Below are 144179 nucleotides of genomic sequence, written 5' to 3'. Positions count from 1 at the left end.
GCTCCCACATGTTTCCCCCCCCATCCTCCTTTATCTTGTTACCAGCTCCCCCCTTGAGCAGTATCCCGCATGGCAGGAGCACCCGCATCATTTTTCCCTCTTCTCCCTGGTGTGTTTGGTTTCCCAACATGTTACCCGATCCCCCTTCAACTGGGCTCGGCTCCCGCATCTAATTACCTGATCCCCCCCTACCCCCACGATTGGGCCCCCACTTGTTTCCCACTCTCCTACCCGCGATTGGGCTCCAGCAAGATTGTTACCCACTCCTCCCCACCCACGATTAGGCTCCTGCATGTTACCCGGGGCCGGTGCTACCATTAGGCAGCTGCCTATGAGTGCTGAGTGTACCCAAAAAAAAAAAGTGAGGCACCCGCGGCGCTCTCTGCTCATCCGCGTTGGATCCACATGTCCGGCGCTGATCCCTCCTCCTCCTGCTGCATCACTCACCCCCCCCCCTAAAGACAGGGGTGTGCCGTGAGTCGGGGGGGTGTGGACTTGCGGCATGCCTCCATTTACATGGTGATGGGTGGGGGCACGCGACACGCACACAGGGGAATCGGAGGCGTGGACTCGCGCACTTCTCCATTTCTATTGAGATGAGAGGGGAGACTGGGGAGCAGGCAGACCAGAGAGTGGCCGCTCCTGATTGGCTGCCGGTCAACGGCAGATTTTAAATAGTAGCGCCACGGTCATCATAGGAGCCAGTGCCGCACCAAAGGCCGCCGACCACAGCCTCCTCCTACGTTGCACCACCGCTGCCCTCAGTCCTCCTCTGCCGCCCTCAGTCCTTCTCTGCACCTCCGCAACATCTCCTCCTTCGCCCCGCGCCAACCACAGCTTCTTCATGCACCGCAGCTGCTAAATAGGCAATCTTACCCTGCTGCCTTTCTCTCTCCCTAGTCCATACTGTATGCTCGTGCTGTCCCTCTCTCTGTCACTCTCCCTTTCCCTATGTCCTTGCTGTCACTTTCCCTGTCCCTCTGTCACTCTTCCTGTCCCTATGTCCCTGCTGACACTTTCCCTGTCCCTCTGTCACTCTCCCTGTCCCTATGTCCCTGCTGTCACTTTCCCTGTCCCTCTGTCACTCTCCCTGTCCCTATGTCCCTGCTGTCACTTTCCCTGTCCCTCTGTCACTCTCCCTGTCCCTATGTCCCTGCTGTCACTCTCCCTGTCCCTATGTCCCGGCTGTCACTTTCCCTGTCTATCTGTCACTCTCCCTGTCCCTATGTCCCTGCTGTCACTTTCCTTGTCCCTCTGTCACTCTTCCTGTCCCTCTGTCCCTGCTGTCACTTTCCCTGTCCCTCTGTCACTCTCCCTGTCCCTATGTCCCTGCTGTCACTTTCCCTGTCCCTCTGTCACTCTCCCTGTCCCTATATCCCTGCTGTCACTTTCCCTGTCCCTCTGTCAATTTCCCTGTCCCTATGTCACTGCTGTCACTTTCCCTGTCACTCTCACTGTCCCTGCTGTCACTTTCCCTGTCCTTCTGTCAATCTCCCTGTCCCTATGTCCCTGCTGTCACTTTCCCTGTCACTCTCACTGTCCCTGCTGTCACTTTCCCTGTCTCTTAGTCACTCTCCCTGTCCTTGTGTCCCTGCTGTCACTTTCCCTGTCTCTCTGTCACTTTCCCTGTCCCTGCTGCCACTCTCCCTGAATTTTGTCTCATTGCATGTGGCATAATGTGAATTTCGTCTCATTCTGTGTGCTACAATGTGAATTTCGGCTCATACCGGGTGCTATAATGTGAATTTCGGCTTATACCGTGTGCTATAATGTGAATTTTGGGTCATACTATGTGCTATAATGTGAATTTCGGTTCATACTGTGTGCTATAATGTGAATTTTGGGTCATACTGTGTGCTATAATGTGAATTTTGGGTCATACTGTGTGCCATAATGTGAATTTCGGCTCATTCAGTGTGCTACAATGTGAATTTCGGCTCATTCAGTGTGCTACAATGTGAATTTCAGCTCATTCAGTATGCTACAATGTGAATTGCGGCTCATACCGGGTGCTATAATGTGAATTTCGGTTCATACTGTGTGCTATAATGTGCATTTTGGGTCATTCAGTGTGCTATAATGTGAAAGGGGCACCAGTACTAGAGAGTTTAAGGGGTCCTACTATTGTGGTGCAAAATGTGCATAAGGGGTAGTAAACTACACTGAAGGACACACCCATTTTGCGTGTCCACGCCCCCTCTTTCCAGAGCACACGCATCTCTTCGGCACATGCATAGTTGCAACCTAAACTTTTCCATACCCCCACCTCAAAATTTACACTTCGACCACTGTATATATATATATATATGTGTGTGTGTGTGTGTATATATATATATATATATATATATATATATATATATATATAATTTATACATTTATACACACACAGATGTGTCCTCCCTCATCTAACATTCGAACAGGCCATGCGTGCATACTATTTGCGACCACCATCAGGCGGTGGCTGTGGAACTTATTGCATGCTGTGTCTGCACTTTTTCACTTTAGGGGGCTCAATATCTTTATTTACATTTTTTAATTTGGGGGGGGGGCGCCTTAAGGATTTGCCTAGGGCGCTGATGCACCTTGCACCGGCCCAGGCTATACAGGTCGTGTATCCATTATCCTGATACCCATTAACCGAAATATTCTAAAAACCGGAATATTTCAGTCCTGTTGTGGCGTCACTAGAGTCTGCGGCCAATCACAGACAGGTGGGGGAGTGCCATTTCCTTGCAGCCATTCCCTCACCACCGCTGACTCCCAGTACCTGCCGCAGACCCGCTGCTGACTCCCAGGACTCGTCACAGACTCCCATGGACCCGCCGGACGCCTTCACAAACGCCGGGCGCCTTCACCCCGCCGACGCGCTGGACTGCCCGGACACGTCTACATAACAGGTAACCTGTTATCCGGAAAAATCCCATATCTGGAATGCTCCTGGTCCCGAGCATTCCGGATATGGGATACTCAACATGTGTCTCAATGCTTTCATAACACTTGGGCCCTCATTCCGAGTTGTTCGCTCGCAAGCTGCTTTTAGCAGCATTGCACACGCTAAGCCGCCGCCTACTGGGAGTGAATCTTTGCATCTTAAAATTGCGAACGAAAGATTAGCAATATTGCGATAAGACATCTCTGTGCAGTTTCTGAGTAGCTCGAGACTTACTCTGCCAGTGCGATCATTTCAGTGCTTGTCGTTCCTGGTTTGACGTCACAAACACACCCAGCGTTCGCCCAGACACTCCTCCGTTTCTCCAGCCACTCCCGCGTTTTTCTCAGAAACGGTAGCGTTTTTTCCCACACGCCCCTAAAACGGCCTGTTTCCGCCCAGAAACACCCACTTCCTGTCAATCACATTACGATCACCAGAACGATGAAAAAACCGTGAGTAATATTCCTAACTGCTTAGCAAATTTACTTGGCGCAGTCGCAGTGCGAACATTGCGCATGCGCATTAAGCGGAAAATCGCAACGATGCGAAGAAAATTACCGAGCGAACAACTCGGAATGACCACCTTTGTGATATGAGACCCATATTTATCTTAATGACCCCCCCTATTCCTTTTTGACTTTGTGACTTTGTATATTACTAGACTTAGTTTCAGATTTATTTTTCCTAACATATGCATCAATTCAGTGATTACATTACTATCCTGTTTTCTTTCTTTTTTGTTGTTCTGTGTTGCTATGGGCCCTGATATATGTGTTCATATAATTCTACGTTGAAAAATTAATGACTTAAGTGTCACATGTTAAAGCTTCAATAAAAATTGTTTAAAATAACTTTGTGTAAGCATGATAAATATTTTATATATAGTTTTGCAAATCATCTTTATATGTCTGGGTGCAGCAACCAAGAGTTGTGTTATTTTCAAGTGATGTGTAGTTAAGCATACATTTTTCAGTTTAATTCCCTGCAGAGTTTATTGTTGACACTAGGGGCGGATTGACCACAGTGCTTTCAGAGGAAGATTCCCGGAGCGACGATGTGCATGGGGGGACTGTTTTGTTTGTTGACATGTGAGGGGTGTTGCTGCTCCCATGGTTACACAGTATACCTTTGGTGCTGCCCATGTGAGGCCACTTCTACAAATTTTTCCAAGGACCTTTCAGTTCCCAGTCTGCCCCTGCCTGACTTTAAAGAAATATGCTAGTGCTACATAAATGTTAATAAATAAATGATATATAGATGTTACAGCCAAGAATGATAAAACATCACAGCAGTGGAAATTTGAAACCAATTGTAATCCCCCTGTGGGGGCCAATTTGGTTTATTGTTTTTTTTTTGTGGGGGCCAATGTGTGTGTTTTCTTCTGAGGGGGCCAGTGTGTTTTATTTTTTCTTGTGCACTGTTTTTCATCTACGCTTGCATCTGAGTTGCATTGAGCATGCATGCACCGCATTGGTGTTCGTACAGAGTCAGACACATGCACCAAGAAATGTATTAGAAATGTGTTGACATTCTTGTGGGATTACAGGGGGTTGGCTAATCACATGCCGATGTAACATAGGTGGTCATTCCGAGTTGATCGCTCGCTAGCATTTTTTAGCAGCCGTGCAAACGCTATGCCACCTCCCATTGGGAGTGTATTTTAGTTTAGCAGAAGTGCGAACGAAGGAATCACAGAGCAGCTTCAAAAATAAATTGTGTAGTTTCAGAGTAGCTCCAGACCTACTCAGCGCTTGCGATCACATCAGACTGTTCAGTTCCTGTTTTGACGTCACGAACACGCCCTGCGTTCGCCCAGCCACACCTGCGTTTTTCCTGGCACGCTTGCGTTTTTTTGAACACTCCCTGTAAACGGCCAGATAACACCCAGAAACACCCTCTTCCTGTCAATCACTCTGCGGCCAGCAGTGCGACAGAAAAGCTTCGCTAGACCTTGTGTAAAACTGCATCAGCCGTTGTGAAAGTACGTTGCGCGTGCGCATTGCGCCTCATACACATGCACAGAAGTGACGGATTTTGCTTCATCGTTGTGCAGCGAACATTTTCTGCTAGCGATCAACTCTGAATAACCGCCATAGTGTGAGCGTGTTGCCGATAGTAGTTGCATATAGAGACATTGAATTGCTCTAGCATAGGACTGGTGAAAGTTTCAATGGTGTGGCCGATGGTGGTGTCTAAAGATGTACAAAGCATGTGTCAGGAATCGGCATTCCGCAGCATCTCGCTTACCAGCGTGCTGGTGTGCAGGCCTCCGGAGGTCACGGCCCCAGTCGCGGCTGCGTGAATGTACTGTCCGCGAGCGCCATGTCCATTGTCGCTATGCACCCCTGAATCTCATCCAGAGTGTACCCCGCTGTGTGCCGGCGTCTGTTCAACATGGGCGCCGCCATGACACCTGCGCTCAGCTGACTTGAACATCCAATCCTGCGGTGTGTTTGCACACATGATCCTGGTAACCAATCACTGCGGAGCAAGGGGTATAAGTTCAGGTCCGTGGCTCAGTCTCATCGCTTCGGACAACGAGTCACATTCTGTGAACAAGTTCTCATGGTTCCTGTGTTCCTGTTTCCAGCGTCTACCCTGTTTCCTTCGTTGATCATCAGTATCCAGTTATTCAGCTTGTACGAACTGCTACCACAGTCAGCCACTTCACCAGCTGCAGTAAGAGACTTTCTCCAGGTGTTGTTCTATTCACTTTACCTGTGCAGTAATTACCAGCATTCAGCATTGTGCAATTGCATTCAGCACTTAATACCAACTTGCTGTGTTATGAACTGTCTGCTGCTTGGGCCTTGCTTGGCTTACTGAACGTGTGCTCATATACAGACTATGTGCTCTCTATTATTAGATTTCCAAATAGCCGCCGGAGTTCCGTTCTGCTGCATAATTGTTAGAGATGTGCACCGGAAATTTTTCGGGTTTTGTGTTTTGGTTTTGGGTTCGGTTCCGTGGCCGTGTTTTGGGTTCGAACGCGTTTTGGCAAAACCTCACCGAATTTTTTTTGTCGGATTCGGGTGTGTTTTGGATTCGGGTGTTTTTTTAAAAAAACCCTAAAAAACAGCTTAAATCATAGAATTTGGGGGTCATTTTGATCCCAAAGTATTATTAACCTCAATAACCATAATTTCCACTCATTTTCAGTCTATTCTGAACACCTCACACCTCACAATATTATTTTTGGTCCTAAAATTTGCACAGAGGTCGCTGGATGACTAAGCTCAGCGACCCAAGTGGCCGACACAAACACCTGGCCCATCTAGGAGTGGCACTGCAGTGTCACGCAGGATGGCCCTTCCAAAAAACACTCCCCAAACAGCACATGACGCAAAGAAAAAAAGAGGCGCAATGAGGTAGCTGTGTGACTAAGCACAGCGACCCAAGTGGCCGACACAAACACCTGGCCCATCTAGGAGTGGCACTGCAGTGTCACGCAGGATGGCCCTTCCAAAAAACACTCCCCAAACAGCACATGACGCAAAGAAAAAAAGAGGCGCAATGAGGTAGCTGTGTGAGTAAGCTAAGCGACCCTAGTGGCCGACACAAACACCTGGCCCATCTAGGAGTGGCACTGCAGTGTCACGCAGGATGGCCCTTCCAAAAAACACTCCCCAAACAGCACATGACGCAAAGAAAAAAAGAGGCGCAATGAGGTAGCTGTGTGACTAAGCTCAGCGACCCAAGTGGCCGACACAAACACCTGGCCCATCTGGGAGTGGCACTGCAGTGTCACGCAGGATGGCCCTTCCAAAAAACACTCCCCAAACAGCACATGACGCAAAGAAAAAAAGAGGCGCAATGAGGTAGCTGTGTGACTAAGCTCAGCGACCCAAGTGGCCGACACAAACACCTGGCCCATCTAGGAGTGGCACTGCAGTGTCACGCAGGATGGCCCTTCCAAAAAACACTCCCCAAACAGCACATGACGCAAAGAAAAAAAGAGGCGCAATGAGGTAGCTGTGTGAGTAAGCTAAGCGACCCAAGTGGCCGACACAAACACCTGGCCCATCTAGGAGTGGCACTGCAGTGTCAGGCCGGATGGCCCTTCCAAAAAGTACTCCCCAAACAGCACATGACGCAAAGAAGAAAAAAAAGAGGCGCAATGAGGTAGCTGTGTGACTAAGATAAGTGACCCTAGTGGCCGACACAAACACCTGGCCCATCTAGGAGTGGCACTGCAGTGTCACGCAGGATGGCCCTTCCAAAAAACACTCCCCAAACAGCACATGACGCAAAGAAAAATGAAAGAAAAAAGAGGTGCAAGATGGAATTGTCCTTGGGCCCTCCCACCCACCCTTATGTTGTATAAACAGGACATGCACACTTTAACCAACCCATCATTTCAGTGACAGGGTCTGCCACACGACTGTGACTGAAATGACGGGTTGGTTTGGACCCCCACCAAAAAAGAAGCAATTAATCTCTCCTTGCACAAACTGGCTCTACACAGGCAAGATGTCCACCTCATCATCATCCTCCGATTCATCACCGTGTACATCCCCCTCCTCACAGATTATCAATTCGTCCCCACTGGAATCCACCATCACAGCTCCCTGTGTACTTTGTGGAGGCAATTGCTGCTGGTGAATGTCTCTATGGAGGAATTGATTATAATTCATTTTAATGAACATCATCTTCTCCACATTTTCTGGAAGTAACCTCGTACGCCGATTGCTGACAAGGTGAGCGGCGGCACTAAACACTCTTTCGGAGTACACACTTGTGGGAGGGCAACTTAGGTAGAATAAAGCCAGTTTGTGCAAGGGCCTCTAAATTGCCTCTTTTTCCTGCCAGTATACGTACGGACTGTCTGACGTGCCTACTTGGATGCGGTCACTCATATAATCCTCCACCATTCTTTCAATGGTGAGAGAATCATATGCAGTGACAGTAGACGACATGTCCGTAATCGTTGTCAGGTCCTTCAGTCCGGACCAGATGTCAGCATCAGCAGTCGCTCCAGACTGCCCTGCATCACCGCCAGCGGGTGGGCTCGGAATTCTGAGCCTTTTCCTCGCACCCCCAGTTGCGGGAGAATGTGAAGGAGGAGATGTTGACAGGTCGCGTTCCGCTTGACTTGACAATTTTCTCACCAGCAGTTCTTTGAACCCCTGCAGACTTGTGTCTGCCGGAAAGAGAGATACAACGTAGGTTTTAAATCTAGGATCGAGCACGGTGGCCAAAATGTAGTGCTCTGATTTCAACAGATTGACCACCCGTGAATCCTTGTTAAGCGAATTAAGGGCTCCATCCACAAGTCCCACATGCCTAGCGGAATCGCTCAGTGTTAGCTCCTCCTTCAATGTCTCCAGCTTCTTCTGCAAAAGCCTGATGAGGGGAATGACCTGACTCAGGCTGGCAGTGTCTGAACTGACTTCACGTGTGGCAAGTTCAAAAGGTTGCAGAACCTTGCACAACGTTGAAATCATTCTCCACTGCGCTTGAGACAGGTGCATTCCACCTCCTATATCGTGCTCAGTTGTATAGGCTTGAATGGCCTTTTGCTGCTCCTCCAACCTCTGAAGCATTTAGAGGGTTGAATTCCACCTCGTTACCACTTCTTGCTTCAGATGATGGCAGGGCAGGTTCAGCCGTTTTTGGTGTTGCTCCAGTCTTCTGTACGTGGTGCCTGTACGCCGAAAGTGTCCCGCAATTCTTCTGGCCACCGACAGCATCTCTTGCACGCCCCTCTCGTTTTTTAAATAATTCTGCACCACCAAATTCAAGGTATGTGCAAAACATGGGACGTGCTGGAATATGCCCATATTTAATGCACACACAATATTGCTGGCGTTGTCCGATGCCACAAATCCACAGGCGAGTCCAATTGGGGTAAGCCATTCTGCGATGATCTTCCTCAGTTGCCGTAAGAGGTTTTCAGCTGTGTGCGTATTCTGGAAAGCGGTGATACAAAGCGTAGCCTGCCTAGGAAAGAGTTGGCGTTTGCGAGATGCTGCTACTGGTGCCGCCGCTGCTGTTCTTGCGGCGGGAGTCAATACATCTACCCAGTGGGCTGTCACAGTCATATAGTCCTGAGTCTGCCCTGCTCCACTTGTCCACATGTCCGTGGTTAAGTGGACATTGGGTACAACTGCATTTTTTAGGACACTGGTGAGTCTTTTTCTGAGGTCTGTGTACATTTTCGGTATCGCCTGCCTAGAGAAATGGAACCTAGATGGTATTTGGTACCGGGGACACAGTACCTCAAACAAGTCTATAGTTGGCTCTGCAGTAATGATGGATACCGGAACCACGTTTCTCACCGCCCAGGATGCCAAGGCCTCAGTTATCCGCTTTGCAGCAGGATGACTGCTGTGATATTTCATCTTCCTCGCAAAGGACTGTTGGACAGTCAATTGCTTGGTGGAAGTAGTAAAAGTCGTCTTACGACTTCCCCTCTGGGATGACCATCGACTCCCAGCAGCAACAACAGCAGTGCCAGCAGCAGTAGGCGTTACACGCAAGGATGCATCGGAGGAATCCCAGGCAGGAGAGGACTCGTCAGAATTGCCAGTGACATGGCCTGCAGGACTATTGGCATTCCTGGGGAAGGAGGAAATTGACACTGAGGGAGTTGGTGGGGTGGTTTGCGTGAGCTTGGTTACAAGAGGAAGGGATTTACTGGTCAGTGGACTGCTTCCGCTGTCGCCCAAAGTTTTTGAACTTGTCACTGACTTATGATGAATGCGCTGCAGGTGACGTATAAGGGAGGATGTTCCGAGGTGGTAAACGTCCTTACCCCTACTTATTACAGCTTGACAAAGGCAACACACGGCTTGACACCTGTTGTCCGCATTTCTGTTGAAATACTTCCACACCGAAGAGCTGATTTTTTTTGTATTTTCACCAGGCATGTCAAAGGCCATATTCCTCCCACGGACAACAGGTGTCTCCCCGGGTGCCTGACTTAAACAAACCACCTCACCATCAGAATCCTCCTTGTCAATTTCCTCCCCAGCGCCAGCAACACCCATATCCTCCTCATGCTGGTTTACTTCAACACTGACATCTTCAATCTGACTATCAGGAACTGGACTGCGGGTGCTCCTTCCAGCACTTGCAGGGGGCGTGCAAATGGTGGAAGGCGCATGCACTTCACGTCCAGTGTTGGGAAGGTCAGGCATCGCAACCGACACAATTGGACTCTCCTTGTGGATTTGTGATTTCGAAGAACGCACAGTCCTTTGCTGTGCTTTTGCCAGCTTAAGTCTTTTCATTTTTCTAGCGAGAGGCTGAGTGCTTCCATCCTCATGTGAAGCTGAACCACTAGCCATGAACATAGGCCAGGGCCTCAGCCGTTCCTTGCCACTCCGTGTGGTAAATGGCATATTGGCAAGTTTACGCTTCTCCTCCGACGATTTTATTTTAGATTTTTGAGTCCTTTTTTTACTGATATTTTGTGTTTTGGATTTCACATGCTCTGTACTATGACATTGGGCATCGGCCTTGGCAGACGACGTTGATGGAATTTCATCGTCTCGGCCATGACTAGTGGCAGCAGCTTCAGCACGAGGTGGAAGTGGATCTTGATCTTTCCCTATTTTTGGAACCTCAACATTTTTGTTCTCCATATTTTAATAGGCACAACTAAAAGGCACCTCAGGTAAACAATGGAGATGGATGGATACTAGTATACTTATGGATGACGAGTGACTGACGACACAGAGGTAGCTACAGCCGTGGACTACCGTACTGCGTCTGCTAGTATAGAGATGATAATGATATAAAAAATATATATATATCACTACTGCAGGTATATATAATATAATGACGGACCTGCTGGACACTGTCAGCAGACTCCTAAACTACTAGTATGAAGAAGATAGAAAAAAAAACCCCACCACAGGTAGGTATACAATTATGGACGAGCACTGACGACACAGAGGTAGCTACAGCCGTGGACTACCGTACTGCGTCTGCTAGTATAGAGATGATAATGATATAAAATATATATATATATCACTACTGCAGGTATATATAATATAATGACGGACCTGCTAGACACTGTCAGCAGACTCCTAAACTACTAGTATGAAGAAGATAGAAAAAACCCCCCACCACAGGTAGGTATACAATTATGGACGAGCACTGACGACACAGAGGTAGCTACAGCCGTGGACTACCGTACTGCGTCTGCTAGTATAGAGATGATAATGATATAAAAAATATATATATATCACTACTGCAGGTATATATAATATAATGACGGACCTGCTGGACACTGTCAGCAGACTCCTAAACTACTAGTATGAAGAAGATAGGAAAAAAACCCCCACCACAGGTAGGTATACAATTATGGACGAGCACTGACGACACAGAGGTAGCTACAGCCGTGACCTACCGTACTGCGTCTGCTAGTATAGAGATGATAATGATATAAAAAATATATATATATCACTACTGCAGGTATATATAATATAATGACGGACCTGCTGGACACTGTCAGCAGACTCCTAAACTACTAGTATGAAGAAGATAGAAAAAAAACCCCCACCACAGGTAGGTATACAATTATGGACGAGCACTGACGACACAGAGGTAGCTACAGCCGTGGACTACCGTACTGCGTCTGCTAGTATAGAGATGATAATGATATAAAAAATATATATATATCACTACTGCAGGTATATATAATATAATGACGGACCTGCTGGACACTGTCAGCAGACTCCTAAACTACTAGTATGAAGAAGATAGAAAAAAAAACCCCACCACAGGTAGGTATACAATTATGGACGAGCACTGACGACACAGATGTAGCTACAGCCGTGGACTACCGTACTGCGTCTGCTAGTATAGAGATGATAATGATATAAAAATATATATATATCACTACTGCAGGTATATATAATATAATGACGGACCTGCTGGACACTGTCAGCAGACTCCTAAACTACTAGTATGAAGAAGATAGAAAAAAAAACCCCACCACAGGTAGGTATACAATTATGGACGAGCACTGACGACACAGAGGTAGCTACAGCCGTGGACTACCATACTGCGTCTGCTAGTATAGAGATGATAATGATATAAAAAATATATATATATCACTACTGCAGGTATATATAATATAATGACGGACCTGCTGGACACTGTCAGCAGACTCCTAAACTACTAGTATGAAGAAGATAGAAAAAATAAGATTTTACTTACCGATAAATCTATTTCTCGTAGTCTGTAGTGGATGCTGGGACTCCGTCAGGACCATGGGGATTAGCGGCTCCGCAGGAGACAGGGCACAAAAATAAAAGCTTTAGGACTAGGTGGTGTGCACTGGCTCCTCCCCCTATGACCCTCCTCCAAGCCTCAGTTAGGATACTGTGCCCGGACGAGCGTACACAATAAGGAAGGATTTTGAATCCCGGGTAAGACTCATACCAGCCACACCAATCACACCGTACAACTTGTGATCTGAACCCAGTTAACAGTATGACAAACGTAGGAGCCTCTGAACAGACGGCTCACAACAATAACAACCCGATTTTTTTGTAACAATAACTATGTACAAGTATTGCAGACAATCCGCACTTGGGATGGGCGCCCAGCATCCACTACGGACTACGAGAAATAGATTTATCGGTAAGTAAAATCTTATTTTCTCTGACGTCCTAGTGGATGCTGGGACTCCGTCAGGACCATGGGGATTATACCAAAGCTCCCAAACGGGCGGGAGAGTGCGGATGACTCTGCAGCACCGAATGAGAGAACTCCAGGTCCTCTTTAGCCAGGGTATCAAATTTGTAGAATTTTACAAACGTGTTCTCCCCCGACCACGTAGCTGCTCGGCAGAGTTGTAATGCCGAGACCCCTCGGGCAGCCGCCCAAGATGAGCCCACCTTCCTTGTGGAATGGGCCTTGATAGATTTAGGCTGTGGCAGGCCTGCCACAGAATGTGCAAGTTGAATTGTGCTACAAATCCAACGAGCAATCGTCTGCTTAGAAGCAGGAGCACCCAGCTTGTTGGGTGCATACAGTATAAACAGCGAGTCAGATTTTCTGACTCCAGCCGTCCTTGAAATATATATTTTCAATGCCCTGACAACGTCCAGCAACTTGGAATCCTCCAAATCGCTAGTAGCCGCAGGCACCACAATAGGCTGGTTCAGGTGAAACGCTGAAACCACCTTAGGCAGAAACTGAGGACGCGTCCGCAGTTCTGCCCTGTCCGAATGGAAAATCAGATATGGGCTTTTATACGATAAAGCCGCCAATTCTGACACTCTCCTGGCTGAAGCCAGGGCCAGTAGCATGGTTACTTTCCATGTAAGATATTTCAAATCCACCGATTTGAGTGGCTCAAACCAATGGGATTTGAGACAATCCAAAACTACATTAAGATCCCACGGAGCCACTGGGGGCACAACCGGGGGCTGTATATGTAGTACTCCTTTTACAAAAGCCTGGACTTCAGGAACTGAAGCCAATTCTTTCTGGAAGAAAATCGACAGGGCCGAAATTTGAACCTTAATGGACCCTAATTTGAGGCCCATAGACAATCCTGTTTGCAGGAAATGTAGGAATCGACCCAGTTGAAATTCCTCCGTCGGGGCCTTCCTGGCCTCACACCACGCAACATATTTTCTCCAAATGCGGTGATAATGTTGTGCAGTCACCTCCTTCCTGGCTTTTACCAGGGTAGGGATGACCTCTTCCGGAATGCCTTTTTCCCTTAGAATTCGGCGTTCAACCGTCATGCCGTCAAACGCAGCCGCGGTAAGTCTTGGAATAGACACGGTCCCTGCTGAAGCAGGTCCCGTCTTAGAGGTAGAGGCCACGGATCTTCCGTGAGCATCTCCTGAAGTTCCGGGTACCAAGTTCTTCTTGGCCAATCCGGAGCCACGAGTATCGTTCTTACTCCCCTTTGCCGTATAATTCTCAGTACTTTTGGTATGAGAGGCAGAGGAGGAAACACATACACTGACTGGAACACCCACGGTGTTACCAGAGTGTCCACAGCTATTGCCTGAGGGTCTCTTGACCTGGCGCAATACCTGTCCAGTTTTTTGTTGAGGCGGGACGCCATCATATCCACCTTTGGTTTTTCCCAACGGTTCACAATCATGTGGAAGACTTCTGGATGAAGTCCCCACTCTCCCGGGTGTAGATCGTGTCTGCTGAGGAAGTCCGCTTCCCAGTCGTCCACTCCCGGAATGAACACTGCTGACAGTGCTATCACATGATCTTCCGCCCAGCGAAGAATCCTTGCAGCTTCTGCCATTGCCCTCCTGCTTCTTGTGCCGCCCTGTCTGTTTACGTGGGCGACTGCCGTGATGTTGTCCGACTGGATCAACACCGGCTGACCCTGAAGCAGGGGTTTTGCCAGGCTTAGAGCATTGTAAATCGCTCTTAGCTCCAGTATATTTATGTGAAGAGACATCTCCAGGCTTGACCACACTCCCTGGAAGTTTCTTCCCTGTGTGACCGCTCCCCAGCCTCTCAGACTGGCATCCGTGGTCACCAGGACCCAGTCCTGTATGCCGAATCTGCGGCCCTCTAACAGATGAGCACTCTGCAACCACCACAGAAGAGACACCCTTGTCCGTGGAGACAAAGTTATCCGCTGATGCATCTGCAGATGCGATCCGGACCATTTGTCCAGAAGATCCCACTGAAAAGTTCGTGCGTGGAATCTGCCGAATGGAATCGCTTCGTAAGAAGCCACCATTTTTCCCAGGACTCTTGTGCATTGATGCACAGACACTTTTCCTGGTTTTAGGAGGTTCCTGACAAGTTCGGATAACTCCCTGGCTTTCTCCTCCGGAAGAAACACCTTTTTCTGAACCGTGTCCAGAATCATTCCCAGGAACAGCAGACGTGTCGTCGGGGTCAATTGAGATTTTGGAAAATTCAGAATCCACCCGTGCTGTTGCAGCACTACTTGGGTTAGTGCTACTACGTCCCCCAGCTGTTCTCTGGACCTTGCCCTTATCAGGAGATCGTCCAAGTAAGGGATAATTAATACGCCTTTTCTTCGCAGAAGAAACATCATTTCGGCCATTACCTTGGTAAAGACCCGAGGTGCCGTGGACAATCCAAACGGCAGCGTCTGAAACTGATAATGACAGTTTTGCACCACGAACCTGAGGTACCCTTGTTGTGAAGGGCAAATTGGGACATGCAGGTAAGCATCCTTGATGTCCAGGGACACCATAAAGTCCCCTTCTTCCAGATTCGCTATCACTGCTCTGAGTGACTCCATCTTGAACTTGAATTTTTGTATGTACAGGTTCAAAGATTTCAGATTTAGAATAGGTCTTACCGAGCCGTCCGGCTTCGGTACCACAAATAGTGTGGAATAATACCCCTTTCCCTGTTGTAGGAGGGGTACCTTGACTATCACCTGCTGAGAATACAGCTTGTGAATGGCTTCCAATACCATCGCCCTGTCTGAGGGAGACGTTGGCAGAGCAGACTTTAGGAACCGGCGAGGGGGAGACTTCTCGAATTCCAACCTGTAACCCTGAGATACTACCTGCAGGATCCAGGGGTCCACCTGTGAGTGAGCCCACTGTGCGCTGAAATTCTTGAGTCGACCCCCCACCGCCCCTGAGTCCGCTTGTAAAGCCCCAACGTCATGCTGAGGGCTTTGTAGAAGCCGGGGAGGGCTTCTGCTCCTGGGAGGGAGCTGCTTGGTGCACTCTCTTACCCTTTCCTTTGCCTCGGGGCAGATATGAGTGTCCTTTTGCCCGCTTGTTCTTATAGGAACGAAAGGACTGCGGCTGAAAAGACGGTGTCTTTTTCTGTTGGGAGGGGACCTGAGGTAAAAAGGTGGATTTCCCGGCTGTTGCCGTGGCCACCAAATCCGATAGACCGACCCCAAATAATTCCTCCCCTTTATACGGCAATACTTCCATATGCCGTTTGGAATCCGCATCACCTGACCACTGTCGCGTCCATAAACTTCTTCTGGCAGATATGGACATCGCACTTACTCTCGATGCCAGAGTGCAAATATCCCTCTGAGCATCTCGCATATAAAGAAAAGCATCCTTTAATTGCTCTATAGTCAATAAAATACTGTCCCTATCCAGGGTATCAATATTTTCAGTCAGGGAATCCGACCAAACCACCCCAGCACTGCACATCCATGCAGAGGCGATGGCTGGTCGCAGTATAACACCAGTATGAGTGTATATACTTTTCAGGGTAGTTTCCAGCCTCCTATCAGCTGAATCCTTGAGGGCGGCCGTTTCAGGAGACGGTAACGCCACTTGTTTTGATAAGCGTGTGAGTGCCTTATCCACCCTAGGGGGTGTTTCCCAGCGCGCCCTAACCTCTGGCGGGAAAGGATATAATGCCAATAACTTCTTTGAAATTAGCAGTTTTCTATCGGGGTTAACCCACGCTTCATCACACACTTCATTCAATTCCTCTGATTCAGGAAAAACTACAGGAAGTTTTTTCAGACCCCACATAATACCCCTTTTTGTGGTACTTGCAGTATCAGAGATATGCAAAGCCTCCTTCATTGCCGTGATCATATAACGTGTGGCCCTACTGGAAAATACGTTTGTTTCTTCACCGTCGACACTAGATTCGGTGTCCGTGTCTGGGTCTGTGTCGACCGACTGAGGTAAAGGGCGTTTTACAGCCCCTGACGGTGTCTGAGACGCCTGGACAGGTACTAACTGGTTTGCCGGCCGTCTCATGTCGTCAACTGATTTTTGTAACGTGCTGACATTATCACGTAATTCCATAAACAAAGCCATCCATTCCGGTGTCGACTCCCTAGGGGGTGACATCACCATTACCGGCAATTGCTCCGCCTCCACACCAACATCGTCCTCATACATGTCGACACACACGTACCGACACACAGCAGACACACAGGGAATGCTCTTATCGAAGACAGGACCCCACTAGCCCTTTGGGGAGACAGAGGGAGAGTTTGCCAGCACACACCCAAGCGCTATAAATATATAGGAACAACCCTACAGAAGTGTTGTTTCCTTTATAGCAGCTTAATATATCAATATCGCCAAAAAAGTGCCCCCCCTCTCTGTTTTTTTACCCTGTTTCTGTAGTGCAGTGCAGGGGAGAGTCCTGGGAGCCTTCCTCGCAGCGGAGCTGTGCAGGAAAATGGCGCTGTGTGCTGAGGAGATAGGCCCCGCCCCCTATTTCGGCGGGCTCTTCTCCCGGTGTTTGTGAGACCTGGCAGGGGTTAAATACATCCATATAGCCCCAGGGGCTATATGTGATGTATTTTTAGCCAGAACAAGGTATTATCATTGCTGCCCAGGGCGCCCCCCCCCCCAGCGCCCTGCACCCTCAGTGACCGCTGGTGTGAAGTGTGCTGACAACAATGGCGCACAGCTGCAGTGCTGTGCGCTACCTCATGAAGACTGAAAAGTCTTCTGCCGCCGGTTTCTGGACCTCTTCACTTTTCGGCATCTGCAAGGGGGTCGGCGGCGCGGCTCCGGGACCGGACTCCATGGCTGGGCCTGTGTTCGATCCCTCTGGCGCTAATGGTGTCCAGTAGCCTAAGAAGCCAATCCATCCTGCACGCAGGTGAGTTCACTTCTTCTCCCCTAAGTCCCTCGTTGCAGTGAGCCTGTTGCCAGCAGGACTCACTGAAAATAAAAAACCTAATAACTTTTTCTAAGCAGCTCTTTAGGAGAGCCACCTAGATTGCACCCTGCTCGGACGGGCACAAAAACCTAACTGAGGCTTGGAGGAGGGTCATAGGGGGAGGAGCCAGTGCACACCACCTAGTCCTAAAGCTTTTATTTTTGTGCCCTGTCTCCTGCGGAGCCGCTAATCCCCATGGTCCTGACGGAGTCCCAGCATCCACTAGGACGTCAGAGAAAAAACCCCCACCACAGGTAGGTATACAATTATGGACGAGCACTGACGACACAGAGGTAGCCACAGCCGTAGACTACCTGTTAGGGTCTCCTGCCCTGTGCTGCCACGTCGTCATGGCAACCGGGAGACAAGTGCTAGTGGAATAACCTGAGCGCAGCTGATACTCCGGTTCGGGTCTTTTGCTGTGCAGTGGTTATAGGCTCTGTGCACGGCAGGGGATCCGGTGCTGGTTTTTGTGCTCACAGTCTGTGAGGTCTGAGTGGGGCGTGGACAGCACCTGCTTTATAAGGCCTCTTTTCAGGGTAAGCAGATGCTGCTGAATCTTTGTTGGTTAGTCAGTTCATGAAAGTTAGCCAGTACTGTGTAGCTTTGTATTTGTTTGTTGCTTACTGCAAATAGGCCTGGGGATTTGGTATTACACTCTGCCAATCCAGACCTAGCAGTAAGACTGGAGTCAGTCGTTTAGCTTGCTGGGGTTCTGTTACTACTCTGTGAACTTAGCAAGTTTGCGGCTGTATTCTAAGACTTGCCTGTCTAATCCTGTCTCACTGTGCTAGGTGTCAGGGGTCAGTTTAGTGGCAGTAAGCTAAAACCTGTGCACTGCAAGTGAGAAATAGGATTGTGGAGACTCTCCTTGTGTCTATCATTCCATCTCTGACCAAGGAGTTTACTGCCACACCCGTTGGTAACCCTTTAGGGTTTTGCTGTTGCCCTTAGCAACAGCATTTCGGGTTCTCTACGTATTAAAACACAACATCTTGCTTTTTCCATCTGTGCAGTTCTAATACAAGGGAGATACCCAGTTCCTTAGCCTCTGGGCTTCTCTGTTCACTTTGTGTGTATTTTGTTACCCTATTACCTTCTGTGTACGTTATGTCATATTCCCCAGTTTGTCTGTGAGTCCATTTGTTTTGCATAACAGTTCTGACACCAGTACTTTCCTGCAGGCACTGGTGTGCATAACATATTCAGCAGCCTAATACTCCTGTTGAAATTTTGTGGGAATATGGAGCATACCCCTCAAAATACGTTGCAACAGGTGGTCGATCAGGTGCAGGTCCTGACTCGACAATTTAATGATTTGTCCATTAAAACGCACACCTCCCAGGCTGCTGGCGGAGCTCCCGCAGCAGCAGCACCTGCAGGGGTTAAGGAGCCGAAAGTAAATCTCCCGGATCGTTTTTCTGGAGATCGCTCGCAGTTCTTTTGTTTCAAGGAGAGCTGCAAGCTATACTTCCGGCTTAGGCCTCAGTCTTCTGGGTCGGAGATTCAGCGGGTGGGCATAGTGATTTCCTTGCTACAAGGAGACCCACAGGTCTGGGCATATGGGTTGCAGCCTGACTGTCCGTCGCTTAAAAGTGTTGATGCTTTTTTTACGGCACTGGGCATGTTGTATGATGACCCTGACAAGACGGCCTCAGCCGAGGCTCAGATTTCGATCCTTAAGCAAGGGCGAAGGCCAGTTGAGGTTTACTGTACGGAGTTTCGGAGGTTGGCCCATGATACCCAGTGGAATGACCCAGCCCTGAGACACCAGTACCGAAGAGGTCTTTCTAACCAGATAAAGGACCAACTGGTACAATATCCCTTGCCTGATAGCTTGGATCAGCTCATGCAGTTATCCATCCGGGTGGATAGACGGCTGAGAGAGCGTAGGCTTGAAAGGGAGACTGAGATTTCCTTCCTTCCCAAGGGAACCTCAGACTCTGAGGAATTTTCTGAGGAGCCTATGCAGATTGGGGCTACCCGCCTCTCCTCGCGTGAGAAGACGCGGAGGAGACAGCAGGGGTTGTGTTTGTACTGTGGGAATAAAGGTCATGTGGTAGTATCATGCCCAGAAAAGCCGGAAAACTTCAGGGCCTGAGGGTGATGGGAAATATCCTGTCAGGCCAGAAGTCAGAATTTCCCAAGAAGACTTTTATCATTCCGGTGACCTTGAAGATCCTCGGTCAAACTGTCAAGACTGAGGCCTTTGTGGACAGTGGGGCCGACGGGGTTTTTATGGACCGCCAATTCGCCCTGAAACACTCTGTTCCCTTAGTACCCTTGGCATCGGAAATTGAGATTTGTGGGTTAAACGGGGAACCATTATCCCAAGGTAAAATTACCTCTTGCACTAGCCAGATTTCTTTGTTTATTGGAGCCACACACTCTGAAAAATTGTCCTTATATGTGACTGTCTGTACTTTTGCCCCATTGGTGTTGGGGTTACCCTGGTTAAGGGCCCACAATCCTCAATTTGACTGGGTCTCTGGGGAGATTCTTAGTTGGGGTACTGATTGTTTCAGGAGTTGCTTGAGCCTTCCAGTCAGGCTCTCGCAGCTAAGTTTGCCAGGATTGCCAGGGTGTTATGCAGATTTTGCGGACGTGTTCTCCAAAAAAGTTGCAGAGGTACTACCTCCCCATCGCCCCTATGACTGTGCCATTGATTTGTTGCCAAACGCTAAACTTCCCAAGAGCAGGTTGTACTCCCTGTCACGTCCTGAGACTCAGGCTATGGCAGAGTACATTCAGGAGAACTTGGCTAAGGGATTTATCAGACCTTCACAGTCTCCAGTTGGGTCGGGGTTCTTCTTCGTGGGTAAAAAGGACGGTTCGTTGCGACCCTGCATCGACTTCAGGGAATTGAACCGTATCACGATTAAAAACTCATACCCACTGCCTCTCATTTCGGTCTTGTTTGACCAGCTTCGTACTGCCACCATTTTTTCTAAGATTGACCTACGCGGTGCGTACAATCTAATCCGAATAAGAGAGGGGGATGAATGGAAGACTGCCTTTAATACCCACTCAGGGCATTATGAATATTTGGTGATGCCTTTTGGGCTCTGTAATGCCCCGGCAGTCTTCCAGGATTTCATGAATGATGTGCTCAGGGAATATTTGGATAGATTCTTAGTTGTATACTTAGATGACATCCTAATCTTCTCCCATTCCCTGGAGGAACATCGGAAACATGTACGCTTAGTCCTCCAGAAACTCAGAGACCACCGGCTTGGGGCGAAGCTGGAGAAGTGCGAATTTGAAGTTCAGCAAATCGCATTTCTAGGATATATTATCTCCCCAGAAGGTTTCCAAATGGAGGGTTCCAAGGTACAGGCAGTCCTGGATTGGGTGCAGCCCACTAGTTTGAAGGCGCTTCAGCGTTTCCTGGGCTTTGCGAATTTTTATAGACGATTTATCGCTGGATTTTCGTCTATAGTGGCGCCCTTGGTGGCACTCACTAAGAAAGGGGCGGATGTTGCTCACTGGTCTTGTGAGGCTAAAGCGGCTTTTGCCCGTCTCAAAAGGGCATTTGTTTCGGCCAAGGTGCTGCGACACCCAGATCCAGAGCGTCCTTTTGTGGTGGAGGTGGATGCCTCTGAGATGGGTATTGGGGCAGTGCTTTCTCAGATGGGAGTGTCTGATAATCGCCTTCATCCCTGTGCTTACTTTTCCGCGTAAATTTTCGCCTGCCGAGATGAATTATGACGTGGGTAACCGGGAATTGTTGGCTATTAAGGATGCACTCGAGGAGTGGAGACACTGGCTTGAGGGGGCTAAGTTTGTGGTCTCAATTCTCACTGACCATAAGAATCTGGCATATTTAGAGTCAGCGAAGCGTCTCAATGCCAGGCAGGCACGATGGGCTTTGTTTTTTGCTCGCTTTAATTTTTTGATAACATATCGCCCTGGGTCAAAAAACATCAAGGCTGATGCGCTCTCGCGGAGTTTTGCTCCAATCCAGGAGACCACCGAGGAGCCGTTGCCCATTGTTTCCCCATCATGTATTAAAGTGGGCATTACCCAGGACCTCTTATCATTAGTCCTTAGAGCACAGGAGCAGGCTCCTCCAGACCTTCCGGTAGGTCTTTTGTTTGTGCCTCCTAGGTTAAGACAGCGAGTGTTCCTGGAATTCCATGCCAAGAAGTCGGCAGGTCACCCGGGTATTGCCAGAACTCGGGAGTTGCTATCTAGGGCGGTGTGGTGGCCCTCGGTGGCTAAGGATGTGGATCAGTGGGTTCGGGCATGTGACATCTGTGCCCGAAATAAGACTCCTAGAGGGGTTCCTGTTGGCCCATTACATCCACTCTCTATCCCATCTAAGCCATGGACCCACATTTCAATGGATTTTGTGGTGGACTTGCCCAAATCCTCGGGGATGACAGCCATCTGGGTTGTCGTTGACAGGTTTTCGAAGATGGCGCACTTCGTTCCACTGGTTGGGCTGCCATCAGCCAGACGCCTGTCTGAATTATTTATGCTGCATGTTGTGCGTCTCCACGGGTTGCCACTTGATGTGGTCTCTGACCGCGGATCCCAGTTTGTGGCCAAATTCTGGAGGGCATTTTGTTCCGATCTCCAGATTTCTGTCAGCTTGTCGTCAGGCTACCATCCGCAGTCTAATGGGCAGACTGAAAGGGTGAACCAGTCCTTGGAGCAGTTCCTCAGGTGTTATGTCTCCAAGTGTCAGACTGACTGGGTTGCTCATCTGTCCATGGCGGAGTTTGCCTATAACAACGCGGCTCACTCTGCTACAGGGATCTCTCCCTTCCTTTGTGTGTATGGGCATCATCCTAAGGCCAATTCTTTTGACCCCCTGGACTCCACGTCTGGTGGTTCCTCTGTGGTTTCGGTCCTTAGAGGTATTTGGCGGAAAGTGAAGAAAGCCCTTGTGTCTGTGTCATTAGTGACCAAAAGGGTTTTTGATAAGCGGAAAAGACCCTGCAGCTTCAAATTAGGAGACTTCGTCTGGTTGTCTACCAAGAATTTGAAGTTGAGACAGCCATCTCATAAGTTAGGGCCCCGGTTCATCGGCCCTTATAAGATCACCAGGGTTATCAATCCGGTGGCATTTCAGTTAGATCTGCCCCGTTCTTTGGGTATCAATAAAACATTTCATTGTTCCCTTTTAAAACGGGCGATTAGTAATCCTTCTTCCAGTGGAAGACCTTCCCCTCTTCTGATACGTGGCCAGAGGGAGTTTGTTGTTGAAAGGATTCTTGACTCCAAGGTGGTTCGGGGTCGGCTGTCATTTTTGGTGCACTGGAAGGGGTATGGCCCGGAGGAGCGGTCGTGGGTGCGCAGTTGTGATCTTCATGCCCCCAGACTGATACGCTCTTTCTTCTCGCAGTTCCCCGATAAACCCGGTGGTAGGGGTTCTTTGACCCCTCGTCAGAGGGGGGGTACTGTTAGGGTCTCCTGCCCTGTGCTGCCACGTCGTCATGGCAACCGGGAGACAAGTGCTAGTGGAATAACCTGAGCGTAGCTGATACTCCGGTTCGGGTCTTTTGCTGTGCAGTGGTTATAGGCTCTGTGCACGGCAGGGGATCCGGTGCTGGTTTTTGTGCTCACAGTCTGTGAGGTCTGAGTGGGGCGTGGACAGCACCTGCTTTATAAGGCCTCTTTTCAGGGTAAGCAGATGCTGCTGAATCTTTGTTGGTTAGTCAGTTCATGAAAGTTAGCCAGTACTGTGTAGCTTTGTATTTGTTTGTTGCTTACTGCAAATAGGCCTGGGGATTTGGTATTACACTCTGCCAATCCAGACCTAGCAGTAAGACTGGAGTCAGTCGTTTAGCTTGCTGGGGTTCTGTTACTACTCTGTGAACTTAGCAAGTTTGCGGCTGTATTCTAAGACTTGCCTGTCTAATCCTGTCTCACTGTGCTAGGTGTCAGGGGTCAGTTTAGTGGCAGTAAGCTAAAACCTGTGCACTGCAAGTGAGAAATAGGATTGTGGAGACTCTCCTTGTGTCTATCATTCCATCTCTGACCAAGGAGTTTACTGCCACACCCGTTGGTAACCCTTTAGGGTTTTGCTGTTGCCCTTAGCAACAGCATTTCGGGTTCTCTACGTATTAAAACACAACATCTTGCTTTTTCCATCTGTGCAGTTCTAATACAAGGGAGATACCCAGTTCCTTAGCCTCTGGGCTTCTCTGTTCACTTTGTGTGTATTTTGTTACCCTATTACCTTCTGTGTACGTTATGTCATATTCCCCAGTTTGTCTGTGAGTCCATTTGTTTTGCATAACAGTTCTGACACCAGTACTTTCCTGCAGGCACTGGTGTGCATAACACTACCGTACTGCGTCTGCTAATATAGAGATGATAAAGATGATAGAGATGAACAAAAAAAATATAACACTACTGCAGGTAAATATTTATATAATATAATGAATGACGGACCTGCTGGACACTGACAGCAGAATGCGTTTATAGAATAAAAAAAAAAAAACACCACAGGAGTGTTTAACTTTTTCAGGCAGACAATATACTGGTGGTCACTGGTCAGTCACACTGGCAGCAAAAGTGTGCACTGTACTCCTGCTATAACTGCACCCCAGTCTCCCCCACAATTCAGCTGTGTGAGCAGTGAGCACTCAGCACAGTCAGATATACATATAGATGATATTATCATGCAGCACACTGAGGCTGAGCACAGATATGGTATGTGACTGTGTATCGTTTTTTTTCAGGCAGAGAACGGATTATATTAAATAATAAATAAAACTGGTGGTGGTCAGTCACTAGTAACTATCAGCAAAACTCTGCACTCTGAGTACTCCTAATGCTCCCCAAAATTACTAAGTAATCAACTCAAGTGTCTCTATCTATTCTAACGGAGAGGACGCCAGCCACGTCCTCTCCCTATCAATCTCAATGCATGTGTGAAAATGGCGGCGACGCGCGGCTCCTTATATAGAATCCGAGTCTCGCGATAGAATACGAGCCTCGCGAGAATCCAACAGCGGGATGATGACGTTCGGGCGCGCTCGGGTTAGCCGAGCAAGGCGGGAAGATCCGAGTCTGCCTCGGACCCGTGTAAAAAGGCTGAAGTTCGGGGGGGTTCGGATTCCGAGGAACCGAACCCGCTCATCTCTAATAATTGTGTCATCTGTTTCATCCATATTCTGCTGTTATCATATCCATTGTTATTATTCGTTATCAGTGACTTTTATATTCATTTCATCGGATTCATTTACTGCCATTCATCCTTGATATCAGTGCTTAAAGTGGTCCTAGAGAGGTGGTGGAACTCACCCTCCTCCACACGGTGCCCATGTAATAAAGTTGTTGCGCATGGCGTAGGCGCGTGTGGCAAAAAGGGGGTGTGGTCTCAAAAAGAAAGGGGTGTGATCACACAATAGTAATAATGCCCACAGTAGTAGCACCCAAGTGGAAATTTTGAAGTGGGGGTATGGAAAAGTGAAGGTTGTAATTATATGCGCGCCAAAGGCGCGCATGCTCCTGAAAAGGGGGTGTGGCCATGCAAAAGGGGGCGTGCCCTTCAGTGTAGTTTACCACACCATATTATACACATTATGCACCACAATAGTAGGACCCCTTTCACATTATACCACACAGTATGAGCCGAAATTCACATTATAGCACATGGTATGAGCCGAAATTCACATTATAGCACACAGAATGAGCCGAAATTCACATTATAGCACACCGTATGAGCCGAAATTCACATTATAGCACACGGTATGAGCCGAAATTCACATTAAAAAGTGACAGAGTGACAGGGAGTGTGACAGCAGGGACATGGAAAATGACAGCAGGGACATGGAAAGTGACAGCAGGGACATGGAGAGTGACAGCAAGGGCATACAGTAGGGACCAGGGAGAGAGAAAGGTAGCAGGGTAAAATTACCTGTTTAGCAGCGGCGGTGTGATGCGGTGCGGTGGATGAGTAGGCTGTGGTAGGCGTGGAGTGGAGGAGACTGTGGGCCTCAGAGATAGTGCGGAGGAGGAGGAGACTGGGCGTGCAGAGGTCTGAGGGCTGGGTGGCAGAGGAGGCTGAGGGCGGCTGCAGTGGATCTGGAACCAGACTGGCTTTATTATCCCTGCCGCCGCATCGAGCTCCTGTGACCACGGCACTAATCTTTTAAAACTGCTACAGACCGGCAGCCAATCGGCGACAGATTTGAACTAGTAGCGCCGCGGTCACAGGAGCTCGATGCGGCGGCAGGGCTAAAAAAAGCCGGCCTGGTCCCAGATCCGCTGCAGCTGGGAGTCTGGAACCAGGGTTTCCAGTGCGGCGGCAATGGTAGAGGCAGAGCGACGGAGGGCGGACCGGGAGCTCAGCTTCTTTGTTGGCCCATACAGTAATGCCCACAGCAGTTGCCCCCCTTATAAAATGCCCACAGTAGTAGTGCCCCTTATGTAATGCCCGCAATAGTAGTGCCCCTTATGTCCCCAGGAGTGGTGCCCCTTATGAAGTGCCCCCTTTACAATGCCCTCATTAGCAGTGCACCCCATCAGTAATGACCTTAATGTGTAGTATTGCCCCCAGTAGTAATGTTGCCTGTAGTAATGCCCCAAGTCATTTAGCCCCCTGTAGTTTAGCCCCAGCAGTCATGCCCCCCACTGGTAATGCCCCTGCAGTTATGACCCCAGTAGTTTACTCCCCCCTTTAGTTTAACCTCCCAGTGGTAATGCCCCCAGTACTTTTGCCCTCATGTAGTTTGCCCTTGTAGTTTGGCCCCGCCCCCTGTAGTTTATCCCCCAGTGGTAATGCCCCCTACAGTTATGCCCCCAGTTGTTTAGCCCCTGTAGTTTATCCCCCATGTAGTTTGCCCCCATTAGTAATTCCCCCCTGTAGTTATACCCCCCAGTAGTTTAGCTCCTGTAGTTATGCCCCCTTGTAGTTTAGCCCCCAGTAGTAATGTCGCCAGTAGTTTAGCCCCCCTGTAGTTTGCCCCCTTGTAGTAATGCCCCCAGTAGTTTGCCCCTTTGTAGCTTGCCCCTTGTAGTAGGCCCCCAGCAGTAAAGCCCCCCAGTAGTTTGCCCCTTTGTAGTTTGCCCCCAGTAGTAAAGCCCCCCCCAGTAGTTTGCCCCACTGTAGGTTGCCCCCAGTAGTAAAGCCCCCCAGTAACTTGCCCCCAGTAGAAGCCCTGCTACTAGTACACATATGGGAGGGAAGGGGGGGCACCATACTCACCAAGCCCCGCTCCCACCGCAGTCCTCTCTCGGGGTCCGCTCCTCGGCACTATGGGAGAGACGTCATGACGACTCTCCCATAGCTCACACTGACAGAGTCGGAAGCCGGAGCTCAGTACTGAGCTCCTGCCTCCGGCTTGCGCTGTAGAGAGGGAGACGGGCGCCCGCTGGTAACGCAATCTCAGCGGGCGCCCGGCATCTCCCTGCAGAGCTGGGACATCAGGTTAGGTGAGCCTGGAGGAGGCGGAACTGCGTTCCGTCTCCAAGTGGAACTGACGCCGCCCCGTTCCGGCTCACTTTAACCCCTGCTTGTTATCAACTGCATTTATCATTCATACTTCATTCCTGCTGTTACCGACTTCCAAGTCGACATCATTGTTTTATTTTATTTATTGACTTTCAAATCATCAGTTTACTGTTTTACTCCAGTTGCTGTATAAACCCGTTTGTTAATAAATATCAAGCGCACATGTGCAGGACTTTTCCTCTACTGCACCAACACTGACCCACTAGTGCCCACTCTGGGGACAGACAAAGTTACAGACCTGACAGTTTGTCCAAGGCCCATGGACCCGGACGATGGTCAGAGTGTGGGGTCAGGGACACTCCAAAGTTTAGTGTCACAACTAGGTGGTCAAGAGGCAGCACAACAGCAGATTATTCAGTTTCTTCAGGGGATGTCATCCCGACTGGACACTCTACAACAGTCCTTATCAAATGCTGCTCTTCCAGCTCCATCGTCAGCTTCAGTTCCAGTTTCCAGTTCTACAGTTTCCAGTTCTCCAGTTGCTCCTGTTCCAGTATCCCGTATTCATCTTCCTACACCGAGTAAATTTGATGGTAAACCTAAAATGTGTCGTGGATTCCTAAACCAATGTGAAGTCCACTTTGAATTGCTGCCAAAAAAAATTCCAACTCCCAGAACAATGGTTGCATATACTGTATCTCTGCTGTCTGGCTCCGCCTTGGATTGGGTCACCCCGCTGTGGGAACGAGCGGATACTCTCAGGGCTGGCGCTACCATTAGGCAGCTTTAGGCAGCTGCCTATGGGCGGGGGACCTGAAGGGGCGGCCAGTAGCCGCCAATGGCATCAGCAGTATTAGTTATGAGTCACGCTCATTGATTACAATATGCAACAGGCCCCAAAGAAGAAGGAGGCGTTCCGGCTGGAGAAGAGCACAGGGAGCACGATCACTCCACTTACCTCCCCTGCTTCTCTTTATAGTGGCGTTGTCCCCCTGTGTGAAAATAGAAACACAGTGGTCTGGCGGCAGGGGTATGTGATCTGCTCTTCAGATCTCCTCCTCCCCTGCTTCTACTGGCCAGGCGCCGCACTGCTCCAGATTTGATAGAGGCACTGCCTCTGAACAGCGCACGATCTGTCCTCCCCTGCAGGCGATGAGTGATGTTCCCTCTCCCTGCCCCCTTCCTCAATCCCTGCTTCAGCTCTGCAGTCTGTACAGCAAGTCCTCTCTCCTGCTCTGCACACAGCATGTCCCAACTCGATTCCCCCCCCCCCCTCCTGCTCTGATCAGCAAGTTAGCCCTCCCTCTCTCCTACTCTGCACACAGCCTGTCCAGGGTCCCTCCCTCTCCTGCTCTGCAGAGCAAGTCCACCCCCCCCTCTGCTGCTCTGCACATAGCCTGTCCCGAGCCCTCCCACCCTTCTTCTCTGCACAACCTATCCCTCCCCCTCTCCTGCTCTGCACAGTTAGTACATCCTCCCTCTCTCCTGCTCTACACACAGCCTGTCCCAAGTTTACCCCCTCCTCCTTCCCCCCCTACCCTCTCTCCTGCTGTGCACAGAATGGTGTACCCTGCAGGCAGAAGGTCCCATTTCCTAGCCTGTATTAAGGAATCCCAGCCATCTCCTGCACTGCATGGCCTGTACTTCCTTGGTCCTGGTCTGGATGCTGCTGCAGCTGATGTGTGAGGGAACACAGAGCCTCCTGCAATGCTGCAAACAGAGGTAAGTACCTGACGGGGGCTGTGTACTTATTTATGTTATGTGGGTGAAGTGGAGGGTGTACACTTATATTGCTTGGGGGGTGAGGTGGGTTGAGGGGTGTAATGTATCTGGGGGGGTGAGGTGTTTGGGGGGTATAGTAATTTATCAGCGGGTTTATAGATCTATTATCTGGGGAGAGGAATAGGTTGAGGGGTGTAATATATCTGTGTCGTTGTATATTTATATTAACTGGTAGGGGAGGTAGATTGGGGGCGTGTAATAATGTATTGTAGAGGGTTGTATACTAATATATTATGTGGGGGGTGAGATGGGTAGAGGGGTGTAGTATTTTTTTCTGGGGTGTTGTGTAGATTATTTTGTGTGGTGGGGTATTGTAATATACTGGGGCTGCTTACTAACCTCATTTGGCTTTATTGAAGTTACTTGGCAAAAAAAAAAAAAAAAAAAAAATATATATATATATATATATATATATATAGTAAGCTGTTTTCGGCACTCCGTTGTCCTGTATGGTTAAGTGGTTTGATGACCGGTGCCCTCCGAGGAAGACGTGAAAAGCCGGTTCCTTTGATAAGGTGCATACATCGGCGGCACTCTCGGTGCATAAAGGAAGACATAAGTAGCTCTGCGATAGAGCTTGTTTTGTTTGTTACTTCTTTCTGCCTTTAGTGCAATAGTATTATATTTGATGACGTTGTGGGGTAGTAATGCAAATATTACTATGCAGCACGGATCTTGCACAATCACTTTGCACTTTGTTTATTATATACTGTTTGTTTTATTGTAATAGAGGTGCTCCAGTCCGGGTACTCCATGACGCCGTAGCCGGCGCACTGTGATGACGTCAAGTTTGAACGGAACGGAGCGTGTCGGGACTTTGGCGCCATGGACTACAGAGACAGGGGTATTTAGGTGAGTTTGTAACGGTAAGCACTTATCCTGATGGAAATGTTATAATAGACATTGAAACGTTGATCACAAAAAAAAAAAAATCACACCCAGCTGTGTCTACCTTCTTCCTTTATGCGCCGAGAGTGCCGCCGATGTATGCACCTTATATATATATATATATATATATATATATATATATATATACACCCTCCAACATGACCCGTCCCACTAGGTACAAAATGCTCTGTTTCTGGACTTCCCTCTTAATTTATTATTGCCATCACCTGTGAAGAAACAGCTTTCTTATCATTTAACTAGTTCAGCACAGGTGATGGAAATCATAAATTAAGAGGGAAGTCCAGAAACAGAGCATTTTGTACCTAGTGGCAGTGAAGAGAAATGTGTGATCGCTCATTATGTTATAGCAGCGTTTTTCAACCGCTGTGCCGCGGCACGAGCGGTTCTGAGATGTGCCGCCAGAGATGCCTGCTGCCGCTGCATAACCCTGCCGCTGCCTCATTTGAAACCATAATGTCCGATGTCGGGCTCGGTCGGCGCTGGGCTCTTCCGGGTAGCCCAGATGCAGCCTGGCCCGTGACCTGTATGGAGCAGCAGCGTGACTCAGCGTGCTCCTCCACATCACCTGCCCGCCCAGTGCTCCTCCACGTCACCTGCCCGCCCAAGTGCTCCTCCACGTCACCTGCCGGCCAAGTGCTGCTCCTGTGTCCTCGCTCCTCACCGCTGGCTGCAACTCTGAAGGAGGGAGACAGTAAACAGCTCCTTCCTCCTCCACAGCTACAGAACTAACCTACTCAAGTACAGTAGGTTCCTGTAAATTTTTATTTATTGTTACTGTGGTGGCCAATGTGTGGTGTAACTAATGTGGGGGCCAGTATGTTCTGCAGTTAACATGCGGGCCAATGTGTCCTGCAATTACAGTGGGGGGCCATTATGTGCTGCAATTACCATGGGGGCCAATATTTTCTGCAACTACTGTGGGGGCCAATGTGTGCTGCAATTACTGTTGGGGCCAATGTGTTTAAATTGCTGAGGGGGCCAATATGTGTTTTGTTCCTGTTTAGGCCAATGTGTGTTGACCCTTCCCCCCCGTAGTGGTTGTGGGAAACTGATGGTGTGCCTTGGCAATTTAAAAATCCTGTTCGGTGTGCCGCGAGTTGAAAATGGTTGAAAATCACTGTGTTATAGGATGGACCATGCTATCAGTGTGATTGGACGATCATTGATATCAGCGACAGCCCTGTGTGTTATGGGATCGGGCTATCACTAGTGTGTACACTGTACAGGTGGTCCGGACTATCAGTCTGTAGCAGTGATGGGGAAGCCGTCCTCTCCCCTGGATACAAGTCACACTTCCCCACTGAGCTAACCCTGTGCCACAGGCGACATCCAGCATGGTCTGGCAGCCATGCCTCTGCAGCAGGGACAAGATCAACAAGCAATACTCATCGGTGCGACTTTGTTTCACCGATGTAGTAATGCCAGACCAGAGCTGCTCGGACATCTGCATAGTGATCCGAGAGCCCCTCAACCGCCACCCCCAGGGAGCGGGTCTGGTACACACTGTCCACCATGGTCGCCTGCGATGCGCCTGGAAGCCGAGACAGCAGCAGCGCCCACTGTGCACACTGCACTCTGCAGATACACTACTGCTCCCCCACACATCTCCACATTCACTGACCATACACAGGAACAAGCCAACCGGCTGGACAATCACAGGTCACCGCGCAGTGCCAGTATAGTGAGGTGGAGCTGAACCCTGACACAGATCTATCACCTCCACACTTTTTCACCTAAGGGTGTGTGAGTGGGGGGACGGGGATGGGGGGCGACATAAGTTTTGCCTAGGGTGCAAAATTACCTTGCACCGGCCCTGGATACTCTTTTGAACAACTATACAGAGTTTGTTGCTGCATTCCGATGCATCTTTGATGAGTCTGGGCGTACAACATCTGCCTCCTCGGACATCCTTCAGATTCGCCAGGGAACACATACTGTGGGACAATATGTTATTCAGTTCAAGACATTGGCATTAGAAGTGAAGTGGAATAAGCAGGCGTTGGTTGCCGCCTTCTGGCATGGTCTATCCGACCGTATAAAAGATGAATTAGTTACCCGAGATCTCACAGAACAACTGGAAGCTTTAATTTCTCTATGTGTCAAGTTGGACTTGTGTTTACGTGAGCGAGCCAGTGAACGCTCTCGAAATTACCTTCGCAAGCATCGTGTTATGCCTCAAGTACAGCCTCCACCCATTACTTCTGATGAGCCTATGCAGGTGTATAGGTCTCGCTTAACGCCTGAGGAGCGGTCAAGAAGGTTATGGGAAAGACTGTCTATATTGTGCGTCTGCTGGTCATCTGATTGATTCCTGTCCTGGTCATGCGGGAACCGCCAGATCCTAACTTGTAAAGGAGGAGTCAAGTTAGGAACTTCAATCAAAGCCCCTTCTTCTCAAGATCTCACCCTGCCTGTTACCTTGGAAACACAGAGTGGTCTTCAGTCTTTTTGTGCCCCAGTGGATTGTGGTGCTGCTGGGAACTTTATCACGCAGGCTGCAGTGGACAGAATCCATCTTCCTGTTTCAAAGCAATCTCGTCCAGTCTACCTCACTGCCGTGGATGTAAGTCGTATAGCTGAGGGTTTCATCATTCAGCGAACCAAGCCAGTGGGCCTAGGAGTGGGCTTTCTTCATTCAGAGCTCATTGAATTCTTGGTCATCCCGAAGGCCACCTATGAGATCATATTGGGTATGCCCTGGCTTCAATTGCACAATCCACAATTTGACTGGTCCACACTACAGCTTACAGCATGGAGTCCTTCCTGTTTCCACTAATGTTTGGCTCAAGAGCATCCAGTGAGATCTTCAGGGTTAAAGCTTCAGACTGGTCTTCCAGAGGCCTACCAAGACTTTGCTGACGTCTTCAGTGAAAAGGCCGCTGATGTTCTGCCTCCCCATCGAGAGTGAGATTGCCCCATTGATCTGGTTCCGGGGAGTAAACCACCCAGAGGGCGCACTTACCCTCTCTCCATTCCTGAGACTCAAGCTATGAGCGAGTATATAAAGGAGAATCTGCAGGAAGGATTCATCCATCCATCTTCGTCTCCAGCTGGTGCAGGGTTTTTCTTCATTAAGGAGAAAGATGGAGGATTACGCCCCGGCATCGATTATTGGGGTTTAAATGACATTACTATTAAAAACCGCTATCCGTTGCCACTCATTACAGAACTGTTTGACAGAGTCAGAGGCTCTTGCATCTTTACCAAGTTAGATCTCCGTGGGGCTTACAATCTCATCAGGATCCAAAGTGGCGACCAGTGGAAAATCGCCTTCAATACCCGCGATGGCCACTACAAATATCTAGTGATGCACTTCGGTTTAAGCAATGCCCCGGCAGTATTCCAGAACTTTGTCAATGAAGTGTTTAGAGATCTTCTGTACAAATGTGTGGCGGTCTACCTCGATGACATCTTGATATTCTCTCGTGACTTAGCTTCCCATCACCAACAAGTGAAAGAGGTTCTTCGACGTCTTCGACAGAATCGTCTGTATGGTAAACTATCTGAGTGCACGTTTGAAGCTTCTTCAATGCCCTTCCTAGGGTATATAATTTCCGGTTCTGATCTTCAAATGGACCCAGCCAAATTGGAGGCTATAGAGAGCTGGTCTCTTCCTACGACACTCAAGTCAGTTCAACGCTTTATTGGCTTCGCCAATTACTATAGAAAGTTCATTAAAGGATTTTCCACATTGATAGCTCCAATTACCTGCCTCACTAGGAAAGGGGCAAATCCTTCTCAGTGGTCTGAAGAAGCATTGTCTGCCTTTCAGAAAATTAAACAAGCTTTTGTTTCAGCTCCTGTGTTAAAACAGCCAGATGTCAACAAGGCTTTTGTGCTAGAACTGGACGCCTCGACAGTTGGTGTGAGCACAGTCCTGTCCCAGGTTGGCGCTGATGGTAAGACTCACCCTTGTGGGTTTTTCTCTCATAGATTCTTGCCCGCTGAGATGAACTACTCCATCGGTGATCAGGAACTTCTGTCAATCAAACTAGCTCTTGAGGAATGGAGGTATCTGTTGGAGGGTGCAAGATTTCCCATCACCATCTATACTGACCATAAGAACCTCCTTTACCTAAAGGCAGCACAGTGTCTAAACCCTCGACAAGCAAGGTGGGCTTTATTTTTCTCTCGTTTTGATTTTAAGTTGCAATTTCGACCTGGCTCTCAAAATGTCAAAGCAGATGCTTTATCTCGCTCCATGAGTTCCAATAGTAACATAGTAACATAGTAACATAGTAACATAGTATCTGAGGTTGAAAAAAGACAATTGTCCATCGAGTTCAACCTATTAGTGGTCTCCTATGCATGATGATTTGACTAAAATTTCTGACTGATGCTGCTGTCAGCCGTTGCATTTTATCCCTATTTATAGTAACTATAATGCATGACTATGCACCATACCCCTGGATATCCTTATCCATTAGGAACTTATCTAACCCATTCTTAAAGGTGTTGACAGATTCCGCCATTACAACTCCCTCGGGCAGGGAATTCCAAACACGTATTGTCCTTACCGTGAAAAAGCCTTTACGCCGTAATGTGCGGAATCTCCTCTCCTCTAACCGAGTGTCCACGAGTCCTCTGTGTTGATCTAACAAAAAACAGGTCCCGCGCAAGCTCTGTGTATTGTCCCCTTATATATTTGTAGATGTTGATCATATCCCCTCTTAGTCTCTGCTTTTCCAATGTAAACATGCCTAGTCTTTCAAGCCTTTCCTTGTATTCCAATAAAGAATCCTCAGAACAAATCTCTCGTCCAGTACTCAAACCAGTTGTGTTTGCTGCTACTAATGTATCCTTAGTTCCACCTCCAGGTAAGATGTTCATTTCTTCTGAGCTTCGTCCCAATCTCCTGTCCTGGGCTCATACATCCAAGTTCACTGGTCATCCTGGAGTTCTAAAGACTTTCAAGTTCTTGTCTCAGACCTACTGTGGCCCCACATGAAAGCAGATATTCAAGAATTTGAGGCTTCATGTCCCAAGTGTGCTCAGCACAAAGTTTCTCGTCAAGCCCCTGTGGGTCAACTATTGCCAAACTCTATCCTAAGTCATCCCTGGTCTCATCTGTTGATGGATTTTATTTCGGACCTTCCTCCTTCTAAAGGGTATGATACCATCTGGGTAGTGGTCGACAGCTTTTCGAAAATGGCTCATTTTGTTCCACTCATGGGGTTGCCTTCTGCTCCAAAACTTGCACAATTATTCCTCCGTGAAATCTTCATATTACATGGACTTCCAATTGAAATAATATCTGATCGAGGAGTACAGTTTGTGGCGAGATTCTGGAGGGCGCTGTGCTCTGCACTACAAGTCAAACTTAAATTCTCTACAGCCTATCGTCCTCAAACGAATGGTCAGACAGAGAGGTAAACCAAGAGCTTGAGACCTTTTTAAGACATTATATTTCTTCCTCACAGGATGACTGGGTAGATTTATTGCCTTGGGCGGAATTTGCCCATAACTTCCGCTACCATACGTCCACAAATACTACCCCTTTCTTTGCAGTTTATGATCAACACCCCAGAGTTCCGGATTTTCAAGATCTGCCCATCATAGATGTACCCGCAGCTTCTTCAGTTCTTCAACAGTTCTCTCAGATTTGGAAAAAGGTTCATTTTTCTATCAAAGTATCTCGTCAGTATAAAGTCTTTGCTGACCGGAAAAGGTGAGCAGTTCCTAGTTTAAAACTGGGTGATAAAGTCTGGCTGTCTACCCGAAACCTCCGTCTCAGAGTCCCCTCAATGAAGTTCGCTCCACGATTCATTGGTCCATTGCCAGTAGAGCGTGTCATCAATCCAGTGGCCTATAAGTTGAAATTGCCTTCCTATTTGAAAGTTCCCAACTCATTTCATATTTCTCTCCTAAGACCCTTGATTCTTAACCGTTTCCAGAAAGTTCTTCCAGCGGCTCCAAAAGTTCAGACTCATTGGGGTGTGGAATACGAGGTTGAGAAAATCCTGGATTCTCGTTGTCGGTATGGTCGTCTACAATATCTGATTGACTTGTCCGGATATGGTCCTGAGGAGAGGAGTTGGATCAACGCCACTGATGTTCATACTCCACAGTTAGTTCAAGCCTTCCACAGACTTATTCCTTTCAAGCCTCAGGGGTATTCCGTGCCCACCCATAAAGGAGGCGGTACTGTCAGGAATCGGCATTCAGCAGCATCTCACTTACCAGCGTGCTGGTGTGCAGGCCTCTGGAGGTCACGGCCCCAGTCGTGGCTGCGTGAATGCACTGTCCATGAGCGCGAGGTCCATTGTCGCTATGCACCCCTGAACCTCATCAGTGTACCCCGCTGTGTGCCGGTGTCTGTTCAGCATGGGCGCCGCCATGACACCTGCGCACAGCTGACTTGAACATCCAATCCTGTGGTGTGTTTGCACACATGATCCCGGTAACCAATCACTGCGGAGCAAGGGGTATAAGTTCAGGTCCGTGGCTCAGTCTCATCGCCTCGGACAACGAGTCACTTTCTGTGAACAAGTTCTCATGGTTCCTGTGTTCCTGTTTCTAGCGTCTACCCTGTTTCCTTCATTGATCATCAGTCTCCAGTTATCCAGCTTGTACGAACTCCTACCACAGTCAGCCACTTCACCAGCTGCAGTAAGAGTCTTTCTCCAGGTGTTGTTCTATTCACTTTACCTGTGCAGTAATTACCAGCATTCAGCATTGTGCAATTGCATTCAGCACTTAATACCAACTTGCTGTGTTATGAACTGTCTCCTGCTTGGGCCTTCTTGGTTTACTGAACGTGTGCTCATATACAGACTGGGGGTAATTCCAAGTTGATCGCAGCAGTATTTTGTTTAGCAGTTGGGCAAAACCATGTGCACTGCAGGGGAGGCAGATATAACATGTGCAGATAGAGTTAGATTTGGGTGGGTTATTTTATTTCTATACAGGGTAAATACTGGCTGCTTTATTTTTACACTGCAAATTAGATTGCAGATTGAACACACCACACCCAAATCTAACTCTCTCTGCACATGTTATATCTGCCTCCCCTGCAGTGCACATGGTTTTGCCCAACTGCTAAAAAAAATCCTGCTGCGATCAACTTGGAATTACCCCCACTGTGAGCTCTCTATTATTGGATTTCCAAATAACCACCGGAGTTCCGTTCTGCTGCATAATTGTGTCATCTGTTTCATCAATATTCTGCTGTTAACATATCCATCGTTATTATTCATTATCAGTGACTTTTATATTCATTTCATCGGATTCATTTACTGCCATTCATCCTTGTTATCAACTGCATTTATCATTCATACTTCATTCCTGCTGTTACCGACTTCCAAGTCGACATCATTGTTTTATTTTATTCATTGACTTTCAAATCATTAGTTTACCGTTCTACTCCAGTCACTGTATAAACCCGTGTGTTAATAAACATCAAGCGCACATGCGCAGGACTTTTCTTCAGCCTCCTCATATCCTCTACTGCACCAACACTGACCCACTAGTGCCCACTCTGGGGACAGACAAAGTTACAGACCTGACAGCATGATTGCAGCATCGGTAGACTCTTAAAGTGGTCCTCAGTCCTTGCATATTTGGATGCATGGATGTACACCAGAGAAGGGCATTGTAGCATCATTAGCATAAAGTTACAGACGCAACTTCAGCAAAAGACGCAAGGATGGCCACAACTGCATGCAACTCAGAATCAGACCCTACAAGGACAAATCCGTGCCCTCAACTGACCACGCCACCACAACAGATCCCACACCCATTAGGGCTGCTTCACAAATTTCCCAGGCTGGTTTGCCACCCCTTGTGGACCCTCGTAGGCAAAGTTATTTCCCTCTACAAAATGATGCTGTCTATTTGGGACTATTGCTCCTATAGGTTCAGACTTCAATCTTCACACCCTCACTAAGTCTCATTGTGGACTAGCTCTGCTTGTCCATTGGGTTTAGACCAAAAAAACTTCCAAGAGTAAACTAAACACAATGGGGGAGATTCAAATGTTTGAAAAGTCAGTTGGGAGCCTGTATTTTCCTATCGAATAGACAGGAAAAAACAGACACCCAACCGACTTTTCAAACATTTGAATCTCCCCCCAATGTATTTTTTCCTATAGACAACACCATTGTTATTTCAATTTTGCAGGATTGTTCAGTGGATTCCCTAACATGCAGTGTTTTTTTCCAACACTTAAACCGGGGCTGGGAGACCAGCGCTGGGGATCTCGGTGCACAGCATAGCAACCCTGGGATCCTGGCAGCAGAATGTCTGTGGGGGTTGACGCAACAAAGCCCCTTGCAGGCTTGCTGCGCTCGACACGCAGCGGGCTTGGTGGCTCGCTGTGCTGACCACAGGTTCTATTCCCACTCAATGGGTGTCATGGACACCCATAAGTGGGAATAGTCCCTGTCTTTCAAAACATAAATCCACCTACCTGGCAAAGTCATATTGAGAATTGTTCTATACTTACCCTATAGATATCCTTTGATACCTACCCCTGTAGACGTCCTCAGGTTTACAAGTTCATTGTCCAATTTAGTGAGGATCTTTCCCTGAGCTCACACCTGAATAAGGTGGAGGAAGACTACGGTAACAACTAGAGATGAGTGTGTTCGGTTCCCTGAGAACCGAACCCTACCAGACTTCACTACCCAAGCCCGGATCCGAGTCAGGCTTGGGTTTTACCATCTGACTCGGATACCACAACGTGGCAAAACGTCATCATCCCGCTGTCGGATTCTCGCGGGGTTTGGATACCACATAAAGAGCAGCGCGTCCCCGCCATTTTCACTCTGGCATTGGAGAGTGTAGCGAGAGGACGTGTCTCCATCCTCAGTGTCCTGCATCAGTTCAGTGGTAGTGTCTTGTGCTGCATCTGTCCAGTCACAGTGGTGGTGTCCTCTGCTGCCATATGTCCAGTGCTGCTGTTTAATAAGTCCCTTACAGTGTTGCTGTGTTGTCCTGCATCAGACCAGTGGTAGTTTCCTGTGAATCAGTCAGTCCAGTGACCAGTCACAGGGTGGTGTCCTCTGCTGCCATATGTCCAGAGCTGCTGTATAATAAGTCCCTTACAGTGTTGCTGTGTTGTCCTGCATCAGACCAGTGGTAGTGTCCTGTGAATCAGTCAGTCCAGTGACCAGTCACAGGGTGGTGTCCTCTGCTGCCATATGTCCAGAGCTGCTGTATAATAAGTCCCTTACAGTGTTGCTGTGTTGTCCTGCATCAGACCAGTGGTAGTGTCCTGTGAATCAGTCAGTCCAGTGACCAGTCACAGGGTGGTGTCTTCTGCTGCCATATGTCCAGTGCTGCTGTATAATAAGTCCCTTACAGTGTTGCTGTGTTGTCCTGCATCAGACCAGTGGCAGCGTCCTGTGCATCAGTCAGTCCAGTGACCAGGCAGCAACTCTCCATCAGTGCAGGGAATTAAATCAGATATCACCAGTGAAACAAGCCAACCACATTATGCAGTGCCACCACAAGTCAGCAACAAACTCCAAACTTGCAAGAAGGAGAACTTTGGACACAGTGAGCTCACGAGGGGCGACTCTCCTTCACGCCAGATATCTGAATCTGCTAGCTGCAACAGAGACACAGCCTCCCGTGCTCAAAAATGCTATGAATCAAGTCAACAGGAACCAGACAATCCCAACAGGTACGACAACACACCTCTTACCCACCATGTTAATGTACCAACAGCATCTCCTAGAGCCAATCAAGACACATTAGGCTTTGCTAAGTTTCTTGCCTGGCGTGACCTGGTCACAAACGGAATTTCAAAGTTTAATGATCGCCCTGAGAGTTTTAGAACCTGGCAATCCTCCTTCCAAAATGTAATCAAAGGATTAGGCCATTCACATAGTGAAGAGATAGACCTCTTAATTAAATGGCTTGGAAATGAATCCGCCGAGCATGCTAAAAGGATAAGAGTGATCAATATTAACCACCCTAAGAATGGCCTTAAGATGATCTGGGATAGATTTAATGAATGCTATGGCTCACCAGAAATAATAGAAAGTGCACTGTTAAAAAGAATTGATGAATTCCCTAGGTTACCTAACAAAAGCTATCAGAGGCTTAGAGAATTAAGTGATTTATTAATGGAGCTTCAAGTAGCCAAATTTGAAGGAGACTTATCAGGACTTTCCTTCCTTAACACGGCCAGAGGTATCAACCCCATAGTGCAGAAGCTACCTTATAATCTACAGGAACAATGGATCACCCATGGCTCCAAATATAAACAACGGAACAATGTAGCATTTCCACCATTCTCCGTTTTCGAGGACTTTGTACATCAGCAAGCTAAGACCAGTAATGACCCTAGTTTTGCTTTTACCCTAACAGGTGCTACCCCTACACTACCTAACCCCCGCAAGACATCAGTCACAGTTCATAAGACTAATGTGCATTATTCAGATTCTTCCCACAGGTTTACCAGCTCTGTTCGCCAAAATACCAGAGATAAAGATTCTGCCAAGCAATTTTCTCTGCATCACAAACCGCATCCTCTCCTGAAATGCAGAGCCTTCAGAGAGAAGTCCCTAGAGAACCGCAAGGCCTTCTTAAGAGAAAATGGTCTCTGCTACAAGTGCTGCTCTTCCACATCTCACCTTGCCAAGGACTGTAAGGTTAGTGCTAACTGCATAGAATGTCACAGCACAGATCACAACACAGCTCTACACCTTGGGCCTCCCCCATGGACTTTACGGTGACACCGGGCATGGCGGGGATCACAATGCAGAACAAAAAGACACTACTGTAGCCACACCAGAGATAACTTCACAATGTATTGAAGTCTGCAAAAATGCCATTAGCAACAGATATTGCTCCAAAATCTGTTTGGTCAAGGTATACCCAAAAGGCCAGCCAGATAAAGCTGTTAAACTTTATGCAATCCTAGATGACCAAAGTAACAGGTCCCTAGCCAGATCAAACTTCTTTGAGACCTTTAATATTAAAGGCCCTGACCCTCCTTACTCCTTAAGGATCTGTGGAGGGAGATTTGAGACATCAGGAAAGGAGAGCCACTGGTTATCAAATCGAGTCTATAGATGGAAAGACATGCCTTTCCTTACCTCCCATCACTGAATGCGATGAAATCCCAGATAATAGGTCTGAAATTCCTACACCAGAAGCAGATATTCACCATGCACATTTGAAACGTATAGCAGATATGATACCAGAACTGGACCCACAACCCCAGATAACTCTACTCATCGGAAAAGATTTCCTACGGGTCCACAAAGCCAGAAGTCAGATTAACGGTCCACACAATGCACCTTATGCTCAGCGTCTAGACCTAGGATGGGTCATAATAGGAGAAGTATGTCTTGGAAATGTGCACAAGCCAGCTTCTGTAAACAGCATGCTTACTTGTACTTTAGAAAACGGGTGCTCTTCTCTTTTTCAAGCAAGGTTGCAGCCACTTCCTCATAAAAGAATTACCACATAGGGGTGGTCTTCAGTATGCCGACTGTCGGGATCCAGGCACACAGTATACCGGTGCCGGAATCCCGACAGCCGGCATACCAACACTTTTTCTCCCTCATGGGGGTCCACAACCCCCTTGGAGGGAGAATAAAATAGCATGCGCCACCATGTCCGCAGCGTGGCGAGCGCAGCGAGCCCGCAAGGGGCTCATTTGCGCTCGCCATGCTGTCGGTATGCTGGTCGCCGGGAGCCCCGCCGCTGGCATACCATACTACACCCCCACATAGTACTACTATAGATTCTCCTAGCGACAACCACAACATCTGTGACAACTACCAAGATCATGTAAGGTACACAGTCTTCCAATGAACAAGAAAGGTGGCAATGTCCATAGAGGAAAGACTATTCTTGTAAATAATGGAGGAAGAACTAGCCAAAGATGGTGCCAACAGCTGGGTTGCACTTCTACCCTTTAGAACGCCCAGGCGACGCCTACCTAACAACAGAGAACAAGTACTTAAACGTTTTTCTTCACTTAAACACAACTTTCACAGGAAACCAGAGATGAGAAATAATTTCTTCTCCTTCATGGCCAAAATATTTGAGAACGGCCATGCTGAGATAGCTCCCATTCTTAAAGATACAGACGAATTCTGGTATCTGCCAATGTTTGGAGTATACCACCCAAAGGAACCAGGTCAGATCAGAGTTGTGTTTGATTCCAGTGCCAAGTTTGAAGGAATCTCCTTAATTGATGTGTTTCTGACAGGACCAGACCTTAACAACAAACTCCTTGTAGTACTCATACGTTTCCGTAGGAACTCTATTGCCTTCACAGCTGACATTCAACAAATGTTTCACTGTTTCCTCGTGAGAGAAAAAGACAGGAATTTCCTAAGATTCCTTTGGTTCAAAGATAATGACTCCTCTAAAGATATTGTAGAGTACTGCATGAGGGTACACATCTTTGGTAACAGCCCTTCACCAGCAGTTGCCATCTACGGACTCAGACGTTCAGCTCAGGAGAGAGATATAGAGTATGGTTCTGATGTTAGACAACTTGTAGAAAAATATTTCTATGTGGATGACTGTTTAGAATCTACACCAACAAATGAGACAGCAATCAGTCTCCTCAAGAGAGCTCAGGAAATGCACTCATGTTCTAATGTCAGACTTCACAAAATATCCTCCAACAGCAAAGGAGTGAAGGAAGCATTCCCTTCCCAAGATCATACCACTGACTTAAAGGACTTGGATTTAGGAACCGATTCTCCACCAGCCCAACGTAGCCTTGGACTTCTATGGGACCTGAAATCTCACTCTTTCACCTTCCAAGTATGGCCCTTCAACTCACAGAGGTGTCTTGTCTGCTATAAACAGCTTGTACGACCCTTTAGAATTTGCATCTCCTGTCACTATCCAGTGCAAAGCCCTACTCAGAGTCCTAACCTGTGAGTCATCCGACTGGGACGCTCCACTGCTTCCACAGAAAAGGGAAAATGTGGGAAGAGTGGAATAGATCTATATCCGCCTTGACCAACTTTTATATTGCACATCCATATGCTCCTGTGCCTTCCGCAGAAGTACGAAACCAGAGACTGTGTGTATTCTCTGATGCTTCAGTCCAAGCAATCGCTACTGTTGCATATCTTAAAACTATAGACGACAAAGGTGAATGTCACATTGGGTTTGTCATGGGCAAAGCGAAGCTAGCACCACTTCCATAACACACAGTGCCCAGACTAGAATTTTGTGCTGCAGTACTAGCCGTAGAACTAGCCGAGCTCATTTCATCCGAGCTGACCATTGAACTCTCAGAAACAGAATCCTACACAGACAGTAAAGTAGTGTTAGGCTACATCTGCAATGAGAATAGGCGATTCCATTTTAATGTCAGCAGTCGTGTGCTAAGGATCCACCAATCCAAAACAGTGGCACTATGTATCCACCGCTCATAACCCTGCAGATCACGCTACAAGAGCCATCCCAGCCAGTCTCCTCAAAGACACCACATGGTTCAGAGGACCTGAATTCCTGTACAAGACAGATCACAACAATACTGAAAGTAACACATTTGAGTTAGTAGATGCAGAATCAGATGTTGAGATACGTCCACAAGTAACTACAATCCATACCACGATTTCAGATTATCAACTTGAACCTCACAGATTCCAAAGATTCTCAACTTGGAAGTCACTTGTTAGAGTCATTACCTGCCTAACCCACATAGCTTGTTCTTTTAAACGCACTGCAGCTGCAAATGTGAACAAATGTAAAGGTTTACATCACTGTCAGAATACTTACACAGTAGAAGAAATGCAACAATCCAAGAATCTCATTATCCATGCTGTTCAGCACCAAACCTATGCTACAGAAATTCACAACATCACCACTGGGAATCCTATTCCTATGGACAGCACCTTAAAAAAGCTAGACCCATTTTTCGACGAGAATGATTTATTGAGCGTAGGAAGTCACCGTCAAGAAGCTAATTTAGGATAAAATGAGAAAAATCCTTTAATCATTCCCAGAAGTCACCACATTGCTTCTTTAATTATGCAACACTACCACAATGAATTCAACACCAAAGACTTGTTCAAACGTCAATGGAGGCAAGTTCAGAGCCTTGCAATCACCTTTTGGGACAGGTGGAAAAGACAGTATATCTCAACCTTGCAGCCAAGAAGCAAATGGCAAGTTGCCCAAGCTAATCTAAAACCAGGTGACATTGTCCTCGTTAGAGATTGTCAGTCACAACGTAATGAGTGGCCTTTAAGTCTTGTCACAAAGATGTGCTGGTCACAAAAGCAAAGTTTGAGGGGAATAAATACCATTTTCCATACTTTTGAGACATAAGCAATTACTACACAAGGACAGAAATTTTGTTACACAGTGTATTATATTTTAATTCTAAAAAAATCCACAATGTCTTCAACTTGTAGCCCATATTTTGTCTTTTCTTATTGAAAGTATCCATGATGTTATTGAATTCTATTTGCTTTGGTGAACAACATGTAAAACAATCTTTTGCAGAATCTCTTCATGTCTTAGGGATGGTATGGAATTATGCAGAGGTTTACTTTGTGCATGGCTGACTCCAAAGGGATCCTTTACCTGTAGTCCCATTGTGTAAGCTTGGCTTTTGTTTAATTTCAGGTAATTTCATCAATATGCATTTCTCTTCATCTTTCTGACAATTTAACTTCTGATGAGGCAATGGAGGATCTACAATCATGGTCACTTCCATACAGTGGCGCAAGTTCATCCCAGTTCCCCGGAGTTTGGTGCCCCCCTCCCCTCATAAAATAAAGGAAAAATAAATATGGTGTGCGTGTATATACTGCAGAGCCATAACTAGACATTTTGGTGCCCTGTGCCAGAAAGGGAATTGGAGGGGGCATGGACACAGAATAGTACCAATTCACATCACACCACATAGTAGTGTCCATTATTCACATTACATCACAGTAGTGTTTGTTAGTCACATTACACTGCACTGTAGTGTCCATTACTAACATTAAGTCACACAGTAGTGTCTATCATTCAAACTACACCACACAGTAGTACCCCTTATACAAGTTGCGCCACAGCAGAGCACGTTATACACATTATGCCATAGTAGAGCCCCTTATACTCTTGATGCCAGGTGAAACCCTACACCTCATTCCTCCTAATCATTCCTCTCTCTCCACAGGTCTAGTGTAAATGAAGAGATGACAGAGAAATGACAGAGAGAGATTAGAGAGAAGAGAGATGAGTAAGTGTGTGTCTCACCACCAGAGGCAAAATAGATGGTGGTGCCCCTTCCCCGGTGGCCCGTGCTTGTGCATATGCTGATATATGCTGGCACATGCGCAGTAGCACAGCTGAGGGAACAATAGATAATGTAATGTGATCGCAATGCTTTTCATTACTTTACTTTATTTCATTTACACTACTTTTCATTGATTGACGGGATGGACTCTGCAAGCATTTTATTTGCCAATTTGAAGCATTTAAAAAAAGTAATGAATTTATAGCATTAGACTCTCTCATATATTCCACACATGCCGCATTTTTGGCATCAGAGCCCCATCATGACCTTCATCGCTTTAAATAATCTAGAAAGGGACAGTGCAGTGTGTATAATATTATTATAATGTATAACACACACACACACACACACACACACACACACACACACACACACACACACACACACACGTATATTCATCATTGTTCTCCCTTTCCCCTTCAACAACACCCCACACTGTGCTCTCCTTTATCCATTGTGCTCCCCTGTTTCCCTATCCACATGCCTCACTCTGTGCTCCCCTTGCTCATTGCACATGCCACACCCTGTGCCCCACTTCCCTATTCCACATGTCTCACTCTGTGCTTCCCTTGTCCATTCCACATGCCTCACTCTGTGCTTCCCTTCCTCATTCCACATGCCTCATTCTGTGCTTCCCTTGCCCACTCCACATGCCTCACTCTGTGCTTCCCTTCCTCATTCCACATGCCTCATTCTGTGCTTCCCTTGCCCACTCCACATGCCTCACTCTGTGCTTCTCTTCCTCATTCCACATGCCTCACTATGTGCCCCACTTCCCCATTCCACATGCCTCACTCTGTGCTTCCCTTCCTCATTCCACATGCCTCACTCTGTGCTCCCCTTCCCCATTCCACGTGTCTCACTCTGTGCTTCCCCCACCCATTCCACATGCCTCACTCTGTGCTCCCCTTGCTCATTCCACATGTCTCACTATGTGTTCCTCTTGGCCATTCCACGTGCCTCACTTTGTGCTCCAATTCCCCATTCCACATGCCTTACTCTGTGCTTCCCCGCCCATTCCAAATGCCTCACTCTGTGTTCCCCTTCCTCATTCCACATGCCTCACTATGTGTTCCCCATTCCACATGCCTCACTATGTGTTCCCCATTCCACATGCCTCACTATGTGTTCCCCATTCCACATGCCTCACTTTGTGCTCCCATTGCTCATTCCACATACATCACTGTGCCCCCCTTGCTCATTCCACATGACTTACTCTATGCCTCACTTACCCATTGCACATATCTCACTCTGTGCCTTACTTTCTCATTCAACATGCCTTCTTTTGTGCTCTTTTAATCCATCATACTCCCCCACACTGCTCCTCCTCCTAACTTATCATCAGAGAAACTTCCTCCCCCAAGTACACTTGACGTACCCCTATCAGCCAGCAAGGTACCTCCTGGGCTGATGGTACTTCAGATGATCCCCTGCTGGCTGTTGCTGGGCTGAAGTCAGATGCTGAGCACGGAGGTGGGGGCAGGGCTTCCTGGATCTCTGAGCCACTGATGATCTGAGAAGCCTGAAGTTACGGACAGCTTAACTTACTGCAGACTCCTCGGATCACGGGCTGAGAGATCTGAGGAGTCATCAGTCTCCGCCACAACCCCAGTGCTCTTCCACTTCCTCTAGTGCTATAGAAGTAAAGAATGGGGAGACATGGATGGAGAAGACAAGTTCTTGTCTGTAGCCTCCTGACAGTTGTACCTTAGTCTGTCTCTGCATCAGCAGCACTGCATACCCTGCAGGCCTAAGGCTGAGTGACACAGAATAAGGGAGCGGCTGTGCCATTACTGCTGCCAGATGGTGTGTCCACACTGCATACGTGCTGTGGGCAAGGAACCACTGGCACACAGCTAGCTATGGCCCTGATATGCTGTATATATATATATATATATATATATATATATATATATATATATATAAATATCAATAACCAAATGCCCTTATCTTGCGCTATTCAAATATAGCCGCTGCTCATGTAAAAAGAACCCACTGTTAGCTAGAGTCCAAACAACCAACACCCAAAAACAGATTTAGAGGGCGCTAATCCTTTTATATGGTGATATAAATTAATAGGGAACTCTACCAGTAATGTTAATAACACATAACAATATCCCTAATCCATAAGGCCATCCATAATTCATTCTCTTTTAAAATCTTGGAGTTATTTAGCATGAGATCAAAAACCTCTTTAAAAGAAGTACTATTGTAATTATAAAGGTTCAATGAACATGTCCACATTGAATGCTGGGAAACAAATTACTGCTCAGATCTCTTTGTAGACAAGTATTGTAGATGATAAAAATTCCAGCTGAATAGGTGAACATTGCATTTTTAATCCTGTGCGTTTCATCCAATGGACTACATCGGGGTAAATCAATACGACTTTATCAGATTTTTCATGCATCAGTTTGCGAATAGAATGAAGTTGAATACAATTAATTAATGAGGTTATATTTCCTATTCACTGAAAAACATATTAAAAGTACCTCCGATAAAAGAAAAAAAATCACAAAAAAGTCACAGAGCCAGCCTCCACAAGTGATTTCTCTTGTGCAGCAAGTCAAGATCTCCCTATTAATATCACCATATAAAAGGATTAGTGGCCTCTAAATTGATTTAGACAGTCTGAAAATGATTTAGACAGTCTGGTCTGCACACATAACATTTATAAAATAGGGTAGTGCAAGACTCCCTACAATGTTGCATGCAGAGAAGAACAAGCCAGCACATCCATTAAAAATGCAAGACTCCTTTATATATAAAACATCATAATGACAATAGAAAAGGCAGAAAAAGCCATAAGGAAACTACAGATCAAAAATTCGTGGTTAACAATGCCAAAATACTTATAAAAAAATCCAAGATTCCTAGGCAGTAGGGTCAGCTCAAGCTGTGTAGTCACAGCTGACGTCAGATGCACACCCTGAAAATGGCCATGACATGCCAGTGTTTTCCCAACCACTCTCCACAAACACCATGTAACCTCCCACATAAGACCACTCCCCGGCAATCACTAATGAAATTAGTAGCAATGTAGGAACTAAAGAAAAAAAGGCAATCCTGGTGAACAAGCCAATCCCTGGTGAAAAACGTTTCTAGTCAGAGCTCGATCTGTGCACGGACTGGCCTGCAACACTGATCCTGGTACTTATCTATTTATACTTTTTTTTAGAATGTGTGCTTATTTTGCCTCACTGCCTATTAGAAGTGATATACTCAGTATGTCCCATTACCTGTGATGACACCTACTGTGCTGAGTGTGTGGGTTACTAGCACAGTTTTGCACATATACAGGTTGAGTATTTCTTATCCAAAATTCAAAATCACACATTTTTGGTTCCCCTACTGAGATAATGACACATATACATATATATTATATTATATATCTATCTATACAATATCTCTATATATACACATAATATATAATATATATGTCATTATCTCAGTAGGGGACCCAAAAATGTGGGATATTGGATAAGGGATACTCAACCTGTATATCTATTTGGATTGCACTCACAGTGTTATCACATACTTACAGCAACACCAGTTCTTTTTAGAAGTGATACAGTATATTAAGTATGTACCATTACTATTCCCTCAGTGTGTGGGTTGCATTTGTTAAGAATAGCACAGGTGTGTTCCATTATTGATTTGCACTCACACAATGGTAATACAAACCTACAGCCATACCACACTGGATATGCCTATTCTTGTCTGATCTTCGAAGTTATGAAGTGCTGGGCCTGGTCAGAACTTGGATGAGAGATCCCCTGGGAAAACCAGGTGCTGTAGCTGGAGGAACCAATTTGATGATTCAATTAGTGTGCTACACTACCTGACCTCACAGCTATTGCAACCTTGTGTGACCCGTGCATATATTTATCTCGCCACAGCTGGGCCTTAAGCATTTACCATCTTTTATACTATTTGGGACCTATTACTATATCTTTCCACCTATCTTTTCTATTTGAACTCTCATTGCAAGAGGGTCTCCAGTTTCCCCTTTGCTGGTAATGCCAACAGGTGTCACTGGGGATTTACTCAGGCAAAAGCAGATTCAATTGTCAACTATTTTCTTTTCAGAAATCCACTCCATTCTCAGTGCGCTCACCCATTTGTTCACTGCCACATGGCACACAAGTAGGCAGGAGAAACGGAACAATTTCTGATATACCTTATTTTCCCTTGATCCCATATCATTGATGCATACATGTAGGACACTACCAGTATGATGCTGATGCTACAGCTGGCCCTGTGCTGTGGTGCTGCTTGGGCTGGGATCCAGGACTGCGTGGGTAATGGGTCTCTTCACCAGGGGCTCAGTCAGGCAGGCTGCAGACCGGGGGCTTGTGCGCGACTGCGTGTAGTACCATACACCAACGCCCAATGCCGTGCTGCTGCTCCTAGGACTTCTCTCCCCCGCGGCCACTCAAAGAATGCTGAACACTATAACTAGAGAGAGAGGGGTGAGGACAAGAGAAAGAGAGAGGGGGGTGAGGACAAAAGAGAGAGGCGAGAACAAGAGAGAGAGGGGTTGAGGACAAAAAGAGAGAGAGGGGGTGAGGACAGAGATAGAGGGGGGAAGGCAAGAGAAAGGACAGAGAAGGAGAGAAAGGGGGGCAGAGAGAGAGATAGGGCAGTGAGTGTGTGAGAGAGAGAGGGGCAGACAGAGAGAGAGAGAACAGAGAAGACAGACCGAGAGACACAGTAATAGTCAACCAGGTCACAGGGCATGTATACACCCACACTCACCCTCGCCAGGGGTGAGTAGAGAGAGAGTGAGAGAGGTGAGGACAAGAGAGAGAGAGTATGTGGAGATGAGAGAGAGAGTAGGTGGGGAAAAGAGAGATGTGTGGACAAAGAGAGAGAGGGCAAGAGAGGCAGAGTGAGAGAGAGGTGGGGATGAGAGAGAGTGAGGTGATGACAAGAGAGAGAGAGGTGAGGGTGAGAGAAAGAGAGGTGAGGACGAGAGAAAGAGAGGTGAGGATAAGAGAAAGAGAGGTGAGGATGAGAGAAAGAGGTGAGGATGAGATTAACTCAGGAACAAGACAGAGAGAGAGGTGGGGATAATAAAAATTGGTGGACGAGAGAGAGAGAAAGAAAAAGAGAGAGGTAGGGATGAGAGAGAGCGAGAGGTGTGGGTAGAGAGTGAGAGAGAGGTGAGGACAAGAGAGAGGAGGGGACGAGAGAAAGTGAGGTGAGGATGAGAGAGAGTCAAGAACGAGGTGTGGGCAAAGAGAGAGGTCAGGACCTGAGAGAGAGAGGTCAGGACGAGAGAGAGAGGTTAGGATGAGAGAGAGTGAGAGGTGAGGACGAGAGAGAGCGAGAGGTGAGGACGAGAGAGAGCAAGAGGAGAGGACAAGAAAGAGGTGGGGATGAGAGAAAGTGAGGTGAGGATGAGAGAGAGTCAGGAACGAGATTGAGAGAGAGGTGGGGACAAGAGAGGGGGGTGAGGACAAAAGAAAGAGAGGTGAGAACGAGAGAGAGAGAGGGGTTGAGGACAAAAAGAGAGAGGGGGTGAGGACAGAGAGAGAGAGAGAGGGCGGGTGGGAGGGGGATGGAGGGTTGAGAGAAAGGACAGAGAGAGGGAGAGAAAGGGGGGAGCACAGAGAGAGAGGACAGAGAGAGAGAGGGGGAAGTGAGAGGGGGGATGGAGGGCGAGAGAATGGACAGAGAGAGGGAGAGAAAGGGGGGCACAAAGAGAGAGGATAGTGAGGGAGGGAGAGAAAGAGAGAGAGAGAGAGAGAGAGAGAGAGAGGGAGGACACAAAGAGAGAGGACAGAGAGAGAGAGAGAACAGACAGAAAGAGAGAGAGAGGACGCAGAGAGAGAGAGAGAGAGAGAGAGAGAGTAAGAGTCAACCAGGGCATGTATACACTCACCCTGGCCAGAGGGGGCAGCACTCTCCCTGCAGTCTTGATGCTGTAGCTGGCTGTGTGCCTTTCTGCTGCTGGGGCCGGGATCCAGGGACAGGGGCTCAGACAGGCAGGCTGGTTGCTTGTTGGCGGGCGGAGGGCAGCGTGTAGTACACCACGCGCCGTCGCCCAATGCCATGCTGGGGCTGTTGCTGCGGCTCCTTGTTCTTCTTTGCACCGCAGCCACGCCCGGACCCAGAATGGTGTTCGGCTGTGCATGATGATGTCGTGCTTATACTGACTCCTCTGAAGGTGGGAGGGAAGAGAAGTGATTGGTTGCCATGAGCAATTTCTCCACTGGCTTACTTCTCCACTCTTTTCATTGCTTCATGAATAGAAAAGTTTCTAGCTTAGTTTTCTTGCTGAATGACATATACAAAATCAGACAAGAAAACACCACAGGAACCCATCCACAAACAGATTCTAAGATGGAGGACTGGCTACTTAAGGCAAAAATAAACTAATTTATGCTTTTTAGAGATGGATAATGCTTTTATTTATATTTTTCAAATGAAACTATTTTTCACTAGTATACTACAACACAACCATTTCTCTTGTGATTTTGATGTTAGAAATTATTTACACAATTAAAAAATCAAGGAAATAATTACTGTACTTAAATTATTTTAAGTTATGTGAATTACAGGAGTCACCTTGTTAAAGGACAAACAGTAATTTATTATCTTTTTCACTGTCGGCAGTGGGGTAGTAGTTATCGCAACCTCTGATTTTGCACTCACCAGAAGCTATTAAACAGGACAGTCCATTACGCTTGCATCCACATGAAGAAGCAGCACAACTCTTCTTGTAGGAACAGTGAATCACGTTGTGTAGATAATCTGGAGCTGGTGGCATGTCACAGAGTATAGGGTAATAGGAATTATTCTTTAAATACCAACCCCACTCTTCTGTCTTGATCCAGAGGAGGATGCGATTAGTGTGTCCGCTCCCCTTCATACCTGCTCGCAAAGGCAAAAGAGAATGCTGCTAAGTGACAGCAGTCTCCCTGCACCACAACCTAGCCAGCACACAGCAGCATGCTGCTGACAGGTAAGAGTGTGGTGCAGATGGTGGCAGTGGGGGGAGTGCGTACTAATTACTCGAGCCTGATGGAGGGGCCCTGGGTAGGGGGGGCATGGGGCCCCCCCTACCCCGGGCCCCTCCATCAGGCTCGAGTAATTAGTACGCACTCCCCCCACTCAGCTGCAATGAGCAGCAGAGAGCAGACAAGGGAGAACGCGACAGCATCAGAGAGTGCACAGGGGAAGGTGACTGCACTGATAATAGTGAACCCGTATCCAGAGCGCACAGATGCTTGCAATCTCTGTGGTCAGGTACAGCGGAGGGAATCGGAACGGAGTGCAGCAGCATTTGCACCAGCACAGCATATATTTTCATGGCAGTCAAGGAATGGCAAGTGTGTAAAATCACCATAGTGGAACGGATGTGGTATGTTAGGTAGAATAGACTTAGGTCGACAGTGTCTAGGTGGACCACTATTGGACGACAGTAAGTAGGTCGACATGGTTTCTAGGTTGACAGGGACTCTAGGTCGACATGAGAAAAGGTCGACATGAGTTTTTTTTTACTTTTTTTGGTGTCATTTTCTTCGTACAGTGACCAGGATCCCCAATTAGTGCACTGTGTCCCCTCGCATGGCTCGCGGGCTTCGGGCAGGTTACCACTCCCAATTGTAGTCCACGTGGATCGTAAAGTATGAAAAAAAATGTGAAAAACTCATGTCGACCTTTTGTCATGTCGACCTAGAACTGTCGACCTAGAATCCCTGTCAACCTAGAAACCATGTCGACCTACTTACTGTTGACCAATAGTGGTCGACCTAGACAGTGTTGACCTACTTACTGTCGACCTAACGACCGGATCCCAGTGGAACACAGAAACTTACTATATAGTGGCCTCTTAACTCTGATTCTGAATACTGTCATCTTGCTCTTTACTGTTACCTTTATTTAAACCAAATACAGGATATTTACTGTATAATAAAATGTATGATACTTTTGGAACATAATATCTATATTGTTCTACAGACTAGCACTGACCTTGTGCACCTGCCCTAAGACAATAACTCATTTTCTCTCTATTTGCATTAAGGACATAATTCAAACAACTGCATTGTAAACGTTCTGCTCTGTGCTCATTAGCAACAATGAAAGTGCTCCGTCCCACCTTAGATTAGAAATGATACTGTACAATGACTTTGTTTCTTGAGGCCCGTATTTACGGGCAGATCTAGGGGGAGATGTTTGCTGAGCACAGTGGGTGAAATGAGTGACCTGCTAGATTCAGCCTGCATGTAGGCCAATCTAGCACCAGCGATAGCAATGCGCAGCCCTATCGCTGGGAGGGGTACACATGAGTGATTGCTGCTTAAAACCTAAGCAATCTAGTCAGATTGTTTAGATTTTAAGCAGCGATCACTCCTTGAGTACCCCCCTTTACAGTAGTTTTAGGCAACAAGGGCAGATTCAGCGTGAGTTGTAGTTTAGTGAAAGCCGCCCTGTATGCCAGGTCTCCTGCATGCTAAAATGCAAGCGCATCGCTACACAATGAATCACTTGCATCTTTAGGGTAGCCCTGTCGCCATGCTGCCATGTTTTGGGTCGCAGCGGCTGTGTGTGATGTAACGCAGCCGCCGAAGCCTGCCCCGCAAATGGTACAGACGCATCTCCATTGTCTGGACTGCGTTCACCCCAATGCCGCGTTGATTCCCCAAAAACGCTGAAACACCGCCCTGTGACCTCCCCCCGCTGGCTCTTAAACTACTATCAAATGCAATTGCAGTTTAAGTCCTCACTGAAGTGCGGAAATTGCGAATTGCGATTTCCGCGCTTCAGCGTACCATGCTGAGTTGGGCCCCAACATTGCTAAAAATGCTGAGAGTCGCAGTGTTCTAAACAAAATATAATTTTATTAAACTGCCATCCTGTCTGCCACTGCTGTTCTGCATTGTTCCATAGATGAGCTATATTCTTAAAGTGCCATGTGTCTGTGCCTCTGCTCTGTTACTTCGTTTAGCCAGCAGCCTTTGGCCTATATTAGTGAGCAATATTGTGAGCTGTGGATTGGTCAAAATTGACTGTGAATGACTGTTATTGAGTAATAAATACTCCGTTAGAAAAAAAAAAGGCCTAAATGATGTGATTTTAGCTGTTTCATCAATGTGAAAAAATAAATACAGATCCAAAACCAAAACCAAAACACACGAGAGCGGTTTTGTCAAAACCCAGCGGTGCAATTATGCGGGTATGCTCGGGTACGGAGTACCCTTAAGAATTTGGCAGCGGGTACCACCTGCCACACACTTTGCCATTACCACAATTATAATGTGCCACAAAGCAACAAGACCATGGTGCTTGGTAGCATCACAGCTCCTCCCAATTTGTCAGGGTTACTGGGAGTACGACAGTGGCTGTATGATCCTGTTATAATGGAGGTATTACTATATATTGTTATTAAATTGGGGGCATTACTATATATTTCTATTATAATGGAGGCATTACTATATATTGTTATTAAATTGGGGGCATTACTATATATTTATATTATACTGGAGGTATCACTATATATTTCTATTATACTGGAAGCATTACTATATATTTTTAGCCTTGCCTCCAGATTTCCACCAAAAAAGGGGCTGTGTCGTTTGGCCACACCGCTAGTGTCATGTAGCAACTCCCACCAGCAAGATGTGGTCACGCCCCCACACCACATGACCACGCCCATTTCTTGGCACTCAGTACCAGTAAGAAAATATTTCTACTTGCACCACTGTCAAAACCAGAACCATAAAGTTAAAACAGATCCAAAACCAAAATACAGACGTCAGCGTACATCTCTAATTTCAAGCCACATCAGCAGTCACTCATTTAATTAGCTATCTCAGTGGTTCAAAAATGTGCTTCTCAAGCCACCCTAACTGATCAGGTTTAATGGGTACCCATGCTACAGCACAAATGGTTAAATCAAATTGACTGTAGTACTAAGTCACCTATGCTCTAGCATGGATATCCTTGAAACATGGATTTTTAAATACTCAGCAAATTAATGTTCTGCTGTACCTGAATTTTATTATAGAACTCTCCTTAGCAAAGTCAAACTGCTTATAATTGGACAGCCTCTTCTATAATATGTCATTTAACTTGTGGAATAGATATTCATTGTGAGAGGCGTGCATTATAAAGTGAGGCTTGGCTTATTAAGTGAGTTTGAAAACAGCAGCAGGTGAGTATTCTCTGTCTATCCATATAGGGATTGTAATATTGTGGGAAAAAGTAGTGAGAATTTGGCTGTGTTTGTCTCTGTGCTTTCACTTGTGCTTTCTTAGAGTGTGAAGAGAAACTAGGAGGAGGAGGGGCTGAATCTAGGTGTGAAGTGATTAGGAGGAGGGGCTGAATAGAACAGCTACCTGAGAAACTATATAAACAGTGACCAGACTCAGTGAGCGTGCTCATTGTGAGAGGCGTGCATTATAAAGTGAGGCTTGGCTTATTAAGTGAGTTAGAATACAGCAACAGGTGAGTTTTAAAATACACCAAGTGACACACAAATTTGCAATACCATTAACATCTGATACAATGTTTGGCCTTGTGCAGTGCAATGGATGTAAAGCATTTGTTTGGAAAGAGGCAGTGTGGAGACTCGGCTGCTGTCCAATCTGTGAGCAATTTTCTCTGCTGAAGGAGGAGATAGCAAAACTGCATGCTGAGATTTGTAGGATGTCTGTGTCTTTGAAGCCTCCACTGCCTCAGAGAGCCACCAGAAGACATTCTGCCTGGACTACTGTGGGCTCTCAAGGGCAGAGATTTCCAGAGGGACACAGACACCTCCCGCAAGCGGTGACACTGCAAAACTCGTATGCTACTCTTGCAGGGCTGGAAGATACAACAAATAGAGGCACTACAGAACAGGAGGATATGGGGACATCGACCAACTATAGGAACAGGAAATGGAACAGGAAAATTGCATCTCCAAAAAGGACTGCACTTCTCTTGGGAGATTCTATTATTAGAGGAATACATCTGGGAAATGCAAATGAAGTAGAGAAACAAGTAAGGTGCTTACCTGGAGCCACAGCTCCAAGGGATAAAGAGCGCATGCTAAGAATTGTGAAGGCAGCAAGAAAAGATGGGGAGGTGGATGTCATTGTCCACCTAGGGACAAATGACCTGGCAAATGCTGAACTCATGGCTGTAAAAGATGAATTTAGGAAGTTAGGGACTGCTCTGAAGCAGGTGGCAACCACTGTATCTTTTTCAGAAGTATTGCCAGTACACAGAGGGGAAGACAGAACTCATTGCATCAGAAACTTCAATGTTTGGCTAAGGACATGGTGCAATGAGGAGAGATTTGGATTTATAGGCCACAGTCACACCATCTGGCAAGATAGGAGCTTATACAAAAGTGACGGCCTGCACCCATCTTCAAGGGGAACGAGAATACTAACTGAACAGTTTGGATGCTTCATCAAGAACTATTTAAACTAACAAAGGGGGGCAGTGAACCAAACAGGAATAAAGAAATCTGCTCCCCCAACACAGAGGTATTGTTTCTGCAGGCAAAGGGAATAGGAAGCATATCCACAGCAACAGAAGATAATTCAGATCAAAACCAAATAAAAATAGTCAGAGAGAAGAACATAGCTAGGAACAGAAAAAGCACAAACAAAACTCTAAAAGCTATGTGTGCAAATGCAAGGAGCTTAGGAAATAAAATCCCAGAACTAACTGCAATAATGACAAGGGATGATCTAGACATTGTGGCAATTACAGAGTCATGGTACAATGAAAATCATGACTGGGACATAGCTATACCGGGATATACTCTATTTAGGAAGGACAGAATTGGAAAAATCGGAGGAGGGGTAGCAATGTATGTAAAAAATACCATAAATACTACATTAATACAAAGTATTGAAGAAAAAACTGAGGCCCTTTGGGTGACCATAGAAACAGGGGAAAAGTTGATTATTCGTATTGGCGTGATATACAGGCCACCAGGTCAGGAAGAGGAACTTGACATGAACCTATTGCAGGACATAACTAAAATGGCATTAAAAGGAGAGGTAATAATCATGGGAGACTTTAATCTTCCTGATGTAAACTGGGAGGTGTCTGTTGCTAGTTCCACTAGAAGTAGGAACATTTTAAATTCTCTTCAGGGAGCATCCCTCCACCAATTGGTGAGGGAGCCCACTCGGAAAGACGCAATATTAGACTTAATACTTACAAATGGAGACAGATTATCGGACGTAAAAGTGGGTGAAAACCTGGGATCCAGTGATCATCAAGCAGTATGGTTCAGCATTAAGACAGAGACTGACTCGTCCCATACAAAAACAAAGGTGTTGGATTTTAGGAAGGCTGATTTTGTAGGGATGGGAAAATGTGTAAGCGATTCTTTGGCAGAGTGGAGGAACTTGGAAACAGTGCAGGAGAGGTGGGAAACATTCAGATGTGCAATATTGAAGGCAACAGACCTTTGTATCAAAACGGTTAGGAAAAACACAAGGAAAAGGAAGCCAGTGTGGTTTGCAAAAGAAGTAGCAAATATTGTGAGAGCAAAAAAGATGGCTTTTAGGAAATATAAGCAGACACAAAAAAATGAAGACAAAAAGATATATCTTGTTAGACAGAAGGAGACAAAGAAGGTTATCAGATGTGCAAAGGCACAAGCGGAGGAGAAAATGGCCCAGTCAGTGGGTAAAGGAGGCAAAACTTTTTTTTAGGTATATAAGCGAAAAGAGAAAAACAAAAGGCGGAATTATAAAACTAAAGACGGACACTGGGAGTCTTGTTGAAGGAGACAATTTAATAGCAGATCATCTTAATGATTATTTTTGCTCAGTATTTACTACTGAAAGAGAGGGGAAGGGGCCACAGTTAAGTTGCAGGGATATTCAGGAAAATGAAACAAGTACATTTACAGAGGAGAAGGTCCTAACAGAACTCTCAAAGCTGAAAGTGGACAAATCTATGGGGCCAGATGGGATACATCCAAGGATACTAAAAGAACTTAAAGAGGTGCTGGTAGCACCATTGACAGAATTATTCAACCAGTCATTAGCTACAGGAGTAATTCCAGGGGACTGGAAAAGAGCAAATGTAGTCCCACTGCACAAAAGTGGAAGCAAGGAAGAGGCAAACAACTACAGACCAGTGAGTCTTACATCAGTAGTAGGGAAATTGATGGAAACACTCTTAAAAGAAAGAGTTGTAGATTATCTCAAATCCGGCAATTTACTGGATCCCAAACAGCATGGATTCACTGGGGGGAGATCATGTCAAACAAATCTTATTGACTTTTTTGATTGTGTGACTAAAGTGATGGATAAAGGTGGAGCCATGGATATAGCTTATCTAGACTTTAGTAAGGCTTTTGACACAGTTCCACATCGCAGACTGCTAAATAAACTTGAAAGTTTGGGATTGGATATTAGGATTATTGAATGGATAAGATCTTGGTTGAAGGATAGAAAACAGAGAGTTGTGGTAAATGGAGTGCATTCACAGGAGGGAAATGTTACCAGTGGAGTACCCCAGGGATCTGTACTTGGACCAGTGCTTTTTAATATATTTATTGGTGACATTGCAAATGGCATTAAAGGGAAAGTATGCCTTTTTGCAGATGACACAAAGGTATGCAACAGGGTAGACACACCAGGTGGGGTAAAACAAATGATTGAGGATCTAGGTAGACTAGAGGAATGGTCAAGAGTCTGGCAATTACAGTTTAATGCCAAAAAATGCAAAATCATGCACTTGGGTCTCAAAAATCCTAAAGCTAAACACAGTATTAATGGCACTATACTGGAAACTACTGAGGAGGAAAGGGATCTAGGAGTTACTATTTCAGATGACTTAAAGGCAGGTAAGCAATGTAACAAGGCAATGAGGAAAGCTAGTCAGATGCTTGGCTGCATTGGGAGAGGAATCGGCAGCAGAAAGAAGTAATAATGCCACTGTATAGGTCATTGGTACGGCCTCATCTAGAATACTGTATTCAGTTCTGGAGGCCATATCTTCAAAAGGATATTAATACATTAGAAACTGTACAAAGGAGGGCAACTAAAATGGTGCATGGCCTACATCACAAAACATACCCAGAAAGACTAAGAAATCTCAATATGTATAGTTTGGAGCAGAGAAGGGAAAGGGGGGACATGATAGAAACTTTCAAATATATCAAGGGTTTCAACAAAGTCCAGGAGGGAAACATTCTCCAAATGAAGAGAAGCAAAAGGACACGAGGACATGCACTGAGACTGGAGGGGGGGAGGTTCAGGGGAAATTTGCGGAAAAAATATTTCACAGAACGGGTAGTGGACAAGTGGAATAGCCTCCCATCAGAGGTGGTAGAGGCTAAGACAGTAGAGCAATTTAAACATGCATGGGATAGACATAAGGATATCCTTACAAAGAAATAAGGATCAAATAAGGTTAGAGATAAAAAATATAAAAAAAAAAAAAAAAGGGGCAGACTAGATGGGCCAAGTGGTTCTTATCTGCCGACAAATTCTATGTTTCTATGTTTCTATGTTACCTAAAATATTTGTGAGCCATGAATTATGGCATAACCAGAACTTTGTGGGCCCTATAGCAACATATTGAAGGGCCCTTGTAACAATTCTTCTTGAGAGACACCGCTCCACAGGAGAAACATTTTATGCCCCATAATAGTGCCCTAGTTCATTTTATGAACCTGAGTAGTGCCCTCGATAATATTATGCCCCACAGCAGTGCCAAGTTTATTTTATGAACCATCGTAGTTCCCCAAGTTTTCCTGATGCCAAATTGTAGTGCTGCCAGTACACACTATGCCATACAGTATCCCCAATTCACATTATGACATAGTGTCCACATTTCTTACTATGCCACATTGCAGTGCCCCCTGCTCATACTGTTCCACAGTAGAGTGCCCTCCAGTTTAAATTATGCCACATTGCAGGGCCACATTTCATATTATGCCACACTGTGGTGTCTCCATTTCATATTGCAGATTATGACACATTAAAGTGCCATCTAGTTTATATTGTGTCATATTGTAGTAGCCTCCATGTCAAATTATAAAGAATGAATCACCTTGCGCTGATTATCTCAAATATGCACTGGTGTGGGTGAACAATATAACCACAAAATAAAATTTCTGCTAAAATAGCACTATTAATGTATATATCATATTCAACAATAAGCCATAATATAAAAAAATCCTAAAATTACAAAATACATATTTCTCAACTAGTATCAGTATATCAAACATCAATTGAAACAAAATCTTATTTCTAGGAAAGGTGGATCAATTAACATATGTACACAAATTGAATCAGATATATGTACTTTATATATATTATTTTTCAATCATTGGATGAAATATATGCAATGTTGCTTCTGGATTTCAATAAAAATGAATAAGGCTGATGCCAACGAATATGTCCCAATACTAGTATCACCTTTGTGGAGGCAATAGTACAGGTAAAACCTTCTTGTTATTAGGATCAGCTATAGAACTTGAGCAGAGGGCCGCATAATTATTACCGGCAATTAAGCTCCAGAGCCGGATGCACTGTTCTGTGGAAGTCCTCTTTTGATCAAACCGATGAGCGGAGGGAGTACTAGCCAGCAGTTGTAAGGCAGGTGAGTTGGCCCACTTGAGCTGATTGTACACTGCTTACCCGGACACCGCAGCACGGAAGGAGCCTGCTGAGGTGTGCCCGGACGTCTCTGTACACCTTCAATGCTGCACCGCTCATACTTCCAACCCACTGGTTAGCTTTGGTATGATGTCCGGTCTCTCGTAACACCCAAATAGATGGCCTGCAGGTGTCTTCTGTAAGGCATTTCGCTCAATAATGGAGCTTTCTCAAAGAGGTCAAATCATGCCACATTACAGTGCCCCCTTTACAGTATAGCATCAACTATACACTCCTCTCACTGAAAATGTAATGCCACACAATTCAGCCTGGGCAATGAATTAGGCCCATTTGCTTAGCAGGCAAATCTGGGAAGTTGGTATGCCCCCTAAGCCCCTGGGCCCCATAGCAATGACACTGCTTACTCTCACTATAGTTACACCCATGGCCATGATCAGAGACATTTCTAGACATTTTGGCTACCAGTGCGAACAGTAAAAAAAATGTCCCCCCCCCATAGACATAATAAAAAGTTAATTTTGCATGCGCCTCCCAAAAAGGGAGTGTGGTCTTACTAAAGTGGATGTGGCCTCACTAAAATGGGTGTGATCTTGCAGGAAAAGACTACTTTACAGGTAAGAAAATAATTCTACCATATTATGCCACACACAGTAATGCCCCTTGCACCATAGTATACCCATAGTACACACCACACAGTAATGCCCCTGCACCATAATATGCCCCACACAGTAATGCCCCCAGCACCATAATATGCCCCACACAATAATTCCCCCTGCACCATAATATGCCCCACAAAATAATGACCTCTGCACCATAATATACCCCACACAATAATGCCCCCTGCACCATAATACACAATTGCACGGCTCGCCCAGCCCAAGAAACAACCTTGGCCATGATAATTAGTTAATGCAGAGTTCAAAACTAAGCTCCGAAACAAAGACATCTGAATGCTCCAAATTGTAACAGTAAAGCAGAAATTATCAAAAACGTTTTGAGGAAATTATATGCTTTATTAAAAACAGATCCTACACTTAGGGGGACATTTACTAAGCAGTGATAAGAGCGGAGATGTGAGCCAGTGGAGAAGTTGCCCATGGCAACCAATCAGCACTGAAGTAACATCTATAATTTGCATACTATAAAATGATACAGAGCTGCTGATTGGTTGATGAGGCAATGTCTCCACTGGCTCACTTCTCCGCTCTTATCACTGCTTAGTAAATGTCCCCCTGAGTACCATAATTGATCAAGGTGCTACACTTATTTTCAAACATAACTGGAATCTTAAGAACATACTAGCACCCAGTGTTCTGAGACAGAACTATCACCTAACTATCTTAACTATACCTAACTATCTTAACTTAACCTTAACTATCGTTGGGACTGTTAAGAAATGGACCAGTGAGGCCAAGATGAAGCTCCAGGCCTGCTTTGACTGCACGGAATGGGGGGTCTTTGAAGCCTCGGCAACCGACCTGAATGACTTGACAGACACTGTCACATCCTACATCAGCTACTGTGAGGACATGTGTGTACCTACCAAGACTTACCGCATTTACAACAACAACAAGCCCTGGTTCAATGCCCAGTTCAGGCAACTTCGTCGAGCCAAAGAGGAGGCCTATAGCAGCGGTGACAGAGCACTATACAACCGTACTAGGAACTCTCTGACTAAAGGAATCAGGCTAGCAAAAAAGCGGTTCTCGGACAAGCTGACAAACGATCTCTCCACCAATGACCCCGTATCTGTATGGAAAGGAATGCAATCCATAACCAACTATAGGAAAACATCAAAGTCCACCGCCATGCACCAAGACCTTGCAGATGAACTGAACCACTTTTATTGCAGGTTCGCAAAAGAAGTCCCCTGCAACCCAAACAATCACCTCTACGATGCCCCGAACACAGACGGCCAACCCCAGGCACTGCAAGTCACCCAAGAAGAGGTGGAGGCATTGTTCAAAAGGGCCAAAACCAGGAAAGCTCCGGGTCCTGACGGAGTGTCACCATCTGCCCTAAGAGCATGTGCGGGTCAGCTCGCCCCCATATTCACCAAGATCTTCAATAAATCGCTGGAGCTACAGAAAGTCCCTTCCTGCCTCAAAAGGTCTACTATAGTCCCGGTCCCCAAGAAACCCACTATCACGAACCTGAACGACTACAGGCCGATAGCACTGACGTCTGTGGTCATGAAAACGTTTGAGCGTCTGGTTTTGAATCACCTGAAAACTGACTGGCCCCCAACTGGACCCCCTGCAGTTCGCCTATCGCTCAAATCGGTGTGTCGAGGATGCAGTCAACCTGGGCCTGCACTACATTCTACAGCACCTAGACCTTCCCGGTAGCTACGCGAGGGTCCTGTTTGTCGATTTCAGCTCGGCCTTCAATACAATCGTCCCCAGCATCCTCCACCCCAAATTACTTCGCCTAGGGGTCCCAGAAGCTACCTGTTTCTGGATAATAGACTTCCTGACAGATAGGACACAGGTGGTAAAAGCAGGGGAATTCACCTCTCAAGCGCGGCCCATTAGTACAGGGGCCCCTCAGGGCTGTGTCCTCTCACCCCTGCTCTTCTCCCTGTACACAAATGACTGTACCTCAGAGGCGCAATCAGTAAGGATCATCGAATTCGCCGATGACACCACCGTCATCGGCCTCATTAAGGATGGCGACGAATCGGCCTATAGATGGGAAGTAGACCGGCTGGCCCAGTGGTGCATCCACAACAACCTCGAGCTCAACCCCCTCAAAACTGTCGAGATGATAGTGGACTTCAGGAAGAAGTCATCTAGTGCACCTCCGCTAACGTTTGCTGACAGTGTGGTATCGCTAGTGGACTCCTTCAAGTTTCTAGGGACCACAATCTCCCGGGACCTTAAATGGGGGTCCAACGCTGACGCCACTGTTGGGAAAGCGCAGCAGAGGTTATTCTTTCTCAGGCAACTAAGGAAGTTCAACATCCCACAGAAGCTTCTGCTCCTCTTCTACTCCGCGATTGTGGAGTCGGTACTGTGCTCCTCGATACTCGTATGGTACAGCTCCGCCAGCGCGAGGGACAGATGCAGGCTCCAAAAGGTGGTCAGAACCGCAGAGAAGATCATCGGGGCCGACCTTCCCTCAGTCCAGGACCTGTACTTGTCCAGAGCTAAAAAGCGGGCAATGAAGATAGTAAAAGACCAGCTAGACCCCGGCCACAGCATGTTTAACTTGCTTCCTTCAGGCAGGCGTTACAGGGCCGTCCCCGCCAGGTCCACCAGAAGCCTCAAAAGTTTCTTTCCCCAAGCGGTACGCCTGCTGAACTCCTGAACATTGACTGACTAGACGTACATGTAACTCACTTGTGTTCCTACCGTATACCTATCTGTGTGACTTAGCTTACCCCCCCACCTGCTTATCTGTTACCTACTTGGCTGTTGTAAAGCAAACCGAAGACAAATTCCTAGTAAACGCAAGTATACCTGGCCAATAAACCTGATTCTGATTCTGATTCTGACTTCTTGATTACCACCTAAGCCAAGTGGGTGTTATAGATGTCATATATCTGTATGTCTGACAAGTTCACATATTACTGATAAAAGATTTTCATCTGAAAACTCTTTGGAGAGCTTCTCTATCAAACAATATATCAATTGGGAAAGTACCTATGTCATCTATGTTCTCCACGGTACATATGGATTACAGTATGTGGGATATGTCAACAGATCCCTTAAAATAAGTTTTATATAATACAAAAGAAATATTGTATTTACAGTAGTAGTGTTGTTTCACATTTACAGAGTCTTACAATCAGTATCCTGGGGGTCTGAGAATCATGTTGACATAATTGAGAGCACCAAAAGAGGAGGGATACAGTAAGTTCCGCAGTGTCTGTCAAGCTGAGATCATGTGGATCTTTAGATTACACAAACTCTTACCTGCATGCCTCAATGACAGAATTGCATGCAAATGGAATAATTAAAATCAATTTTTTTTTGTTTTTCTTATTTGCATTATTGGTTTTGTTGTGGTGGGGGATTCCTCTGAGAGTTCACACCCACTGCGAGAATCCACCACCATAAAAATTTAATTAGATTCTGACCATCAATACACTTTTGTTTTCCTTCATAAGAGAACATATCCCCATTTGTTGAGTTAGTTGTAGTTGTACTGCTAACATATTTATCAATTACATCAAAATAATCTCTTGTTCAGTCCCATACTGTACTGTATATCACCATCTATTAATATTTCAAGTATATATATATATATATATATATATATATATATATATATATAAGACCACCTCTCTTTACCAGTTAATTCATAATTATCTTTAGGGTTAAGGTATTTTTATATTTGCATATCTGGATTATTATCTCTTGTTTAGCATTTAGCTTGTAATAAGTTGATTCATTTGTGCTTAGCTTATTTATTCTTATACCTGTATTTTTATGCAGTATGTTCTAGTATAGTTAAGTATACATTTCTTTATGTACATATAGGTCACATCAATCAGTTGGTTTAGCAAGAGACATCATCATGGAGGCTGTAGTTATGTGGGATAAAAGTAGCAGACTGGGTCAGATCCAGTCCCTTCGAGGAAAGACCCACTTTGAGGACGAAACGCATCAGGAACACAACATGACCACGCACAGCCACTCACCATACAGTGCTGTCACTTCCTGGTCCATGCATCTGGTTCCAATTACATTTTCTCTAACGTCCTAGTGGATGCTGGGGACTCCGTAAGGACCATGGGGAATAGACGGGCTCCACAGGAGACAGGGCACTTTAAGAAAGAATTTGGATTCTGGTGTGTTCTGGCTCCTCCCTCTATGTCCCTCCTCCAGACCCCAGTTAGAATCTGTGCCCGGACGAGCTGGGTGCACCTTAGTGAGCTCTACTGAGCTTGCTAAATAGAAAGTATTTTGTTAGGATTTTTTTATTTTCAGAGAGATCTGCTGGCAACAGACTCTCTGCTACGTGGGACTGAGGGGAGAGAAGCAGCCCTACTAACTGCGGATAGGTCATGCTTCTTAGGCTACTGGACACCATTAGCTCCAGAGGGATCGAACACAGGAACGCACCCTTCGTCGTCCGATCCCAGAGCCGCGCCGCCGTCCCCCTCGCAGAGCCAGAAGCCAGAAGCCGGCGTGAGAAGCAAGAAGACGTCAAAAGCGGCGGCAGAAGACTCCAGTCTTCATATGAGGTAGCGCACAGCACTGCAGCTGTGCGCCATTGCTCCCACATTAAACCCACACACTCCGGTCACTGTAGGGTGCAGGGGGGGGGGGGCGCCCTGGGCAGCAATTAGAGACCTCTTGGCAAAAGCAGCATATATACAGTTGGGCACTGTATATATGCATGAGCCCCCGCCATTATTTTACACAAAATCGTGGGACAGAAGCCTGCCGCTAAGGGGGCGGGGCTTCTTCCTCAGCACTCACCAGCGCCATGTTTTTTCTCCACAGCACCGCTGAGAGGAAGCTCCCCAGTCTCTCCCCTGCAGTTACACGGTAGAAGAGGGTAAAAAGAGAGGGGGGGGCACATAATTAGGCGCAAAAATCAATATAAACAGCAGCTACTGGGTTAACATTAAGTTACTGTGTTATTCCTGGGTTAATAGCGCTGGGGTGTGTGCTGGCATACTCTCTCTCTGTCTCTCCAAAGGGCCTTATGGGGGAATTGTCTTCAGATGAGCATTCCCTGAGTGTGTGGTGTGTCGGTACGTGTGTGTCGACATGTCTGAGGTAAAAGGCTCCCCTAAGGAGGAGATGGAGCAAATGTGTGTGTGAGGGGTGTCTCCGTCGACAACGCCGACACCTGATTGGATATGTGAAATAAAGTGCTGAGGTAAATTTATTGCACAAAAGATTATAGAACAGACAGGGAATCTACCCATGTCTGTCCCTATGTCGCAGAGACCTTCAGAGTCTCTCAATGCTAACTATCCAAAATAATAGACACTGATATCGACACGGAGATTGACTCCAGTGTCGACTACGATAATGCAAAGTTACAGCCAAAATGGCAGAAAAGTATTCAATATATGATTATTGTAATAAAAGATTATTTGCATATCACTGATGACTCATCTGTCCCTGACACAAGGGTACACATGTTTAAGGGGAAGAAAGCTGAGGTAAATTTCCCTCCTCTCATGAAGAAAAAGAGCGTGAATCTCCAGACAAGAGACTGCAGTTTCCCACAAAGAATTCTCAGGCAGTATCCTTTCCCCACTAGGGCCAGGATATGATGGGAATCTTCCCCTAGGGTGTCACGTTTGCCCAAAAGTTAGCCCTGACGTAACAGCTATTCTCAGGGATCCTGCAGATAGCGTGCACATTCTGGTACATTACTCAGCGATTGTGTCGGCATGGGTTTATAGCGCTGTGGCAGCGTGGACAGGTACCTTATCAGCAGAGATTGAGACCATAGTATGTATATAGATATACATATGTATATATAGAGATATATATATATTAAAGATGCTGTCTTAAGAGATATGTATATATAAAACATACCCAAAGAGGCATGAGTATACTGGGTCCTAGAGTCAAAGCTATGTCGATTTCTGCTTGACGTGTCCTGTAAAATATGCAATGGACAGATGATGCTGACTTAAGAGGCTTATGGAAGGCTGAGGATTGTGGGGAGAAGGGTTCTCGGACCTGGTCTCCACAGCTATAGCTGGTAATTCTGATATTTTGCCTTATATTCCTGCACAGCCTAGGAAAGCATGACATTATAAAATGCAGCTTTTCGAATAAAGAAACAAGAAAGTCCGAGGTGCGTCCTTTCTTGCCAGAGACGGGGGCAGAGGAAAGAAGCTGCACAAGTGTCTCAGGGATACAAGATGGATTTTGAGAAGATGCCCTTTCACCGACGGCCCTGCCAGCTTCCCCCACGAGAGGGAAACAGTGTTAACTGCAATTCACAAATTGTATCTTCAACAGGTGGTGGTCAAGGTTCCCCTCCTTCAACAAGGAGTGGGTTATTATTCGACCATGTTGTAGTCCCGAAACCAGACGGTTCGGTCAGACCCATATTGAATTTAAATACCTGAACATATACCTGAAAAGGATCAAGTTCAAGATGGAATCGCTAAGAGCGGTCATTGCAAGCCTAAAAGGGAGAGATTTTATGGTGACTCAGGACATAAAGGATGCATACCTTCATGTCCCCATTTATCCACCTCATCAGGCGTACCTCAAGATTGCGGTACGGGATTGTCATTACCAATTTCAGACGTTGCCGTTTGGTCTCTCCACGGCCTTGAGATTATTCACCAAGGTAATGGCGGAAATGATGGTGCTCCTGCGAAAGCAAGGTGTCACTATTATCACGTACTTGGACGATCTCCTCATAAAAGCGAGATCAAGAGAGCAGTTGCTGAACAGCGTATCGCTTTCTCTGGAAGTGTATTGGCAACACGGCTGGATTCTATATATTCCAAAGTCGCAGTTGGTTCCTACAGCTCATCTGCCTCTCCTAGGCATGATCCTAGACACAGACCAGAAAAGGGTTTATCACCCGGTAGAGAGAGCTCAGGAGCTCGTGACACTGGTCAGGAATCTATTAAAACCAAAACAGGTGTCAGTGCATCACTCCACTCGAGTCCTTCGGGTGGCATCATACGAGGCCATTCCCTTCGGCAGGTTCCATGCGAGGACCGTCCAATGGGACTTACTGGACAAGTGGTCCGGATCACATCTTCAGATTAATCACCCTATCCCCCAGGGCCAGGATGTCTCTCCTGTGGTGGCTGCAGAGTGCTCACCTTCTCGAAGGTCGCAGATTCGGCATTCAGGACTGGGTCCTGGTGACCACGGATGCAAGCCTCCAAGGGTGGGGGGCAGTCACACAGGGAAGAAATTTCCAAGGGCTGTGGTCAAGGCAGGAGACTTGCCTTCACATCAATATCCTGGAACTAAGGGCCATATACAACGCCCTAAGTCAAGCGGAGACCCTGCTTCGCGACCAACCGGTTCTGATTCAGTCAGACAATATCACCGCAGTGGCTCATGTAAACCGCCAAGGCGGCGCAAGGAGCATGGTGGCGATGTAAAAGCCACCAGAATTCTTCGCTGGGTGAAGAATCACGTAAGCGCACTGTCAGCAGTGCTCATTCCGGGAGTGGACAACTGGGAAGCAGACTTCCTCAGTAGGCACGACCTCCACCCGGGAGAGTGGGGACTTCATCAAGAAGTCTTCATGCAGATTGCAAGTCGGTGGGAACTGCCACAGGTGGACATGATGGCATCCCGCCTCAACAAAAAGCTGTAGAGATATTGCGCCAGGTCAAGAGACCCTCAGGCGATAGCTGTGGACGCACTGGTGACACCGTGGGTGTTCCCGTCGGTTTATGTATTTCCTCCTCTTCCTCTCATACCCAAGGTGCTGAGAATCATAAGGAAAAGAGGAGTGAGAACAATACTCTTTGTTCCGGATTGGCCAAGAAGGACTTGGTATCCAGATCTGCAAGAAATGCTCACAGAGGACCCGTGGCCTCTGCCTCTAAGACAGGACTTGTGCAACAGGGGCCCTGTCTGTTCCTAGACTTACCGCGGCTGCGTTTGACGGCATGGCGGTTGAACGCCGGATCCTAGCAGGAAAAGGCATTCCGGATGAGGTCATTCCTATGCTGATAGAGGCTAGGAAGGATGTGACGGCTCAACATTATCACCGTATATGGCGAAAATATGTTGCTTGGTGTGAGGCCAGGAATGCCCCTACGGAGGAATTCCAGCTGGGCCGTTTTCCTTCACTTCCTACAGTCGGGAGTGACTTTGGGCCTGAAATTGGGTTCCATTACGGTCCAGATTTCGGCCCTATCCATTTTCTTTCAAAAAGAACTGGCTTCTCTTCTTGAAGTTCAGACGTTGTAAAGGGAGTGCTGCATGTTCAGCCCCCTTTTGTGCCTCCAGTGGCACCTTGGGATCTTAACGTGGTGTTGAGTTTCCTGAAGTCACACTGGTTTGAGCCACTCAAAATCGTGGAGTTAAAATTTCTCACGTGGAAGGTGGTCATGCTATTAGCCTTGGCTTCAGCTAGGCGTGTGTCAGAATTAGCGGCTTTGTCACATAAAAGCCCCTATCTGTTTTTTCCATATGGACAGGGCAGAATTTCGGACCCGTCCACAATTTCTGCCAAAAGTGGTGTCATCTTTTCATATGAACCAACCTATTGTGGTGCCTGTGGCTACTCGTCACTTGGAGGATTCCGAGTTACTAGATGTAGTCAGGGCTTTGAAGGTTTATGTAGCCAGAACGGCTAGAGTCAGGAAAACTGAGTCGCTGTTTATCCTGTATGCACCCAACAAGCTGGGTGCTCCCGCTTTAAAGCAAACTATTGCTCGCTGGATCTGTAATACGATTCAGCAGGCTCATTCTGCGGCTGGATTGCCGCTTCCAAAATCAGTAAGAGCCCACTCCACAAGCAAGGTGGGCTCTTCTTGGGCGGCTGCCCGAGGGGTCTCGGCATTACAGCTTTGCCGAGCAGCTACTTGGTCAGGTTCGAACACTTTTGCAAGGTTTTACAAGTTTGATACCCTGGCTGAGGAGGACCTTATGTTTGCTCATTCGGTGCTGCAGAGTCATCCGCACTCTCCCGCCCGTTTGGGAGCTTTGGTATAATTCCCATGGTCCTTACGGAGTCCCCAGCATCCACTAGGACGTTAGAGAAAATAAGATTTTACTTACCGGTAAATCTATTTCTCGTAGTCCGTAGTGGATGCTGGGCGCCCGTCCCAAGTGCGGACTTCTTCTGCAATGCTTGTATATGGTTATTGCTTAAATAAGGGTTATGTTGTGGTTGCATCAGGGTTGATCTGATGCTCCGTTGTTGTTTATACTGTTAACTGGGTATATTTATCACGAGTGATACGGTATGATTGGTGTGACTGGTATGAGTCTTGCCCTGGATTCCAAAATCCTTTCCTTGTACTGTCAGCTCTTCCGGGCACAGTTTCTCTAACTGAGGTCTGGAGGAGGGACATAGAGGGAGGAGCCAGAACACACCAGAATCCAAATTATTTCTTAAAGTGCCCTGTCTCCTGCGGAGCCCGTCTATTCCCCATGGTCCTTACGGAGTCCCCAGCATCCACTACGGACTACGAGAAATAGATTTACCGGTAAGTAAAATCTTATTATTTCATGTGTTTTTTTTCCCTTTCCCATTTATCCCTATATACTTATTTTTATTATTATTACATTTTTATTTTTTCTTATACATCTTTAGTGGTCTATTTGTAATTGGTTTTATGGGTATAGGAATGGCTATGTATGTTTACAAATTTAATAAATGCGGCCGGATGTAATGACGCCCAAGTTCAGTGGCTGTGTTGGATTTTGGCTGAAGTCGGGTGTTTTTTTAAAAGGGCAATCAATTACATGGTAATGCATGATAACCGCTAATAAGTGAGTAGACATGTGGGGGTATGGGAGGAAGAGTTGGATTTTGGAGGGTGCCTAAAATATTGAAAGTTGTACTTATTGTATGTTACCCTCCCTTTATATATATATATATATATATATATATATATATATATATATATATATATATATATAGTAACTGATCGAGAGTACCACTATTACTTATATATTACCCAAACTATTGTTTTGTATCACTTGGCTTGTTTGGGTAAGCCGTGCTAATTATGTGTAATCATAGGTATACAGATAATACTTTCACACAACTCAGTAACTCCCTTACCTGTTTTCTCTCCCTCAGGTCCATCAAGTCTACTTCCAGAACAACTAGCCCAAGGTGAGTATAACAGTTTTATTGCACTGAAACAATATGGTTTGAGTCAGCAGATATTCAACAGTTCCGGAAAACATTCATATACATCTGGGACATTTAAAATGCATACTAACATCCCTTTGCTCCATCCTATACATAAGACTTTGCATGCAATACAAAAGAATATATTACTTAAAATATTTGACACCGTATTAAGATTTATAATTACCCGGGTAATCATTTAAATGTTAGTGCACTGTTGGGGCCCTACAAAGTCATTACAGTGCAGAAGTGAGGATAGATACGTGGATACAGTTTTAATACCTTTTCCTTATGGGTGAATATGACTGTCTAGTTTGTAGATGAGTGCGGGGTTAATGAGCAGGTGGGGGTTAGTGTTACTGGCAGCTGCTCACCTCTGGTCACTCCCCCGACTCCTCCTGTCTCTCTAGGCCTGGCTACTCCGCCCTCTGCCTGGCTTTGGTGTAACAGATAAGGGCACTCTCCCTCCTTCCTGCACTTGACTGAATTAGCAGATCAGATCATCAGCGCTGACAGGAGCTCACCACTCGCCGTGATCCGGCTCTCCGGCTCTCTGATGCCTCTCACTGCTCCATTCCCTGCAAGGGACTGCTTGTCCTCAGCTACTACCTCTCACTCGCCGCATCTATATCCTGCTCAACTCTCTGTCTCTCGGGATGCTGCGCCACACCACACCAGGTACTATCCGGAAAAAAAACAACCAGTAAAACCAACTGCTCCTCCGCCCGCCAGGGATCCTCTATATATAGCCTCTCCTAATGGCTCGTGATCCCCTCTTTCCTCTTGTTCTCTGTACTCGAGCTCATTGCCCTCGGGGCGCTCTGGAAACTTACCCATATAGTGCAGCATGGGAGGCAGTATTAACCCCTCAAGTCCTACACATCCACCACTGTATCATACAACATTTAGCATGGTATTCTAACAACATATATATATATATAATAAAATTATTAGCAGGGCTACATGTACTTATTGAGAAAGGTTCTGGCAATATTTTGAAGAAAGAGGTGACAAGAAAGCTCAAGGGAATGGATATGTGGAGTCAGGGCCGGTTCAAGCCCTTGTGGCGCCCCGGGCAAAAAATAGGGGCGTGGCTTCATACGGGGCATGGTCAGTTACGCCCCCATTGGTGCCCCCTGTAGCGCCGCTGAAAGAAAAAATAAAAAAAATTAAATAATACTTACAATCCCCACTCCTGATTCCCAACCGCTGCAGACCTCCGCTGGCACCGCTCCTCTCCTCGGATCTATGGGAGAGATGTCATAACGTCTCTCCCATAGCACAGCATAGATGGACACTAGAGGTCAATTATGACCCCTAGCATCTGTGTCAGTCCCACAATGCTGTGCAGTGCGTGATGACGTCATCGCGCACCGCACAGCAAAGGTCCTCTCTATGAATGGAAACTAGACGCGTAGCGTCTAGTTCCCTTCACAGCAGGGGACACAGCGGGGGGCACAGTAGCACAGTAGCGGATCTTGCCATGGTGCGGCGCCCTCCGGAAGGCGGCGCCCCGGGCAAAAGTCCTGCTTTGGAGTTAAAGTTGAATCCAAAGCGGCAGACTTGGGGACCAGTGGAAATGAAGTCAACTGAGAGGTTGTCTTAATTAGAGGTTGTAACACTAGGCATTTTGGGTTTTTCTCACAGCCACAAGGTTCTTCCTATTGATTGCCTGTAAGAAAATGAACCGTGGTAATTAGAAATTACCATATCTTTTTTGCTGCAGCTTTAGAGCAAATCCAACTTTTCCTAAAATCGTTATTTTAAGAAAAAAGTTTCTGATCTTCCTTCTTAACCCCTTGCACACGTCCCCATATGACTAATTAATAAATTGGACGTTTTCAATAAACTTAATTAATACAAAAATTAAATTACCTTCTGGCAGCCCTGTCCTCTTCCTCAGCTATCAAAGGTCTCTTCTCATCCCAATCATCTTCCACAGCATTGCAGGTAGCAGGGTAGCATACTCTTCCTGACTTCTGCAGTTTCTCTAGGCTCTTATTTCTCCACACTGAAGACAGATTGGCTGGAGCTGAAGGGCTGGACCCTTCTTCTCCTGCTGCTGGGCTGCATCCCCCAGAACTCTTGCTGGTCCTGCTTAGGGCCATCACCTACATGATCTCCTCCTCGAGCAAAAGAGAACACTAGGGCTCATCTGGGCTTGCATAAATAGCCAGGTGATACCCATATAGATGTCAATGTTTAATCCATAATCAGAATAAATACAAAGACAAATACCTTACATTGAGCTTACCTAAATAGCAGCCCTACCATAGACCCAAAGCTAGGCAGGCTGCTGTAAAGCAGAAAGTTATAAATGTTTTTCAGCTAGGTGTGTAACATAGATCAGGAGACATACGAAAAAATTTAAATGCTCCCTCCACAATATCAGCTTCACCTAGGTTGGCAAATCTAAGAGGGGGTATGTGGCAAACACGGTAGTTTGTCCCAGTCTCTTATGAAAGAGACAAATGCTTTCTGTGGAAGTCTGCAGACTCATGTTAAAGACAGAGTAAATTCCTCACATATCCCTCCACAAAGAACACAGGTACACAGGTGAAGCACATGGGTGTGACTAGTGAGTTTATGGGAGGAGGTATAAGTTCTGATCTTATGTTGTGGCTGTGCCAGTTATTTGTCTGGTGACTAGTGGGGAAACCAATGTGTGATGTCAGTGACAGAGTTGTGGCAATACATTTGCTGGTGTAATGTTGGAACCAATGCTGATGCTGTCAGTGATCTCCTGACAAACCTGAATAAACTAAAATAAACTACAGCAACCTGGTTCAGCAAGACTGTCAGCGGCGGCGGGTGTAAGTCACGCCGGCTCCCAGCCGTTGCCAGGCAATGGGGCCGGTGCATCACTTCCGCCGCTGAGCGTCCATCTCCGGCCGGTTGCCTAGCAATCGGGGACACTCGGTGGCTGCCCCGCACTCCAGTCCTGGCTTTTACCTGCAGCCGGAACACTGCACAGCTGGACAATTAGGTCTGGGGGATTGGTCTGCTGGCTCTCCCATGATAGGTCAACAGGACATTTTTATGGGAGCCAGGATCAGGCAGCCTCACTGGTGATAGCTTCCTGTGGAGCTGCTTCCTGCACCTGGAGAGTTCCTGTGCAGTCTTTCAGTCCTGTGACCCTGTATCCTGAGTCCTGGTGTCCGGAGCCTGATCTTTGAGAAACTTTACAGCCTTCCAGTTCTGTGACCCTGCATCCTGAGTCCTGGTGTCCGGAGCTTGGTCATTTGGAATCTGATCCAGCCTTCCAGTCCTGCGATCCTATATCTGTAGTCTTTGGGTTCCTGCTCCATCTGCGTGCACCTTTAACGGTGTCGTGAGTAGCTGCTCTGCCGAATTTTATGACCGTAGCCGTATTATTTCTTACTTTCTTGCTTTTGTGTTTTCTGTGGAGGTTTCCGCCATTGCTGTCCTCGCCGAGATACGACAGTGTCGTGTTTGCCATTTGGGCAGTGTTGCTTTTGTTACGGTTTTTCTTGGCGACCGTGCCAAACATAAATTTGGTTATAGTTTTCAGTAGTTTCTTCTTTTATTTTGTGTGTCAGTTTTTAGTTTCCCCTTGTTCTCTCTCTCGGTTAACTCCTTGTCACCTACTAAGACCGGGGGGCATCGGAGTTAGGCAGACCTCATCTGCCCATCAAACACGGCTGCCATGGGCCCAAGAAACCATAGTCTCGCAGGCGTTGACCGAACACTTGGGGGAGACAACAGAGTCAGGGTTTCCTTAGGGGTTGCTGCTGAACTCAGCTCAAACTGCAGCATCACGTTCCTGTACTTGGAGCTCATCTATTGCCACCCTGTCTCTTGGGTTCCGAGTACAGAGAACGTAACAAAGATGTGTGTGGACATTCAATTACTACCTGGTTTGCCACTAATATATAGGAGCAGTGTGCTATAGAGGTACCAGAGGTGTTTAGCTGTTAAGCCCAGGCAAGTCATGCATTTGGAGGATAGATAAAGTGTGTCTTATCTGTGTGGTAGACTTCAGCGCATTTCTTCCTTGCAGTCTGGTGCAGCTGAAGACCTGTGATTGATGAAACAGAACAGCTATATGGAACTCCCTTTAGAAGGCAAAGTGGGAGTGTCATTTGCCTGTCAGTCTGGGAGGGGCTGGAGGAGTTTAAGGTATAAAAAGACTGTTTGAGGGCACGTGTCTGTGCCTAATTTGTGTTTGTATGCAATGGCCGATGTTCACACAACAAAGTGATTATTGTGCATGTGCTGTGACTGCAATGTAAATGCTCGAGGATACTGCTACAATCCTGCTTGTACTGAGAACTTTGTCACATAGTGATTGTGAGGAAGTGGCCATTTGGATTAGTTAATGGGGAGTTTGAGGGGAGTGGTTGGGAAAACGCTGGCATGTCATGGACGATTTTGTGGCATGTATCTTCTGATGTCTGCATTGTTGTATGTGCAAATACAAGGCGTTTGAGTCATCTATCTGCGTACAACCCTAAGGTTTGATGTTCACTGCAATTGTGCATAGTCCACTAATGTGTGCACAACTGCAGTTGAGATTGTGATGAGTCTGGTGGGCGTCTCTTTTCATTCCTGGGTGGCAGCTTCCCTTGCTAACATAAGCAGCTCCATAGCCTAGAGAATCACAATTACAATTGCATTTGCGTACAAACATGAATTACTATAGGCCCTCTGTTAGCCAGTGATCGGGCCATTTGGGAAGTCTTTAAGTGAAGCTGAGAGCCTAACAATGACTCATATGAACATGAACTGTATGATGGGTACTGGTCTGCGGTCATCCTAATGATATAAACTATGCACAAGTCCAGAGTCAGTGTGTGCTTCCAGAACACAGCTTCATTTTCAAAAGCTATGAATAGTATGTGTGTGTTTATATATATATATATATATATATATATATACACAAGTTGTGCTCAAAAGTTTACATACCCTAGCAGAATTTGTGATTTTCTGGCCATTTGTCAGAGAATATGAATAATAACTCACAAACCTTTCACTCATGGTTAGTGGTTGGGTGAAGCCATTTATTGTCAAACAACTGTGTTTACTCTTTTTAAATCATATTGACAACAGAAACTACACAAATGACCCTGATCAAAAGTTTACATACCCTGGAGATTTTGGCCTGATAACATGCACACAAGTTGACACAAACGGGTTTGAATGACTACTAAAGGTAACCATCCTCACCTGTGATCTGTTTGCTTGTAATCAGTGTGTGTGTATAAAAGGTCAGTGAGTTTCTGGACTCCTGAAAGACCCTTGCATCTTTTATCCAGTGCTGCACTGACGTGTCTGGATTCTGAGTAATGGGGAAAGCAAAAGAATTGTCAAAGAATCTGTGGGAAAAGGTATTTGAACTGTATAAAACAGGAAAGGGATATAAAAAGATATCCAAGCAATTGAGAATGCCAATCAGCAGTGTTCAAACTCTAATTAAGAAGTGGAAAATGAGGGATTCTGTGGAAACCAACTGCCAGGAAAATAGTTTGGGATGCAAAGAAATATCCACAAATAACTTCAGCTGAAATACAGGACTCTCTGTAAAAAAATGGTGTGGTTGTTTCAAGATGCACAATAAGGAGGCATTTGAAGACAAATGGGCTGCGTGGTCGAGTCGCCAGAAGAGAGCCATTACTACGCAAATGACGCAAAACATCCTGCTTACATTTAGAAAACAACCAACACTGAAATCAAGCGCTCTGTCACTCTAATCAATATGCTGCCAGTAACATAAGGCTGCTCATGAATAGAAGTGAAGGATCCATGGAGCGGATTCTTCATCAGAATTGGAAACGCGTCATTTACTCATCTCATTGCTATTTGCACCACTGTATCCGGAGATCTCGATAGCCAGCTATAGCGCTCCACGGATCCTTCACTTCTATTCATGATCCCCCAGAGATGACTGCATGATAAAGGTTTGAGCACCAGCAGCCGGGGAGGACGTTCTTGGTGAAAGAATCCACAAGTAGGAGTGGTGAGATCGTTACTGTTCAATTGTCTGGCCAGACACGCTTTTAGAGGAAGCACAGTTTCACTTTATTAACGGACTTTGGCTACCTAAATGGGACAGTTAAACAGCTCCTAAGCTCACAATTATTGTGAAGAAGAAGTCTTCTTTTCCCAAAAGTGACTGTTCTATAGTTATACAAAGAAGAACTCTGTGTGCTATTAAGTTTCAGTAAACATCGGAAAAGTTACATTCTAGCTATCACAGCATGTGTTGTTAAAATTACAAGTGGACACAGAGTAATATGTCACATTACATGTTGTATCTAGTCTGTTTATAAATATATTATTGAATTTGTACGTTGACCGGCCGGTGTTACAAATTGCACATTATATATATGTTTACATGTGTTTTATTTAAAAAAAATTTGTAGTTCTAATCTATATGCGCTGTAACACCAGTTCTTTTGTTTCTTGTTTGATTGCTTACATTTAGAGATGAGCGGATTCGGTTTTACTCGGATTTACTCGGTTCTCAAAATTACATCTGATTGGCTAGCCAAAACACGTGACATCCGTGAGCCAATAAGATGCCGTTTTGAGAACCGAGTAAATCCGAGTAAAACCAAATCCGCTCATCTCTACTTACAATACTCCAAACAGCGCAGAGACAAGCCTCAAAACTTCTGGAACAAAGTCATTTGGAGTGATGAAACCAAAATTGAACATTTTGGCCACAACCATAAACGTTACATTGGGGGAGGAGTCAACAAGGCCTATGATGAAAGGTACACCATTCCTACTGTGAAACACGGAGGTGGATCGATGATGTTTTGGGGATGTGTGAGCTACAAAGGCACTGGAAACTTGGTCAAAATTGATGGCAAGATGAATGCTGCATGTTATCAGAAAATACTGGAGGAAAATTTGCACTCATCAGCCCGGAAGCTGCGCATGGGACGTACTTGGACGTTCCAACATGACAATGATCCAAAACACAAGGCCAAGTCGACCTGTCATTGTCTACAGCAGAATAAAGTGAAGATTCTAGAGTGGCCATCTCAGTCTCCTGACCTCAATATCATTGAGCCACTCTGGGGAGATCTCAATCGTGCAGTTCATGCAAGACAGCCCAAGAATTTACAGGAACTGGAGGCTTTTTGCCAAGAAGAATGGGAAGCTTTACCATCTGAGAAAATAAAGAGCCTCATCCACAACTACCACAAAAGACTTCAAGATGTCATTGATGTTAAAGGGGGCAATACACGGTATTAAGAACTGGGGTATGTAAACTTTTGATCGGGGTCATTTGGGTAGTTTCTGTTGTCTAGAAACGGGTTGGTGGAGTCTGCACAGGATCTCTCAGTATAAATGCTTGGTACTATAAAGGATATGAGTTAAAGTTATAGCTCTAAAATAAACCAACATATGGCCATAAGTGAACTAATAATTAGTATTTGGCACTGGGTTGGCGGTGCTCCCAGAAATAGTTCAGTAAACTAGTCAAAGAAAAGTGTATGGTTCTTGTATAGTACAGGAACCAAAAAAGAAAAAAAGAAAGACTATATGTCTCTTCTGGGGCACACTTTTATTGAAAATTATGTGGTCTTGTATAGTATTAAAATATAACTTTTATTAGTAATCCTCTTAAAAAAATGCTATGAGGCAAAGGACAAAATAATTATATTAGTAAGAATGGCAGAAATTATCATAAAGTTGGTCAATCCTAATGGAAATTAAATTTAGTGATACAAATTAAACATGATAGCTCTTTAGGCGAAATTATGTGTGTGTCTCTGATGTTAGAGAGAATAAATACCTTCTTCCAAATTTATGATAAAATAAAATTGTAACTATAATAATAATAGAAATATAGCGGAAGGAAGGGGTATTATACAATCTGATATGCCGGGCTCCACACTGATGGTTTATTAAGATATAGAAATCCCAAATTTTGAGTAGAAAATAATACTTTGATTCCAGGTCCTATGTCCTGGGTTTGGATATAAATACCTGCAGTACCAAGTATTCCCTGGTGGTCTCCCAAACAGGTACTGACCTGGCCTACAGTGCTTGGCTTCCAAGATCAGATGAGGTTGGGCATACTCAGTGTGGTTTGACCGCAGGTAGATATATCCTGCTTGATGACACTTGGAACCAAGTATTATGCTCTGAGAAATCCCAAAGTTTTTTGGTGAAATTATTGGATGCTCTTGAATCGAGATACTGGCAGTACCAGATATTCACTGATGGTCTCCAAAAGTAGGTGCTTCACCGGCCCCCTGGGCTGACCTCCAAAGAAAATGGAAGAGGTTGGGCCTCACCTGTATTGTTGACCTTGGGTAAATGGATAGCACCTATGGCTATGGGAGGTAAATGGGGAAACAGAAAGCAAATGGGGGCTGATAGGGTCTGATCTGAGGTATATGTGTAAACTCCCCAGATTTTGCGAAGAGTACTGGGTGGATTATAGTGGAATACTGGTATGAAGAGATTAGGGTGTGGAAAAAATTAGTAGGGGGAGAGAGACAGATAATCAGGTCTATGTTCAACACCACTTCTGCTTTTTTATCATCTGTCTGAACATCGAATGAGAAAATGAGAGGGTGGTGAGAAACGACACTGAGACCGAAGAAAGGTAGAGGAACTCTTCTACTGTCCTGTCTTATAACGAAATGGTGCTCTGTTTACATACTGCATTGCAGAGCCACCCAGATTGTTTAGACAGGATGAGAGGGAGTACCAGAAAATTTCATGTGACTGGCAAATATTTGTAATGAGTCACGTGTTTGATCCAAAAACTTGGAGCAAAAAAATGTGTGTGCTTAATTAGATATTAAATTTACGCCTACTCAATACAGTCAGTAAAAAAGAAGGGGGGGGGGTTTGTGTTAGAAATCTGGTTATTGCAGTATGTCACAAATGGGGGGGTCACAAATCACTTAGCCAAGAGAGAAATGTAATCATAGTTCTTGAAGAAATTATGATAACCAAAAACCAAAAAAACCCCAAAAGAACAGGACTGAACCTTTGAAGAACCATGCATTGATTATAAATGGGTATAAAAATAATTATAAATTTGAGAATGAGTCCTGGACATAGGTGTGGCTTGCTAGTAAAAATTATGATATATTCCCATTGTAGGCATGTATCCCTGGTAGAAAAAAAAAATATATATATAGATGTGTGTCTAAATATATATGTATATATTCACACAATGATTGATGAGAGACTTTGACAAAAAGGGTGGAATTTACCAGGGAGATTGTGTCCGATGGGATGTCAGGGAAAAGTCCTGTGACCTGCTGAAAGGTGGAGGGGTGAAATACCCCCCTGGGTCATTGGAAGCCGCTCCTTGAAGTCCGTGGTGGAGGGTGAGCCCAGCAGTGAGACGCCGGTGTCCGCGGTCCGCCGACCGTAAGTTCGGAACACCGGAACCGGAAGTGACGTACGTTTCGCTCGGGAGAGCTTGTTCACTGGTTGCCTGCTCCCCGGCTCTCTTGCGCTTGTATTTAAGGACCTGGTGGGTCCTGTGGATTGAATAATTAACTATAATAGCTGATTGAGTGCTCTGTATTTAACAGATATAGAAGAAAAATGAAATATGACTTTTGCAATGTAAAGTAAAATTAGACTAAGATAAACTGTGTTTGGAGAAAAAATATATGAGGGTATAGTCCTGATAATTGGAAAAGGACTTAATGAGGCTTATTGAGACGCTGATTACATCCCTGAGTTAGATTATAGACGCTGTTAGAGGAGGTGATTAAGCTAAATAGAGCAGAAAAAATGATTAGGCAGTGAGCCTGTATTAAGAGAATACTAGATTGTTGAACTTTATGTAGTGGAGTGGAAAGATACTTGTGATGATACCAGTGGAAAAACTGGAATGAAAGATGTTTTTGAAAATTATGTGGGAATAATACTAATGAGTTGTTAATGAAAAATTTTGTATATGTAAATAATATTTGATGGCAAGATATGTGTATACTGAAAGAATTATTAAAATATAATATATAAGTATATATATATGTATAATTACTGGATGAGAACAATGATGATGAGAAAAGCTTGATGTATAAAAATTGAATGAAAAATTAAGATAATGATGTGCTATTGATATGGGAAATTAAACATGATAATAAATAGATAATATATGACAAAATATATAGTGAGGGGGGGTATATGTCAAAAAATGAAAATGGGCAGCAAAAGCAGCAAAAATTATATAAAGATTATATAAATAAAAATAAATAAGTCAGACCAAAAACTAAAACTAAAATTGGAATATCAAGACATGAAATTTGCTGTGGTGAAAAATTTGTTTGAATAAAAAAAAAAAAATCTAAAAAAAAAAAAAAAAAAATTGAATGAAAAAATGAAAAAAATTAACTGGATCGGATTCTGGAGGAAATGGTGGGGTTAATGGGAAAAAGGGGAATAACGTTGGATTTTGACGGGGCAAGTGCAGCTTATTATTGAAAATGGAGGGGAGGGTTTGGGGGGTGGGGTTGGGGGGTGGGGTGGTGTTGGGGGGTGGGGTGGGGGTGGTGTTGGGGTGGGAAGAAAAAAAGGGGGGGGAGGGAAGGGAGGGTGGTGGTGTGATTGTGGGGTGAGTTGGTGATGGAGCGGTGTGTGGTGCGTGCATGGTTGCCGTGAATATGAGAGGTGAGAAGTGTAGTGGGCAATGGTAAGAGGAACTTATGATGGGTGTAAAATGTGTGAATGATGTGGAGGGTGGCGTGAGGAAGAGGGGGGGGGAAAGAAGAAAATGTGTGAGGCTTGAAAGAGATTGGAGTGGCTGGGGGGAGTGTGGGACCTAAAGTGAATATTTAGTTTTGAAGGACTGAAATTAGTTGTTGTAAACTGAATGACTTAAGCACCGGAAAAGGAATGTAGAAGCATTATAAGAAAACACTGTAGCTAATATATTCATTGAGACCATTCGAGGCTAAGGTATTCAATTTGAAAGTCCATTCACTTTCTTTTTTGAGGAGTGTGGCCATAGTGTCTCCACCTCTGATTCCCATTTTGACTTGTTCTAGGCCGCATATTTTTAAATCCTGCGGGGAGCAGGAATGTTTTTGCAGAAAGTGTCTGGAGACAGTGGTTAGTTGTTTCATCCTTTGTTGGTCTCTACTAGCATTTCTGATGTTACTCATATGTTCAAGGGCCCTATGCTTCAACATGCGTGTGGTAATTCCTATATATTTGAGATTGCAAGGGCATGAAATGCAATAAATTACATTGGTGCTCTTGCAGTTGAAGAAATCCTTGATGTTAATGGTGTCCCCATATCAGTCTATTGTTGTTCGGACATTGACTATGTGCTCACAAATTTTGCAATTTCCACATGGATAGCTTCCTATTGCGATGGGGTCTCGTGCTGGTCTTGATATGAAATGACTTTTGACGAAATGGTCTCTCAAGTTTGGGGAACGTCTCCAGCTAAGATCTATTGTGTTATTGAGTTTTTGTGACAAGTCATTGTCGGATAACAAGATAGACCAATGTCGTTGTAGGATAGATTTGATTTCTTTCCATTCATCACAGAAATCACCCACGAATCGAATTGTCGTATTATCATTTGTGGTCTTAGACTCCTGGAAGATTAATGACTCTCTTGGAGTGTGAAAGCAGACCTTTTTGGCTTTTTTGATGGACCTGGAGCTGTATCCTCGTTCTTTCAATCTATGTGCCAGTTCTTTGCTGCGGGTAGCAAATATATCATCATTGGAACAGTTTCTGCGTAGGCGTAGGAATTCCCCTGTGGGGATATTGGTAATCGTGGGTGGGAAATGTGAGCTGGTTTGATGTAAAAGAGTATTAGTGGAAGTACTTTTGCGGAAAATTTCAGTTGAAAGCAGGTCGTGATCGTCTTTGTAGATTCGGAGATCCAAAAAGGATATGCTGTTGGAGTTGCATTCAAAAGTAAACCTGAGGTTTAAATTGTTGTTATTCAGATGATTTATGAAGATGCCAAGTTCCTCCGGTGTTCCACTCCAAATCAGAAGAATGTCGTCAATATAAAGAGTCCACAGAGCGATGTGTTTAATATGTTCCTCCATACTGTCAGTGAATACAAACTCCCTCTCCCACCACTCCAGGAAGAGGTTCGCATATGTGGGGGCACAAGCTGCCCCCCATTGCTGTGCCTCTTACCTGAGTGTAGAAGAGGTTGTTAAAAGTGAAGTAATTTTGATGTAATACGAAATGCAAGAGTTGGAGCAAAAATTGGTGGAATTCAGTCATTTCTTCCATTTTGAGAAAGTATTCAACAGCTCGTATACCCAAATCATGTCGGATACATGTATATAGAGCCTCCACATCCAAACTCACTAATAGGTGTGTTTCTTCTAATTCTATGGTGTTAATTTTGCGAAGGACATCAGTAGTTTCTGTTGTCATTATGATTAATAAAGAGTAAACACAGTTGTTTGACAATAAATGGCTTCACCCAACCACTAACCGTGAGTTATCATTCATATTCTCTGACAAATGGCCAGAAAATCACAAATTCTGCTAGGGTATGTAAACTTATGAGCACAACTGTGTATATCTATATCTATATCTTTATCTATATATATATATATATATATCAGTGCCGGCACTCTGGATGCCTCCCAGGGCTCTCTTGCTCCAGTGCCCTCCACATGGGTATAGCACCCCCCATATACTCAGTAAAGAATGAGGCTTTTAGTGAAAGAAAGCAATGCATTCACATCATATCAATGTTTCAGGGATGTACTCCTCTTCATCAGGATACACTGGTTTTCAGTTTTTTTCCTCCACCACAGGTTATGGCCGGAAAAATGTTTGGGATTTTTATTTAGTTATCTTTATCTTACATTTTATCTTAAATTGGTGATGGCCAAAATCCCATGCGCAATTTAATATGCCCCTAGGAGTGGTTTAAATCATAAGGTCCATTTCAGAATAATTGAGCACTGGGATATCCAGTACATTTTAAAGTTACACTATTACCATTTTTATTTATTTATTTACAGACAATATTATCTGGTGAACGAAACCTATTTTTTTGTTGTATAGAATACAAATGCAATCTATTACGATTTTATTGCTTTATTGTCTTACGTGTCATATTTCCATAATACTAGATACAGTCTGGTGTAGCAGAGACAACAATTTACTCAGCGTGCACAAGGCTTTGAGTTTGGGCAAAACATTTTGTGGATCACAGGTAGAGGGAAGTGAGCGTAACTTTAAGATGACGGATTTACAAGTACGAAGTGACCCAAAATATTAAATAGTTGAATAATTGTCACGCAGGTGTGGAGGAAAAAATTAAACAATAGCCACTTTGTTTTATTTTATATGCAGGATGTTTATTTTGCATTACTCATGACAGGCTGTTTACATAGAAGCAAAATGTACTGGCTTTATGCTGTATATTGTAGGATCTTTTGTTATTTTGCAATAGGTTTACAGCACCCTCTATATGTTATAAGTAAAAACTGCATACAGTCATATGTTCATGAATACATATGTTCATGAATACTTTTTAAAGTACACTATATTTCCATGATATAATTTAGAGATGAGCGGGTTCGGTTCACCAAGAACCGAACCCCCCCGAACTTCACGTGGTTTACACTGGTCCGAGGCAGCCTCGGTTCTTCCTGCCTTATTCGCAAAACCCGAACGGGGGAAAATGTCATCAACCCGCTGTCGGATTCTTGCGAGATTCAGATTCCATATAAAGAGCCGCACGTCGCCGCCATTTTCACTTGTGCCTTGTAGATTGAGCGGAGAGGACGTGGCTACGTTCTTTGACTGAAAAGCCTCAGTATCAGTGCTGCATTGTGGTGACCAGTATACTACAGTACCATGAGTCCATTGCTGTATCTTGCTGCTCCGTGTCAGTTCTAGTATCCTCATCAGTGCTCAATATCTGTGCTCAGTATCAGTGCTGCATTGTGGTGACCAGTATGTATTACTACAGTACAATAGACCATTGCTGCATCTTGCTGCTCTGTGTCAGGTCTAGTATCCTCATCAGTGCTCAATATCTGTGCTCAGTATCAGTGCTGCATTGTGGTGACCAGTATATAATACTACAGTACAATAGTCCATTGCTGTATCATGCTGCTCGGTGTCCGTTCTAGTATCCTCATCAGTGCTCAATATCTGTGCTCAGTATCAGTGCTGCATTGTGGTGACCAGTATATAATACTACAGTACAATAGTCCATTGCTGCATCTTGCTGCTCCATGTCAGTTCTAGTATCCTCATCAGTGCTCAATATCTGTGCTCAGTATCAGTGCTGCATTGTGGTGACCAGTATATAATACTACAGTACAATAGTCTATTGCTGTATCTTGCTGCTCCGTGTCAGTTCTAGTATCCTCATCAGTGCTCAATATCTGTGCTCAGTATCAGTGCTGCATTGTGGTGACCAGTATATAATACTACAGTACAACAGTCCATTGCTGTACCTTGCTGCTCCGTGTCAGTTCTAGTATCCTCATCAATGCAAAATATCTGTGCTCAGTATCAGTGCTGCATTGTGGTGACCAGTATATAATACTAAGGTACAATAGTCCATTGCTGTATCATGCTGCTCGGTGTCCGTTCTAGTATCCTCATCAGTGCTCAATATCTGTGCTCAGTATCAGTGCTGCATTGTGGTGACCAGTATATAACACTACAGTACAATAGTCCATTGCTGCATCTTGCTGCTCCATGTCAGTTCTAGTATCCTCATCAGTGCTTAATATCTGTGCTCAGTATCAGTGCTGCATTGTGGTGACCAGTATATAATACTACAGTACAATAGTCTATTGCTGTATCTTGCTGCTCCGTGTCAGTTCTAGTATCCTCATCAGTGCTCAATATCTGTGCTCAGTATCAGTGCTGCATTGTGGTGACCAGTATATAATACTACAGTACAACAGTCCATTGCTGTACCTTGCTGCTCTGTGTCAGTTCTAGTATCCTCATCAATGCTAAATATCTGTGCTCAGTATCAGTGCTGCATTGTGGTGACCAGTATATAATACTACAGTACAATAGTCCATTGCTGTATCATGCTGCTCGGTGTCCGTTCTAGTATCCTCATCAGTGCTCAATATCTGTGCTCAGTATCAGTGCTGCATTGTGGTGACCAGTATATAATACTACAGTACAATAGTCCATTGCTGCATCTTGCTGCTCCATGTCAGTTCTAGTATCCTCATCAGTGCTCAATATCTGTGCTCAGTATCAGTGCTGCATTGTGGTGACCAGTATATAATAATACAGTACAATAGTCTATTGCTGTATCTTGCTGCTCCGTGTCAGTTCTAGTATCCTCATCAGTGCTCAATATCTGTGCTCAGTATCAGTGCTGCATTGTGGTGACCAGTATATAATACTACAGTACAACAGTCCATTGCTGTACCTTGCTGCTCCGTGTCAGTTCTAGTATCCTCATCAGTGCTCAATATCTGTGCTCAGTATCAGTACTGCATTGTGGTGACTAGTATATAATACTACAGTACAATAGTCCATTGCTGTATCTTGCTGCTCCGTGTCAGTTCTAGTATCCTCATCAGTGCTCAATATCTGTGCTCAGTATCAGTGCTGCATTGTGGTGACCAGTATATAATACTACAGTACAATAGTCCATTGCTGCATCTTGCTGCTCCGTGTCAGTTCTAGTATCCTCATCAGTGCTCAATGTCTGTGCTCAGTATCAATGCTGCATTGTGGTGACCAGTATACTACAGTGCAATAGTCCAGTGCTGTATCTTGCTGCTCCATGTCAGTTCTAGTATCCTCATCAGTGCTCAGTATCTGTGATCAGTATCAGTGCTGCATTGTGGTGACCAGTATATAATACTACAGTACAATAGTCCATTGCTGCATCTTGCTGCTTCGTGTCAGTTCTAGTATCCTCATCAGTGCTCAATATCTGTGCACAGTATCAGTGCTGCATTGTGGTGACCAGTATATAATACTACAGTACAATAGTCCATTGCTGTATCTTGCTGCTCTGTGTCAGTTCTAGTATCCTCATCAGTGCTCAATATCTGTGCTCAGTATCAGTGCTGCATTGTGGTGACCAGTATACTACAGTACAATAGTCCAGTGCTGTTCTCACTGCTCAGTGTCAGTTCTATTATCCTCATCAGTGCTCAGAATCAGTGCTCATTGTCTTGCTGCTGCATTGTGGTGACCAGTATACTACAGTACATTACTAAAAGTCCAGTGTCTTGTCCTGCATCTTGCTGCTGTAGGGTGCTGTGGTAGTGTCCTGTCACTGTGCATAGGTCATCATCATTCCAGTCACAGTGGTATCTGGTATCTATCTAGTGGTATCTAATTCCAGACATTACTGCCGTCTAATTCCAGATATATTACTGGCATATAATTCCACACATTAAAAATTGGAGAACAAACATTTGGAGGGTAAAATAGGGAAAGATCAAGATCTACTTCCACCTAGTGCTGAAGCTGCTGCCACTAGTCATGGCAGAGACGATTAAATGCCATCAACGTCGTCTGCCAAGGCCGATGCCCAATGTCATAGTAGAGAGCAAGTAAAATCCAAAAAACAAAAGTTCAGTAAAATGACCCAAAAATCTAAATTAAAAGCATCTGAGGAGAAGCGCAAACTTGCCAATATGCCATTTACGATACGGAGTGGCAAGGAACCGCTAAGGCCCTGGCTTATGTTCCTCATGACTAGTGCTTCAGCTTCACATGATGATGGAACCACTCATCCTCCCACTAGAAAAATGAAAAGAGTTAAGCTATCAAAAGCACAGCAAAGAACTGTGCGTTCTTCTAAATCACAAATCCCCAAGGAGAGTCCAATTGTGTCGGTTGCGATGCTTGACCTTCCCAACACTGGACGGGAAGAGGTGGCTCCTTCCACCATTTGCACGCCCCCTGCAAGTGCTGGAAGGAGCAACCACAGTCCAGTTCCTGATATTCAAATTGAAGATGTCACTGTTGAAGTACACCAGGATGAGGATATGGGTGTTGCTGGCGCTGAGGAGGAAATTGGCGAGGAGGATTCTGATGGTGAGGTGGCTTTAAGTCAGGCACCCGGGGAGACACCTGTTGTCTGTGGGATGAATAAGGCCATTGACATGCCTGGTCAAAATACAAAAAAAAAAAAAATCCGTTAGGTCACAGGTACTTAGAGAATTGCTTGAGGTAGTGTGTCCCCGGTACCAAATACCATCTAGGTTCCACTTCTCTAGGCAGGCGATACCGAGAATGTACACAGACGTCAGAAAAAGAGTCACCAGTGTCCTAAAAAATGCAGTTGTACCCAGTGTCCACTTAACCACGGACAAGTGGAGCAGGGCAGACTCAGGACTATATGACTGTGACAACCCCCTGGGTAGATGTATTGCCTCCCGCAGCAAGAACAGCAGCATCAGTAGCAGCATCTCGCAAACGCCAACTCGTTCCTAGGCAGGCTACACTGTGTATCACCGCTTTCCATAAGAGGCACACAGCTGACAACCTCTTATGGAAAATGAGGAACATGATCGCAGATTGGCTTACCCCAATTGGACTCTCCTGGGGATTTGTGACATCGGACAATGCCACCAATATTGTGCGTGCATTACATGTGGGCAAATTCCAGCATGTTCCATGTTTTGCACATACAATGAATTTGGTGGTGCATAATTTTTTAAATAACAACAGGGGCGTGTAGGAGATGCTGTCGAGGTCCAAAGAATTGCGGGCCACTTTCGGCATTCAGCCACCACATGCCGAAGACTGGAGCACCAGCAAACACTCCTGAATATGACCAGAACAAAGAAGATAACCCAGACGCGCTGTCACAGCTGCCAGAAGGGATTGTCAGTCCCTAAAAATGTTTTTAGAAAATGAGGAAATAAGAACTGGCGCTACTGTGTTTCTCCAATAATAATAAACGACTGTGGATCAATTTGAATAAAAATAACATATAATTTATTCCCTATACATCACAAATAAAAACTAGAAAACATCCTGAACATATATAGCAAATATAAAATTGAGGCATATATGGAGCTATGATATATTTATAGGTGGCTGCTTGCAGTGTCCACAAATGGATCCCGGACTAAGTGCCTTGTGCAAAGTTCTCTGGTAAGAGGAAATAAGTACAGCTGGTATTACCCTTGTTGATGGAGACTTCCAAAGGTTTTATGGAGATTATTTCAGCAAGCAAGCTGTGGCAATGAAACAACCTGGGTCTCTCCCATCGATGCTGTACATGTGCAATTCCTCAGAGTTCCAAATGGCAGATTTAAAAGTCCATATCTGGATCCGACTTGCAGGTGGAACACTTGTGGTGGTTGTGGCAGCTTCAACACTCCTGAATATGCCCTGCCATCAGCTGAAGCAAGAGGTGGTAACGAGGTGGAATTCAACCCTCTATATACTTCAGAGGATGGAGGAGCAGCAAAAGGCCATTCAAGCCTATACATCTGCCTACGATATAGGCAAAGGAGGGGGAATGCACCTGACTCAAGTGCAGTGGATATTGATTTCAACGTTGTGCATGGTTCTCCAACCCTTTGAACCTGCCACACGTGAAGTCAGTTCAGACACTGCCAGCCTAAGTCAGGTCATTCCACTCATCAGGCTTTTGCAGAAGCAACTGGAGAGATTGAAGGAGGAGCTAAAACGGAGCGATTCCGCTAGGCATGTGGGACCTGTGGATGGATCCCTTCATTCGCTTAACCAGGATTCACGGGTGGTCAATCTGTTGAAATCAGAGCACTACATTTTGGCCACCGTGCTCGATCCTAGGTTTAAAGCCTACGTTGTATCTCTCTTTCCAGCAACCACAAGTCTGCAGATGTTCAAAGACCTGCTGGTGAGACACTTGTCAAGTCAAGCGGAACGTGACCCGCCAACAGCTCCTCCTTCATTTTCTACCACCACTGGAGCTGCCAGGAAAAGGATAACATTTCCAAAACCACCCGCTGGCGGTGATGCAGGGCAGTCAGGAGCGAAAACTGACATCTGGCCTGGACTGAAGGACCTGCCAATGATTTATGACATGTCTACTGTCACTGCATATGATTCTGTCACCCTTGAAAGAATAGTGGAGGATTATATGAGTGACAGCATCCAAGTAGGCATGTCAGACAGTCCGTACGTATACTGGCAGGAAAAAGAGGCAATTTGGAGGCCCTTGCAGAAACTGGCTTTATTTTACCTAAGTTGCCCCCCCTCCAGTGTGTACTCCGAAAGAGTGTTTAGTGCAGCCGCTCACCTTGTGTCACAATCCTGACTGTAGGTTTCATATTTGGTGACTTACCCCTGCCATCTGTCCCGGATCCTGTGTCTTTTTATTCACTGAGTTAAACAGCTTGTCAGCACTATGAGTTTTCCTGAGTTCTCTGCCTGAAAGGTAATATTTAATTAGCTCCACCTGTGGTGATCTCCTGTGTGAGGCTGATTTCAGTAATATGAAGTTCAGGCTTCAGTGTTCTCTCGGCCTGCTAGGCCTCATTCTACATCACAGCCTAGTCTGGAGTAGTCACATGACAGTGACTGTTCACCTGACCCAGAGTTGTCCAATCCTCTGCCAGCCTGAGACTCTCTGCATCACCTAATCCTGCTCACCAATCACCAAGAACCAGGAAGTATAAGTCGGGAGGCTGAGTTAGAAACTGGGCCAGTTCCTCGTGTCACACACAGCTATGTGTGAGCCTTAGTGCTGAGCTCCCTAAAGTTGTGATCTCCAGAGCTCCCGTATCCCTGTGGCCTCCGTGCCTCTGCACCTCCGTGCCTCTGCACCTCCGTGCCTCAGTACCTCCGTGCCTCAGTACCTCCGTGCCTCAGAATCTCCGTGCCTCTGCACCTCCGTGCCTCCAGCACCTCGTGCCTCTGCACCTCCGTGCCTCCAGCACCTCGTGCCTCCAACACCTCGTGCCTCCAGCACCTCCGTGCCTCAGTACCTCCGTGCCTCAGTACCTCCGTGTCTCAGCACCTCGTGCCTCCAGTACCTCCATGCCTCAGCATCTCCGTGCTTCCAGCACCTCGTGCCTCAGCACCTCGTGCCTCCAGCATCTCCGTGCTTCAGCATCTCCGTTCTTCTAGCATCTCCGTGTCTCAGCACCTCGTGCCTCCAGTACCTCCGTGCCTCAGCATCTCCGTGCTTCCAGCATCTCCGTACCTCAGCATCTCCATGCTTCCAGCACCTCCATGCCTCAGCACCTCAGTGCCTCCAAGCACCTCAGTGCCTCCAAGCACCCCAGTGTCTCTACGCACCCCAGTGTCTCTACGCACCCCAGTGTCTCCAAGCACCTCAGTGCGTCCAAGCACTTCCGTGCCTCCTAGCACCTCAGTGTCTCCAAGCATCCAGTGCACTTTAGCGCAGTTGTACCTGGTATTCTTCACCGATTCATCAGCGCCTTTCCAGTTCTGTCTTTCAGGAGTCCTTCAGCGTTCACACGTGCCTCCTGTCTGCCGACCTAATCCTGCATGAGGAGAACCTAGATTCGGCCATCTCTGCTGCAGTTCCTCTTCCCAGTCACCGGAAGAAACCCCGAGTCCACAACACTCCCAAACCAGGTCAGTGGTAGTATTCATATAATTCTCCAGTCGCCCGCACAGACTTCACTAACACCGGGTTCACAAAACCTCAGTCATGACAGTAGGAACTGGCCACATGGACCCGGCCGAAAGTGTTTGTCTGACGCAGGACCTCCTAAGCAATATTGCAGGACGCTTGGAAGGTCTGGAGTCGACTCAGCATCAATTAGCACAGTGTCTGCAGCGGAATTCTTTCTCCAGAGATTCTCCGACCTTCTGCACTAAGACTCCTGACCAACTGCAGATTTTCTTCCAGATGTTATTACAGTTACAAGAACTTTTGTCTAGTATTTTTTCTGTGATGCCTGATCTCTTCAGGAATACTACCAACGTTGTTGATCCTGTTTTGTCCCATCCAGTTAATAGAGTCTCTTCCTCTGTGCAAGGAAAAGTTGTTCATCAGAGCTATCCACGGCCCAAACTCTCTGAAGCTGAACGTCAGTGGCGTAGGGAGCTACACCTCTGTCTTTACTGTGTAAAATTCCGGTCATTTTGTTAAAGACTGCATTCTTCGTAAGCCAGGGAATGGTGACAAATCTCAGTATCACAGTGCTCATGTCTACATGTCATCCACAGTAGCCGATCCTGCTACTGCTGACAGGGGTATCAGGTTGGCTACTCTGAAAGAGACTCAAATTTATGACTGGGGTCCGGCGATTAAAAGACCTTATCCCAAGTTGGGTGTCCAGAGAAGAATATTCAAGCCATTTAGAGTCACAGAGGAGTCCGTGTCGTTAGCCCAAGGAGGGGCGTCCGTGTCTTCAGCCCAAGGAGGGGCGTCCGTGTCTTCAGCCCAAGGAGGGGCGTCCGTGTCTTCAGCTCAAGGAGGGGCGTCCGTGTCTTCAGCTCAAGGAGGGGCGTCCGTGTCTTCAGCCCAAGGAGGGGCGTCCGTGTCTTCAGCCCAAGGAGGGGCGTCCGTGTCTTCAGCCCCAGTGAGGGGTTCAGAGGCTCCAGCCCCAGAGAGTCTTCAGAGTGCTGCCCAGCCAGAGAGTCTACAGAGTGCTGCCCAGCCAGAGAGTCTACAGAGTGCTGCCCAGCCAGAGAGTCTACAGAGTGCTGCCCAGCCAGAGAGTCTACAGAGTGCTGCCCAGCCAGAGAGTCTACAGAGTGCTGCCCAGCCAGAGTGTCTACAGAGTGCTGCCCAGCCAGAGAGTCTACTAAGTGCAACCCAGCCCCGTGAAGTGGGGGCTCTTGCCTCAGCCCAGCCCCGTGAAGTGGGGGCTCTTGCCTCAGCCCAGCCCCGTGAAGTGGGGGCTCTTGCCTCAGCCCAGCCCCGTGAAGTGGGGGCTCTTGCCTCAGCCCTGCCCCGTGAAGTGGGGGCTCTTGCCTCAGCCCAGCCCCATGAAGAGGGGGCTCTTGCCTCAGCCCAGCCCCGTGAAGAGGGGGCTCTTGCCTCAGCCCAGCCCCGTGAAGAGGGGGCTCTTGCCTTAGCCCAGCCCCGTGAAGAGGGGGCTCCTGCCTCAGCTCAGCCCCGTGAAGAGGGGGCTCCTGCCTCAGCCCAGCCCCGTGAAGAGGGGGCTCCTGCCTCAGCCCAGCCCCGTGAAGAGGGGGCTCCTGCCTCAGCCCAGCCCCGTGAAGAGGGGGCTCCTGCCTCAGCCCAGCCCCGTGAAGAGGGGGCTCCTGCCTCAGCCCAGCCCCATGAAGAGGGGGCTCCTGCCTCAGCCCAGCCCAGTGAAGAAGGGGCTCCTGCCTCAGCCCAGCCCCATGAAGAGGGGGCTCCTGCCGGTCCAGCAATACTCCAGGCCCAGCCTGGTCAGTCCGTCCCGGTTCCAGCCGGTCCAGTAATACTCCAGGCCAAGCCTGGTCAGTCCGTCCCGGTTCCAGCCGGTCCAGCAATACTCCAGGCCCAGCCTGGTCAGTCCATCCTGGTTCCAGCCGGTCCAGCAATACTCCAGGCCCAGCCTGGTCAGTCCGTCCCGGTTCCAGCCGGTCCAGCAATACTCCAGGCTCTGCCTGGTCAGTCCGTCCCGGTTCCAGCCGGTCCAGCAATACTCCAGGTCCAGCCTGGTCAGTCCGTCACGGTTCCAGCCGGTCCAGCAATACTCCAGGCTCTGCCTGGTCAGTCCGCCCCGGTTCCAGCCGGTCCAGCAATACTCCAGGTCCAGCCTGGTCAGTCCGTCCCGGTTCCAGCCGGTCCAGCAATACTCCAGGCTCTGCCTGGTCTGTCCGTCCCGGTTCCAGCCGGTCCAGCTATACTCCAGGCTCTGCCTGGTCAGTCCGTCCCGGTTCCAGCCGGTCCAGGAATACTCCAGGTCCAGCCTGGTCAGTCCGTCCCGGTTCCAGCCGGTCCAGCAATACTCCAGGCTCTGCCTGGTCAGTCCGTCCCGGTTCCAGCCGGTCCAGCAATACTCCAGGTCCAGCCTGGTCAGTCCGTCCCAGTTCCAGCCGGTCCAGCATTACTCCAGGCTCTGCCTGGTCAGTCCGTCCCGGTTCCAGCCGGTCCAGCAATACTCCAGGCTCTGCCTGGTCAGTCCGTCCCGGTTCCAGCCGGTCCAGCAATACTCCAGGTCCAGCCTGGTCAGTCCGTCCCGGTTCCAGCTGGTCCAGCAATACTCCAGGACCAGCCTGGTCAGCCTGTCCCAGTTCCAGCCGGTCCAGCAATACTCCAGGACCAGCCTGGTCAGTCTCCTTTGGCCCCAGCCAATTCAAGTATCCTCGGATCGAATCCAGTCCTACTCGTCCAGCCAAAGATTTCTCCAGTTCAAGTCTGTTCAAACTCATCTGGACTCAAACCGATTCCAAGCATTGGTCCGAGTAAAGAACTTTTGTCAGTTGGTCCCAGTAAAGGACTTCCACCATCTAGTTCTAAAATTAGACTTCAGTCTGTCTCTGATTCTGTTTCCTTGTCTTCCAGCACTGAGTCCACAGCTTCCGCAGGGAATTCTAGTATCTCATCTCCTCGATGTCGGGATAATTCTGCTGTAGCATCTAAAGTCAAGAAAAATACCAAGGCTATTGACCTAATGTCTGAATGTGTACCTCAGTCTAATGTTGTTTCAGTGGCATCTGTTTCCTTGAGTCCAATTTTATCCTCCACTCAGTCTTCAGAACATTCAGCCGATGCTCCGTTTTCTGACCCATCGCTTTCTGAGCAAGATAATGCCTTGATGAACCAATACATTAGGAATTTCTGGAATGCCAAGAATTGGAAAACAGTACAAAGACAACAGCCTGATTATTTAAGAGTTGGTTACGTTTCCATTGATTCCACTCCAAGTTCCTTGTGTTGTTCCGAACTTGTTAATGCAGCTTACAAAACGCATGTAGTTACTCCCAAAGAAGACTGGTATCTTCCAATAGACTTGGACTCAGACTCTGAATTTGATCCAGTTTATGATGCTACTTCTTTCAGGGGAGGTCCCATGTTTTCTAAGGAAGTTTTTTCTTTACAGGAGATTCCGCTCTCCCTGGTCAAAACCAAATGTTTCCGTAAGAAGAAGAGGCATCAACGAAGGTCCTAAATTCTTCTGTATGAATTTCTCAAGTTCCTCTAAGATTCAAGATGGGTGTCCGGAGTCCACCCTTGAAGAGGGGGATACTGTCACAATCCTGACTGTAGGTTTCATATTTGGTGACTTACCCCTGCCATCTGTCCCGGTTCCTGTGTCTTTTTATTCACTGAGTTAAACAGCTTGTCAGCACTATGAGTTTTCCTGAGTTCTCTGCCTGAAAGGCAATAGTTAATTAGCTCCACCTGTGGTGATCTCCTGTGTGAGGCTGAATTCAGTAATATGAAGTTCAGGCTTCAGTGTTCTCTCGGCCTGCTAGGCCTCATTCTACATCACAGCCTAGTCTGGAGTAGTCACATGACAGTGACTGTTCAACTGACCCAGAGTTGTCCAATCCTCTGGCAGCCTGAGACTTTCTGCATCACCTAATCCTGCTCACCAATCACCAAGAACCAGGAAGTATAAGTCGGGAGGCTGAGTTAGAAACTGGGCCAGTTCCTCGTGTCACACACAGCTATGTGTGAGCCTTAATGCTGAGCTCCCTAAAGTTGTGATCTCCAGAGCTCCCATATCCCTGTGGCCTCCGTGCCTCAAAACCTCCGTGCCTCAGTACCACCGTGCCTCTGCACCTCCGTGCCTCTGCACCTCGTGCCTCCAACACCTCGTGCCTCCAGCACCCCTGTGCCTCAGCACCTCGTGCCTCCAGCACATCCGTGCCTCAGTACCTCCGTGCCTCAGCACCTCCGTGCTTCCAGCATCTCCCTGTCTCAGCACCTCGTGCCTCCAGTACCTCCGTGCCTCAGCATCTCTGTGCTTCCAGCACCTCGTGCCTCAGCACCTCGTGCCTCCAGCATCTCCGTGCTTCAGCATCTCCGTTCTTCCAGCATCTCCGTGTCTCAGCACCTCGTGCCTCCAGTACCTCCGTGCCTCAGCATCTCCGTGCTTCCAGCATCTCCGTACCTCAGCACCTCCGTGCTTCCAGCATCTCCATGCTTCCAGCACCTCCGTGCCTCAGCACCTCAGTGCCTCCAAGCACCTCAGTGCCTCCAAGCACCCCAGTGTCTCTACGCACCCCAGTGTCTCCAAGCACCTCAGTGCGTCCAAGCACTTCCGCGCCTCCTAGCACCTCAGTGTCTCCAAGCATCCAGTGCACTTTAGCGCAGTTGTACCTGGTATTCTTCACTGATTCATCAGCGCCTTTCCAGTTCTGTCTTTCAGGAGACCTTCAGCATTCACACGTGCCTCCTGTCTGAAGACCTAATCCTGCATGAGGAGAACCTAGATTCGGCCATCTCTGCTGCGGTTCCCAGTCACCGGAAGAAACCCAGAGTCCACAACACTCCCAAACCAGGTCAGTGGTAGTATTCATATAATTCTCCAGTCGCCCGCACAGACTTCACTAACACCGGGTTCACAAAACCTCAGTCATGACACCTTGTCAGCAATCAGTGTACGAGGAAACTTCCAGAAAATGTGGAGAAGATGATGTTCATCAAAATGAATTATCAATTCCTCCGTGGAGACATTCACCAGCAATTGCCTCCAGAAAGTACACAGGGACCTGAGATGGTAAATTCCAGTGGGGACGAATTAATACTCTGTGAGGAGGGGGATGTACACAGTGAAAGGGGTGAGGAATCGGACGATGAGGAGGAGGTGGACATCCTGCCTCTGTAGAGCCAGTTTGTGCAAGGAGAGATTGATTGCTTCTTTTTTGATGGGGGCCCAAACCAATCATTCATTTCATCCGCTGTCGTGTGGCAGACCCTGTCGCTGAAATGATGGGTTTGTTAAAGTGTGCATGTCCTGTTTATACAACATAAGGGTGGGTGGGAGGGCCCAAGGACAATTCCATCTTTGGGTGGGAGGGCCCAAGGACAATTCCATCTTTGCATCATGTGCTGTTTGGGGACTATTTTTTTCAAGTGACATCCTGTCTGACACTGCAGTGCCACTCCTAGATGGGCCAGGTGTTTGTGCCGCCCACTTAGGTCGCTTAGTTTAGTCATCCAGTGACCTCGGCGCAAATTTTAGGACTAAAAATAATATTGTGAGGTGTTCAGAATAGACTGGTAATGAGTGGAAATTATTGTCATTGAGGTTAATAATACTATAGGATCAAAATTACCCCCAAATTCTATGATTTAAGCTGTTTTTGAGGGTTTTTTGAAAAAAAACACCCAAATCCAAAACACACCCGAATCCGACAAAAATTCTTATGGGAGGTTTTGCCAAAACGCATCCGAATCCAAAACACGACCGCGGAACCGAATCCAAAACCAAAACACAAAACCCGAAAAATGCCCGCTGCACATCTCTAATATAATTATTTTAATATTTTAGCAAAATTGTGATTTAGGGCCTAATTTATACTTGCATGCTATTGCTGCCTCAGATGATATTTTCATAGTTGTGGATGTGAGAAAATATGCAAATTCAAAAGCCACCACAACTTGTATTGAGACACCAACTGGAGCTGTTGAAGCTGTCAGCAACTCTGTACACATATGAGGTATCAGACGCAGATCATGCAAACATCGGTCCTGAGTGAGTGTGTCATTTGGTGCCATAACTGAGACAAAGGAGATATGTAATGTGCGTACGTGATTGCAGATGTGCTTGAGACATGTCCTGAAAATAGCCTGGTCGTCACTCCCCGTTACCTCCAACAAAACAGTCCTGTCACTCACTTGTGAAGGAATTCTCAATGTACAGTATCCATAATCTTAACTCAATCACTGGGCATGCACATTGCAGCAGGGATGCATGCGCCGACCACCAATAATGGCTCAAATGCAAAAACATTGGAATATTATGCAAGTATGAATCAGGCGCTAATGCTCTTCCAGTTCTGAGTTAATCCCAGTTACTGTAGCTGGAGTCGATGTCCTTTATGTCCTACTATATTTTCCTGCACTGGTGCCTAAGTAAATTTACAAAGCATACCTTGTTTATATATATGAAGAAGCTGAAACTATTATTGCCATAATAAAGGAGGATTTTATTTTCTTTGTTGACAGCATAAGGATATTTTCTCCTATTACCCAGGGCCATCTCCAGGCCTACTAGCACACCGTGCAAGATTTTTTTAAGCGCTCTCCCCCTCCTCCCCCAGTGGGAAAAGTGGGAGTGACCTCATAACTATATATTATGTGATCAAATTATAAATATATATACCTTATTATCACTCCCACTCTACACACACAAATGACAGCCTAACACATAATGCCCACAGTAGTGCTCCTTACATGTAATAGCACCAGTATAGTGCCAGTTACACCTAATGCTCCAGTATAGTGCCAGCAACATGTAATGCCCCAAATATAGTGTCAGATACACGTAATGCCCAATTATAGTGCCAGTTACACGTAATTTCCAAAGTATAGTGCCAGTTACATATAATGTCCCCAGTATAGTACCATTTACATGTAATGCCCCTAGTAGGGTCATATACACGTAATGCCCCTCGTAGGGCCATGTACACATAATGCCCCATGAGTGGCAGATACACATAACACCCCCAGCAGTGCAAGATACATGTAATGCCTTGAATAGTACCAGATACACATAATACCCCCAGTAGTGCCAAATACACATAGTATCCCCAGTAGTGCTCACCGCTGTTGGCCTGCCGCTACTGCTTGTGTCTGAGGGAAGGGAATGAGAGGAGAGAAGAGCGCAGTCTGGTCTCTATTGGCCATTTGAAATATGGTGCCAGCTCGTAAGCCAATCAAAGCTCGTGGTCTGGCAACCAATCAGGAGATGCTGCTACCAATCCACAAGCTCTGATGAGCTGATGGCCAGCACCACATTAGAAATCGTTGGGCACCCTTAGTAGCACTTGGTGATGCTCCACCAGGGGCCCTTGAACTGGGCATGGTGTTATTGGCCCATCTTTTGGTTGCTATGGTGAACCGTTCTCCTTTAATGGCCCTGGAACCCTGCTTGTGTTCTATTTCCCACTGTGGGGAGTTGCCTCTGCCTTCTGCAGACCACTTATCATGGTTCTGCAATTGGTGGGTGTTCTTGCCCCCTGTTTGACAGTGCTCACTGTGTCCCTGCCTCACCTCTTTATAAGGGTCTTTTGTAGGCCTAATTTGAACCTTTTAAAGGTCATCTTCTCCAGGCCTTAGGTGTAGCATGTCCTCACGTGGCATTTGCTCACCCTGCCACTTGCCTTATACCCTGTGTTTCTGACCTCTGATCTGGCCTTTCTTTTGCTTTATTGGCTGCCGGATCTTCACCATACTGTTTCCGCAGTTGCAACCTCCTACTGTAACATCCAGAGTGGCTTTGCCTGTTTCAGTATCTACAGTTGAAAATATTGTACAGTCTCGAATGGGGGATGTAGCAATTGGTCTGTCTGATCCTGGGGTTGCCCAAGATTTGGTAATGGGGTACCACTTCTCTTTCCTTCTGCTCCTCCTCTTCTTCAGGTTCTTCAGTACAGTCTGTAAACACTGCTTCATTGTCCCTTTGGCTGTAAGTTATTCAACAACAGGAGCCTCTTGAATCTCCTTCCTTTCATCATTCCAGCACACCCCATTCTTCCTTCCCTTGTACTGTAGGTTCTGCTGATTTGACTGTAATCAAAATAACTTCTGCGCTGGTACGCACTGCAAGTACAGACACATTTGTCTCCACTGTGGAGGTTTATACCAAACCAATGAATACTTGAGAATTGCTCGAGGTGATGCTCTTGGTAAGGATTCCAGGCCTGTTGCCCCCACTGCTGCTATGCAAGGTGAAGGTCCTGGCTCCCTGGCTAGCCTTGTACTTGGATCGGTCCATAACTGATTGCTGAACTATGCGGTTTTCATCAGTTTCTACTTGAACATTTTGGAGCCGGGACATGCGACACGGCCTCAAAACTTGCATTTGACCTGAACCTGGTCTAAAAAGACTGGGACATTAAAGAAGTTAACTTTACTTTGTGTTTAGTTATGTATCTAAAGGCTAAAGTTTTGCTGGCCATGAGTGATGTTGAATCGATATTCCATCTACTCCCTCTTTACCCGGACTCATTTCATTTTATGGGTTTCTACTTGCACAACAAATTTTACATTGACAATTTCCTGCCCATGGACTGTTCTGGTTCTTGTATTATTTTTTGGATGCTTCAGCTTGTTACTTCACTGGTGCATCATACCCGGTATCGGGGAGCACGGGATAACTCAATACCTTGATAACTTTCTTCTTGCTGCGTCAGCATAATCTCCTCACTGCTCCATGCTTTGGTTCAAGCTCTATTTTCCTTTTTTCATTGTCCCAGTTGCCGAAAGTAAGACAGAGTCTCAGCATGTGTCTCTCTTACCTGGGTATTGAAATTGATTTGGTTGCATGCTATTGTAAACTTCCAATGGATATGGTTGCACTCTAGTTTTTGGCAATGTCTCGCTCTATTGTGGTCACTCTTCGGCAGGCACTGCCCAGCCTGTTGAATTTTTCTTGAAGGATTATGTTACAGGATAGGATTTTCAGATACCTACCATTTGTAACTGCAATCAATCTGGGTGGATTCCATCTGAGGTGGGAGGACACAATAACCATCTGACTGCTTGTATTCTCATGTGCCTTGAATACCTGCGACTCTGGTAGAAGGAGCAAATCTGTCTATATGCTTTTAGAAGCGTTGTATATAAATTATAGTTTGTGAGACAAACACCTTTTTTTGCATGGCAGTTGTGGGGAAGCTTCTTTCATTAGTGGAAAAGGAAGACCATAAGCATATACCTATTTGCTCAAAAGTTCAAAGTAGGGTATTTAATCTTTATCTAATTAGTGGTGTGGAATTCTTTCACCCAAGGATCTTATCTGCATACATTTGAAATAAGGATATCATTGTCCAATTAGTATGCACACCTTCAGCACAGGAGTGAGAACTATGTACCTAATTAAAGGTTGATTACAAAACAACAATTTTCTCTAATGGGCAAAACCATGAGCACTGCAGGTGGGGAAGATATAACATGTGCAGAGAGTTAGATTTCGGTTGGTTATACAGTGCATCCGGAAAGTATTCACAACTCTTCACTTTTTCCACATTTTGTTATGTTACAGCCTTATTCTAAAATAGAATAAATCCATTTTTACCCTCAAAATTCTACACACAATACCACATAATGACAACATGAAAAAAGTTTTTGGGAGATTTTTGCAAATTTATTAAAATAAAAACTAAGAAATCAAATGTACATATGTATTCACAGCCTTTGCTCAATACTTTTGATGCACCTTTGGCAGCAATTACAGCCTCAAGTATTTTTTACTATGATGCCACAAGCTTGCGACACCTATTTTTGGGCAGTGTTGCGCATTCCTCTTTGCAGCACCTCTCAAGCTTAATCAGGTTGGATGGGAAGCGTTGATGCACAGCCATTTTCAGAGTTCTCCAGAGATGTTAAATCGTATTCAAGTCTGGGTTCTGGCTGGGCCACTCACGGACATTCACAGAGTTGTCCTGAAGCCACTCCTTTGATATCTTTGCTGTGTGCTTAGGGTCGTTGTCCTGCTGAAAGATGAACCGTCTCCCCAGTCTGAGGTCAAGAGCCCTCTGGAGCAGGTTTTTCATTCAGGATGCCTCTGTATATAGTAGCTGCATTCATCTTTCCCTCTATCCTGACTAGTCTCTCAGTTCCTGCCGCTGAAAAACATTCCCACAGCATGATGCTGCCACCACCATGCTTCACTGTAGGGATGGTATTGGACTGGTGATGAGCAGTGCCTGGTTTCCTCCAAACATGACGCCTGGCATTCACACCAAAGAGTTCAATCTTTGTCTAATCAGACCAGAGAATTTTGTTTCTCATAGTCTGAGAGTCCTTCAGGTGAGCTGCCATGTGCTTTTTACTAAGGAGTTGCTTCCTGCTGGCCACTTTACCATACAGGCCTGATTGGTGGATTGCTGAATAGATGGTGTCCTTCTGGAAGGTTCTCCTCTCTTCACAGAGGAATGCTGTAGCTCTGACAGAGTGACCATCAGGTTCTTGGTCACCTACCTGACTAGGGCCCTTCTCCCCCGTTCGCTCAGTTTAGACGGCCGCCCAGCACTAGGAAGAGTCCTGGTGGCTCCGAACTTCTTCCATTTTATGGATGATGGAGGCCACTTTACTCATTGGGACCTTCAAAGTAGCAGATATTTTTCTGTGCTCTTCCCCAGATTTGTGCCTTGAGACAATACTGTCTCAGAGGTCTACAGACAATTCCTTTGACTTCATGCTTGGTGTGTGTTCAGACATGCACTGTCAAGTGTGGGACCTTATATAGACAGGTGTGTGCCTTTCCAAATCATGTCCAATCAACTGAATTTACCACAGGTGGACTCCAATTAAGCTGTAGAAACATCTCAAGGATGATCAGTGGAAAACAGGATGCACCTGAGCTCAATTTTGAGCTTCATGGCAAAGGCTGTGAATACTTGTGTACATGTGATTTCTTAGTGTTTTATTTGTAATAAATTTTCAAAAATCTCCCAAAAACTTTGTTTAAATTGTCATTATGGGGTATTGTGTGTAGAATTGTTTCTGTGCATGGTAAATATTGGCTGCTTTATTTTTACCCTGCAATTTAGATTTCAGTTTGAACACACCCCACCCAAAACTAGCTCTCTCTGCACATGTTATATCTGCCCCACCTGTGCTGCACATGGTTTTGCCCATTAGGGGATAATGTTGTTGCACAGCTAAACATTGTAAAGGGGGGTACACACAGAGAGATACGTGCTTAAAATCTAAGCAATCTGACTACAATGTGTAGATTTTAAGCACAGATCTTTATGTGTGTATGTCCCACAGCGATAGCCACGCATCACTATTGTCGATGCTAGATTGGCCTGCATGCAGGCACAATCTAGCACATCACTCATCCCCCACACATTAGCTCAGCACACATCACGCTGTGCTGAGCGGGGGGAAAGATGTGTGCTGTGCGGTCTGTGACAGAATGCTCAGCACACATCTCTCCCCGTGTGTAAAGCCCTTAATAGTAATATAAATGGCCACTGTCATTAATGCAATGGATGCTTATTAACTTGGTGTACAAGAAAAATTAACTCTGGTTATTTATGTTTTTTTTCACACTGGTTAGTAAAACACCTATTGATCACTGTACAAATTACAACTGGTTCAGGACAGCATAGGTATACAGTACAGTAGCTAAAACATAGCAGTTTAAATAATTTCAGTTAATCTTGATTCCATATACTAGAATTAATTTTACGACTGTGAATTATTTTTGTGACTACTAGTTATTTTCCCTGGTAAAATCACATATTTTTACATCACCCTAAATAAAAATGGGAATACTGGCAGTGAGTATAAAATCAGTGAGGCAATCTTCAGATAACATGACCAAATCAGAAACATTGAAAAAAAATGGATTCTTGAAAAATTGTCAGTTAAAAATATTTTTATTCATGTATAAAATAAAGAAATACACTTAATTATACAGGTGGAACAATAGATCACCAGTGTCTTCTACTTAAACAGCTGCCTAAAATCAGCAGTGACTAGTCGTCAATGAATAACGGCCCCCATACATCAATAATCATGAAAAAGCAATTCACAGATCCTGAGATTCTTTCCCAGATTTAAAGATTACCCAATCCACCAATCCGCCCCCGTCCATTACAGATATTTTTAGTGATTTGCAGATAATTCTTAGCAAATACAGATCTGCCAATCTTGAAAGGCTCATCAGTTTACTAGAAACGGTCTGCAAATCTGCTGATTGTTACCATATAGCAGCCCCAATTAATCTGTGAAATCGAACCTTTTGGACAACCTGATTTCACATACCCAATCGATTTTTGGTCTGAATCCGCAATCTGTGAACCCCATACATTGCAGATTTAGTTGCGCAATCGTCTGCAAATCCCCCAATAGCGGGTTTTGTGGACATGTTGGTTTCAGATTGCACACTGACAACTCCATCTCTCTTGCTACCCCCGCCACCAGAACAAAGGTTGCTTTAGGATGACACTTCATTACCCTCATGCAGTCCTCAATCCAATTTTGTTCTTTAGAAAATAAATATCTAAATCTTTAGTATGGTCTTTCTTTGATAATGGCAAGCAAAAATTTTATTTTTGTGTCATCTTTGTGGGATAGTTTTAAGAGGCCAAACGTTTGCCACTATTGCACCATCCTAAAGCCAATTAGGTCGCTACAAAAATACTTTTCAGTACTTTTTACTATCTGTCACAATTTGTATACTGTCACAAATTGATACTGCTGCATTTTGTGAAGAACAACATAGCTACCTGTAGGTGAGATTACCAATACGAGTCCATTGAATGATTCTAATGTTAAGTAGAACAATATCTGTAATGTATGGGTACAGATTGGTGGATTGGGGAATCTTTAAATCTGGGAAAAAAACATCAGAATCCACAGATTTTTGTGTGTGATTTAAGTAGTAGAAAAAACCCACAGTGCTGTCCTATAGAGTCAGATGTGTAAACAAAGAGGAAATAAAGTATGGTGGAGCACCTGGTGAAAGTCTACATACAATCTAGGGACCTACTGTATATCAAAGAAATATATGCAGGAGGCCTATTTTTGTTGGGACCCACAAGTACTAGTCATCCCTTGAATGTATCTAGAGGGGAATATATCTGCGGTGATCCCCCATTTTTGATTGCAAAAGCAGTCCCCATATGTTTCAATGGGGTTTGCTTAATTGCTGAATTTACCAAGCTATGGAATTGTGAAGCCATTGTACACTACAGACTAGAGGATGCTAAAGATAATGGAAAAGGGATCTGCATTTGTGATTTGTTCCTGGTGGGAATTTTAGATCCGGGGTGCACCACACACACCTCTCAACCATTTCAGATGTCATCGGGACCAAATCAGGGCCGTCCCAACCAATCAGCTTTGTTCCATCAGGACCATCAGGTACCAATTTCAAACCTTGTATACATCCCAACAGCCAAAGCCGTGTGATGCTCTCTTGCACTGTATGCCACTGTGTCATTGGTATTAAAGTCATTGGGGCGGAATATACTTCTATTGTAGTTGCCTGGACTCCCTGTAACAATGTCCAGATGCCAGGTTTTAGTTGCTGCTTTTGTAGCTGCAACTGCACTCAGGGATTGTTTGCCAATGATCCTATTTGTGCCAATTCCTTCTCATTAACTTCAATGCCGTATCCCCCCGATCTCCCATTAATGGAGTAACAAATCTACCAAGGATTCCTGGGATTGTTATTTCAACCTCCTAGCCACGTTAACTAATTCATTTGGCTTCCACTCAGTAAGTACCTCCTCATCAGAATGTCTTAATTCACCCGACTGTGCTGCCCCCCTTGTCCCTGTGGCTTCTCTTTGTGGTGGTGCCTGATATTGTAGATTACGCACATACAAAGGGACACCCCAGCTCCAGAGAGTTGTGTTACATTATCACCAGCCATAGCTGGAAGCAAATCAGGCTGATGATTTAACCCAATAGCAATGCCATCCTGCACTGTTTGTTCTTCTACCACCTCTGTTCAGTGGCTGCAGTACAAGACTGTGTTCTGATAAGCCTCATCTGTCCCAAAACATCCTCCTCGTACTCTATTTCTTCTTCACTGTCATTTTCAACAAGCTGTTCCCATTTCTGTCCCACTATCAAAGTACGTATCTGTAATGGTATTAACTTCCCTTTTTTTCCATGTCCCCTTCAGCGATTAATTCTATTGACTACATAGGACTCAAACTGATGCTGCAGATCTTGATTACACTGTTCCTGCATCCGTACACATGTACGTAACACAGCCATCTGTTCTCTCACTGTATCTCTCTCAGACTGCACTTTCTATATTTGTGAAAGAAGTTCAGTAACAGCTTGTTCAGCGATATTAAGAACAGCAGTGCCAGCCTGAGAATCCGAACTGGAATACACACTTAGATTGACATTTTGCAAATCCTCCAACGAAGTTGGCGTTCTGATGGGCTGCATGTATTTACAGACCGTCTCTATCATGTCTGAGCAGGGACCGGTTCTAGTCATCCATGACGGAAATGGAACACACTTTTTCTGAAACAATTTTGCAAACATTTTTCCAGAGTTATTCTGAGGGGTACAATGGGGTCTCCTGGGTGGCTTGCCAAAAATGTTCCTGGTGTTCCTAGCTGCGACCCGGTATGTGGTGGGTAGCGGCCTGCCAGTGCGCAGGAGCTGCGCTGGCAGGGAGCTACTCGCCAGGTGCAAAAGCATCACTGCTGTGTGATGCTTTTGCACCTGTGCGGTTTAGGGCCTGACATGCGGGGTGGACTAGCCCTGTGCTGGGCATCCCGCCGCATGTCAGAGTAAATGATCGTAGATGTGCTAAATTTAGCACATCGACGATCATAGCTGAATGACTCCCAATGTTCCTTAATTCTGTACTTTCTTAGCTTGCGTTCCGTGTGCTCTCTGCTATTGCCTCAATTCTCTATTTTACGCACTAAATATGTGTGATTCTGGACAAATTCAGCCAAAGTTTAAAATTGCCAATGTAATCTGACCAGCTCTACTTTTTTTTTTTTTTAGATGTTTTTATTGAAAGGGTTTTCATGATAACATATTAATAAGGAAAAAAAAGTCACTGAATATAAAAATAAAAAAACCCCAAGAAAAACACTGAAATGATAATGTAACGTACAGTCATTTGGAAACATTTTAACAAGCCAAATAGAACAAGCAAAATATTTGTACGATACATTATAGTATAATAAACGCAGAAGAAAAAAATACTATGTAGGGTAAATTAAAATAAAGGATCAGGGGGAGGGAAGGGAGTCACATCATGGAGACTGCATGTGTACTTTAATACATCCTAGCAGTACATAATTTCTTACTGCCATGATTAGCAGTGAGATAAATGTTAATCATATGTTCTAATGCCTGATATTTAATAAATGGGTCTCCTAGTGAGGAAAAGACTGCACTTGTCTATGTTTTAAATTTGATAAACTTTACATAAAAATTGCATTTAAAGTTATAATATCATATGTAGGACATTATGCAGCAGTGGACTCAGTGGCGATGTTGGTTGCACAGGACAATGTTTTCAGTCTGCACATGCTTCCGAGTCACACAATGCCTGTGTCCCGATGGTTACTGCTCTCAGACACTAAAAGATGCTAAAAGTGATTCTCAGTGAGCATTCCTGGGAGGTGACAGGGTGGTAGCTAGTCAGACATGGTGTGTCGCAGGTGTGCCGCTGCCAGCGGTTAAAGATGAGGTAGTGTTAACACAGGCAGCCATGCACTGATGGTGAAATTGCACCTGCCATAGGGCGGGTGCAAGCTTCCATGTTGTAGCCAATGGTGCATCCACATATGTACCAATATGTACCAGTGGGCAGCTCAGTAGTCTCAGCAATACAGTAAATAAGCAGACATGGTTTCAGCAAAACAAACAGAATTTGCCTAGTCTGTATAATGCAGGGATGTATTAACCCATGACCAGGCCCCTAGACTTTTAGGTATTTCAGGCCTCCACTGGCACTTCAGTCTTTCACCCCACTACAGCTGATATTTGGGAGGAAAATCTTATGCCATCATTTACACTTTCAGTATTCACGCGGATACTGTTACATTGTTAAAATAAAGTCTGCTGACTCTGCCCCCCCAAAACAAACCTCAGTTGACTAGAATTAAATAATCTACAAAAATGCGAAAGCACTCACTCACTGACTCACTCACTCACTGACTCATCACTAATTATCTAAAGGACCGTATTCATGGGCAGATGTGGCCAGAGATGTGTGCTGAGCGAACTACTCCGCACACATCTCTCCCCCAGCTCAGCACAGCGCGATGTGTGCTGAGCATGCGGGGGGGGGGGGGAGGGCTGGGGGGCTGCGCTTTTCACACAGCGGCTGAAATGAGTGACCGGCTAGATTGAGCACCAGCGATAGCGACGCGCGGGCCCGCGCATCGCTATCGCTGTGGATGGTACACCCGGACAGATCATGCTTAAATCTAAGCAATCTAGTCAGATTGCTTAGATTATCGCTCCGTGAGTACCCCCCTTTACTTTCTAATATGTTAGGAAGATGACATTTAACATAGGTACAGTATTCTTCAGGTGGGAAATAGGAAAACTTTGTAAATAGAATTGTAAGGAATCTCCCCTAAGAGGATGAAGAGGGGGTTGACATAATGACATCATTACTGATGCGTGGCTTGCGTTGCGTGAACGATAACGTCCAAATGGACAATCGGATCAAAATTTGGATTGCACCTCCAGTGGGTAGAATTTAATAAACTACAAATATGGTCCTGTCACTTTTTACCGTATCTGCTACAGGTGCTCCTTGGTTAATGCCAAGAACCAAGGATTAATATTTACTTACATTAAGACGTCTCAAATTTACAACTCTATAGATTTACCAAATTTTTAATACTCATTTATATTTACAACCGTGAAAATCAGAAACTGTAAAAAAACTGTATATGTGTCACAGTATGTATTTTGGTGGGACAGTTTCATTTTTCAGGTTCTGTCTCAGCCCTAGGTTGGAGGAAAGGTAAAAAGGGCAGCCCTGCAGCTGGGGAAGCAATGTACACTCCCTCAATGTGAAATGAATTGGGGACGTGACCAAGGCTTGCGCATGGAGACCCGATCCCTTTGTCACAAATGTTGCTTTTTAGGTTCCCCCAGTTTTAAGTGTCCCAGCTCCCCAAAGCCATAATTCTGCTCCGATTCCAGCTGGCTTCAGTTCCTGACTATGGCTTCTCTGGCTTCAGAATAGCTTGCCCCATCAAAGGACTGGTCAGAGGGCTAAGACCTCCAGACCTTCTGAAGTGTAAACCCCCTTGCTCAGGTTCCTGGTGAATACTGTGTTCCATCAGCACCCACACCTCTAAGGGGCTAGAGCTTAGCCTTTTTTAGCGGGATAAAGAATTCACAAAATCATCCTGAAGCAGGATGCGGCACTCTGGCCATGGATTCTTTTGATAATCAGTCTCTCAAAGACTTGTTATAGCTCCTTGTTTGAAGAATTAAACAGAATCTGATTAGTTGCTGCAACATCTGCAGGGTCTTTCTCATCATCTGCATACCTTATGTGTTTCAATCCTCTTACTGTCCAGATGGAGGCTCCCACCCACTGTCCCTGCACCCTCTTAGTTTTGCATCCTTAACCTCTCCTAAATATGACAAGGATCCCAAACTGTGCAGATGATTTTTGAATCAGTGCTCCATCTAATTTGAATGGGGGAATAATCCTTTTGAAAAAGTGATAACTGCTATCCAAACTCTCATGAGGGATTTACGACTCTGGGAACTCAGTAATCTACTAATGTACAACTGATTTCCCTTTGTGGATGCATTTAGGAGCCTGGTTAAGTATCATCAGAGGCATTTGTTATCCTTTGGCTTCACCATCTAAATTTTGACATGTTTGGTGTCCACATTCTAACTAGAGAAGGGCTCAGAGTGCTGTGTTTTGGTTTTGCTTCTAATTTTACTCTGCTGTTTTAGTTTTGAAAAACAACCCTCAAGTGTTTTGGTTCAGAAATTGGATTTAAAATCAGAATCTTGGGTTTTGGATTTTTTGAAAATGGATATATTCAGCTAAAATCATGTTATTTTTTGCAATCCAAAACCAAAACATTTTATTTAAAATCTGAATTCTGATCCATGGGAAGATGTGAATTGGGATGCAGTTCAGATTGTATCTCCCCAGGAGATCAGAATCGGGATTTGGTTCCGATGGCCAAAATTGGATGGATTCAGATTTCTGAGGAACCTAACCGCTCGTGTATAATTCTAACCATGTCAATGTTAAGACATTTCATATTATGTTGTTGACTTTGATTGAGAACATTGTGATTATGGACATGATGACTACATCCCATAAAAATTGCATACAAAGTACATATGCGATATGCAGATAAGAATTGGAATGTTACATTGCCATATGGTTATTAAATATCTATACAGGTACAAGGTATTATCAATATCTGAGTTCTGCAGCAGCCTTTTGCTAAATGCACCATAGCTTTTCGACTATCTTTTGAACAATCATAATATAGACAATCAAAATGCTGATTTTGAACATATAGGTACTGTAACTGCACATGCAGCAGTTTTAGCAGTTTTACCTTCATTTAAAATACAGACAGGTGTACATGCTTTGCTCACCAGTCATTTAGTTCAACTAAGCAGAGGATTAACATTACCGTGCTTATAATTTATTTCGCTTTATTATGAAGGGGATTAGCGGCTACAGCAATCAATGTATGGTACAGCACATAACTAGTGGGCAGTTAGTCTGTGTTCTAGCACCTGGGGGTCGACCTTATGATTTGTCTATATTATAAATGTCAACATTTTGACTGTCTACATATTCAATGTTGACATTTTGACTGTCAACATTTTTCCAATGTCGACATCTTGGCCATCTCTGCATTTTACCTGTTGACATTATACCATGTTGACATTTTAGTTGTCAACATTTTGAACATGTTGACATTATGACAGTCAGTATTTCTGTGTCTTCATTTAGATAATCTAAGTTTTGACTGTGCAATTTTTGAATATATCCTCTGTCGATCAGGTGAGCCTGGAAAGCCAGGAAAATACTTACATAGAACATATAGTCTTGTTGCCAACTAACACCCATCTTAAGATAATTGCAGCTTTGCATATAGTCACAATTGCAAGTTTTTTAATAAATGGAAATTCTGCTTGTGATTTGGATCACAATACCAGCCAACTCTCCAAGAGCTCTTCTATGTATTGATTTTGTTTTTAAAACAAGACTTTAAAAAGGATTACAGATTTTATATTATTTACATTTTAGCAACTTATAAAACTAATCTTTCTATATTTATCTGAGCTTTTCTTTCTGCATACCATGCACTTCATTATGCACTCATTATGCACTCACCAGCTGGTAAATTGTATGAAACCCTACTACGCTATGAGCTTCGTCCATTACCAGTGTACATGTAACAGAGTAGGTATGACTGTACCTGTTATACTTCAATAAACCAACACTACTGGCTAAGAATCTGGGCTGTTCATAGTTTGAGTCATTGGTGTGTGCCTATATATCTCTGCAATATTCACATCTGCACACGCATCATTCCCACTTTGGAATCCATTTATAAAGCAATGATAACCCCTTTTGCATCTGAGAAAGGGATTGTGCTTGCTTCTCTGGATTCTCCAAGATGTAAACTATATAGAGAATTCACTGGTATATTTTTTTTCCGGCTTTGTAAAAAGGTGTGAAGCACAGTTATTACAGTAGGTGCTTGTGTAAAAACAGGGCCATCCCAGAATTATGCTTACTTACAATACACTCTGATTCTGAGACACGTCAGACTATGGTTATGACTAAACTGAAGTTGGCTAAAGGACCTCTGATGCCACCATCACACAACCCCCAACATTAGGAAGGAGGAGGAAGGTCAGAATATTTCACTCACCATGCTTCGAGCTCGGTGGCTCGCTACCAGTTTACTAAAGAGGTTAGTTGTTGTTGTGGATAGTGAAAGTGCTATCCTGCTGGCATTGCTCCTCTCCCGGATGTCAGAGGTTCTTTAGCCACTTGTATCTAGCATCTAGGACAATAGTCACCTCTTCCTGTTCCCTCCTTGGCAGGCTACAGATCACTCTACTTCTCTCTTCAGTGTTTACAAGTATTGAAGTAGTACATTTATCTTTACAGCACAGTTCTTTTTTTTAATAATGCTAGGGTTTATTTTATTGCTATTGAATAACATTAAATAGACCTGCCTCCATTTTCTTTCTGTAGACGTTAAGAAGATAATAACAAGAGAAAAAGAAAAAAACATGCTTTGGAATGATGTATGACTGAATACAGTAGTGTGTATCTTAGCTGTTATATTCTCTGTAGAACATTTCAGTATATAGTGTGTAATGATATCTATGAATGCACTGTGATACTCCTGGTTATAAATGAGTGCCACATCATTGACAAGTGATAAATCTAGCCATGGGATCAGCAGCTTTGCCCTATTTGTTATATTTTGCTGCCCTTTCATTCAAGGAATGTTAAAAATTACTTACTATACAATTTGCTGTAAAGGAATAATATGTAACAAAACTGTTACTTCTTTACCATGATCGTGTCAATGAAAATACATTAAAATTATTCGGTTAGAATTATTTTGATATTTTCAAATAAGGATGTGTGAAAAGCTCATACAATTTAAATCCATTATGTTTAAAAATGTTACAAAGGCAGTAAATCATTAACAGTATAATTAAAATAACAAAAGCTTGTACAGTAATTAGAATTTGAATTCTCAACTTTAACTGGTCAAGAGAATTATCAATTAGGTTATTGTCATCATCACTGATCATTTCATTTAAAATCTGTGCATCTTTCTGATTACTAATATGAATCAAATGAGAATGTTTATGTTCCAACAATTTCATTAATTTATTTGTCAGTGGACTAATGTGCACATTGAACTGAGGTGGAAACACATTGTTATCTTGGTTTTGAGCATTATCAGAATTTCTTTGATCAGCAAAGTTTGTTATCACAGTATGGCCGATAACAGTAAGTTGGCGAGGCGTAAAACAAAAGTTTGGGCTTGTAATGTTGCATGAAAGACTTCCATATGAATATTGTTTTCGGTTGGTGACTACGCAGTAGAGCCCATCTGTACTGTGGGTAACTTTGGCTGTAGGAACGCGCCATTTGGCTAGTTTTACTGCACATGACGTTGATAAAGCACTTGACTCATTCTGCATTTGACTATCATAACCACAAACAGGAATTCTGACATCAAAAACATCACAACGACAAACATATTTGTATTTTATAATGGAACAACAGTCAGTGTTTGGAGCTACCCATGAGTTTAGCTCAGGATGAAATATGACCAACGAAGGTATATTTATTCGCTCCTTAAATATGCTACCTTCTAGCAATCCCACAGATTGAATAGTTGCCAGTTTGTCAAATACGGAGGTTGCAATATTGAAAGCAGGAAGTGACAAAGTAAAAGATATGTACAATGCAGGTTCGGAACATGAAGCCTGCAGATAGCAGGTTGCTTTGTTGGGGTGGCGTGTTACAGATCCCAACTTTCGAATGGTGTTAAAATTAAGTTTCATACACGATGTGGCACATTCCCAAAATTGTTTGGGATTTTGATTGTTTGATATGCAAGCTGGGCAATATAGTTTAGCTAACTCTTCATCTCTTATCACATCTGGTACCTGTCCATTTTCCACATCTTTTAGTAATCCTTTTATAATATTTAAAACAAAGCTACCATAAGCACTACAAATGCACTCCTTCTTCTCCTGACTCTGCTGCGTGTCTTTACCAGACTGTGGCATTAAATGAGCAAGTTTTGCATTTGTATCACTCATTAATTCTACTAAATCTGTCATATTATATATGGTATAATGGTCCTCCTCAGCTAATTCTCTAATACCACTGATCAATGAGTTGGTAATGTTTTCTCCAGTTTGTGTTAGGAAACAGTTTATATGTTTTATTATGTGTACTATATCAAACTTATTCCAGATTGACGTACCTAGTGCAAACTGAATTGACATATAGTTAGCAAGTTCATCCAGTCCTTGCTGAGAACTGTTTAAAGTCTTTTGATAACTTAAGTCTTGACTTCTTTCCTGGTAATTGGTTATAATGTCCGTCAACAGAGATGCATAAATTAAAGAGCTATTAGCATTTTCACACTGTCCTAATTCTGCCATTGTCCAGTTTGAAAAATTAAGAACCACAGGCAAGTGGATGAAATCCACATTATTTAGCAATATTCCTGGTATGGGAGTTGCTTTGATTCCACTAAGAGGACCTTCCTGGAGTACAGGGCACTGAGTAGACCTGGACAGAAAATGATCTTTAATATGGAGGGTAATTTTACCATAAACTGCATTGCTGCCATCTACGTCACTCATTCTAACACAGAATTGTCCAGTATCTGACAGCTGGAGGTTTTTAATGATAATAGAACCATTTTGTTCAAATGCAGTTAATCTTCCCTGAAATCGAAACCCTGTGTGAGAAGATTCATAGGAGCTGAGATTTTTATTGCACATATTACACCACACAAAACCATCCTCAAAATCACAGTTTTGGCCCCAAATTATTCTTGGTGGTGCATTTGCATCATAAATCACTGGTAGCATGACATCATCACTCGTGCTGCTTTCAATGGTGTCTTGTTGTACATACAACTTTATCTCTGCGCTTACACTGCACCATGATGAGACAGACAAGACTATGAATAACAGAGGTGGGGACATCTGAAAGACATGACAGCATGAGGAGTTAAATACACAATCACAATAATTAATAGCAAAAGCTGTGGACTTGTGCTTATCATTTGTAATAAGCATTTGCTTTGCCTACTTTACATTTGTATATACCCTGCAGCATTCACAGTATGTAGTTTTAACACTCAGCACAATATAATGGAGTTCTTTGGAAGTGTTTATTAAGTACACAGAAGTGAGGATACATTTTTAACAGGTGTTGTATGCTAATTCCTGTATGCATGAGCATTATAGCAATAGGATGCAGTCAAAGTAACATCAGTTGGGATTCCGACAGTCAAAAAGACTAACTGCAGGACATAGCCGTAACTAGACTTTTTGGTGCCCTGTGCCAGAGAGAGAATTGGCTCCCCCCCATTTTTATAGGGACATAAGGTGCATGCCTCATGGGTAAGCAGATAAAAGCCCCCCCACATTATTTATATATATATATATATATATATATATATATATATATCTGTGCGCTAATATATATATATATGACTGTGAATTCAGTTCAGAAGGAAGCTGTTCACTTAGTGGATCAATATATACGACTGTGAATTCAGTTCAAACATAAGATGTTCGCTCAGTGGATCAACCAATGTTCAATGTCTTGAGTTTTCTTAGTATTTGTGTGGTCTGAGCGGGGTTCCCCAGGGATATACCCTCTCACCAAAAATCAATCAAAACAGAAGAAAATCAGACATATATAGCACAAGATTTTCTTTTACTTCTTAAAAAATTAAAATGACATACAAAGTATCATCAAACCAATGAATCCAAACACATGTCTGAGTACAATAAATTGGAATAGATTCCACCCTCACCTTTAGCAAAAGGTGTGAGCTCTTGGTGGAATTCACATTCACCAGGACATGACAGGTATTGATTGGTGAACCCTACGTGTTTCGTCTAAATGACTTCATCAGGGGTATACAAGTCAAGTTTACTGTATGGACACGCTCGCTGCTTGAATAAGTCTTTAGAGGCCATAAATCATCAAAAGTGGTGATGCAATTGCTCCATAATAAAGATTTTGTTTAGACGAAAATTGAAGATGGCACCCCTAAGGGTTGTCCTATGTAAATATAACACTTCCAATCTGGTGACAGAAACAGTTCGCTGGTATACTGTAATAAATTCACACTAATATATTACTGATATAATCACAGTAGTACAGATCAGGCTCCAGATCAAACATGTGCACATGTCACCAGTATCCTATATATATATATATATATATATATATATATATATATATATATACATATACAGGTTGAGTATCCCTTATCCAAAATGCTTGGGACCAGAGGTATTTTGGATATGGGACTTTTCCGTATTTTGGAATAATTGCATACCATAATGAGATATCATGGTGATGGGACCCAAGTCTAAGCACAGAATGCATTTATGTTTCATATACACCTTATACACACAGCCTGAAGGTGATTTTAGCCAATATTTTTTATAACTTTGTGCATTAAACAAAGTGTGTGTACAGTCACGCAATTCATTTATGTTTCATATACACCTTATACACACAGCCTGAAGGTCATTTAATACAATATTTTTAATAACTTTGTGTATTAAACAAAGTTTGAGTACATTGAGCCACAGAATACAAAAATTTCACTATCTCACTCTCACTCAAAAAAGTCCGTATTTCGGAATATTCCGTATTTCGGAATATTTGGATATGGGATACTCAACCTGTATATATATATATCCAGCCATCCTCAAACTCCACTTTTGCAGTGAAAAGAAGGCACTCTCCTTGAGTTAAATTGAATTATTATATGTTTATTGCCCACAGGGTAATTAGTTCATGTTGTAGCCAACGTTTCGATTCTTATACAGAATCTTTATCAAGGCTTGATACATTTTTAATATGCAGTGTCTGTGTTCACATCTGTTCATCCTGAAAAAGTGTGTGGATATAATAAGAGCGACTAGATATGTGCAGTCCCCCTGAAGAGAACCCCTAGCGTTGACAGATTCTTGATGAGAGAGCCGGACAACAATAAAAAAATAATAATAATATATATATATATATATATATATATATATATATACAAAAAAAATTACCTAAGGTGCGTTAAGGAATATATTAACAGGGTCATCCCTCAAGTAGTATAAACCGTAGTTCTTTTAGGATTATGCACCCTATTTGCTATAATGTCATTCACAATAAAAATGATAATTTCATACCTGAATATTTATTCTTGGTACACAATAAAAATACACATACTGTAATTTAAAAGATACCCATGATTATTACATAATCAGGCTGTGAGATTTAGGTGCTGTGTGGGGGAGTTAGGCTGCAGGAGGACACAGGCTGTGGGAGGGAGTTAGGCTGTGGAGGTTTAGGATTAGGCAGTTTGGGGTGGGGGTAAACCGTCGGGATGCCAATGTACAGTATGTACCACCAATAATCCAGCAAAATGGATAATCCGACACAGTGCTGGAAACAATGGTGCTGGATTATCGGTGGTGTACGTGTAGTGGTAAGAATGCTATTTATGATAAAGCTACAATTTTTCCAGGGGACATGGAATTTTAGGAAAGAACGGGATGTCAAGGGAGGGGCAAAAACTGGGTAATGGGGATATAGAGGCATGCTAATGGGCCACATATCAGTGTTGCTGAAGGCATTGTGGTGTTGTGGTGCTCCCATCCCTAGGCCAAACCCACTGATTATATAATTTGTTGCTCACAGGACATGTTGGGACCAAAAATCTGAATCCCTACAGACAAACAATGCTAGCCCACTTAACAGATATAGAAAAATGTTCCAAGGATTAAATTAATCTTTCTACCATGCACATTTCCTGATGTATCCACAAATCCAGCAGAGTCAGACACAGGTTCATTATCCCATTCCTTTTCCACAGACCAGGAAGTGAGCATGAACAAGTACAGTAAAACTGTGAGGACTCTGAGAGAAAGCATGGCCCTCCACAGGTCGGCCATTAAACAGGCCACTAGTGGGAAGGGCTCTGACCAACCGGTGGCCAAGCACTTCGTTGAAATGGGGCACAAGTTAAAAGATCTTAAACAGATGGTCATCGACCATGTTCCCCCCAACAGAAGAGGAGGAGATAGGAACGGAACACTTTTGAAACTTGAGGCCAAGTGGATCTTCCAATTGGGAACTATCAATCCCAATGGCCTCAATGAAATTATGCCCTGGAACGTTTTCTTTTAATAGCCTCAACAACTCTCTTTATATGCAACTAGGACTTCATTGTGGCAGGTCTCCTGCATTGTGCATCAGTCATGACTATTTTGTTTATTGCATTGTTAGTTTTTAGGATCATTTCACCGGGGTTTCCAGTTCAGAGGGTTGGCTGCTCGGCTGAGAATGTACTAGGTGACTGTCCCTTATTCCTACAACATCACTTGTTTTTTTATATCAATCCTCACGCATTAGTTACAATTTAGTATCCACTATCAAATTAACACAGTGGCCGATTGACCACTTTTTATCTCCCATAATTCCAACACATTCCTATTTAGTTTAGATCTTTTCCAGTTTTCCCCGTGGTTTCCGCCTTTGTCTTCTTCCCGTTACCCTCCCTTTTCCTTTTCTTCCGACCCACTGTTTCCCTCTTCCTCCCTCATGTTTTCTCTTTTCTCACGTTAATCCTTTCATCTTACCTCCAACTTTTTTCACACTGATTCTCACACTTTTAGACATGGTAATTTTTTTCCTTAGGAGCATCAGAACACCAGCCACAATCACATTGATATGACAGTTCATCCCCCCTTTTCCATGTCCCATTCACGTCCGCTGACACAGTCATATACATTCACCCTTCTAGGACATATTATTACAGTACAATATATGCAGCCCAGCAACAATCAGGCCTCCCCTGAACATGGTAATCAACCGTAGTTTTTATTCCCTTTGTTTCTGATATTGATCATTATTCATTTTGCTTTCATTGGTGTTTGGTTCCAGGGGCTCTGTAATTAAACGTCACTGTTATGTTTTGTTTAGCTCCAGTTCGCGTTGACGCGATCTCTGGCTTCCCGGTTTCCATGGCTACATGGCGCCGCGTCATCACGCCGCGCTGTCTGTGCGCCAGTTCCGGGTCCCGAAGGCGCATCCGCGGGTGGTGCTTTTTCACGGCGGGCTTCTCTTAGGTATTTAGGTAAGTAGTGTTTGTTTGTTCTTATTTCTGATCACCTTGACAAAGGGGCGTGCGAACCCCGAAACGTTGGTTCGTTTACTGATGTGAATACATGATTATCACCGTTTAAGTCTCTGAGTGCCGCAGATCTTTCTTTATTACGTTTATATATATAAATATATATATATATATATTAATTACACACATATATAAATATGTGTATCTCATGTCCTCTGACACACACAAAGTCTGTTTCCCTCTCTCCTTCCTCCCACACATCCCATGGTCTGTCTCTCCCCAATGAGTCCACGCTGCATTCCCACCTCCCCCACCTCATCCCAAAGCCCTGTGTCCCCTCAGTAAGCCACTCTTACCTGGGGAGATACTCATCTGCGCTGCACTCCCCAATATCCAGACCCGAACAACAGAGATGCTGCCATGTCCGTCTGTAACTGCCTGCAACAGAGCTGGACCAGGAAGAGCGAGCACACACTCGCACTGCACAGTCGCTGTGTGTGAGAGGCTCCTGTCACTCTGAGGCTGAGCCAGCACCACCTAAAGCTCGCTGCCCTATTTGTACAAATGGCTGATCCTGATCCTTGGGGCACTGTACAGGTGTCCCCTTTGACCCCACCTGTCGCAGGCCCGGGAGGGGAAACACTAGATGACGTCGCTCACAAAGCAACGTCGGCTAGTGTTTATGGACCTTAAGGGGTATATTTATCATTATTCTACATTTCTTAGCATTATCTAAAACATATGTATTGCCCCTTACAGCAGTGATAAAGATTGTAGTAGTGCAACAATTTATCAATTTTCCCTTCTGCTTTAGCATAATGCTACTACAAAAGTCTGCATTTATTTTCATCTTCTATTTCTTCCTCACTGCATGTGTGAGCCTAAAGGAGTGTGAATGTTCACTAAGCATTTTTATTAAACAACAGCAAGAACATGTTGGAATTGATCGGACAGCTCTTGCTCCTGTCAAATCAGGGGTTATAGTGGGCCAAAACAAGCAGAACTGCGTTCCCTTAGTTGTTTTTGGAGGCAGAGTACACCTTACCAGGCCACTGCACTATGGGGGTCATTCTGAGTTGATCATAGCTGTGCTAAATTTAGCACAGCTATGATCATGTTCCCTGACATGCGGGGGGACTCCCAGCACAGGGCTAGTCCACCCCACATGTCAGTCCTGGCCCCCTACACAAATACAAACGCATCGCACAGTGGCGATGCCTTTGTATGTGAGGAGTAACTCCCGGCCAGCGCAGCTCCTGTGGTTGGCCGGGAGTTGTTCGTCGCACCCGCTGGCCGCAGCGGCTGAGTGAGTCGTCACGCAGCCGCAGCCCGTCACCCCAACGGTCCGGCCATGCCTGCGTTGGCCGGATCGCTCCCCCTAAAAGGCGGCTTAATGCCGCCGTTCAGCCCCCTACCGCCCAGCGACCGCCTCTGTCTCAGAGGCGATCACTAGGTAATGAAGGCTGCCATGTGCCGGCGCACTGCGGCGCCGGTACATGTGCAGTTCCGACCCGATCGCTGTGCTGCGACAAACTGCAGCGAGCGATCGGGTCAGAATGACCCCCTATGTACAGCATGTGCTGCGACTGCCTCATTGAAGGAAACCACTGTTCTCACATCTCTCACAACATTAGATGTGGTGAGCAGGCAGTATGAGTGCCTCTCCTAGCACTGCCCCCCCGCAGTCCCCCTCTAGGCATTGACAGTGATAATGCAGTGATGTAATCATTGCTTGTATGTCTGCTGCCATGAGAAGAACAGTCTGCGTTCTGAGAGGAAAGAGCTATCACAGGACCAGGGGCATTTCTAGAGAGGAGATGGCCCATGTGCAGGCTCCGTCTGGGACCCCTCCTCTCTAACCAGCAACGCTGTACAGCTCTAAGCACTAGGATCCATAGGGGACCCTAGAGCTGTCCCAGAGCCTAGAACGCAGGAGCAAATCACTGGAAAAATTGTGCTGCAGCCATTTTCCCAGTAATTTTCCTAGTGCACATGCGCGAATCACTGAGAAAATGGCTCTGCACCATTTTCCCAGTGATTTCTGCAGTGCCTCGGAACTTCAGAGGGTAAGAATTACATTTAATGGGTGCAGGGTGTGTGGTGTGGGCGCCCCTGGGGGCCCGTGTGCACTGCACACACTGCACCCATTATAAATACGCCAGTGCACAGGACCCATACAGAGAAAGAACTGATAGCAATGCTGCATGAGGAGGAGCCACATGAGGTGAGATAAGTTGCACAGGGAAGCCACATGAGGGGAGAATTCTGAGGTTGGAGAACTGTGTGAATGGGGAGAAATCTGTGTGATTGCTAAACTGTGTCAGGGTGAGAGCAGTGAGGGGATAAGCTGTGTAAGGGGAAGCAGTGTCAGGGGAAGAGCTCCATTAGGGATAAGATGTGTGAGGAAAGAGTTGTGTCAGGGAAGAGCTCCATGAGGGATAAGATGAGATGGGGTAGAGCTATGTATAAGTGGCACTACTACTGCAAGGATTCTATGTAAGGGGCACTACTACTGTGGGCATTATGTGTATAAGGGGCACTACTATTGTGAGCATTATGTGTATCAGGGGCACTACTACTATGGGCATTATGTGTACAAGGGGCACTGCTATGGGTATTATTTGTAAAAGTGGCACTACTACTGTGGCCATTAAGTGTAAGGTGCAATACTACTGTGGGCATTGTGTATAATGGGCACTATTGTGTGGCATAATTTGAATAAGGGCCAATACTATGTGATGTAACAAGAATATGGGGCACTACTGTGTGGCATAGTGTGTATAAGGGACACTACTGCTGGGACATAATGTGTATAAGGGACACTACCGTGTGGCATAATATGAACAAGGGGCTATACTATGTGATTTAATGTGAATAACGGGTACTACTGTGTGTCATAACATGAATAAGGGACACTTCTATGTGGTGTAGTATGAATTAGGGGTGTATGAAAATACGATTGTGCTACTGTGTGGCATAATTTGAACTGGGTACTTTTGCGTCGCTTCTTTTTGGGACCACATCCATTTTTTGCCTTCCGTATGCACTTTTCCTTTCAAAAACATGGGTGGAAGGGCACAAATTTAAAGTTTGCAGGGGTGCACCGAACACACGAGCAATGGACTTGGCTTTGCCCTAAGGGGGAGGGGGGGGGGTGTAGGTGGCAGGGGATAGGAGTTCTACCACCTCTCCAGGACCACTTTAAGCCATGGGTTTCGTTTTATAGACCTCTTAGAGTATCATTTCATTTTGCCACCATACAAAGCTGTGTTTGTACTATGTTGCATTTTTATATCTTTGTCATTTGGTTATCAGTGGTGGGACAGTGCATAACCACGCCCAAACGCAAAGGTTGGGGATCTCTTTTGAGCATGCAGAAGACATTGTAAAATTTAGTAATGTTATGTTACCTTAATTAAACTGTGATGTAATGTACTGCAAGTATATTCAGAAGTTGTTTCAGGCAAATGTTGGTCATTAACGATAGAAAATAATGTGCTGGAAGGAGAAAAGAGCAGAGTAAGACACTATAACAGTAGGCAATTAGAGTAACTAGGGACATAATTTATAAACTACGAAAAATATGACAAGGTAACAAAACACCAAATCAAGGCGATAAAAGATAAAAAAAACAAGAGAGAAATTATAGGCTCATTTGCCAAAAGTAGAACAATATCTGAAATGAGCATCAGAGCTCTCATCCATCATAATAAACTATACACAGAGCACATTCAAAAATGGTGAATCGGTATAATTTATAATACATTATAGTTTCTATAACATAGATTCTCACTTGAGATCATTATTTAAATGCAATCTGACAAATACATAAGTATGACATATTTAAATATGATATATATGTGACTATACCATTAAAATAATCAGTACACCTTTATTGCTGAGAGAGAGAGAGGCATAAAAGGCCCAATTTTTTTTTCAGGATTTCTCTAAGATTCTTGGACTGTTGTCTAATGAAGTAGATCTCTCAGTAAATTGTGTATTTTGAGCCCTATGACAATTATTTTGAATGGGTCATGTAAAAAATCATATGATGGAATTTAAAAAATAAGGAAAACTATATATTTATTCCCATAGAGATAACAAAGAGCTGTATATCCAGATTGCACAAAAAGAAGTATAGACTTTGTGAACGTAAAATGTACCAGCCACAAATAATCTATGATACCATTTCTGCTCTTTACACACATTGAATCTGTTGATCTTTGACTTTTCATGTTGTGGTATGCTAGCTACCTAAAGTATTTATTTTTAAGATATGCCTGATAATTCATGACAGTAATGCTAAAAAGTTTGTTCTAAATACAGATCATATTTTTTAATAGAAAAAAAAATTCCTCCTATGGCGCTGAACAATGAAGCAGCACGCAATAATACAAAGACAGGTCACCAAACCTATACAAACATATGCAAAGAAAAAAGGTACAGTCTCACTTGCACTCCAAATCGTCCAACAAATTAGATGATTCTCATTGCGATGATTAATACAGGGTCACAAAGAAGTGTTATCCAATGATGATAAGAGCAGTAAGGATTTGGAATTCTCTTCCAGAGAAGGTAGTAATGGTGAACACAATCAATAAGTTTAAAAATGGATTGGATAAATTCATAGCTGAAAAAATATCCAGGGATACAGCATTTAATTAATATTTAAAGAAAAAAAATAAAATAATGTAATTACAATAGGTTGAACTCGATGGACATTTGTCTTTTTTCAACCTCAACAACTATGTAAATATGATCGCATAAAATAAAACAGTTGAGTATGCGGATATATATACGGTTGTCTTTCCAATTTTTTGAATTTACTAAATAAACAGTTTGGTTTTTAATATGGTCCTTTTTTTACTCTCTCTCTCTCTCTCTCTCTCTCTCTCTATATATATATATATATATATATATATATATATACACTGCTCAAAAAAATAAAGGGAATACTAAAATAACACACCCTAGATCTGAATGAATGAAATGTTCTTATTAAATACTTTATTCTTTACATAGTTGAATGTGCTGACAGCAAAATCACACAAAAATTATCAATGGAAATAAAATGTATTAACACATGGAGGTCTGGATTTGGAGTCACACTCAAAATAAAAGTGGAAAAACACACTACAGGCTGATCCAACTTTGATGTAATGTCCTTAAAACAAGTCAAAATGAGGCTCAGTAGTGTGTGTGGCCTCCACGTGCCTGTATGACCTTCCTACAATGCCTGGGCATGCTCCTGATGAGATGACGGATGGTCTCCTGAGGGATCTCCTCCCAGACCTGGACTAAAGCATCCGCCAACTCCTGGACAGTCTGTGGTGCAACGTGGCGTTGGTGGATGGAGCGAGACATGATGTCCCAGATGTGCTCAATTGGATTCAGGTCTGGGGAATGGGTGGGCCAGTCCATAGCATCAATGCCTTCGTCTTGCAGGAACTGCTGACACACTCCAGCCACATGAGTTCTAGCATTGTCTTGCATTAGGAGGAACCCAGGGCCAACCGCACCAGCATATGGTCTCACAAGGGGTCTGAGGATCTCATCTCAGTACCTAATGGCAGTCAGGTTACTTCTGGCGAGCACATGGAGGGCTGTGCGGCCCCCCAAAGAACTGCCACCCCACACCATTACTGACCCACTGCCAAACCGGTCCTGCTGGAGGATGTTGCAGGCAGCAGAACGTTCTCCTTGGCATCTCCAGACTATGTCACGTCTGTTACATGTGCTCAGTGAGAACCTGCTTTCATCTGTGAAGAGCACAGGGCGCTAGTGGCGAATTTGCCAATCTTGGTGTTCTCTGGCAAATGCCAAACGTCCTGCACGGTGTTGGGCTGTAAGCCCAACCTCCACCTGTGGACGTCAGGCCCTCATACCACCCTCATAGAGTCTGTTTCTGATTGTTTGAGTAGACACATGCACATTTGTGGCTTGCTGTAGGTCATTTTGCAGGGCTCCGGCAGTGCTTCTCCTGTTCCTCCTTGCACAAAGGCGGAGGTAGCGGTCCTGCTGCTGGGTTGTTGCCCTCCTACGGCCTTCTCCACATCTCCTGATGTTCTGGCCTGTCTCCTGGTAGTGCCTCCATGCTCTGGACCCTACGCTGACAGACACAGCAAACCTTCTTGCCACAGCTCGCATTGATGTGCCATCCTGGATGAGCTGCACTACCTGAGCCACTTGTGTGGGTTGTAGACTCCACCTCATGCTACCACTAGAGTGAAAGCACCGCCAGCTTTCAAAAGTGACCAAAACATCAGCCAGAAAGCATAGGAGCTGAGAAGTGGTCTGTGGTCACCACCTGCAGAACAACTCCTTTATTGGGGGTGTCTTGCTAATTGCCTATAATTTCCACCTGTTGTCTATTCCATTTGCACACCAGCATGTGAAATTGATTGTCAATCAGTGTTGCTTCCTAAGTGGACAGTTTGATTTCACAGAAGTGTGATTGACATTGTGTTGTTTAAGTGTTCGCTTTATTTTTTTGAGCAGTGTATATAGACCTCAACCTCCACTAATATCCAGTGAGGACCAAATAGAAGGCTAAAGAAATCTTTATGTGCTTCGCATACATGTAAGACTCTTTTTGAGTTTACATATATCACCACTTTGGGTGTCTACGTAAATGAAGGAGACCTTAAAATTGGATTGGGACTGTCCACACACTCATCTGTTTCCGAAAAACACCAGCTGGTGGAACTCATTTACAGTATTACACTATTGTATATATGTAATACCCTGCACCAGTACAGTAATGATATGTAATTACCTATATAAATGTATTAACTTGATAATAGCCATTAAGGTACAGTTAATAGGATTTCTTTATTAAAATGCCACTTAGTGGTAAAAGTTGTTAAAATGTATAATACCCTCACAGAGGGCAAAGACTTTTGTGAAATGGATATCACCCTCATGGAGGGTAAACAGTTTTGGCGAAACAGTTAATAGACCAAGAGGCTGATGGGCTTGTGGCTCCAGGACTTGTCTACTGGCAGGATTGTGGGGGTGTTATGGGCGCCACTAAAATGATGGTAGCCGGAGCGTGAGGAGAGCGGGACTGATCCGGGGACCTGGAGGAAGCTATTAAGAGAGAGGAGTGGAGGACCGTTGGGGAGTCTGAGGCGAGCGGTAGAAGAAGGAGGAGTGTGCTGCTGGTGTGCCACGTCAAGCAGGGAGATAGAGAGAGAACCGCGGCCGACACTAAAACCCTGTAGGGAGAAAAGAGATTTACCTGATCCTTGCCTCCGGTGACATCCACGCGGCTTCAGTAAACTTGGGGAGAGTGAAACCACCCGAGATAGTGGGAGGACCAGAGGAGGCCAGCTATGGCTGCTGAGCGCAGAAAGACTCACCCTCGGTGACGCCCTCGGGCGGCGGCAGAGAATGGCTCCACCGACATGATTGGAGCAGGACAGGCTCCGTAACAGTGAGTGACAACACCCGCAGGACAAAGGGTGGTGAGCGGTCCTTGTAGCCCATATATGGTGAGGGTGGGCACGCATAGAGACTGAAACAGAAAGGGCCTTACACTGAAGGGAAACCAGCGCAGCACTACATTAGAGACGATGTAACTGAGCTGCGGCCTCACACTGAAGGGGATATATAAAGGGACATCACATATTTGATGTATTACCTTTACTTATAAACCATATTTGAGGAGTTCTAGTTACAAAAGAAGCAGTCAGTATTAAGAAGGGACAATATTACCCTTTGTGCAAAGGAAACAGTAAGTTAAAGAAAGTTATTATTTTAATTACGCTTGGAGTCAGACTTACCTCAGATACCGCGCAGAAACAGTGCTTAGAAATAGGCATACCAGCTGTTCACATCATCATCATCTGTATAACTTGAATATTATCCAGAGAAAATCCTCCGTCAGCTATAGTCAGATAAGAAAAGAAGGAGATAATTCCCTTTAATTGCACTAAAAGACCTAAGGAGCATCTTCATGACATTATTTAGCAAGGCTAACGACAGATATAGTATATCTGTAACTTCAACCATGCACAGCTGTGCATGTCAGCTGTGCGTTCCAATACTCAAAGCGTTCCTTCTCTAAGCGTCTTGAAAATGAACAGTTAAAAAAACAGATCATGCATTGGACTGAACTTAACCATCTTCCTTTTTCTTCTCATCCTCAGGTATGTTCAAATCTCCCCATGTAATCTGCCTATTGCTATCTGCACCTATGCAAATCATCTATATTCCAAATGTATGTTCAAATCTCCCCATGTAATCTGCCTATTGCTATCGGCACCTATGCAAATCATCTATATTCCAAATGTATGTTCAAATCTCCCCATGTAATCTGCCTATTGCTATCTGCACCTATGCAAATCATCTATATTCCAAATGTATGTTCACATCTCCCCATGTAATCTGCCTATTGCTATCTGCACCTATGCAAATCATCTATATTCCAAATGTATGTTCAAATCTCCCCATGTAATCTGCCTATTGCTATCTGCACCTATGCAAATCATCTATATTCCAAATGTATGTTCAAATCTCCCCATGTAATCTGCCTATTGCTATCTGCACCTATGCAAATCATCTATATTCCAAATGTATGTTCAAATCTCCCCATGTAATCTGCCTATTGCTATCTGCACCTATGCAAATCATCTATATTCCAAATGTATGTTCAAATCATTTGTTAGACAGTTTTGTGATTTATGCTTTTGTTTGTAATTTAAAATACCTGCGTTTCAAAGCTTGGTCAGTGCCGCATATTTAATTAAGGCTCACTGGGCTGGTGTTTGTTTAGTCAATCACTGTGTAATGTAACACCTTTGATTAGTGGGACATTTGCCTCAGCTGTAGTTGGGTCAATTTCCCATAGTATATCTGTAACTTCAACCATGCACAGCTGTGCATGTCAGCTGTGCGTTCCAATACTCAAAGCCTTCCTTCTCTAAGCGTCTTGAAAATGAACAGTTAAACAAACATTGAACAGCATCAAGAAAGAAATCTGGAACATTATGTGGCCTCTCCTCACCTCTGCCATGAGAACACCAGGACCAATGCCTACTACTTCTGTGTCCAAGAACATCATGACTGCCCCTGGGACTACCCCTCAAGCTCAGCAGGGAACTGAGGGACGTGCGCATCAGGACCAGACTTTGCTGGGTCAGTTCCATTGGACATTAGTGTGCACCCCACATTCTCACACCCACCCGCACTGCTCTCATGAGACCAGGACATTTATCTTTTTCACAAAATAATGTTAGTACAGTTTTCCTGCAAATGTGTCTTTCTCTTCTCTTTCTTCTTACACGGTACTTCCACCCCACTGTGTGCTATTCCCGTAATGTGTACCTCCATTGGTTGCACACCCTGCAAGCAGTAACCTATGCAGTGCGCCCCACATGGCTGCCTCGGATGGTTCCCCTGTGGGCGGGGTGTGCTTCATTTGGATCTTTCCATGCAGGGTATAGCATACTCCTACACACGTGTCAGTTCTCCCATACATGCATTTGGCCCCTGTATGGCTCATCTCCCACTGTGTAACCTTGTAGTGCGCCCAACATGGCTGCCTTATCTGGTGCGCTTGTGGATGGGATGAAAAATGCGTGGACCTGATGTTTTTATTGGAACCCTACTCTGAACTTAAGGACTCTGCAATCTCCCCATTTTGTGTTCTCTTCTAGGGGTGGACTATTCCACCCTGGGTAATCCTACGCAGTGCGCCTAAGATGGCTGCCGCACCTGGTGCCTTGTGATGGTGGAATACACAACCCCTGGAGGTTATTACTCAAAATGCCTACACCAATCATGCATTATTCTTTCTGTGTCTTTGTCTGTGTGGTTTATCTTTTGATGTAATACTTAAATCTTCTGTATTATGTGCATTGTGTGAGTTCTAGTTGGCGCCGCGGATGGCTGCCTCGGTGCTGCTCTGCCAAGCAGCCTTAGTTTTTAGTCTTAAATGTATAATATGTCTACTGTACAGTTGCATATGTGCAGTATGAACTCATATGTGTAATGTTTGTAATGTATGCTACGTTTTTTCCTCCATGTTGCTGCTTGGCGATGCATTGCACCACAAAGAATTCCTAGTGTACGTGAGTACACCTGGCCAATAAAGCTGATTCTGATTCTGATTCTGAGATAAGTGGAAAGGATCACAGGTACATTTACCAAGCCTTCCCTTATATTGGGATTTATTCAACTTTGCCTGACATTTAGAGGAACAGAAATGGCTTACAATATATTCAGTGACCAAGTGCGAGGATAGAGAAAGGAGCTAACTAACTGTGCTGCACCCATAAGGGATTTATAAATAAAGAGAATTCATGTGCACCAACGTAACGGCCATTAGTTACTGTACAGTCTAGACATTAAGGGGAAGTTGACATATATTGTTATTATTCTCAGTATAATAGTGACTAGTAAGAGTGCTTTATTATATACCGTTGCTTCTGGTACCTGTTTAGAGTACTTATGTGGTAGTCATGCTTAGTAGTTATTGATAAGACTGTGCTCACCTACTAACCTATTTAAACCCCAGAGAAGACCTGCTGAGATCATCGGTTGCTGAAAAATAAATTATCTTTATTAAATCTGTGTACGGTGATTGGTTGTGGTGAGACAGATTACTCAACTAATTGATAGTGGGGGTAATTCCAAATTGATCGCAGCAGGATTTTTGATAGCAACTGGGCAAAACCATGGGGGTAATTCCAAGTTGATCGCAGCAGGATTTTTGATAGCAATTGGGCAAAACCATGTGCACTGCAGGGGAGGCAGATATAACATGTGCAGAAAGAGTTAGATTTGGGTGGGTTATATTGTTTCTGTGCAGGGTAAATACTGGCTGCTTTATTTTTACACTGCAAATTAGATTGCAGATTGAACACACCACACTCAAATCTAACTCTCTCTGCACATGTTATATCTGCCTTCCCTGCAGTGCACATGGTTTTGCCCAGTTGCTATCAAAAATCCTGCTGCGATCAACTTGGAATTACCCCCAGTAAGAGTAAAGTTACTAATGTCTAGTACTCAGTGACGTATTTGTGCACCCTGTGAGTAAAATAAAAAAAGGGAAATCTTTCTTGCAACTCTATATAACACCCTTGTCTACAGTGTATCATTAAATCTCCTCTCTCTGTGAAGATAAAGGTGACTGAGACCAGAGGTACGGTTTTGAAAAGATAAAGTATATTCGTACGAATAATACTACCCAGTGACCGATATTTACATTTATTTTTTGTTTTGTTTTATTTCATGTGATCATCATTAGATAACACTTCTTTGTGACCCTATGTTAATCATCACATTGAGGATCATCTAATTTGTTGGACAATTTGGAGCGCAAGTGAGACTGTACCTTGTTTTGGGTGGGTTATATTGTTTCTGTGCAGGGTAAATACTGGCTGCTTTATTTTTACACTGCAAATTAGATTGCAGATTGAACACACCACACCCAAATCTAACTCTCTCTGCACATGTTATATCTGCCTTCCCTGCAGTGCACATGGTTTTGCCCAGTTGCTATCAAAAATCCTGCTGCGATCAACTTGGAATTACCCCCAGTAAGAGTAAAGTTACTAATGTCTAGTACTCAGTGACGTATTTGTGCACCCTGTGAGTAAAATAAAAAAAGGGAAATCTTTCTTGCAACTCTATATAACACCCTTGTCTACAGTGTATCATTAAATCTCCTCTCTCTGTGAAGATAAAGGTGACTGAGACCAGAGGTACGGTTTTGAAAAGATAAAGTATATTCGTACGAATAATACTACCCAGTGACCGATATTTACATTTATTTTTTGTTTTGTTTTATTTCATGTGATCATCATTAGAAAACACTTCTTTGTGACCCTATGTTAATCATCACATTGAGGATCATCTAATTTGTTGGACAATTTGGAGCGCAAGTGAGACTGTACCTTTTTGAGTATCACCTGAGCACTACCATGTATTAAAGAAAAGACTTTGCACTCTACCTACCTTTAGCTGGACAATTCTAAATGTAAATGAAATGCATAATGGTGGATTTATTATAAACTTATTTCACCAAAAGACTTAATACATTGTGAGTAGATTCTATGACGTATCACTCATTTCTATATTTCTTCAAGTATTTTAGAAGTCTTTAAGAATACAATAGACTTATTTGTAATTAATTGAATCTCAACTGATCTAAGGTGGTCATTCCGAGTTGATCGCTCGTTAGCAGTTTTTAGCAGCCGTGCAAACGCTATGCCGCCTCCCACTGGGAGTGTATTTTAGCTTAGCAGAAGTGCGAATGAAAGAATCGCACAGCGGCTACAAAATAATTTTGTGCAGTTTCTGAGTAGCTTCAGACCTACTCAGCGCTTGCAATCACTTCAGACAGTTTAGTTCCTGTTTTGACGTCACGAACATGCCCTGCGTTCACCCAGCCACGTCTGCATTTTTCCTGGCATGCCTGCGTTTTTTCAAACACTCCCTGAAAACGGTCAGTTGACACCCAGAAACGCCCTTTTCCTGTCAATCACTCTGCGGCCAGCAGTGCGACTGCAAAGCTTCGCTAGACCTTGTGTGAAACTACATTATTTGTTGTAATAGTACGTCGCGCGTGCGCATTGCCGCATACGCATGCACAGAAGTGCCGTTTTTTTTGCCTGATCGTTGCGCAGCGAACGAAAGCAGCTAGCGAACAACTTGGAATGACCCCCCTATATTCTGAAGGCTACCCATGATTTAAGTACACTGTCAAACTGCAAATTTGAGGTTTGCCCCATCGCTAATTGTTGGCTAATTACCGAGGGGCACTGGGAAAGTCTATTTAATTAAATAGCCTTTTCCCCATGCCCAAAGTTTAAACCTTGCTAATTGAACTAGACTGGCTTAGTAATTAGCTGTGGTGTAATCCCTCCACTAAATGAATATGCATATAAGTGGGTCCTAAATCATACTCCTATATATATATATATATATATATATATATATATATATCAGTAAGTACTGTACTTTTGTTTAGCATCTAACTGTATCATAGAAATGTTCATTGCTTAATGTATGTGTTTATGTAGTTTTGCAAACAAAAGGCCTAATTCAGACCTGATCGTAGCCCTGCAAAATTTTGCAGGGCTACGATCAGGCACACTGACATGCGAGGGGACTCCAAGCACAGGGCTAGTCCGTCCCGCATATCAGGCCTGCCCCCAACCCCCCCCCCCCCTTCCCCAGCAGAAGTGCAAAAGCATTGCACAGCAGCGATGCTTTTGCACTTCAGGAGTACTGTAGCTCCTAGCCAGTGCAGTTTTGTGTACTGGCCGAGAGCTACTCGTCGCTGCCCGGACCGCGGAGGCTGCACGTGACGTCACGAAGCTGCTGCAGGCTGCCCCTGCATGGTCCGGCCACGCCTGCGTTGGCCAGACCGCGCCCACAAAATGCCGCCGTGCTGCCCCCTCCCACCCAGCGACCGCCTCTGCCTGTCAATCAGGCAGAGGCAATCGCTAGGCAATGACAGCCGTCAGCTGTCAGCCGGCGCATGCGTACTTCTGACCTGATCGCTGCGTAGCGATGAACGGCAGCATGCGATCAGGTCAGAATGACCTCCAAAGTATCTGTTAGCAGATTACTGTGTGTAAATTGTTTCACAGTCTGTATATACACTACAATCCCATATTTGCGATTTTATTTATAAAAATAAAACAAATTCTTTATTTGATGAAATCTATTCAGTATCATATTCCGCTGGTTTATTATAACATTGTGTACATTTTGGTGACTTTGCCATGTGTAATCTATTTACATTTTGTATTTTTCTTGAAATACTGTATATTGTTACATAATCATTTTGGGTATTATTTCATTTTACATTGGATGTGTGTTTCATTATAATATGCACCCCTGTAGTTTGGGCATTTTAATTGCACTAGTTGGGGTACCTCCATAGAAATAATTCTTGGCAGGATATTCTTTAAATGTTTTTTTTTCTACAATGTTATTACCTTTTTTTTTTCTTTATTTATTTCAGCAGAGAACATAAAACAGTAGAGACAACATGTCTTGTACATTTATGATTTTGACACATAACAGAGGTTGGTAGACAGAAAACAATATCCATGTATGGTCAGTTTTAAAAAAACATGGCTGGTATCTGAAAATACTGGTACTGAGGGTATCCTTTCAAATACAGAGGCAGTATATACAATATCTTCCAAAGTTTTTATTTTGTAATTTATATACCAACAAGGTGCAACTGGGGGGAGGGAAGGGAAGGAGAGGGGAAGAAAGTAGGGGTGATGCAGTCAACACTGAAAGGCAGATGTATTAACCTGGATAAGGCATAAGGAAGTGATAAACCAGTGATATGTGCAAGGTGATAAAGGCACCACCCAATCAGATCTTAACTGTTAATTTACATATTGGAGCTGATTGGCTGGTGCCTTTATCACCTTGCACATATCACTGGTTTATCACTTCCTTATACCTTCTCCAGGTTAATACATCTGCCACAGAGTCTTTCTGCATCTCTTTGATAGAGCAGAACAGAACAGATATCTTCCATACAGGGAACAGCATGGTGTGATCCACTATGGAGTAATCCAATATGTTGTCCCAGGTATGGGTCGGTTGCAATTTTGTCATGAAAGACACTTGTTATATATGGAATCAATTTACCATATCTTCTAAAGGGCTCAACACTGGATGATATTTTAGAACGATATCGTTAAAAAATTAACAATATATCTTTCATATCGTTCAGTGTGGAGGCACTGGCGGTGAACAATGCGCGTCCCCGCAGTCAGTCATCGTTGGTCTATCACTGTTTATCATTGCAAGCCAGTTTGGATGATATTGATGTTTGCAATGTCAAAACGTTCAATTCATTCAAACAAATCGTTCAGTGTGTATGCCAAAAATAGTTACAGGAAAATCGTTCATTGTTCAAATCGCCCAGTGTGTAGGGCCCTTTAATAACAGCAGTAAGAGAGGGTGTGGTAGGTTGCTTCCTACTTTTGGTGATAAGGAGCCTGGCCACATTACACATCTCCAAACAGTTTTTCATGTGGCTTTGTGACTGTCTGACATGGTTTGCAGTGCAGGACATACAATGGATCTTTTGCAACTGTAGATTCAACAGTCCTACTTATCAGAGTCATAACCTCATCCCAAAAGGTTGAGACAAGTTGGCAATTCCACCTTATATGTAGAAAGGTTCCTTTATGGCTACACTGCCACCAACAGATCAGGTGTCAATAGATACATAGAATGTTGCTTATTAGAGACCAAGGGCTTAATTCAAGGTTGTTCGCAAAAGTAAAACTATCCTCTAATGGGCAAAACCATGTGCACTACAAGAGGGGCAGATAAAACATGTGAAGAGAGTTAGATTTGGGTGGGGTGTGTTCAAATTGAAATCTAAATTGCAGTGTAAAAATAATTCAGCCAGTATTTACCCTGAATAGAAACCCACCCAAATCTAACTCTCTCTGTAAATGTTACATCTGCCCCACCTGCTGTGCACATGGTTTTGCCCATTAGAGGAAGATATTGCTTTTGCAATCAACCTTGAATTGGGCCCCATATACCAAACCAAGAAGAATACATGTAATATTCAATTTACTAGATATTAGTATTACTAGAGGTTCTAGCAACCCTTGATGGAAGAGCACCCAGACCTCATCCAGACACTTCACCAGATCTCTTCCCTAGCAATTTCAAATGGTTTTACTTCAACAGTAGGTGGGGTACCTATTACGGACTAAAGATAGTGCCCCATCAATCAGGGTTGTAAGTGCAAAGACACTGAAAAGGTGTGAGTTTATTTGACTTAGTGAGTGGATAAAATGTTGATTTGTAATTATCAATTAGAATAGTTATAATTTGTAGCTACACTGTATTCCTCACATCAATCTGTGAATGAGCATGGTGCAAAGACCCCAAAAATGTGGGAATATTTTGTAATGCCTGCTGCATCTCAAGATGACAAGTGTACCTGATTACATCTCAATGGGATGAATCTCCAAATTCTGTGGTGTCAAAAGAGACAAGTAAGATAGCAGGTCCATACGCACATTCACGATTTACCCATTTTTGAATCTACTGTATGTGCAATGACATGTTGTGACTCAACTGTGTGGCATGGTAGTACCATTAAAAGATAGGTAGGTCAAGGCCCCATTAACAGTGGGGTTAGCAAGACAAGTTCGGATGTTTCGAGGTATCTTCTCAAGCCATGCAAAGTTACCACATAAGGAATGAAGAGTTTGGAGAATGGGTACAGCAAAACATTTCTAATAACTATACCATCCTGGTGAAATATTCTTCTTTATAGATAAGATAATACAGAAGTGTGCCCAGCCAGCTAGGTCATCTTTAGTAGACTGAAAAAGGGGGTTGGTTTTTGGAATGCCAGCAGGCGGGATGCTGGCGGTCAAAATACTGATGAGTCTAACAATCGGGAAGCTGCAGTCAGTATTTTGCCTTCATAACCCTAACCCTCCCTTCCCGCAGCCTAAACCTAACCTTCCCCTGCAGCCTAACCCTAATCCTACCCGGAGTTGCCTAAACATAAACCCCCTTCTCGCTGCCTAAACCTAACCCTCCCCGCCAGCAACCTGAACCTAACCCCCCCCAGCGGTGACAGAAATTAACCCTCCCTCCCCACAGCCTGACCCTCCCCTCACAACCTAAACCTAACCTCCCTCCCATGGTTTACCTCTCAAGTGGACCGGCAGTGTTATGTTGAGGATCCCAGGTGTCTGGATGGCGGTGCCGGGATTGTGATCGCAGTCGGGATGCTTGTGCTGGCAATCTGATAAGTGTTGGGATTCCGGCATCGGTATTTAGACTGCTGGGATCCCGACCTTCGGGATCCTCCCCAGATCCCGTAAAAAAGCGGAGTATAATTAAAATTAAACAATTGATTATAGGCTTTAGTAATAGAAATGAAAAAATATGTATTAGCCACTGAGTGCCAAAAATAAATCAAAGGTGAGCTCTAAAAGCTATGCAGTTAGAGGGGTTAGGTGGAACACTAAAAATTCCGACTTGGGGCCTAATTCAGAGTTGTACGCAAAATGCAAGTCTAACTGTGATTGCCTAGGCTATGGAGCTGCTAATGATAGCAAGTGATGTTGTCAACCAGTAATGGAAAGAGGCACCCAGTGGAGCGATCGCAAACCCATTCACAATTGTATACATATTCGCAGCCTACACACAACAGTGGAACATGGACTGCTCGAGTATGTCTATGGCTACACATAATGGCCATAGCAATCACGATGCAGGTGTCACGTTTCTCTGTGTACATGATCACAGCTGACATCAGATTCCCCCGTCCCCAAAAACGGCCATGACACCCTTGTGTTTTTGCCGTCACTCCCCATTACCTCCCCAAATGGTAAATTCCTGTTAATCACTCACTGCAAGCGGAATCGCAAAGACACCTTTACACATGCACAGTGAGATCGCAGCACACAATAATTACTCAATTGTGAAAACATTGGCATTGCGTACAACTCTGAATTAAGCCCTTAATAGTGTTTACCCAGTATCCGAATATTTACTATAGATATCCAGTTCTGACTCAAGATTGGAAAGTGAAGTTTGATAAGATTTGATGAGTCAGTAGCAGATCATCTGAAGCCAACCTGATCTGCATAAATCAGCTGTGTAACTCACACATTCAGTCTACTTGTCAGCATTTTAACAAAGATTTTAACATTTCTAAGCAGAGAGATTGACCTGTAATTAAAACAACAAGTAGGGTCTTTCAGATGCTTAGCGATCACAACAATAACAGACTTCACCGTAATTACATAAAGCTGAACACCTTGCATGACCCGGTTAAAAGTGGTGACCATGTGGAAAGTCTAATAATAAGATGACGGGAGGCCATCTGCGCTGGGGCCTTCAATGGTTTGTGAGTTTTAAGTGCATCACTCACATCTGTGGCAGTGATTGGAAATTCAATTTAAGCAGTGAAGCGGGGCCAAGTTGTGGAAGGTTACATGTGTCTAATATGACTGTATAGCTGATGGATATGAACATAAGGGAGACCCAGTTACTTGTAAATTATATAGACATTTATAGAAAGCATGAAATTATGTGTTATTGACTATGGGGTCATAATTAAGAAGACCAATTATAGTTCTAATAGCCAGACTAGTCTGTGCTGCCCTATTATTCCTTACTTTAGTGATTAGCAGGGCCATTTTTTTCCGCATATCCTGGGTACACAGCTGAGTAGGGTGCAGCATAGAGGAGGATGCCCTGGTTCAGCTGCGCCAGCGACATGCGGGAAACCTGGCACTGTGCAGCGCTTGCCTGGAGACTCGCCATGTCTGCCAGCACACCACACTATAATACTGTGAAGAAATGCCAAATAAACTACCGTTCCCTGAAGCCCTTACTTCTTCACAGTACTGTAGTCTGTGTGGTGCCATGCATGGGGCGGAGGCTCCAACAACACACCAGGTGAGCCAGAGATCAGGAAGAGCACAGGAGCAGATCAAGCATAGCCCCAGATGAAAGACCCTGAGTGGAAGGGGCTGGCTTCAGCAGTGTCAGATCACAGAGTACCCAATGCAGGAGGTGACAATCTGAAGGAGCTAGCCCATATGATCCAATGGGGACCAGAAGAGACCCTTTCCCATCCCCATTTGGCATTGACCGCCCAAGGATTCCTGATGAGGATGGTGGGAGTGGACGCAGGACCTCTCAGGACAGCCAGCTGAGTACCCATTAGGATCTGTGGAGAGATGGGTTGGAGCAGCGCTCCGCTGCTGCGGTCACTGAGGCACCGGTGTTCCAGGGAGTCACTGTGTCTGGAGCTTGAGGAGTTTCCTATCCCACCTTTGCCAGCCACAGCAGATCTCTGCAATACCTTTCACTGCTGGCAAGATGTGGACCTCCAGCTGACAGACCCTGGGCAGAGAGTGCAGCCCAGATGGCACTGGAGACTGTGAACTCCAGCATGGAGGTGGCAGAAGATCCACAGTAAATAGGTGATACCCTGCCCATTATCCACAGCCCTCCCACTGTGCACTCTGCATGTTGGGGACAAGGGTAAGAGGAGGTAGGCTCCCCAGTTGGGGCTTTTGCCCATTGGTAGGCTAGCTAGGTAGGAGACGGGAGCATCTAGATAACATTCATGGAGAGGACCTTTCCCATAACACCACCCTAACACCACAGCCTACTCTGCAAGTCTCCAGGCAGGCGCTGCGCATGGGTAATACTTTTTAAATTAATGTGTAAGAGGCACTAGCACAGTGGGCATTACGTGTAACAGGCACTAGAACAGTGGGCCTAATGTATAAGGGGCACTACAACAGTGGGCATAACATGTAAGGGGCACTACAACAGTGGGCATAATGTGCAAGGGACCCTACATCACTGGGCATAACTTGAAGGGGCACTAGAACTGGGCATAATGAATAAGGGGCACAATAGAACTGGGATTTCTATGTAAGACCATTCCCCCTTAATTTTTTCAGCAGGTGCAAAAGTACTTGATGGGGTTGAGGGAGGGGCGGGAGCCGAACCATATTATTTGCTTACCAAAAAAGTTGGCCTCAGCCCGACCCTGGTGACTAGCATAGTATAAGGGTTTTTCCTTTTTTCATAAAATCTCTTGTTTAACCAGTGTAAGGCTGGGTACATACTACAACAATCGGACATAGACACTGCAGGATCGTGTGCTATATCATTCATGGCTGCATTCAGCAGCATGACACCAGCCGCCGGGTCATCCCAACTGTCATGCAGCACAGCAGATAGGATGACTGACAGGTTGGCAGGCAGGTGTGTGCGGTAGTTGTATCGGAATACATATCGCCTAGTGTGTACTCAACATTAGGACTTGCTCAGCCAATAAACGCCCTCATTCAGCTCGGAATGCAATGCTGCAAAAACACAGATCGTCCGATTATCGGCTGTCTACGCATGTGCTGCGTTGAAGGATGTGATCTCATTTTGATTGACAGTGGTGGCCATTGGGGGGAGTGGCATTGCGGGGGAGTGGTCCTGCCAACGCAGGTGTGGCCAAACTGTTTTCGGGGCGGCTGCGTGACGTCACAACCAGTCGCTCTGATAAAGAAAATGGTGGCGGTACGTGCTGCGTATGCAGGGAGCATCAGCAATTCCCTAGTCAGTGATGCAAACGCAATTACTGTAGATTGCGATCGCAATGCTGTGCAGGACTTTACATGCTTGGTGGCCTTGCCCTGTGCTGGGCAGCCCCCAGCATGCGATCATACAGAGTATCAGGTTCAGCTTTTTTAGCAGAATCTGCTACTCAACTTGAATAGAGCTCAAAGTCTTGAGTTCCCCTCTGACTCCCATGAATTGTTTGTAGACTAAGCCTTGGAGAGAAATCAAGTGGTCCGAGATAAAGTACCAGCCTTGTTACAGGCCATGTTACAGGCTATGTTTAAAAAATGTCAGGATTTAGATGGTTGGTACTTTATCTCTGTCCACGTTATCTTTCTCCAAATCCCCTAAGCCCATAAACATTTTCTATGAGTGGCTTATTTAATCACAGATTGTATGGAATTTTATATCTGGAGTCACATTTTGGTCAAAATATTCCTGTATGAGGGAAGAAAGTTGATCTTTAAACTAGAAATCTGCAGGAACCCTAATTTTTTTTATTTTGGTTGTACCCAAAACACGCTCACTGTTTTGGTTTTCCCTTTTGGTAAAACCACCCTCAAGTGTTTTGGTTTGAATTTGGATTTAGTTTTGGATTTCATGAAAATTGACAAAAATAGCTTAAATCATGTAATTTGGACCTGTTTTTGTTCCTACAATATTATTAACATCAATAACATTAATTTTACCTCATATCCAGTTACTTTTTACCAACTCACAGCTCACAATATTGTTCACCAATACTGGCCAAAGGCTCCAGTGAACTGGCTGGCTAAATGAAGCGACAGAGCAGTGGCACAACCACATGGCAGTTACTTATAAGAATAAAGCATATCTATGAAAAATGCAGCACTGCAGACAGGATGGCCGTTTAATACACTATACAACCCCATAGAATGTTTTCATTGATCAAGAACTAGATCAGAGGGCAGTACAGGGAGATGGAGTTTGTAGTGGAAGAAAGGTGAGAACTGATTGATTATTCTATTAGTTGATTAATTAATTAAAACAGGGAAATAATAAAAGATGTAGAACAGATCATTAAAAAAAAAACACAAACATCTGACCGTGAAATTTGATTGCTTAATTCTGACTGCTTAATTCGGATTAATTTTGACTGATTAAATCTGATTGATTAACCAATTATAATAACATTTTAATTTGTTAATTTTGTTTTATTTTAATTTGATTGACTCATTATGATTGAATATTCATTAAAATAAAGAAAGAAATATAGAATTTAAGAAGAAATGATTGGAAAGTAAAAAAAAACAAACAAACAAAAAAAGCAAGCATCCTAATCTAAGGTTTGATTTTGAATTGATTGATTACTTTTTATTGCTTATTCATTACAGACCCTAAGGAGAAGGAACGTGGTACTCAATGGACTTGTCCTTAAGCCCTCCCACCCACCATTATGTTCTGTTAAAAAAGACATGTTCCTTAACAGACCAACCACTTCAGTGACAGGAACTACCACTTTTGTGGCTGAAGTGCTTGGTTTGTTTTGGCCCCCACAGAATACCACATCTTTGTGGTTTTGGTAAATGAAGCTACCAAAAACCTTAAGGCAGATAACAGTGTTGTTAGTCATAGTCACATTTGGAACTTGTTGGACTCATCATCATCATCCTCATTATTACCGTCTCTACTGTTGTTAATATCATCATCGGCATGAGACAATAATATCTCATCCCCACTGGAATCCACCACTACAGAAGAATTTTCTGTTTGTTGAAAATGGTCAGCACAAGTATTCATTGTAGAATTTGTCATTTGTTTACTTGTTTAAATTTAAAAGAGCAGAATCATCTGGTCTTCTTTAATGATAATAATAATAATAATAATAATAATAATAGTATTGTTTTTCTAGTACAGACAGATAGGCAGTACATATCAGGCAGGAATCCAATATGTAACACAAACCAACTAATAATAATATAATATTGTCTGTGTCACTTGTTTAAAAAGAGCAGGAGCCATTGGTCTTCTTCAATAATAATAATTATTACTTTCTAGTACAGAAAGTAGACGGTACATACAGTATCAGCAGGCAACCAGTATGAAACACAACCCAGTGTCACAATTATAATTTATTTCATTCCTGTATTAAGTGATTCCTTGTGCCTTACCTCTTGTTCTGCAGTGTTTTCAGTATTCCTCCAGCATTGCTACAGACTTCAGCTTCCGGGCTGCTTTACCTTTAGTGTAGGACTGTGTTACAGCTGCAGCATATTCCCAGGCTGATTATACACTTCTGTAGATTTCAGATTGCAGCAGTGATTACAGACTAGCTCACAACTACTTGTGTGCTTGTTTGCAGAGGTTGAGTAAGTCCTCCTGCGTGCATTGTTGTGATGCTGTCACCATCATCACAGTGACCCACATGGAACCGGTGCCAGGCGTCGAAATCTTAGCTTCTTGTCACATGTCTGTAGAGCACCAATGGTGAATAAAAGCAGCATCAGCTGGAAGCAGCTATGTCATCACAGACCAGTAGACCACTCAGGAATCCAATCAGTAGAGACCTAGAGGTATAAGAATCCTGCAAAATAATTTCCTGGTTGTCAGTGCTTTGTTGTTGTCCACAGTCCTGCTGTATAATCTTGAACTAGTATTCTGTCTTTGGACTCCTATGCAGTGTCACCTTGCACCCACTGACTCCATCTGGTTAGTTGTGTCCCACCTATCCTGTAGGATGGTCCTGCTCCACATTCTGGCATTCAAGTATTGCAGCTGTATCCCAGCTATCATGAAAACCAGTCCTGATCTGTAACCCAGCATCCTAGTCTGAGAATGCTGGTCATTTCCCAGTTATCCTGAAAGTCGGCTCTGCTCCGCATCTCGGCATCCTAGTCTGAGCATGCTGTTCATTTCTGCCTCCTGGCATCCTAGTCTGAGCATGCTGGTCATTTACCAGCTATCCTGAAAGCCGGTTCTGCTCCGCATCCTGGCATCCTAGTCTGAGCATGCTGGTCATTTCCCAGCTATCCTGAAAGCCAGTTCTGCTCTGCATCCCGGAATTATAGTCTGAGCAAGCTGGTCATGTCACAGCTATCTAGAAAGCTGGTTCTGCTCCACATCAAGGCATCCTAGTCGGAGCAAGCTGGTAGTGTAAAAGGTATCCTGAAAGCTGGTACTGCTCCGCATACCAGCATCCTAGTCTGAGCAAGGTGGTCATGTCCCAGCTGTCCTAAAAGCCAGTCCTGCACTGCATCCCAACATCCTAGACTGAAAAAGATGGTTGTGTCCCAGCTATCCTGAAAGCCAGTCCTGCTCCTCACGCCTGGCATCCAAGCTGGTTGTGTCCCAGCTATCCTGAAAGCCAGTTCTGCTTCACAATCTGGCACCAAGTATTGCAGCTGTGTCCCAGCTATCCTGTAAACCGGTTCGTATTATAGCTGGTCATGACCCAGTTATCTAGTAAGCCAGTTCTGCTCTGCCTACCGGCATCCTAGTCTATACTAGCTGGTTGTGACCCAGCTATCCTAAGAAGCTGGAACTGCTCTGCAACCCAGCACCTGAGCCTAACCTGCTGGTTTAAGCACAGCTTTTCTAAGAAGCTGGTACTGCTCTGCATTCCAGCACCTCTGTCTCACCAATCACCATAGTATTCCACTCACCTACACTGACCTGTGCTGTGTGAAGAAGCCATCTAGTTTCAACCCAAGACTTCCATGCTCCACTCCCGTGATAACACATTGTCCAGAACCATAGCCAGATAAAGAGGGGGATGCAGGGCATACTGTACCCTGGACCCCTTTGTCAGGGGGCCCTCCTAGCCAGAGCACACTGACATCACTAGCTTTCCCTCTTAAGCAGTGGCAGAACCAGCAGCCAGAATAAAAACTGAGTAAAACCGAACCTGCTCATCTCTAGTTGAAAGGGTCCCGGGTGGTTCAGGCAGAACTTGGATCCATCCAATATGATGTGGGTGATGTTATGCAACTAAACCATGTGGGTCTAGAGATAGAGACACAGAGAGAGAGTCCTCCTGAGTCCTGTCCAAGTGTATAAGTAGTACAGTGGCTGCTGCTATTCTTGCATTGACAAGATAAATTATTTTAGTTTACTATGTATATTTTAAGGTTAAGTTGTCTTTGTTCCACTACAAGAAAAGTTTATAAAATAGTTATCTCAATTAGGTGGAGCTATAAACAGTACCCAGGCATTATTAAACTATCAGTTAAAACTAATATACACCATTGGTTTACATTTTATATACACAACCTATACCTCCCACCATGACCCATTCCATACACTCTCTTTCCCTTCACTTAACTAACAGTCTGGCTGGCCATCTCTTCAGCTCATCCTCATTAGCAGCAGCAGCATGGTCCCATGTAGCTCCGCCTCCTCAGTCCCATATAGCTCCACCGCATTCCTGTGCAGCCACACACCCTATTCGGTTCAGAACAACCCCACTGTCACAGGGGAAGGGTAGAGGAGGCTCTAAGCTGCCGGCGCTGTTGCCTGTCATATAGTGTGACATGCGCAGCTGCCGGCAGCAGCAGGTGGAACAGGGCAGCGCAGCACCGGGATGCAGAGCAGGGAGAGCACCTCTCCAGCCTGGCCCCTACCTGCTCTGCATCCCTTTGCTAAGCGGGTCCTGCCGTGCCTGATTTTAGCAAATTTTTATTGTTGTATTATAGAAAGGGTATCGACATATGGGATTCTGGTTTGGTACAGAAATTATACTTCTGTAGAGCACAGGTCACTGGATAGGATTGTAAATGCAGCTGGTAAAGTGATTGGTTTGCATTTACCCAGTATGCAGGAAATATAAGAGAAAAGGTTATTAACAAAAGTACAAAGTATTTTAGGAGAACAGTCGCATTAAAGTCGTGATATGTTCAAAATGCTGCCATGGAAAAAGTGATATAGATCTATTCTATGTCTCACCAGTAGATTACAATGTCCTTTTTCCCAACCACAATAACCATGCTGAATCATTCATAATGAACTTGATTAAGATTGTAAGGTGATGCTGCGCTTTTTTCTTTTTTAGGTCTTTTATGACCTTTTCTAATTGCATATGTAATTAATTTTGTTGACTGTTCAAGTTTATGAATTGTTAATGATAATAAAAAGGAACTGCTTGATTCATTGATTAATAGTATATATGCTGCGTCACTGTTAATAATAAGAATTGATTTTTTTTTAAACAGGAAAAAAAAATCTTTTTATTTGAAATTATTATTTCTCTATCGTCCTAAGTGGATGCTGGGGTTCCTGAAAGGACCATGGGGAATAGCGGCTCCGCAGGAGACAGGGCACAAAAAAGTAAAGCTTTACTAGGTCAGGTGGTGTGCACTGGCTCCTCCCCCTATGACCCTCCTCCAGACTCCAGTTAGATTTTGTGCCCGAACGAGAAGGGTGCAATCTAGGTGGCTCTCCTAAAGAGCTGCTTAGAGAAAGTTTAGTTTAGGTTTTTTTCTTTACAGTGAGTCCTGCTGGCAACAGGATCACTGCAACGTGGGACTTAGGGGGAAAGTAGTAAACTCACCTGCATGCAGAGTGGATTTGCTGCTTGGCTACTGGACA

The 144179-nt window shown here is 44.9% G+C and overlaps 2 long non-coding RNA genes and 1 pseudogene across 2 annotated transcripts; 1 reads left to right on the top strand and 2 right to left on the bottom strand.

Annotated features, from left to right (window-relative positions):
- Positions 1–49019: 49019 nt before the first annotated feature.
- LOC134931828 (uncharacterized) lies at positions 49020–71759 on the bottom strand. The gene is made up of 4 exons (XR_010179184.1): positions 71558–71759; positions 71112–71188; positions 50717–50995; positions 49020–49287 (listed from the first exon to the last, which is right to left on the bottom strand). It is a non-coding gene; the product is annotated as an uncharacterized LOC134931828 (long non-coding RNA).
- A 9-nt stretch (positions 71760–71768) lies between these two features.
- Positions 71769–127015, top strand: LOC134931864 (uncharacterized). The gene is made up of 3 exons (XR_010179190.1): positions 71769–71861; positions 118382–118535; positions 126683–127015. It is a non-coding gene; the product is annotated as an uncharacterized LOC134931864 (long non-coding RNA).
- On the bottom strand, positions 79143–79260 carry LOC134945874 (5S ribosomal RNA; annotated as a pseudogene).
- Positions 127016–144179: the final 17164 nt, after the last annotated feature.

Source organism: Pseudophryne corroboree, chromosome 1 (genome assembly GCF_028390025.1).
Source record: "Pseudophryne corroboree isolate aPseCor3 chromosome 1, aPseCor3.hap2, whole genome shotgun sequence".
Classification (NCBI taxonomy): domain Eukaryota; kingdom Metazoa; phylum Chordata; class Amphibia; order Anura; family Myobatrachidae; genus Pseudophryne; species Pseudophryne corroboree.
The sequence above is the reverse complement of the archived record's forward strand: the minus strand, read 5'-3'. Positions and strand labels throughout refer to the sequence as shown.